Here is a 144,179-nt window from a genome sequence, read left to right as displayed (position 1 = left end):
TTGTTAATACTGTTACATGAAGTATAGGGAGCATGGTCTCTGAAATCTCAAATTACAAGTTCTAAACATACCCATTTGTATGTATAAGATATCCTTTTGTGCCTGACCAGGCAGTGGCGCAGTGGATAGAGCATCAGACTGGGATGCAGAGTACCCAGGTTCAAAACCCCAAGGTCCCTAGCTTGAGCTCAGGCTCATCTGGTTTGAGCCCAAGATTGCTGGCTTGAGCAAGGGTCACTTGCTCTGCTGAAGCCCCCAGTCAAGGCATATATGAGAAAGCAGTCAATGAACAACTAAGGAGCTGCAACAAAGAATTGATTCTTCTCATCTCTCTCCCTTCCTTCTTGTCTGTCCCTATCTGTCCCTCTCTCTGTCTCTGTCACCAAAAAAAAAAAAAAAAAATCCTTTTGTGAAGAATCCCAAAGCATCACCAGAACATTGTCTTATACCATCACCTTCTTTGGTTGAGCATGTTATTAGCCTCTAGAAGGCTGAAATTGATTTAAAACTATTTGAATAATAGATAAGAGCTGGGAAGTGAAAAAGAGGAGACGACGTTAAGTGGTACCTCTGTTGATGACAAGATAACTGAGCAAATGAAGGAATAAAGGGAATGATGATGATATACTGAGGCTTATACCCACTTACGTCATTTTCTAGTCAATCATCAAAGCATTTCTCACTGATAGGTCATCTTCAGTGTCTAGTTTTGGTAGAGAAAAACAGATTTCCAAAAGCTAAGTGACTCACAAAAGTTACAGTGTTTGAGTAACAGAAATAGGAATGAGAAGTACAGTTGACCCTTGAACAACAAAGGTTTATACTGAAGGGCTCCACTTGTACACAGATATTTTTTTCTTTTTTCTTTTTACGAAGACAGACAGAGAGAGAGAGAGAGGGACAGATAGGAACAGACAGACAGGAAGGGAGAGAGATGAGAAGTATCAATTCTTTGTTGTAGCACCTTAGTTGTTCATTGATTTCTTTCTCTTGTGCCTTGACCGGGGGCTACAGCAGAGCAAGTGACCCCTTGCTCAAGCTAGCGACCGTGTGCTCAAGCCAGAGAGCTTTGGGCTCAAACCAGCGACCATGAGGACATGTCTATGATCCCACACTCAAGCCAGCAACCCCGTGCTCAAGCTGGTGAGCCCGCGCTCAAGCCTGATTAGCCGGAGCTTAAGCCAGCAACCTCGGGGTTTCAAACCTGGGTCCTCTGCATCCCAGTCTAATGCTCTGCCCACTGTGCCACCGCCTGATCAGGCTACACAGATTTTTTTTTTCTAAAAAAACTTTGTGTATTTTTTCTTCTTTATGATTTTCTTAATAACATCTTTTCTTCAGCTTACTTCTTGTAAGAATACAGTATGTAATACATATAACATACAAAATATGTGCTAATCAACTGTTTATATTATTGGTCAACAGTTGGCTATTAGTAGGTTTATTTTTAGGGAGTCAAAAGTTATCCATGGAGTTTTGACTGCAGGGGGAAAAGGACACCTCTTTCACCCTCTCTTTGTTCAAGTGTCAATTGTACAATATATTTTCTGAGTGTGGTTATATATCTTACCACCAAACTCCTCTCAAAGTTTAAATTTTAACATTAAAATTTGTGTTATTCATATTTATCACTTATGTGATGATTTTAACAATATTGATTTAATATTTATTGAATACTTATGGAGTATTTATATTTCATTTTAGAAATAAAAGATATTGTTTTAAAAAATAGAATTATTCTGCTTCAACTCTACTTACTTTTTGTAATTGATTTTAGCCGCTAGACTAGCAGAAACAGGACTGTTTCTATTATTGAGGAATCAATACTTTCTACAAGTTAGTTTGTTAAGTGATTCATTGTTTTACTTTTTGTTAATGAGTAGTGTATTTTTACCCATTCATATCTTAAGAATAATAACTATTCAAAAAATACAGTTTTATATGCAGCATACTATTTTCACAACCCACATTTCTTCAGCAAATTGTGCTTATGCTTCATTTTATTATGTTTTGTTATTTTATTTTATTGTTGTCTTTGTTACTTTAGCGTTGAGATATGTTATGGGGCAGACTGGATATAAATTGTTTTTCAAACGAGGTAACTTATTTGTTACAGTTCCCAGTTTAAATAATTTACACATCTTCAGACTATTATTGCATTTTGAATATAAATTCTGTAACTTATTTGGTAACATGTTTTTTCTACAATGTGGGTTTTCAACTTAAGTCTTATAAAACTTAGAACTTATTTGTCTGTGTATAGAGTAAATATATTAATATCCATGACATTGATAGGTACTAGTTATCTCATAATTCAGAGTGGAATATACAATTGAGTCATTTTTTCCCACTTCTAAAGATGAAAATTATGATCACAGATACATGGATTTGAAAGCAAATAAACTTTTTAGTCACCATGGTAGTACTTGTTCTATTCCTGCTTACAAAAGAACCAAGGAAAGGGATGATTTCAAGTAAAGGATTTTTTTAAATCAATCTATTAAATTTGTTAATATTAATCTCTATATTCTGGGCCCTACCAATCCCTTTCTGGCTACAGCTATAGTTTTTATTTATCATTATCATAAAAGCACTAATTTAAAAGGTTAGGAAGAGGCCCTGGCCGTTTGGCTCAGCGGTAGAGCGTCGGCCTGGAGTGCGGGGGACCTGGGTTCGATTCCTGGCCAGGGCACATAGGAGAAGCGCCCATTTGCTTCTCCACCCCCACCCCCTCCTTCCTCTCTGTCTCTCTCTTCCCCTCCCGCAGCCAGGGCTCCATTGGAGCAAAGATGGCCCGGGCGCTGGGGATGGCTCCTTGGCCTCTGCCCCAGGCGCTAGAGTGGCTCTGGTTGCGGCAGAGCGACGCCCCGGAGGGGCAGAGCATCGCCCCCTGGTGGGCATAGCGTTGCCCCTGGTGGGCGTGCCGGGTGGATCCCGGTCGGGCGCATGCAGGAGTCTGCATGCAGGAGTCTGTCTGACTGTCTCTCCCTGTTTCCAGCTTCAGAAAAATACAAAAAAAAAAAAAAAAAAAAAAAAGGTTAGGAAGAAAAACTTGCCATTAATATCATCATCATCATCTTTCACTGAGTTTGAGAGAGGATGGAGGGAAGGATGGAATACTCTCCTGTGTGTTTTCCTAGGAACCAGCTGATCTGGCTAGGACAGTTTTAGACTGAATACTACTTGGATGTAATACTTAGAAGCTTCAATATCTTCATAACAACACACAAAATTTGAATGACAAAATAAAGTTGAGATTATAAAGGAGAACAATAAATATCTCATGACTGTCTTGGTGACTTTCTAGATTTGGGCTTACCATTTGAACGTAACAATAGAGGATGTCTTTGATATAGACCCAGATACCTGGGCAGGTTGCTCAGTTGGTTTGAGCATCGCCCTGATACTTAAAGGTTGTGGGTTCAACCCCCAGTCATGGCACATACAAGAATCAACCAATGAATGTGTAATAAGTGGAAAAATAAATTGATGTTTCTCTGTCTCTCTCTAAAATCAATCAATAAAAAATACTAATAGGCTCAGATATCTTAAAGAAAGATATATAATAGTGTGATATGGCAAGAAATTATATCTGCATTGAGATCCTGTGAGTAGAAGATACTGAATACCACCTAGGGCAGAATTTAAAATGAGAGAAATGGGATGGATGCAGAAGTGGAAGTGTGCTGTGTGCCCTTTGGCCAAAGGAAGAGGTGATGAGTTCAGGCATAAAACAGTCACAAAGGTTAATGTACACAGTAGCATGAGGGACTCCCAGTATTTAGGCACTTTTTGGAAATCACATTTGGTTAAAAGCACATTGTCTGATAGCTTTTGAATTGGAACAGTTTCTTTTCCTAAAGTAGTGGTTCTCAAACTTTAGTAAATAAGACTCATTTGGAGAGTTTCTCAGGTCCCATCTCCCGGTATTCTGACACAGTAGTATCAGTGGGACCCATGAATTTGTATTTCCAACAAGTTCATGTGTAATGTTGGTGTTGTTAGTACAAAGACCACAGTTTGAGAACCACTGTCCTAGAGAATAATGGTGGGACTAATGTAGTCCTAAATGAAAATGGACAACCTTTTAAGATTTGTATTACTGATAGGAAGGGAGAAACGGGCATAATTAGAATATATCCTAGACTTTTGATAGATGGATTTTAAACAGTCCAAAGGAAAGGCATCCAAAGAAAAATGGCATAGGGATCTGGGCTGAAAGGTAAATGAAAAGGATTAGGAGGTACAGAGAAAGTGCAATTGACACTTCAATTAAAACTATGTTATCCCTGGCCCTGGCTGGTTGGCTCAGCAGTAGAGCGTCGGCCTGGCGTGCAGGAGTCCCGGGTTCGATTCGCAGCCAGGGCACACAGGAGAAGCGCCCATCTGCTTCTCCACCCCTTCCCCTCTCCTTCCTCTCGGTCTCTCTCTTCCCCTCCCGCAGCCGAGGCTCCATTGGAGCAAAGATGGCCCGGGCACTGAGGATGGCTCTGTGGCCTCTGCCTCAGGTGCTAGAATGGCTCTGGATGCAACAGAGCAATGCCCCAGAGCGGCAGAACATCGCCCCCTGGTGGGCATGCCGGGTGGATCCCGGTCGGGCGCATGCGGGAGTCTGTCTGACTGCCTCCTGGTTTCCAGCTTCGGAAAAATGAAAACAAAAAAACAAAACTATGTTATCCCAACCAATAAAAGAAAGTTTAGAAATAAAAACATATCCCTATGAAGAAGTAATGGGGAATACCACTCTCTTGCTATCTCCCTCTCCTCCTTTCCTCTCTATTTACATAAACATTTATATTTAATTTGTATTTATATATTAGATATATTTATTTGACTTTTTATTTTGGAAAATTTCAAAAGTATTAAGACTAGGCTAATAAACCCTTATGTTACTTTCTACTTTAGGAGGAACAAGGGTAGATGAGAAGGCATTTTGTAGTAACCCATATTTTAGTACTAGAAATTTGTGAATGTTCCTTTACATGAAAAATTAAAAGGGACTTTGTGGATGTAATTAGCCATTGCGACACCTTAATTGTTCATTGATTGCTTTCTCATATGTGCCTTGACCACGGGACTTCAGCAGACCAAGTAACCCCTTGCTGGAGCCAGCGACCTTGGGTCTAAGCTGGTGAGCTTTTGCTCAAACCAGATGAGCCCGTGCTCAAGCTGGTGACCTGGGGTCTCGAACTTCGGTCCTCAGCATCCCAGTCCAACGCTCTATTCACTGTGCCACCGCCTGGTCAGGCTGGATGTAATTAATATTAAGGACCAGCCCTGGCTGGTTGGCCCAGTGGTAGAGCATCAGCCTGGCATGTGGAAGTCCTGGGTTCGATTCCCAGCCAGGGCACACAGGAGAAGCACCCATCTACTTCTTTACCCTTCCCTCTCCTTTCTCTCTTTCTCTCTCTCTTCCCCTCCCGCAGCCAAGGCTCTGTGGGAGCAAAGTTGGCCCAAGTGCTGAGGATCACTCCATGGCTTCCACCTCAGGCACTAGAATGGCTCTGGTTGCAACAGAGCAACGTCCCAGATGGGCAGAGCATCACCCCCTAGTGGGTTTGCCAGATAGATCCCAGTTGGGTGCATGTGGAAGTCTGTCTCTCTGCCTCCCTGCTTCTCACTTCAGAAAAATTAAAAAAAAAAAAAAAGATTAAGGATCATGAGTTGGAGAGATTATTCCAAATTATCTGGGGTAAGCCCAACCTAATTGCATGAGTCCTTAAAACTACCCTTTCTGGCTGGGGTCAGAGTCAGAAGAAGATGTGATCATGGAAGAATGGTCAGAGAGATGCTCTGTTGTTCACTTTGAAGAAAGTAGAAGGGAGCCATAAGCCAAGAAATGTGGGTGGCTTCTAGAAGCTGAAAAAGGCAAGGAAATGAGTTCTCCTAGCCTACAACTTCCAGAAAGGAACATAGCCCTTTCGGCCTTTTTATTTTAGCCCATTGAGACCTGTGTTGGACTTCTGACCTGAAGAACTATAAGAAAATAAGTTTGTGTTGTTTTAACCCACGAAGTTTACAGTAATTTGTTATGGCAGCAATAAAAGAAAGGAATACACATACAGAGGAGTGCATTCAGAACGGTGGAGACATCTGAAACCTGGTCACAGGAGCCACTGGAAGGAACTTGATTAATATTTAATTTAGAGAATAGGTGATTTAGTGGGATTAATTTGCTCTATTTAAATATTTGAGGGGTTTTCTGCTGCAGAGATAGGATCAGGAGGGAAATAGTTTCAGCTATAAGGAATTACCCAAAAAAGTATAGACTGTTTTCAAGGATGGTGAGTTTTCTACCACCAGAATATATAAGCCAAAGCTGGGCAACTCAACTAGTTGGCATATATATAGAAGGAAGATATGTACCATATAGTTGGTTAGACTTTATTCAGCCTTTTCAATTCCAAGATCCTATATTAAGAAAAATATTTATTATAGTAGTTATTTTTTACTTTATATTCATCATTGATTCCTCTAACCTTTGACACCACATTAAGTTAGTGCCACACTAAGATTACCATAGAATAATGACCCAGGATTATGCTAATATTAGGCTAAACTTAAATTTATGGGAAAAGAGCATTTCATTAAGTCCTTCAAAAAGTAAACATTTGAAAGTCCTGTTGATTCCTTTTAGTTTTATCTTTACTAGTGGAGTCCAGTAGAGGGCAATATGGTACTATTGATTTGGCTTATTGGTTCCTCCTCAGGAGAGTTTGCTCACTCTATTGATTAAATACATATAGAGTCTCTTCAATGTTACTTTGGTTGTACGAACACTTCTTGATATGCAACTTGATATGGTTGGTATCTTATTATATCAGATCTTTTTTTCCTTTCAGTTGTTACACTGTATAATATCTCCATGTTTTGCACTAAGTACCATACATTTTACACAGTCCTAGAAAAGTGGCCAAAAATAAAAGCAGCACCATTTCTGTAGCAGCAGCTTACATTAACAAAACTGTTTTTTCTTAAATTAAGACAAATGATACCAAAGATACTTAATCCAAAAAGATTTTGGATTTTTACTTAAATCTATGAGTTCTGTGATCAGTTTGGGGTCATAATCTCAATAAGAATCTAACGTAAGAAAATCTTTGTCCTAAAAATACATATATTCAAAAGTTTTGCATGTGCTTATAGGGTCCTTTTAAAGTCCTAGTCATTAATCTAGGATTTTTCTTAATTGGATATTCTAGTAATTTTTACCCCTTTATAATTTTATCCCTTTATTATTTTTATTTTTTTTATTCATTTTTAGAGAGGAGAGAGGGAGAGAGAGAGACAGAGAGGGAGAGAGAAGAGAGAGAGACAGAGAGAGAGAAGGGGGAGGAGCTGGAAGCGAACTCCCATATGTGCCTTGACCAGGTAAGCCCAGGGTTTCGAACCGGTGACCTCAGCATTTCCAGGTCGACGCTTTATCCACTGTGCCACCACAGGTCAGGCAATTTTATCCCTTTATAATTGATTGATGTGCATACTTCTTTCTAAAGGGCAGTGTGTTTTTGCTAATTATGTTTAGCTCATAGAACAGAGTATGATGAAATTGCTTTGACTTCAAGTACAGGGAGCTGTACGGTTAAGTCCATACTGTGTGTACAGACCTTAGCTGGCTGTCTTTATGTATTAACCTGACTCTCTGAGTTAGCATTTTATTTTCTGCTTTTTGTTCATTTTCATGATTTCTCAATTTATATTTTGTATGACAAGCACAGTGCCAAAATCAGTTTTTGTTTTCTCTCATCTACCATTTAAGAGCAACTCAAGGTTCACTTCAATCGATAACTTTTTTTTGAGTTCAGTAAGAAATTTTCAGAATTTGTAGCTCGATTTTTGGCTAGGTTAGTTGGTTAGAACTTGCCTCAATTCCTAAATAGTCTACTTATCCCTAAAAAGCTTATTTTTACAAGATTGTTGAATAAGCCACTGAAAATCATGCAAAATTATAGAGATCACTTTCTTACCTCTAAGGCTCTTTTTTTTTTTTTTTAATTGACTTTCAGATAGAGGTGAGGGAGAAGTTGGAAGCATCAACTCGTAGTAGTTGCTTCCCATATGTGCCTTGACTGGGCAAGTCTGGGGTTTCAAACCGGTGACCTCAGCATTTCAGGTCAATGCTTTATCCACTGTGCCACCACAGGTCAGGCTAATAGACTCTTCATGAATAGGTTATGGAGGATAGTAACCTTGCTAATGTTTTGGATATACAAGCTGCATATCCTTCAGAGGACATGCAGCAGTTCAAACCCATCTTCCTTATAAAAAGGTAACTCCTATAGCATGACCCTATGAGTACACCATTGTATGAAAATCTGCAGTATTAGAATCACAGAATCATATATCTGTAGGAGGCCTTGGTGATCATCTAGAACAGGACTCCCAGCTTTTCATGACACTCATTGAAAAATGATGATATGTGCGTGGTTGTGATTTGTTAGAGCTATAACTACGCCACTACCCCAGGTGTAAATCCATTTGTATCTATTGAGAATCTCTGATAAAGAGTCTGGAAATTCTCAACCTTTGTATGTAAGGTGATTCCTTTTTTTTTTTTTTTTTGGTATTTTTCTGAAGTTAGAAGCAGGGAAGCTGAGAAACAGACTCCCTTATGCACCCGACCAGGATCCACTCAGCATGCCCACCAGGGGGCGATGCTCTGCCCATCTGGGCATTGCTCCATTGCAGCTGGAGCCATTCTAGCACCTGAGTCGGAGGCCATGGAGCCGTCCTCAGCAGCCTGGGTCAATTTAGCTCCAATGGAGCCTTTACTGCAGGAGGGGAAGAGAGAGAGAGAGAGGAAGGAGAGGGGGAAGGGTGGATAAGCAGATGGACACTTCTCCTATGTGCCCTGACTGGGAATTGAACTTGGTACTTCCACATGCTGGGCTGATGCTCTACCACTGAGCCAACTGGCCAGGGCCAAGGTGATTCCTTTTTTCTTTTTTCTTTTTTTATTTTTCTGAAGCTGGAAACGTGGAGAGACAGTCAGACAGACTCCCACATGCGCCCGACCGGGATCCACCCAGCATGCCCACCAGGGGCGACGCTCTGCCCACCAGGGCACGATGCTCTGCCCCTCCTGGGCGTCACTCTGCCACGACCAGAGCCACTTTAGCGCCTGGGGCAGAGGCCAAGGAGCCATCCCCAGTGCCCGGGCCATCTTTGTTCCAATGGAGCCTTGGCTGCGGGAGGGGAAGAGAGAGACAGAGAGGAAGGAGGGGGGGTGGAGAAGCAAATGGCGCTTTTCCTATGTGCCCTGGCCGGGAATTGAACCCGGGTCCCCCGCACGCCAGGTTGACGCTCTCCCGCTGAGCCAACCGGCCAGGGCCAAGGTGATTCCTTTTTAATCTTTATTAAAATGTTTGAAAGTTGCCTGACCAGGTGGTGGCACAGTGGATAGAGCTTTAGACTGGGATGCAGAGGATTCAGGTTTGAAACTTCGATGTCTCTGGCTTGAGTGTGGGCTCAACAGCTTGAGCGTCAGAGCGTGGGATCATAGACATGACCCCATGGTTGCTGGCATGAGCCCAAAGGTCGCTGGCTTGAGCCCAGGGTCGCTGGCTTGAGCAAGGGGTCACCCACTCTGCTGTAGCCCCCCGGTTAAGGCACATATGAGAAAGCAATCAATGAATAACTAAGGTGCCACAACAAAGAATTGATACTTCTCATCTCTTCCTCCCTGTCTGTTTTGTCCCTATCTGTCCCTCTGTCTGTCACACACAAAAATGATGTTTAAAAGTTAAGTGGATCCCCAGTACCTAGTTAAATATTTGAAAGTTAAATGGATCCCTAGGATCTGAGTTGGCCAGAAGACATGCTTGGATGACTTTTTTCAGCCTCACAGATACTGAGACCACTTTACTAATCATCTCAGTTATTGTTATTTGAAGAGGAGAAAACCGAAGCGTGGCCAGTGTGTCACATTTGTTGGAATTTGAGGGTGCTTTCCAGGCTTTATGTTCTTTTTTTTTTTTAAACCATACCATCTCTCCATCTTTTATATATTACTGCTTACAAAAATTAGGAGATGTTTCAAAATGAGTATGAAGCGAGTGTGTGTTTTATTTACCTAACTACTTTGGCTATGAGCATTGCCTTTTCTTAACTATTCTGCTTATTAAGCCATATACTCAAGAGCATAATTAGGGATCAAGGGACACCAGAATGATGAATCTAAGCAGAGCTTCTGCCTAGTTGCAGCACAGAACTAGACATGGGAGCAGGTTCAAGATTCTGTTAATCACTATATAACTGGGACATATTATATGTTTTAAGGGAGAAGGGATGAGTAACATGCAGTTGGTCGAGGTCTGTATAGAACCCAAGTCCTGGTTAGGCTGGGCAACCAGAAATCCACCTGTCAAGGAGTTACAGTAGGTATTGAAGAGCTTTAATAACCCGTTATTAGGGGTACAGGCTAAGGGACCCCAACATATAAAAGAAGAACCCAGTCCTGAGGTCACCGAGGTATGCAGCAAAAGGAATGAATTATATTTCTGGGAATGAGATGCCATGGTGAAGTAGGACAAGAAGCAAGGCTAATTCTACAGGATTGCCACAGTGATATGTATTTTGGATTCAGGGATGCAGCTGGCAGATACTCAGACATGTTTAAATACTTAAAGATGCATATGTGTACCCCTTTCCAGATGGCTTGGTTGGTTAGAACATCATCTGGAAACGCAGAGGTTGCCAGTTTGGATCAATGTTTCTCTATCTCTCTCTCTCTCACCTTTACCTTCAGTAGAAACAAAGAAAGAAAGAAACACATGTTTACTTTCTAGCTTTCTTTTTTTCTTGGCCCGAAGCAGCTAAGTACAGGTGGAGGCCGCAAGAAGAGATTGCCGTGGCTGTCCCACCAGTGCCGGCAGTGCAGAGGAGCAGGCTGTAATGAAGCTTAATGATAAAGCATCAGTTTATTTGGTGATTCTCTAAAACTATTTGGAAATAAAATTAAAATTACATCTTTAGCACTTTTCCACCATCCTTGTGATCAAGTTTTGTTATCAGGTAACTGGAATAGGAACAGGGCTTTGGATTAAATATCTTATTATAGCAGATATCTTTAAAATGAGGAATTTCTAGTCATTTTTGTAAGGAGCTACTTCTGATTTTTCTTTGATCTTAGAAAGATTGGAATGTGTGTGATAATGAATTATGATGTTAAAGTCCCTTAATAATGGAGGTAGGAGTGCCACAGAGGCTTTAAGACCTGTCCTTTTGTCATGTCTTTATCCAGTTGTACAAGATGAGGGGGCTGATAGCAGGTGCCACCCTGAAGTCAGACAAATCCAGCTTCACTTCACTGTCGACTTGTCAGAAACCTTTCCTAAGACCTAGGACTAGGTTGGCCTGACCAGATGGTGGCACAGTGGATAAGACATTGACCTGGGATGCTGAGGACCCAGATTCAAAACCCTGAGGTCACCGGCTTAAGCGCAGGCTCACCAGCTTGATGCAGGGTCATCAGCTTGAGCATGGGATCATAGATATGACCTTATGGTCACTGACTTGAGTCCAAGGTCACTGGCTTGAAGCCCAAGGTCACTGGCTTGAGCAAGGGGTCACTGGCTTGGCGGAAGCCAGTCAAGGCACATATAAGAAAGCAATCAATGAAAAACTAAGGTGCCACAACTATAAGTTGATATTTCTCATCTCTCTCCCTGTCTGTTTGTCTCTCTCTCTCTCTCAAAAAAAAGTAAGACTAGTACTTTCAGGGGAGAAAAATTAAATTGTTGTAGATCAGGTTTGTTGGTTTAGCAATGTTGATTAATAGTGACGCTGCATCTGATCCTGCTTTTTTTAAAAATTAGGTTTTATTGCCTAAAATATTGAAAGGTATCTTTACTAATCTTCCCTTTTAAAATAAAATCTAGTCTGTTTTTCCTCACAGATATTAATATAAGATCAATACTAGTGGAATCTATTTTCTAGAATAAATACTGTTCACAGCCCAATTGAAAATGTTTATCTGAGAATTTTTTTCCTAAGGGAAACTGAGTATCTTTCACCCTGTCATTATTTTGATTATTTAAAAATATCTATTTTTTAATGAGATAATTTTTTTTTTTTTTTTTTTTAACCAATTTGGACTCTCATCATTTAGAAAACTTTAGTTGAACGTTGGATTGTCATTTCACAGTACTATTTCCTTTCTACTGCTTGTAGCTTTGGGTTTAATAATTAGTGGGTCAGACATCAGCTGAGTGTAAGGGTAGTTCTTTACAGCCTTGGAAAGCAGGCTCAGAGTAGGTACTGGCAGAAGGAAGAGGGCGAGTTCTTTATTTAAAAAATAGATAGATAGATACAGGGAAGGGCAAAAGTAGGTTTATAGTTATGAGTATGTAAAACACACTTTATTCTTGTATTATTATTTATTAGTTATTTTCCATATGAACAACTGTAAACCTTTTGCCCATCCCTATATCTATATATATGTATGTATATGATATATACATATGACAAATTAAAGTCATATTACTTTTGTTATATATTAATTTAAAACTTATTCATGTATTTTGAAGTACTGATATGATTGAAACTCGATTCTTTTTTCTGGTGGAATCTCAGCATATCTCTAAAATGGTTGTTAAAATGCTACTGTGAGTATCTGGGCAAAGATAATGTGAGGGGAACTAACTTGGGTGGGGAAAGATAAAATAGATTTTATTTCAATGTGGTCTTGAAGCATACAGCAGGAAATTAAATAATGAAATTGATGCAAATGTATCAATCAACGTGGGTAGCCTCTTTGTTATAAAAAGCATAATATGAAATGGTTTCTATTTAAAATTCAGTTCACATCTAGGATTTAAATTTTCTGTGAAGCTAGAGTGTTATGATTTATATTGACCATATGAAATTCATTTGGTTTTACCACTATAAATTCATATTAAAAACCATGAGATAGTGATTTTAGTAAGAATTTAGATTATATTTCTGAAAGCATCACAGAAATCCTCTACCTATCAAGGAAATGAGTATATTTACTTATGCCATATTAAGTAAATCAGTATCCAGGCAAAATGCTAAATTAATATTTCAAAAGATTTTTAAAAAATGTACAGATGTATTCAGGGCACTTCTGTGGGATAACATTTGTATTCATGATGTAACCTGAGTTATTTTGCAAGTAATATTAAGATGCCCCACATATGTCTTCTGAAGAGCTTTTTTTTTTTTTTTTTTTTTTTGCATTTTTCTGAAGCTGGAAATGGGGAGGAAGTCAGACAGACTCCCGCATGCGCACGACCGGGATCCACCCGGCACGCCCACCAGGGGGCGATGCTCTGCCCATCCAGGGCTTCGCTCTGCCACGACCAGAGCCACTGTAGCGCCTGAGGCAGAGGCCACAGAGCCATCCTCAGCGCCCGGGCCAACTTTGTTCCAATGGAGCCTTGGCTGCGGGAGGGGAAGAGAGAGATAGAGAGGAAGGAGAGGGGGAGGGGTGGAGAAGCAGATGGGCGCTTCTCCTGTGTGCCCTGGCCGGAAATTGAACCCGGGACTCTTGCACGCCAGGCCAATGCTCTACCACTGAGCCGACCGGCCAGGGCCTGAAGAGCTTTTAATCACACTCACTACAGGTCGAGTGCAAGAATCAGGGTGAGTGCTCAGATAAATGATATTCCCTTAGCGCTGAGACACTTTTTTTTCCTGAATTTGTGATATAGTTTGTCAGTTGGTTAGCTTGTTGGACATTTAGATAAAGTCTTATCCAGTTTGTTTAGTCTTTCATATTTCTCAGTATTTAAGTAATTTCCAATAGCAAACACAGTTTACATGATGTGAGTTCTTGAAGTTGAAATATATCTTAGAATACAAATAATTTCATTTTCTTTTTAATAAGTTTTTGTTTTTATATTGACCAGCAGTTAACCCTTTCCTTTTCCTCACAGGTAACCATTGTCTTTACTTCTAAAACTAGAGTTTAAATGGGCTTGCCTTTGAACTTTGTACAAAATGGAATCAAAACATGATATAGCTTTAGTGGCTGGCTTCTTTCATTTGATATTATTTTTAAAAGATTCATCCATATTGCTTTGTGGAACTATAATTTGTTCATGTTCATTGCTCTACAGTATTCAGTTGCATGAACATACTGCAATTTATTCATACTACTATAAATGAATATTAAGGTTATTTCTAGTGAAGATTCTTGTAGCTGTAGTCTAGTGCAGTGGTCCCCAACCTTTTTTGGGCCATGGACCGGTTTAATGTCAGAAAATATTTTCACGAACCGGCCTTTAGGGTGGGACGGATAAATGTATCACGTGACCGAGACAAGCGTCAAGAGTGAGTCTTAGACGGATGTAACAGAGGGAATCTGGTCATTTTAAAAAAATAAAATATCGTTCAGACTTAAATATAAATAAAACAGAAATAATGTAAGTTATTTATTCTTTCTCTGCAGACCGGTACCAAATGGCCCACGGACTGGTACTGGTCCATGGCCCGGGGGTTGGGGACCACTGGTCTAGTGTACATGTGCAGGAGTTTATCTAGGGGATATGTATGCCTATGAGTGGAATTGCTGAGTATAAGGAATACATTTCTTTCTCTCTCTCTCTTTTTTTTTTTGTGTGTGACAGAGTCAGAGAGAGACAGAGAGAAGGACATATAGGTACAGACCAGAAGGGAGAGAGATGAGAAGCATCAATTCTTCATTGCAGCACCTTAGTTTCTCATTGATTGCTTTCTCATATGTGCCTTGACCGGGGGGCTACCACAGACCAAGTGACCCCTTGCTCAAGCCAGCAACCTTGGGCTCAAGCTGGTGAGCTTTGCTCAAACCAGATGAGCCCACGCTCAAGCTGGCAACCTCGGGGTTTCGAACCTGGGTCTTCTGTGTCCCAGTCCGACACTGTATCCACTGCATCACCACCTGGTCAGGCAGGAATACATTTCTTTAACTTCACTAGATTATGCCAAATTATTTTCCAAAGTGGTTGTACCAGTTTACGTTTCCACCAGCAGTGTATGAGAGTTGAAGTTTTCTGCATCATTACTGACTTGTAGTTTTGAGAATCTTTTTATTTTTAGTATTTCAATGGGTAATTAATGGTATCTCACTATATGCATGTGTTTTAACTTTACGAGGGTATAGTTTATTGAGTTTTGACAGGAGCATAGACCCAAGTAACCATTACCACAGTCAAGATATAGAAGATGTCCATCACCTCCAAAGTTTACTTGTGCCAGTTGTGGGACTTTCACTCTCAGCTCTAACCAACTGCTAATCTTCTTTCAGATATAGATTAGTTTGCATTTCAAAAATAATTTTATGTAAATAGAATCATACATTATATATTCTTTTGTTCTGGCTTCTTTGGCACAGTGTAATGGCTTTGAGAATCCATCTATGTTGTTGTGTATATCAGTAATTAATTCTTTCTTATTGCTTAAAAAGAGAGTCCCATTGTATGAATATACCACAATTTGTTTATCCATTCACCAACTGATAGACATACGGGTTGTCCTACTTTGGGGTTACTATGAATAAAGCTAGTATGAACATCTATGTACAATTCTTTGTGTGGATATGTCTTTTTTTTTTTTTTTTTTTTTTTTTTTTTGAGTAAATACCTTGGAGTGGAATATCTAGGTCACAGGTAGGTATATGCTTAACCTTATGAGAAATTGCCAAATAGTTTTCCTACATGGACTTATCTGTCTATGTTTGTATTCCACCAGCAGTATATGAGTCAGTTGTTTAACATCCTAGCCAATACTTGATACTGTCATTCCCTTTCGTCTGAGCCATTCTAACGGGTGTGGAGAGGCTGTGTAGCTGTTTTCCTGATGGCTGATGATGTTGAGCATCCTTTCATGTGCTTACTTGCCGCTCATTCACCTTTGTGAAGTCTCTTCACATTTGACTTTGTCAAATCTTTTGCCATTTTTGGAAAATTGGGTTTGTCTTCTTTTCATTGAGTTGTAGGAGTCCTTATTATTTTCCAGATACTAATCTGTATTATGTATATATATTGAAAATATTTTCTCCCATACTGTGGCTTATTCTTTAATTTTCCTAACACTGTCTATCAAAGATGACAAATTTTTACTTTTGATAAAGTCCAATTCATTAGCTTTTTATTCTTTTTTTTAAAAAATTTTATTTGTTTACTTATTTATTTAATGACAGAGAGAGAGGGACAGACAGGAAGGGAGATGAGAAACATCAATTCTTCGTTGCAGCTCCTTAATTATTCGCTGATTTCTTTCTCATATGTGCCTTGACCGGGGGTCTACAGCAGACTGAGTGAGCCAGCGACCTTGGGCTCAAGCTGGTGAGCCTTGCTCAAACCAGATGAGCCCACACTCAACTTGGCAACCTCAAGTCTCGAACTTGGGTCCTCCGCATCTCAGTTCGATGCTCTATCTACTGTGCCACCACCCGGTCAGGCTCATTAGTTTTTTATTCTTATGGTTCATGTTACCTGTGCCCTAACAAATCTTTATCAGTCTTATCATTTCTTTAAATATACTGCTCATAAAAATTAGGGGGTCATGCTTGACCAGGCAGTGGCACAGTGGATAGAGCGTTGGACTGGGATGCGGAGGATCCAGTTTCGAGACCCCGAGGTCGCCAGCTTGAGCGCAGGCTCATCTGGCTTGAGCAAAAAGCTCACCAGGTTGGACCCAAGGTCACTTGCTAGAGCAAGGGGTTACTCAGTCTGCTGAAGGCCCGGAGTCAAGGCACATATGAGAAAGCAATTAATAAACAACTAAGGTGTTGCAATGAAAAACTGATGATGCTTCTCATCTCTCTCCATTCCTGTCTGTCTGTCCCTATCTATACCTGTCTCTGACTCTCTCTCTGTAAAAATAAAAATAAAAAATAAAAAAAAATAGAGGGTCGGGGAACATGCAGATACTCCAGTCCTTTCAGCCTTTTGTGTAGTACATTTTCACCAATGAAATAAAAGTTGGTTTTTCATCTCATTTGCATAATTGAACAACTTTCTTTGACTTGTCATTTGTTTTTCTGATGTTCTTGTTTAATAAAAAAATCAAATGCTTCATTTTTTAATCACTTCATATTTGAAATATCCCCTAATTTTTGTGAGCAGTATATGTTTTAGCTCTATTCTGTCTTTCCTCTCCTCCTGAGATTTCAATTACAGATGTTAAAACTTTTCATGGAATCTATTATGACTTTTTCTTCCCTTTCCCTCCTCTCCTTACTTCTTTCCTTGCCTTCCTTTTCTTTTCTTTTTTGTAATATTTCATTCTTTTTAATCTCTTATGTCATTTTGGGTTTTGTCTTCTAACCTGTCATTCAATTCACTGATTCTCTTTTCAGCTATGTCTGATACATTGTTAAACCTGTCTACTGGGTTTTTAATTTCCAGAATTTCCATTTGTTTATGTAGTTTCTACTGATACTTCTTTGCCAAAGTATTCACTATCCTCACTTATATTTTCCAGTTTTACTGAGATAAGATTGACATATAACAATATTCTCTTTTATTTTCTTGGTATATTAAACATTACTTAAATTGTCAAGTCTATACTTGATGACTCCACTATATCACCTGTGAATATGCTTCTGTTGTTCATTCTTTCATCATATCTTATCTCCTTATGTACTTATTTTTTTTAAATTGTTGGACACTGAACATGACATATATAAGTAATTTGAAGCCTATGTTATTCTCCTCCAGAAAGGACTTTTGTTTTCTTCTTCGTTCTGGCTAAGGGCAATAGCAATTCTGAATTACCTGAATCCAATTGTAAGGTTTTGAAGCTGATCTTTTGCACCTTTAAGTGTAGTTCCATTCTCCCATTTACCCTTACTACTAGAATGTAATCCTTCAGCATAGGGCTTATTCTTCTTTAGTGGTGCTGGACTTTGATTTTTGACCCTTTTGTGACTTCTTGATTGACAGATGCTCCTTGGGGGAAAAGATGTTCAAAATGCATAGTTCACCTGTTTCCCTTCTGGATTTTAGCTTTTTAATTCTTCATTGCCTTGTTTAATTCTTCATTGCCTCTTCAAGATCTCCCTCTAATCTTGAAGCAGATTTTTAAAAAATTGAATTTATTGGAGTGACACTGCTCAACAAAATTATACAGGTTTCAGGCGCACATTAGCAAAAGTTCATCTCTGCATTTGATCTTCTCTCTTTACCCAGAAGTCCAAATATATTTGTTACTTTTAAGATATAATTCTTGCATTTGTCTCATTTTAATTTTTATTATAGTTACATTATTATTTTTATTGATTTTAGAAAGAGAGATGGGGGGAGAATTCATTTGTTGTTCTACTTATTTGTGTGTTCATTGTTTGCTTCCCATATGTACCCTGACCGGGGATTGAACCCACAACCTTTGTATTTCAGGACAATGCTCTAACAGCCTGAGCTACTGGCCAGGGCCTTATAGTTACATTATTTCTATTTACTACATTAAACAAATTACCAAGATGAAAGTATACTGTCTTGTTCCTTTTATCTGTGAGGTTAGAAGTACTTTTTTGTACTAAAACAACCCAAATGGAAATCTATCAATTTTTATTTACAGATTACTTATACAGAAGAATATGAAGAGAAAATATGTGAATAAAATATTAAAGTTTATGTTCTTTTTTGGCATTTAATAAGATTCATATCCAGAAGGTCTGTTTTCTCCTTTGCACTCCCGGGTCACATATCCTCAGCTCTTTAGAGACCACTGATTTATCATCCTTACAGTTTTTTTAATTTTTTTTTAATTTTTTTTATTTTTACTTTATTTATTCATTTTTTAGAGAGGAGAGAGACAAAGGAGAGAGAGACAGAGAGAGAGAAGGGGGGAGGAGCTGGAAGCATCAACTCCCATATGTGCCTTGACCAGGCAAGCCCAGGGTTTCAAACCGGCGACCTCAGCATTTCCAGGTCGACGCTTTATCCACTGCGCCACCATAGGTCAGGCAGTTTTTGCAAATTTTAAGGTTATAAAATAAAAGAGTGGTAGATGGAAGAGAAGGGTAGAAAATGTTTATTACCCAGGAGATTCATGAGGTACTTAATAATCATTTTTGATATCTCATGAACTTAGGCATTTAAAAAATTTGTTTAGCTATATTAGCTTCTTTTTTTATATCATATTGTACAAATTAGTGGTGGTCTATGAATAACTCATCACACTGCCATTCTCTAGAAATTTACTTGAAATTTCCCACACACCAAAGCTATGTCAGTAGATCTTGCCTTTTGACAGGCCTTCACCAAATTATTCTTAGGAATCTACGGTTCCTTTTTTCTTCTTTCTTTCTCACTGTCTCTATGTCTGTCTCTTTCTCCTCCTTTCTCTTTCTCCTCCCCACCTTTCCTTCTCCAGCCTTGCCTCCCTCCCTCCCTTCCAAATACTATATCACGGTATCTTTTTTTTTTTTTTTTTCTTTTTTTTTTAATTTTTTTTTTTTTTTTTTTTCTGAAGCTGGAAATGGGGAGAGACAGTCAGACAGACTCCAGCATGCGCCCGACCGGGATCCACCCGGCACGCCCACCAGGGGCGACGCTCTGCCCACCAGGGGGCGATAATCCGCCCATCCTGGGCGTCGCCATGTTGTGACCAGAGCCACTCCAGCGCCTGGGGCAGAGGCCACAGAGCCATCCCCAGCGCCCAGGCCATCTTTGCTCCAATGGAGCCCTGGCTGCGGGAGGGGAAGAGAGAGACAGAGAGGAAAGCGCGGCGGAGGGGTGGAGAAGCAAATGGGCGCTTCTCCTGTGTGCCCTGGCCGGGAATCGAACCCGGGTCCTCCGCACGCTAGGCCGACGCTCTACCGCTGAGCCAATCAGCCAGGGCCACGGTATCTTAATAAAGATATTGGCAGGATTTAAGGCCCCAAAGCCCTGCCTTTCTCCTTTCCCCAGTGTCTTATTGTGTTTTGTTGTTGGGTGTGTGGTTTTTATCTGTCTTGATCATTTGCCTTAATGTCTTGTATACTTGTTGACCAGCATTTATAGTTAGAAACTGGTCCAACATAGGTGCTGTTCCATACTCAGATTTACAACAAAAAATTTAAAATATCACCTTTCTTAAACTTTTAGACTAAAACTAGAACTGAAAGTTTGGAAGGGGAAAAGCTTGAAGAAAACCCCTTTTTTTGTTTAATATACTTCAAGAAGTAGTTTAGTATGGCTTTTGAATTATACACAGCATTATAAAAACAACAGTTAACATTTTTTGTAGACTATCTCATTTAAAATTTTAATTATATAAGAAAAAATATTCTCCCTGTTTTACAGATGAGGAATCAAGCACCAAAAAGTCACTTAATCGCCCTAAATTACTTGCTGCTAAGTAGAAAGAGAACTTGAACTCAGTTCTATCTCAAAATCCCATGGTTTTTTTAGGATGCTTGATGACATCCTTGCCATCCTGGTTCTGACTACTTACGCAAGTCCCTGGAAAGAAAGGGAGATGACAGGCACACCAAATCTGAACTCATCAGGGGTGTTTATCATTTATTTGGAAAGTTTTTGTTAAAAGTTTTGAGTGCATGGCTTTGATAAATTTAGAAAGTCTCAAATGTCAATAGCTTGAAATATAACCTATTTCTTATATTTTTATTAATTTGGGGAAAGATTTTTCTTTAAAAACAGGATTATGATATGTGGCATATGTGATATACACTTTACAGTTTACAAAGCATTCTATCATCACAACACCTCTAAAGTTAGCTATTGTATTTATGGGGAATGAGGTTTACATTCAAAGAAATAGGTAGATCTTTGAATTTATTTAAATTTTGATACATTTTCCCAAACTGCCCTCCGAAAAGATGGTACCAGTTTACAACAGTGTTTTGCAACCTCATACCCTTGCCCAACTGGGAATTATAATACTCTTTCATATTTTCTAACCTACAGCCAAAATTGTCTTGTTTTAATTTGCTCTTACTTGATTTTCAAGTGAGATTTCACATCTTTTTATATATCTACTAACCATTAGGACTTTTTTTAGCTGGCTATTTGGCTTTTCTTTATAATGACAGAGAGAGGGACAGATAGGGACACACAGAGAGGAAGGGAGAGAGATGAGAGGCATCAATTCTTCATTGCGGCACCTAGTTGTTCATTGATTGTTTTTCATATGTGCCGCCTTGACCAGGGGGCTATAGCGAGCAAGTGACCCCTTGCTCAAGCCAGTGACCTTGGGTTCAAGCCAACGACCTTGAGCTTCAAAGCAGTGACCCTGTCCTCAAGCTGGTGAGCCCGCGCTCAAGCCAGCGACCTCAGGGTCTAGAACCTGGGTCCACAGTGTCCCAGTCCGACGCTCTATCCACTGTGCCACCGCCTGATCAGGCTGGTTATTTGGCTTTTCAAAATTGATTAGTAAGAGCTCTTTGGACATAATGGTTATTCATCTTTTGTGTTTTTTATTTCTTCCAACCTGTCATTTACCTTTGTTTGTGGTCATTCAACAAACTGAAATTTCTACTATTTATGGAACGTTTCATGTATGAACCAAGTTTTCTGCATTTTAAGAATTCACTGTTTAGTTCTTTCAATTGTTTTGTAGTTTTTATCTCACATTTCATAAATTTATTCCAACTTATTTTTGGGATTTTTTAAATGTGTTTTCACTTTTCAAAAAAATTTAATTGCAATTTGAGTGGGATTTTTTCATAACCTTTTCTATTTTGTTATTAAGAAAGTAATTTGTGTGTCTTTGTATGGGTGTGTTTGATATTATCTTGTAATTACCCAACTTACTAGTCTCTATTAATGATAATGGTTGTTAGTTGATTATCTAGATATACATTTAACTTATTTGCAGATAATGATCTTTCTTTTTTTTTACTCTATAAATTTATTATATGTATGTATATGTGGTGTAAACACTTGTACATATGTGTGTATCTTATCTTATAGAATTGACTTGGATCTCCAAAACACATTATAAATAGTGGTACTGGTGACCCTTGTGTTGACCCTCACTAATAGAAATGTTTCTAGAGTTTTAATCTTAAGTATATTGTTAATTCTTTTTCTGATATTCTTTATTTAAGGAAGTTTGTTTTTATTCCAAGTTTAGTAACTTTTTAAAATGAGAAATGGAGGAGAATAGGTAGTAAGGTGAGTTTTTATATGCAAAGAGCATATATAATTAAATGAAAGTGTTCCCTCAGAAACCATCCAGTTTATCCAGAGAAGACTCCTCAAATTGCTGGTCCAGAGAAGTATAGACTTGGCTGCCTGAGTACCCAGAGCAGGAAGGTGGTTGCAGGTCTCTAAACTCTCACTGAATCCTCCTGCATTCCTTGTAAGACTTCACTCCAGCCATTCTCTTGCCATAGACTTCTGAGTGTAGCACCACTAATTCAGTTCCCCAGAGTATAAATCTGCTCGTGCTTGGTGTCAGGGAGGTGACCTGGGGGATCCATCCATTCCTTATACAAGCCTCCAACCACTCCCTCTTTGTTTAGCCCACATTTCACCTTCTGTTGTCCTATGCCTCCAGTCCTCAGCTTTGCTGGCTTTGGAGGGACAAGCATCTCCCTTGGCCAATGCTTTGGGACAGCATCCTGGGCTCTGCTGTTTTCCACTCCTGTATCCCCTTTCTGTCTTCGTATATGGAAAGTTAGGGTGATGAGTCATTTTCTTGCTTCATTGTTAGAGTTTCTGTTTTCTGTTTCTTTTTCTCCATCTTATTTTGAGATGATTTTCCAAAAGGCAGAAAGGAAGCTAGAAGTCTGATGATTTTATAATAAATTCCTTTAGTATATTTAAAAAGTAATGTGTAAAATTAATATTTAAAAAATCAATAAATAAATTCTTATTCCTAAGAATATATTCAGTGTAGATCAAGCTCAACACACAGAATGCTACCAAGTTTTGTAATTTTCCTGGGATAACTTGAAATAATTTTTAAATAGTTCTCTTTATAGAGCTCTTGAGTTATTTATTGAAGAGAACTTTTTAACAATTAATAGATTCTCCACAATTAACAATTAATTTATCTTCTTGGTATTCAAAACTTAAAATTTGCTTTTAAAAGCTGTTTTTCTTGGTAGTGATTTTGAAATGAACTTGTATTTATGACTATTGAAATTGAGCCAGTTGACACATTGAAGTCTCTTGAAACTGCCAGTTCACTTTACTGGTATTTCACTGAAGATGCTAGTTCTTGAAAAGCAAATACCTTTGTACCCTCTCAGCCACACCCAGTGGCTAAGTGTATTTGCTAAGGCGTCTTTGCTTCACTGGTGTTAACTCTAGAGTTATGTGAAATTCAGTTGCCAGGTTATCTCCTGTTAGCACAGGACACTAACGAGCAAGACCAGCCGCATCTGTCTCACTGTCTGCTGCAGAGCCTTTGGTCCATTGTGGCTGTCCTGTTTTTTCTGATTCCCCTCCTGCCTCCATTCCAACCCCACCTTGCCACCCGCAGAGAATTTCCTCATAATTATTTCCAATCATAACCTTCAGAGCTAGGCAAACATCAGCACCTAAAGTATTGGATAGTACAACTTGGAATGTGAAAATAGTAATTCTCCCAGAACTGAGTCAGTACAGCTGTACAACCTAATTTGGACCTGCAGAGCCATTCTATCTTTGCTGATTTGTTCTTGCTTTTCTCCTCTTGCCTGCCAAAAATGAAATGTTCAACCTTTTTTAAATGCTAGGAAAGGATTTTATTGACAACAGTAGTAGAAAAATATGGAGTGAGAAGGTCTTACATCTCCCTTCATTTTCTTTTTTTTCTCAACACTGTAGCAAAAGATAGTATAGAGGATTTGTAGAGGTTTTTTTTACATACCTGACATACGTTTTATTCATCTGAAGAGAAACTCAGACTCAGACCGTTAGTCATTATATTGTGGGTTTGAAATCAGAGAGGGGAAAAGAAGAGTGGGATTGAGTCGGGGAAATGGTGGCAGCGAGGAGACAGAGGTAAGGAGACGTGGGGGAGGAGTCTTACCTCAGCTAAAGGGCAGAGTCAGCAGCGTAATAGGAGCAATTCTCCCTATTCTCCCTCCCTTTTTTTTTTAAATTTTATTTATTTATTTATTTATTTATTTATTTATTTATTTATTTATTTTACAGAGATAGAGAGATAAGGACAGACAGGAACGGAGAGAGATGAGAAGCATCAATCATCAGTTTTTCATTGTGACACCTTAGTTGTTCATTGATTGCTTTCTCATATGTGCCTTGACCACGGCCCTTCAGCAGACCAAGTGACCCCTTGCTCAAGCCAGCGACCTTGGGTCCAAGCTGGTGAGCTTTGCTCAAACTAGATGAGCCCGCGCTCAAGCCGGTGACCTTGCGGTCTGGAACCTGGGTCCTCCGCATCCCAATCTGACGCTCTATCCACTGCGCCACCGCTTGGTCAGGCTCTCCCTCCCTTTCTTACCTTCCTTTTTCTTCCACCACACTGGACAGCAGACCTGACACAAGGTGAGGAGTGGGACCCATTATGAGGCAGGTGTTCAATGCTGTAGCAGATTGAGAGTGGGGAGGAGGAGGAGGAGGAGAAGGAGGAGGAAGAGGAAATCTTATGCAGTTGTGCTAGGTGAGAAGAGGGAAGAAGAGTTTCTGTTGTAACTAAGCACCATTGAGCCCAGTTCCCAACTGGCTATTTGTGTGCGAGAAGAATACATAAATGGGCCTGACCTGTGGTGGTGCAGTGGGATAAGGCGTCGACCTGGAAATGCTGAGGCCCCTGGTTCGAAACCCTGGCTTGCCTGGTCAAGGCACATGTGGGAGTTGATGCTTCCAGCTCCTCCCCCCTTCTCTCTCTCTGTCTCTCCTCTCTCTCACTCTCTCTCTCCCTCTCCTCTCTAAAATGAATAAATTTAAAAAAATATATTAAAAAAAAGAATACATAAATGTGTTTATGTATGCATATGTATGAGTTGGAAGAAGAGGGAGCAGGGGGTAATACTTCTAGCTGCCCAAACAACTATTGTCATTTCTCTGTTGGTATGGTCTATATTTGCATTGTCTTTGTTATTATAAATGAGTCCAAGAGATATGTAGGATTCAAAAGGCTTTAGAGTTTTAAGGGCATTAATGGTAATTTAGAAACCCCAACGTCACTGCTAATCACTAAGTTTTCTTGGTCTGTGTCTTCACTATCTCTTAATACTGCCTGCTCTTCTCTATCCCACCACTGCTGCTCAAATATACTATTTCTGGCTTGAATTACTGCTTTAGTTTACTGATGTCTTCATTTTCCTTAGTTCCCATCTTCCTCTTCTAATTCACTCTGCAGCCAGGGTGAGCTTTCCTGGAGGCAAATATGATTATGCATTCCATTGCTTAAAATCCTCTGTGGCACCTCATTGCCTTAATGTAAACTCTAAACCCCTTCGTACAGACCCAGTCATCCTGTGATCTAAAGCCTGCTTCTGCCTTGGCACTCCCCAGCCACATCTCCTCAGTCTTTAGAGACCATGAACTTATAGTTCCCACAACTTCCCTGATGTCTGGTTTTTGCACCGTAGCGCTTTCTATATTTGGAACATACTGTCCCATTCTTTACCCAGTAAGTTCTAAGTAAGTGATTCTTCAGAGCATAGATTAGGAATCACTTCTACAGGGCTGAGCTGAGGGTGCCTTACATGTTCCCTTCAAATATATCCCTGTCATAGCCATCACCATTCTGTATTTTTATTATTTTTATCATTATTATTATGAAATTTTATGATCATTTTACTCCCCTTTATTCTTTTCTAAATCATGGATTCCCTTATGGTCAGTAACTGGTCTTTCATCTCTGTATTCTCAGAAAAGATCTCATAACATGGGTAGTAACCCCAAAATAATGAAGTGTCAAGCCTTGTCATGTTATAGTTGAGAAACCAAACTTCAGAGAGATGAGCCACCTTGCAAGTGATCCTACTGTTTTTAGAGACGGAGCCTGCCTGATAGTCTAATGTTTGTTTCCCTCTCTCAAAAATTATAAACTCAGGTGTCTATAAGGGCCAGATAGGAAACATATATGAAAAAAGTAGCCTGTCTTTTTTAACAATCATTCTGTCATTTTTCTGGAACATAGGCCTTTTTTACACTATGTTTTTTATGACAAAGAATTTTTTTTTTATAGTAAGAGTAGGGGAGATACAATATTATTCAGCTAGGAGAAATGATGACATTGGATCACTTATAGCGGAATGGTGGAGTCTTGGTAGCATTGTGCGGAGTGAAATAAGCGAATCAGAAAAAAACAGGAACTGCAGGATTCCATACATTAGTGGGACATAAAAGCGAGACTGAGAGGCATGAACAGGAGTGTGGTGGCTATGGGGGGTGGGGGGAGGAAAGGAGGGAGAGGGGGAGGGGAGGGGGAGGGGTACAGAGAGAACTGGATGGAGGGTGGCAGAGGACGATCTCTCTTTGGGTGATGGGTATGCAACATAACTAAATGACAAGATAACCTGGAAATGTTTTCTTTGAATGTATGTACCCTGATTTATTGATGTCACCCCATTAAAATAAAAATTTATTTATATATTAAAAAATATATATATATATAACCTCACAGACACACCCAAAATAGTGTATGACCAAATATCTGGGTACCCTGTGGACCCTTCATGTTGATACATAAAATGAACTCTCATATATGGCTTTTATAAAATAAAATACACTGTTCTGATGAACCTTGCAAAAAAAAAAAAAAAAAAAAAAAAAAAAGAGTAGGGGAGATACAGAGACAGACTCCTGCATGCATGCCTCCTGGGATCCATCCAGCAACCCCTGTCTGGGATCGGGGTCAATGTTCTGCCCATCTGGAGCAGCTTGCAACCAAGCTATTTTTAGTTCTGAAGTGGAGGCTCCATGAAGCCATCCTCAGCACCTGGGGCTGATGTGCTCAAATCAATTGAGCCATGGCTGTGGGAGAGAGAGAGAAGGTGGAGGAAGGGTGGGGGGAGAAGCAGATGGTTGCCTCTCCTGTGTGCCCTGACTGGGAATTGAACCTGGGACTTCCACATGCCAAGTCACTGCTCTACGGCTGAGCCAACTGGTCAGGGCCAAGAAATATTTTGGTATAGGAAATATTTTATTTTCCTGTTAAGCTACCACATAAAAACAATAGTGTGAAGATGATGGTTATATTGTGAATTGATGAATTACAGATCATTGCTGTTTCTTTTTTGTGCTGCCATGGGACTTTGTAGCTGAAGAAATGTGGCATTTCTCATGATATAGTTTCAGTCATTGGATTCATGCCCTGGCTTGGCACTCAAATCCTGCTGACCCTTCCAGTTTCATTTCTAGTTCTTGAACCCCTTACTCACATTTATGCATAAATATACCTATCCTAAGGTCCAACTTTACTAAATTGTAGTTCTCTAACATGCCATTTTTAATGCTTCCCTTTCTCTCTCTGCCCTTGCTTCCTGCTACCTCTGAATCAGGCTCAATCCCTGGTCCTACACCACACATTCTCATTGTTAGGTGCTGGATGAACCCCACCTTAGAACTCTTAAGTTCAGAAGGCATAGACTTTCCATTGTGTGTGTGTGTCCTGAGCACACAAGCACTTTAACAAGCATATTATTCAAATGACCCATTTAGAACTTGCTTATAATTTTCTATTAAAGTTAAAACAGAGTCCAGGATTAAATGGTGTGGTTCCTGAATTTTCAGGAGGTGACATACTGTCTTTGGTATCAAATTTGATTAAACTTGATAACTTTAATGCCATCTGACTCTTTTGTGGAGGAAGAATTAAACTGCTTACTCTAGAGCAGCGGTTCTCAACCTGTGGGTCGCGACCCCGGCGGGGGTCGAACGACCGAAACACAGGGGTCACTGCTGCTCTAGAGAATGAATTTTTCCCATGGACTAAGGAATAGAAGATTTATAAATTTAAAGTTACCTTGATGACCTAAAAGGGAGAAATGTACTTCTTTGTCCTCAGCAGAAGTAGGTTCAGGGAATTATTAGCACATGGTAAAAACTGAATAATTGAGCAATACTGACTTCTTTGGGATTCAGCCTTCCCAGCCCCTGCTGTGTGATTAGTTCTGTACAACCTGCTGGCATGCTTGAGCAGGGAATTTGCGGGGGATTATGAAGGAAAAATCCTTTAGCAGATCCCAGGTACTGAACAGATTTGATTTAATTTTACATGTTGCACATGATAATCTGGTTTCCCTTAGCAACCTCCAGTTCTGCCCTACTTTATAATCAGAAGATGACAGGAAACAATGCAGGCTTGATAGCATAGCCTGGAAGTGACTGTTGAGAACAGAGTTTGCCTCAAAGGAGGAGAGAAAAAGGTTACTGAAAAAACAGACAAGGCCCTGGCTGGGTAGCTCAGCTGGTTTGAGCATCATCCCCATACACCAAGGTTGCAGGTTCAATCCCTGGTCAGGGTACATACAAAAATCAACTAGTGAGTGCAGAAATAAGTGGAACAACAGATTGATGTTTCTCTCTCTCTCCCCCTCTCTGCCTTCCTCTCTCTCTAAAAATCAATTTAAAATAAAAAGAACAGATGGATCTGAGTCCCCTTTAAGAGGTGACAGATAAGATAGCTATCTCTAGCTCAAATACCCAAGAGGATTTCATTGATGAGAGAGATTCCAGAACTACAGTATAGTAGATTAATTTAGGATCGGAGGGAAAGGAATCAGATCTTGTAAATCTTTTAAGAGATTATTTTATTTTATTATTTGTGAATTGCAGTTAAGTTTTTAATCTAAAAACAACAATAATAGTTACTATTTATCTATTTATTTATTTTTATTAGGTGAGAGGTGGGAAGGCAGAGAAAGATTCCTGCATGTGCCCCAACCAGGATCCACCCAGCAAGTACCTACCAGGAGATGCTTTGCTTGGCTGGGCTGCAGCTCTGTTGCTTGGCAACCGAGCTATTTTAGAGCCTGAGGCCGAAGCCACAGAGCTATCCTCAGCTCCCAGGGCCAACTTTTGCTCAAACTGTTCAACATGGCTATGGGAGGGGAAGAGAGAGAGATGGAAGGGAGAGGTTGAGAAGCAGATGGTCACTTCTCCTGTGTGTCATGACTTTCTCATTTTACACATTAGGAAATCAAGTGACAGAAATTTAGGAAGCCCAAAGCCAGATCTTCTGACTGCTAGTAATTTGTATATTATACCATATGCCCATGCACTTTCAAAGAGTGCTTGAGCCTGACCACTCAGTGGCGCAGTGGGTAGAGCATCAGACTGGGATGCGGAGGACCCAGGTTCGAGACCCTGAGGTCGCCAGCTTGAGCGCAGGCTCATTTGGTTTGAGCAAAAAGCTCACCAGCTTGGACCCAGGGTCACTGGCTCGAGCAATGGGTTACTCAGTCTGCTCTAGCCCCATGGTCAAGGCACATATGAGAAAGCAATCAATGAACAACTAAGATGTCGCAATGAAAAACTAATGATTGATGCTTCTCATCTCTCTCTATTCCTGTCTGTCTGTCCCTATCTATTCCTCTCTCTGACTCCCTCTCTGTCTCTGAAAAAAAGAGAGAAAAAAATATATAAAAAATATATAAAAAATATATACAAAGAGGGCTTGAACAAATGGAAGAGGTAGAAGGAGTCTGTAGTACTATAAATGGTACTAGGTTGAGCTAACAAAGTAAACAAACTAACAAATCAGAAGGTACTGATAAGACTTTTAGGCATTGGGAACAACTTTAGTTTTTACCTAGCTTGTGATTAATTACTGTGTTTGGTTCATGTCTGAAGGAAGCAGTGCACCTAATGTTTCCAAATGATCATAAGTCTTTAGAACTAACTAGTGCCTTGCTGTCATTTGAAGTTTAAAAGGACGGTTCTACAAATGAACCACAGTGTGTATGTGTGTGTGTAGATAGATAGATAGATAGATAGATAGATAGATAGATAGATAGATAGGACTAGATCTTGAGGTGGATGTGAGTGATAATGACTAGATAGTGACAGAGGCATATGGTATTTTATACTTCTATCATCTTCACAGAATGCTGTATACTGAGGCGGGACATGTCATAACCTTTCTTTAAGGTGAAAGCCACGGTAGTCTAATGGCAAACTGAGAAATCTTAGTGTCACACACTTACTGTGCAAAGCATTTTACATGAATTCCATTTAATCCTCATAATGACTGAGATTATGGGTGCTATTTCTTCATTTCAGCAATTTTTTAAATTTTCTATTAATCCTCCCAAAATAGTCTCCTTAACATTTTATATGAGAATTTTCAAACATATGTTAATATTGAATGGTACAATGACTACCCATAGATCTACCTAGATTCTACAATTATTAGTATTTTTCTATATTTGCTTTATTAGATAGCTATTTATCTACTATCAATTTATTAGCCATCAATTTACTACCACCCACCTTAGTTTTTGTTATATTCCAAAGTAAGTTACAGGCCCTGGCCAGTTGGCTCAGTAGTAGAGGATTGGCCTGGTGTGCAGAAGTTGGGTTCAATTCCTGGTCAGGGCACACAGGAAAAGCAATCATCTGCTTCTTCACTCCTCCCCCTCCCCTTCTCTCTCTTTATTTTTCTCTCTCTCTTTCTTCCCCTCCCGCATCCATGGCTCCATTGGAGCAAGTTGGCCCTAGGCACTGAGGATGGCTCCATGGCCTTGTCTCAGGCACTAAAATAGCTCAGTTGCTGATAAATGGAGCTATAGCCCCAGATGGGCAGAGCATCACCCAGTAGGGGGCTTGCTGAGTGGTTCCCGGTCAGAGCCCATATGGGAGTCTGTCTCTCTGCCTCCCTGCTTCTCACTTAAAAAAAAAAAAAAAGTAAGTTACAGATATTAGTACTTTTTATTCCTAAGCACTTATATGTATATATCATTAATTAGACAGAGACAATGATGTGTTTGCCCTATTAAAAAACAAAAACAAAACAGCTTCCAATTCGATATTTTAGGAACATAGTATATACTCAGTCACTTTGGGTCTTTCCCTATGAAATAGTAAGATATTTTAAGAGACAGATGTAAGCCACCCATGTTAAAAAACACTTGCACCTCATGAATGAGAAACAGAAATCTGTAAGGAGGTGGGGGATACCCCTGCTGAAATCCTAGCCACAGCACACCAGTGTTGCAAAGTGTCATCTTACCTCATTTCTGATTTTAAATGTGGTTGAGGTCACTGCCACATTTCTGAACACTAACTTCTCTCCCAAAAGGGGAGTTTGATTAGCAAATTAGTTAAGCACTTTAGTAATGATATTGGGACTTAATTTCAATAAACATTTTTTTTCCCTTTTCTTTCTGGGTGTGACTAAATTGCCTACAGCATGCTGCATGGTTGCTGGTAAAACAGGAAATGGGGTAAGTAATTTAGGTAGGGAATTTTTACCGCCATTTAAACATAAGTTACCTGATTGTTAAAGTACTTTTACTACTACTACCTCTTTTTTTAGAGCAAGTTCACTAGCTACTAGAGAAATTGGCACAAAGGAAATTTTTTATTGTATAAATTTAGGTGTCAACCTTGTCTAACTGATTTATTTGCATAGCAGCCTATGAAACCAGATGCTTTTTTTTTGTAGCTTTAACATAAATGTAAATACACACTTTATAGTCATTGGTCACTTATATAATGTAGTTCGGCAAGTTATTTTAAAAGGACAAATTTTATACTGATTTTAGAAACTAACTTATGAAACTAATTATGCTGTAAAAGATACAAAGTAAAATCCTAGTGAAGGCAGAATAATAGTGAGTTTATACATAAGTGAGACAGAAAACAGAGGACCACAGTCCTTTATCTGAAACCCTTCAAGGCCAAATGTGTTTTGGAATTTAGAATATTTTAGATCTTGGGACTGTAATTATGGTGTTTAATACCATATATAACATACTGTTCCCCTCCAGGGTTTAGGATGGTACTATGTCATCAAACATATTAATTTTTCTGTATGAAACATTTGAATATTCACACTAAATTTGATAAATAAAGTCTCTAAACAGTTTCACATGTTTAAGTCAGGGTTTAGTTGCCAACTGAGCTAAGAAAAAAAGCTTTAATTTTCTAGAGCTTTTTAGATTTTGAAAATGTTTTACCAATTTTATACCAATATATATAAAAAGGACCAAGTGACTGCTGGAGGTTCCTGTGTACTCTGAAAATTCAGAGAGAAGTATAGACTTCTGTACTAAAATCTCATACTTGGTTAAGTGATTATTTAAAAATTAATTGAATTGACTTTTTTGTTTTGTTTTGTTTTGTTTTAGAGTTCACATCTGTATTTTTAAGAGGGCAATAACCATATATTGATAAAAGGTTTTGGAGTTTAGTTAGGTTATATTAAATTAGTCTCAAATGCTTGTGTTTCTGGCATAATAAATTCTGATACTATATTTGAGAGGTTTTTTAGTGTAGTCAGAGAATGCTATTTTCTGAATTTTCCAGTTTCCATCCACATTGCTTGTGAGTTGCTGTTGTAATTCCTTACTGAAGGATTTTAAAGTAAGCTTATTAGTTCATCCATAAGATCCTGTTCAATATAGGGATACTGAACAAAAAAATATAGAAGAACACCACTAATCTTTATCCTCCGTGTCCCTCAGCCATGTTATGCTCAACAGATTGTGGAGGAATTGCCATTAAAGACTTGATTCAAGGAATTTAGAATAACATTGTGTTGGATATTTTGGTTCATCTTTGATCTAGTTGACTGTCATATCAACAGTGATTACAATTGACATCCTCATCAGTAGTTCCCTGACAAGGAGGGAAATGCAGTTACTAAGTTCAGTACTAACGTGCAACTAAATTTACCTTAATGACTACTAATTCCTCCGAAGGACCAACAGGCATGCTTTAGGGACCTCTATAAAAACATCTACCCTAAGTTGTATTAGAAAAGTAGTTATTAGCCACATTCAACTTGCAGGGTTGAAAACCTGGCACTTTAATTATTATATTTTTGCCTTAACTATAAGGTTATGGTTTCCAAGATGTCTGTTAACTTTTTACCCTACCTCTGTAATCTGGAAAGAAAACAAGAAATACATATAGTTGAAGTTTTTTAACTGGACTCTAACCAATGGAGCTCTAAGTATACTTCAAAGACTATAAAGGATTTAAATGTTAGTTTTCTTAAATACATAATGAGTGATGTTTTAAACCATTTTTAGGTTTGACTTTTGCTGCAATCCTTTGTACTCTTAGAGTATAAACAATTTTAGAATAGCTTCCCATTCTGGTGTTCTCTATTTCAGCTTTTTATCCTTTAAAATGTATTCTCATTCATTAATAATTATTTACCTTTCAACTGTGATGCTTTTTTATACAAATATTATTAAACTATTGTTACAGTATCAATTGTCTTTTAAAATACCAAAAATGTTTCTGATACTTAGAGAATTAGGAACTGTTTATAAAGCTACTAAATCAGTTTTTTGTTTGTTTTTTGGTGACAGAGACAGAGTCAGAGAGAGGGATAAGATAAGGACAGACAGACAGGAAAGGAGAGAGATGAAGAAAGATCAATTCTTCATTGTGGCTCCTTAGTTGTTCATTGATTGCTTTCTCATATGTGCCTTGACCGGGGGGGGGGGGGGGGGGGGGGAGGGCTATACCAGACCGAATGACCCCTTGCTTGAGCCAGCGACCTTGGGCTTAAGGTGGTGAGCCTTGTTCAAACCAGATAAGCCAGCGCTCTGGCTGGCAACTTCGGAGTTTTGAACTTGGGTCTTCCATGTCCCAGTCCAACGCTCTATCCACAGCGCCACTGCCTGGTCAGGCAATCACTTAGTTTTTTGAATCGGTTCTTGAATGTAAAAAAAGAATTTGATTGTTTTTCAGGCTTAGGGCTTATCTGGTAATTTCATTGTTAAACCACAATAACAAAGCATAGGAAAGGGTTCTATGTAACCAGTTATGTTCTCAGCTAGATATAGAATGGGTTAAGTTCTTAATTTGCATTTTTAAGAGACATTGGTCTTTATATATTTGTTTTTTAAAGATCAATTAAATTTAGCCATTAGTTAAATTACTTTTGTGTTTTCTACCTTCAGTTAGGAGTGTCTTTTGGCCTTGAAGAATTAAATTATAATGAACATTGGCTATAAGTAATCATTTCTATCAGTGATAATTAGATATTTAAAGAAATGAATCACGCCCTGGCTGATTGACTCAGTGGTAGAGCATCAGCCTGGCATGTAGATGTCCCAGGTTCGATCCCCGGTCATGGTACATAAGAGAAGCAACCATCTGCTTCTCCCCCCCATCTCTTTCTTCCCCTCCCACAGCCATGGCTCTGTTGGAGCATGTGGTTCTGTGTGCTGAGGATGGCTCCAGTGCCTTGCCTCAGGTGCTAAAAATAGCTTGGTTGCTAAGCAATGGAGCAACGGCCCTAGATGGTCTAAGCCAGTGTTTCCCAACGTGGGGCCCATGCCCCACAGGGGGGGCATTTCGATAGTTAAGGGGGGCAATTTGAAAATGGACTCGACACGACTTTAACTCTTTCACCCCGGGCCATTTAAATGTAATGCTAGATATCGGTGCCAAATTTAACAAAAAATGCAATTCTTAAATAATTGTAGTAAATAATTATTAAGTATAATTTCGTTTGACGAGACCAAAATATCAACTGGGTGATTGGTGTCGTCAAGTAAACTTCATCCTGGGTTCACCACGGAGTGTGCCGTCTGCCGCGGGGCACCCCAGATGTTTTAAAAACTTGCTAAACAACGCAGTTATTCTCACCTAATTGGCCCATCGCAACTTCTGTAGTGTTTCACATCATTCAGTTGGTGTTAATTTGAAATAAGTGTCAGTCAAAACTGTTGTAAAAGCTCGTTGATTTAATAAATATACATATATATATATTGTATAGATATAATTGGTAAGTATTTGATTTTATTTTTATCAATATTAAACTCTTTATTAAGTACTTCTTGCATCGGGGCTAGAAAGCACTAATATTTTATAAATATTATTGGGGCTATAATAGTGCATGCACGACAATTTTAATTTTAGAAGCATAACTTTCCAGAAAATTTTGTCAAGTGGAAAAATATAGATACTTTTTGATTTATGGTGGTACTGTAGTAAATGTGTTATATACATTTAAATAAATATGAATTTTTAGTATACGTTTACTCTATGTCACATTGAATATATTTTAACACATATTTTAATAGCATTTCTTAAAACGGTTCTTGAAAAAGATGACAAAGATGTAAAAGCTATGCCACTCAATAACAATTCTGTTAGCAGAAGAATAGACGAAATGAGTGAGAATATTGAAAAACAACTTATTGAAAAGCTGAAAACAAGAAAATTCTCCTTGCAAATGGATGAATCAACTTTGAGAGACAGTATTGATAACTTATGTAAGATATATTGATAAAGGACATTTTGCTGAAGAAATGTTGTTCTGTAAAAGATTAGAAAGCACCACTACCTCCGAAGATATATATAATAAGCTAAAAAACTACTTAGATGTCAATGATATACCAATGAAAAATATAACATCTTGTGCTGCAGATGGTGCTCCCAATATGATGGACAAGAAAAATAGCTGCTTAAAATTGATGAAAGATGCGAATCCAGAAATGATTCTTGTGCATTGTGCTATTCATAGGGAAAACTTGGTAGCTAAAAACATCTCGCCTGTTCTGAATGAAGTATTACATACAGTAAGAAAGTGTGTTAATGCTATTAAAGCTAATGCCAAATGTGAGCGTCTTTTCAAGCTATTTTGTGAAGAACAAAATGAAGACCATGTGAGACTTTTACTTCATACGGAAGTAAGATGGCTATCTAAAGGAAACTGTTTGAAAAGATTTATGGAACTGTTTGATACTCTTAGTGATTTTTTAAGCGACAAACCTGAAATGAAGTATCTGTTAACAATAGATGGTAAAGCATTTGTGAGTTATTTAGCCAATATCTTTGAAAAACTAAATATATTAAATAAGCAACTTCAAGGAACAAATAAAACTCTTGTCGATGCAAAAGCAAAGATATTTGGTTTCATTACCAATATTGAGTTCTGTCAGAAACATATTAACAACAAAAACTTTAAACAGTTTCATTGGCTCCAAAAATGTGAAGTAACTGATACCGCTTTACTTGTTATTGTCAATCATTTGAATATTCTATCGGCTGATTTAAAAGAAAGATTTTCTGATTTAAAACAAATTGATTGCCCAACATGGATGATGCAGCCAATGTTAGTGGATTTGTCTGATATATCAAATATGCAGTATCAAGAAGAACTCGCAGAATTGCAAAATGATGAGTCAGTTAAAGCTTTATTTAATATCAAAGGAGCGATGGCATGGCTTTGTGAGGAAAGAGAAATCAAATACCCAATTCAACCAAATGTGCAAGAAAACTATTGCTACCGTTTCCATCTTCATTTTTAGCTGAATGTGGATTTAGTGCTGTAAATGATTTACTGGTAAAAAAAAGAAATCGGCTGGATATAACACAACGTGGAGACTTGAGACTAAAGCTAACCAAATTGGAACCTAATGTAAAATCTCTGTGCAGCAAGCATCAAGCGCAAGGATCACACTAAATTAAAATAATAAATTAATATAGAAAAATCTGTATTAAAATTATTTGGAATTTAAATTTCTGTTTTTCATTATATGTTTTGAAATTTTACTTACTGTGTTTTGTTAACAATTTCATAGTGATTTCTTCCTAGAACCTATCATTTATGTTTATTAAGTGAACAAATCAATTTTTTAATGTTAAAAATTATGTATGTTACATAGGGGGGGACATAAAAATTTTAGAAAGGTTAAGGTGGGGCATGGCACAAAAAAGGTTGGGAAACACTGGAAGCATAGCCCCACAGGGGGCTTGCCAGGTGGATCCTGGACAGGACGCATGTGGGAGTCTGTCTTTCTGCCTCCCTGCTTCTCACTTAAGAAAATAAAAATAAAGAAATGAATCACAAGTTGACCCTTAATATCTTTTTTGTTAGAAGTAGCCATATGAATAGCCATAGACTGATCTGAAGTCTTAATTATATGAATGATGTGGGCTTGTTAGTTTATTAAGTGACACTGCAGTGTCATCAGCAGAGTAGAGCAGTTTTAATAATACCATACCGTGTTTTTATTTCCTTTTACCTCAGTTCCTTTCTATCACAATTTTAGGTTATAAACTAAAAGCTAGAAATCATAACTGGGACTTCCCAAAACCTATTTATTGGCTCATAAGTAGATTTTGGGGGAATGTCAGATTTTTATCAGACATTTATATGATATTAAGTTGATGAGCATTTCAGAACATTGATACTTTAGGATTTAATATTTCTTCTTCAGCAGTAAAGAAAAGTACAGCTTTTACATTGATTTCCCATAAGCCTCATTATCAGGAAGAGAATAGCTGCAAACATTTTTAGTTTGGATGAGATGATTGCAATACGCAGTTTTGTAATTTCTGAACTATAAACAGTCCTCTCAATTCCACCTTTCTGTCTTTTGATGTATAAGTTCTGGAATCTGGCAATTATAACTCAGAAGAACTCATTAGTGTGCTTTTGCTTTTGAAACTGTATAAACTGTCCTACATACCATAAAAAAAGCAGTTTCTTGAATTTACTAGTGAATCTTTGTCTGCTTTGTCTCTGCTTTTTAATGTGTAAAATGGAGCGTGGGACATAGTAGGCACTTAGTAAATATTTGTTTTATAATTGCATAAACTCTTGCCTTTAGTAGAAAAATTGAAGTTTTTCATGTCAGTGAACTAATTTTTATGTTGTTCAGAAAGCAGAGTCTGTCGCTGGGAAGAAATGACATAGTTCAGCTAAAAGAAGCCTACAAATGGATAACTCACCCCCTGTTTTCAGAGGCACTGGGTGTTCCCATTGACGGAAAGGTATTGGGTCATCAGCGTTGTTAATTTTGTTCTCTGGTTTTACTAGTCTTACTTCACTGTATGATAGAGTTTTGCTTAACCAAAAGAATCTTCTATTTAAATAATCCAATGAAGAATTTTTAAGCCTTTCAAATGTCTTAAACTGAGGTTGACATTTTTCTTTCTTTTTTTCAATTATTGATTGATTGATTTTAGAGAGACTGAGAGAGAGGGAGGGAGAGAGGGAGAGAAGTATTCTTTTGTTCCACTTTCTTGTCATTCATTGGTTGCTTCCCATACCAGGATCAAACCTGCAAGCTTGTCATTTTGGTATAACACTCTACCCAATGCAGCTAACTGGCCAGGACTCTGTTTTTAAAGACTTCTTTGTGATCTAGGACACTTATAACAGGTGTAGTGTACCTTAATTGGCTTTAAAAGGTTAGACATGAATCTAAGCCTTTAATATACTTATATTTTCATTGTAGAGAGAGATTTACTAATACAAAGCAAGACATAAATAACTGAGCAAGCGTAGAGTCAACTCTAGACTAAATTTTGTTATTTGTGACTAATCTTGTTTTCAAATATGGAGACAGAATCTACTCAACTTCACTGATCATGAACTCAGTCTGCCCTATCTTGTTAGTTGCTCAAGTCCCTCTGTTTAATTTTAGACAGATTGCCTTTGAAACTGGAATAATCAGCCATTTCCCCAATTCCAGAGCACACCTTACCTTAGTCTCTGGAATGGATTGAATTTTAGGGAAGAGCTCAACAAGTTTCCTAATGTAGAAACAGTACATATTCTCAGCTCATCTTAAATTAGATTTTAATAGTATGGCCTCATTTTGCTTGAAGGAAATTCCCTTAATATCAGACACATGCCTATTTAAGTAAAATCATAAAACCATTTTTCAAAGCTAAAGAGTTAATTTTTTTTTTTTACTATTTTGAATTAGTTGTTTCCCTCAGTTAGTAAGAATAAACTCTTGTCATTTAATACAAGAGAACAGAAAATAAAACCACCACAGATAGTATGAAGAGGAAATGAGGTAATGAAAGTACTTTGGAAATTAGAGAAGTCATCGATGCAAAATATTTTTACCTCAAAATTTACAAATGATTTGTTACATGTTGAATCAGAACAGAATATAGGAAACAGAAGATGTAATAATGTTCTAATAGACTCAGAAGGATTGAAGTTTTCTTGAGTAAAAAGAATGTGTTGTAATTTTAGTTTTATTTTGTAGATTAGAATAGAGAGCAAAAAAGCCACTATTCACTACTGATTCTAGAGTACTAGCTAACAGGTTTGCCGACAATCCAATGAAATCAGTAAACATAGAATTCAATAAAAAAGATAAGATTATCATGTGGTATGACATTCATATCCTTTCTCAGTATAGTATTTCATATATTCTCCATGTAGATCAGTGTACACAGAGTGTGAAATTGTGCTTTTTTTTAAATACAAAGATGTTTATTTTAGCATTTTTTAATAATAGAAAACTTACAACTAAAATGTCCAACAGTCCTTAAAGTTGAAAAGATGTCCATGACACATAATATTAATTGAATAAAGTGATTATCCAAATGTATGTTTAATATCCCAAGAAGTATATACAGTACATTTATGTTTATATTCATAAAAATGGCTTGAAGGAGACACACCAGACTGTTACTAGTTCTGCCTCAGTAGAGTGGAGTTGAAAACCCACCCTGTGTTTGACTTCTTTTATAACTTATATGTATTGCTTTTGTAATATGACCAAAAAAAAAAAATAAGATCTCTCTTTTAAAACTCAAATTTATTGGCCCTGGCCGGTTAGCTCAGTGGTAGAGCGTCGGCCTGGTGTGCAGAAGTCCCGGGTTCGATTCCCGGCCAGGGCACACAGGAGAAGCGCCCATCTGCTTCTCCACCCCTCCCCCTCTCCTTCCTCTGTCTCTCTCTTCCCCTCCTACAGCCTAGGCTCCATTGGAGCAAAGATGGCCCGGGCGCTGGGGATGGCTCCTTAGCCTCTGCCCCAGGCGCTAGAGTGGCTCTGGTCGTGACAGAGCGATGCCCCGGAGGGGCAAAGCATTGCCCCCTGGTGGGCAGAGCATTGCCCCTGGTGGGCGTGCCGGGTGGATCCCAGTCCGGCGCATGCGGGAGTCTGTCTGACTGTCTTTCCCCATTTCCAGCTTCAGAAAAATACAAAAAAAAACAAAAAAAAACCCCTCAAATTTATTAAGTTTGGGCATTCTTTAAAAGTCTCCTACAGAGTTTTTACGTGTGTGAGTAAAATGCTTTTCGTTTTGCTAGTAATTCTAATCATAGTATTGACTGAAACAACTCTTCATTTCTTTCTGTTATCTCTTTCCAGTTCCCTTAATCTTCATTCATCTTCACACCTAACTTATATACACATAAAAAAATCATACAAATTTATTTAAAAAAATTTTAACTTGATTTTTGGTAGGATCACTAGTGATTAAACTTTGGGAGTTAAAAAAAAAAGATCATTTCCTTTACAGCTGCTCTGTGAACAAACCCATTTGAAAAGAGTAGTATTTCCCGTTTTCCTTGTCACTCTTTCTGAGCCAACCTTTGAGAGTTTAATTTGTTTCCATTCATAAGTTGTTAGCTGTTGGTTTCCTTTTGCTCATTTTTAAACTGTCTTTTTAATTTTTAGAGCTTGTTTGAAGTGAGTGTGGTCTTTGCTCACCCAGAAACAGTTGAGGATTGCCACTTCCTGTAAGTTGCCTTGTAAACAGTGTCGATTGTGTAACATTGTTAATGCTTTTTGTTTTTCATGAAAATAGTATTGCTCCTCCTTCTAATAAGTTTATCAGAACTTGTCTTGTCTTAGTAGGTTTAAAATGTGCTCTTTAACATAAGGGACTAGGCAAACCAATGCTTGTAGGGATTTATTTTGTGTGCTCCTTATATCCTGAGTTTTAACAGCCGTGTTATATAAAATATATTTGAATTATATCCACCTCAAAATAAACTCATTAACCTTTTATATTAACTTGAATTTTAGACGTGCAATTTGCCCAGATTGTTTCAAGCCAGCCAAAAATAAGCAGGTAAGAGTTCTTGGTTCTTATTCTTTAATGAGTTGTGTCTGAGCTGAATATTCAAATTAACAACAAAAAAGGTATGCATTAGTAATATGACAATCTATTTTACTATGAATTAGTCTTGAAATATTTTCATTTGCTACATTTATTTTTATTTTTTTCAACTCTTAACACCTTTGCCTGTGGCTTGAAAGCCACAACATACAGTTATTCTCACGTTTGTGTTACTGTCTGGATCGTTCCCCTGATGATGAATTTAGAACTGGGTTTTCAATGATGTTTCTGTTACCCATTTGGGAAAATTTGACTTTTAGATTTTAATTCCCAAAATTACATCATCTGGGAAAATCTGTGGTAAATTCAACAGCATTCCAATTTGTCTAATATCCATTTTCTAGCAATTTGTGTTCTAAAAAAATATAATCCAAAGTAAATAATTTTATTTAAGAAAATCCTGAATTAATAAAACCTGTTTCAAGCTACATTTGCAAAAAGGGCATATAATTCAAAGCCCCCTTTACTGTCTGATGTGAACTGGTCTTCATGTTAATGAGCAAATTAGTTGGCATTTACTTTTAGCTTCTATTATGCCAGGATAGAATGGCATGGCATGAAACTGGCAAGCTTTCGTGTCCCAGTTACTGGGCTGGTTTTATGCAGACTCAGGCATTCCTAAATTACATCCATTTTGCTGTTCTGGTTGTTAAAAAGACTGTAAGTTTATTGTCAGGCATAACTTCATTTGATCTTCCTCTTGCTTTGACTGATGACTAGGCCTTTTAGAACTGGGTGGGGCTGGGGGGTGTAACATGTGCTGAATACCCTGTGCAGAAATAATTAGAAATGCAGACCAAGTCTAAAGCAATGTTTTCCTACTTTTCTCATATCACGGCATACCTGGAACATTACCATGTTTGCTCAGCACTGTGAGGTTAATAGATAAAATTGCTCTAAGTTGGAAGCTGTAGACCTGGGGGCTCCTGTGCTCTCAGGCCCTGGGCCTCAGCCCTTATGATCTATAGCAGGGGTAGTCAACCTTTTTATACCTACTGCCCACTTTTGTATCTCTGTCAGTAGTAAAATTTACTAACAGCCCACCGGTTCCACAGTAATGGTGATTTATAAAGTAGGGAAGTAACTTTACTTTATAAAATTTATAAAGCAGAGTTACAGCAAGTTAAAGCATATAATAATAATTACTTACCAAGTACTTTATGTCAGATTTTCGCTAAGTTTGGCAGAATAAATCTTTATAAAACAACTTACTATAGTTAAATCTATCTTTTTATTTATACTTTGGTTGCTCTGCTACCGCCCACCATGAAAGCTGAATGCCCACTAGTGGGCGGTAGGGACCAGGTCGACTACCACTGATCTATAGGGATTGATATCTTGGCACAACTGAAGCTCACTGCTTTGCTATACCAGTTGGGAAGCTCTGTCCTAATGACCTGTAAGCCTTATTTATATCAAAGGTCTAGGTTTATTTTTGTTACCTTTGAGGAAATATACAAATACCAGCATCAAATAATAGGATAAAGGAAAGTTTGTAAAAGCATTATAGACACCACACCATTTGGCCAGTAGGTAATGTATAGTCTTAACTTTAGTTTTCCTGCCTTATGGCTGGGAGTAAATTGAATGACCTTTTGAGGTTATTTCAGGGCTAAAATTTCCTGTATGAACAAACAGGCACTTAATTTCCAGGTCTAACCCTATTATACGTTGGGGTTCCCCAGAATGTGGTTTAGAAAATTATTGTTTTGATGGTAAACTGTTGAGAAGTCTACATTGTACCCCTTTTCAGTCAAGTGTAATTTCTCATAACAAAAGAAATTATTGTGATTTATCATAGTAAATCATATATTATGCACTGATTAGTTCTAGTATGCCTACCATGTGATTTGGCTTTTCTTATTTTAAAAAGCCTTAAGTGAGACATTTGTTGTATATGCCCTTCTGTTCAGCATAGTGAATTTGTTTACTTCATGGCTGGAGAGTAATGTTGAGTTGCTAGATGCCGGGGCAGGCTGCTTGGCTCTGTTTTATCCCTTACCCTGTACGCCAGCTCCTAAATTACATACTGTGGCCCCTGAAGTGATGCAGGGAAGAAAAGGTAGGTGAATAGACAAAAATTCCCTTTGAGGTCTGGGAAAAGATATTCCAAGCACATTTCCTGCAATGTCATCATGTATGTGTTTGGAGAATGCCACATTCTGAGGGGAGTGGTCTTCCTGGTACTATAGACAGACTAGCTGGAGCAAAGGGTTGTAGAAGTACACCAATTACAGAACTGACAGTATGAAAACTCACGTTTTACTTATTTTCTTGAAGCTATTAAATATTTCTCCCTTTTAAGTATTGTTTAAAATGGTATAATTTCTCCAACCATGTCCTGTGTTTTACCTCTATGTTTTCTTGTCTAGGTGACAAAATGTCTTTTCTTTCCATTTTACCCTATCTAGTCAGTATTCACCAGAATGGCAGTTATGAAAGCTCTGAATAAGATAAAAGAAGAGGATTTCCGCAAGTAAGTAGAAATATAGAAACAAGGAAGCATCATGGAATTTTAAAATAAAGGGGATGTTAATGGTGATCTGAATTATCGTATCTGTCTCTCAGACAAGACCGGATGTATTTCAGGGACCGGGATTGTGCCTCGGTCATCATTATATCCCCATTCCTGACTCAGTGGCAGGCGTGCAGTCGTGTTCAATAAATGTTTGCCAAATAAATTTGAACTTATGAATTAAGTCCATCTGCCTTACCTTTTAGAGGAAGTTGACTTGCATAAGATTTCAACTGGGTAACAGAGAGTAGTGAGTATGGCACCAGGTTTCCTGACTCTCTGATCCAAATCCTGCATTTCGTGCTATCGTCCTTCTCCAGAAGACAGAGAGAAAGGCTCAGGAGTCTCCTCGCTTGTCAAAATAGGCTGAAATAGAATATGCCACATATTTTAATTCTCAGTGAATAAAATATTATTTAATAAAAATCAGTAAAGTATTTATTTTATTTAATAAAATATTGTCATTGCTATCCTTCTAGAATATCTGTGAATAAATTTCAAACAGTGAAGTTAGGAGGGCCTGACCTGTGGTGGCGCAGTGGATAAAGTATCAACCTGGAACGCTCAGGTCATAGGTTCGAAACCCTGGCCTCACCTGTTCAAGGCACATATGGGAGTTGATGCTTCCTGCTCCTCCTCCCTTCTTTCTCTCTGTCTCTCATTTTCTCTCTCTCTCTCTCTGAAATGAATAAATAAAGTCTTAAAAATATTTTTAAAAAAAGAAGTTAGGAGGAAGGTTTTGTATATTTTACTGACTAAAAATGAAAATATTTTCATTAAATTTTAGAAAATAAAGACAGTTACTCTCTACAGGGAATAATTCCTGAGTTCCCACATGATTTTTTTGTTGAGACATTTTGGGAAACTGCATGAAATTTTCAAGCTAAGCATCTTGCATTTAGACCACATCTAGTCATGTACGGGTCTGCCCAGTCCACGCTGTGGCAGTGCCCGGATGGTGGACAGAGAATAAAGCCATACATTGCTCTTCCCTCTGTTCTCAGCTGAAGTTTCTTAGCTACAAGGGCAGACTCTGCCACATGCCACTTTCTCTGGCTCTTTGGTCTGATTCCCAAGGTTACTGTTGGAATGAGAAGGAAAATAAACAGAAAAATGGTGGCACTTAAGTGACCTTTCTCACTGCACACCAGCTTTCCCCAAACGATTGAGGTGTTTTGTAAGCCAAGCAGCAAGTGTTCATGGGTAGCAAAATGGCTTCTACTTCATAAATGTGAATTTTTCTCCCAAATCCTAAGGCCAATGAAAATTATCATCTGGAAACATGAGACCTCCTGGACATGAAAGGTAGCAGTAAATCAGGGCTCTGATTTACTTAGTGACACTCTTATGTATTAAAAGTGTTACTCTAGTCTAGAAGCCTAAAAGATTCTTATTGTTCCTAAACTTAAAGTTAGGGAAAGGCTTAATCCTTGAGAGTTTCAGGCTGTGTGTGTCTCAGACAATGCTGATTCATGGTAGTCATGTGTTTCAATATCATGTCTGGAATATATAGTAGCTGTATAATTTATTTTGTTTTGCAGGCAATTTCCTTGTCCTCCAAACTCACCAAAGAATGTATGCACTGTTCTTGAAACTGAATGTACTCATGGTGCTGTTTTTGTGGCTGGTAAATATTTTAGTTTAGAATATACTTACACTGTCAGCTTACTCTCCTTTCTGAAAAACTCAACTGATTTCTCTCTTTCCTTCTTATTGTTGTTGTTAGGTTCTGATTAGTTAACTCTTTGAGAACTAGAACTGATAACCAAGCTTATTTTAGGTTGTATAGACATTCTTAAAGTCACTTGGAGGTGAGTTATTTAAAATGCCACACCAAAGGGAAATGGCACTTCCCAGATTTTAATAGTTACCATGAGAGAGGGCCAAGTGGGAATATGGGTAGATGTTGAGACCAGATGGGTCAGGAGAAACAGAGTGGAGAGGATTTTTTGTTTTACAACATGAAAGCAAACTTGAAAAAAAAATTTTATTATCTGGAAAATGAATAAACACTTGACTTCTGCTTAAAAAAAAATTGTTGCATTGACTTTCCCAAGGAGTAATCTAGTGGACAGTTTTTGTTTTGAAAGCTACAGCTGTTTTATAGTAATTGTTGAAATGAAATTGATCTTTAGTTTTGACTGTTGAATGAGATAAGGTAATGAAAGCTATCAGCCTTAGGATAGCTTTATTCAGAAAGCAATGAGTCATATTCTATTAGGGTTTTTTTTTTTTTTAATTACAAAAACTTCAAAATTTCCTGTATTTGAATTCTTTGGAATATATTATCACTAATGACTATTACATTGAAAGTATTATTTATCAGTTGTAAAAACAGTAGTCTCTCTTTAAAAAAAAAAGATTCTTGGTATTTCTGTAATATAATTTGTTCAGTCAACCAGTCAGATTAATAAATATATTGAGCATTCCTTTAGAACAAATTTAATGATTCATATCACATCTTTAGCCACTCGTCTATTGTTTTCTTAAGTATTTATATTATCATTTAATTATCTATATGTCTTTCTGCTGGCTCCCCAAATGAGATTATAAGTTAGTTGAATGCTAAGCCTTATTTTATATCATAGGATATTGGCACTCAGTAAATAGTGTTGTTGCTCTTTTTATCCCATTGTGTTAATCACACCAGTCCATCTAGCCTACCTTGTATTTATTTCCCTGGCAGGGAGATACAATAAATACTCTAGGAATCTACCACAAACTCCTTGGATAATTGATGGAGAGAGGAAGCTGGAATCTTCAGTGGAAGAATTGATTTCAGATCATCTTTTGACAGTATTCAAAGCAGAGAGTAAGTGTTACATTATTCATATTTTCAACACATTGTCACTCATGAATAGATTTCTTAGAGGTGGCAGGGAAGATTTTTATATTTTGTAAATTCCCACCAAGTCTGGGGTGACAATGGCCTTGGCCTGGTAGCTTCCCGTGAGCAAGGATTGTCATGTTCTGAGCTTCTCTGACCAGGGCTGGATTGGAGCCAAGGTGCCCAAGGATTCCTTTCCCCTTTCAAAATGATTGCTCTTTCCTGGGCAAATTCAAAACAATAAAACCTACTTTAAATGAATGCACTTCAGCTCTGACCGTGAGACACCTCAGCCTAGACCTCTTATGGGAAGTATGAAGAAATCGAAATACGGCTTGCTCATTCTGTGCCTGGCAAATGCCTGGCTTCCATCATAACCACTAATATGTCCTGGGATAAAGGTGAAGCCCAGGGAAAAGAAGCCAACAGCTACCATTTTACAAAGACTTAATGGGAGTTGTGTTGTATTTTAATTTCCTTGGCATTAACAAGCCCAGGTTTGTGGGATGAGTCAGATCCTGTCAGGTTTATGTTTTCTTTGTCTCAATAGCCCTGGTAGGTCAAAGGCAGCATAAAGTCTCATGATTTCACATAGGTTTAGACTAGAGGAAAGGCGCTAAGATTTCAACCACAGGAAATCATGTTTTGTGTCAGGAAAAACTGTAGGCAGTAAGTAAGTACATCAGTCTTGAAGTGGGTTTCCTAGAATAATTAGGACACCTTTTTGAGGGAATCAACTAAACATCCATCCTTCTTTCTGAAAAACCTTAAGACAAACTTGCTTTAGGAATGGCAAGCAGATGACTGAGATGAAATATGGCTGTCCCTTCCAGCTCTCTGGCTTGTCAAGAGAAAAGAGAAACACTTCAAACTACATTCCTCTTATAATTTGTTGCCTGTCAGGTAGAGTGGCCCCCTTTTTCAGGGACTTTAGAATTGTTTACTGAATGAAGAATAGAGTAACCTAGCAACCTAGTATTTTCCAAAATCTTAGCGGTAAAGACTCTGGGCCATTGCCATGAGCTTTCATCTATTGACTCTAATATGTACACACTGGTTATAGGCATATCCAAGTTATGAAGAAGTGAAAAGAAAGCTTTGGCTTTGGCACAAACTTTTTTTTCAAACTTTTTTGGGGGGCTACTTTACTACCTTTCTGTAAGAAGATTCAAGAAACTTTCAGTTCTGATTATTTGGGTCCCAAGGAAGCCCCCACTGTGAACAGGGCTGCTGGGGGCTCTGATACAGCTGCGTGTTTCACCCTTGCAGTCTTTCATGAAGGGAGTTCATTGTCATTTTCCATTTGAGGGCGGAAAATTGTCCCCAAACTGAAAAGAAATAAAACTGTGTGTTTAGCACATATAGTTGAGTGCTGAGGAAATTTGAGAGCCATTTAAGAAAAAGCAGACCTCTGGGCCTCTATGCACATTGGCTTCTTGTAAAACCTTGGGTAAAAACAAGGGTAAAACCTTGTTTGAAATGCTTGATTAATAGCATCAATTGGCTAAACCCATGCTTTTTATCAGATGAGTTACTTGTTATTTCTTTTGTTCACATCTTACAACTCAGGGAAGATGGTTCTGACTAGTGTACCCCTAACTTTTATAGCTCTATAAAAATAAACCAATGTTGCATGCAGAAGCTAGCTACTTACAGAAAGGTTCCTTCCCCGAAATGAGAGATGCACACTTGTTTCTCAACCACTGCATATTGGCACATCATATTATGTACTTGCTAATGGCCTAGTTAATGAGTAATAAACTTTGACACATTCTCAAAATCAGTGTGTCTTAAGAAAGTTTCCCCCTTATACATGTATTACATCACTCATTGAATAATATTTGCCATGTTGGTTCCCTCCTGAAAACTGGTCAATGACTAGCCACAGGATAAAGCCTGACCCACTTACCATGATATTCTAAGCAGGGGTAGGAAACCTTTTTGGCTGAGAGAGCCATGAATGCCACATATTTTAAAATATAATTCCATGAGAGCCATACAATATGTTTAACACTAAATACAAGCAAATGTGTGCATTTTATGTAAGACCAACACTTTTAAAGTACAATAAATCTCTGAATTATTTTTAATAACATTATGCTGTTGCTAACCAATGATGAGTAAAGTACTTCTTACCATTAATGCGACTTCTAGTGCTGCATGGTTTTGCTGATGGTTTTGTAGTCTGGTTGATACGTGGTGAGGTTAAACTTCATGCAGGCGTTGAGACTTCCATCCATTAAACGTGATTGTAGGTTGGTCTTAACATTCTTTAGATGTGAGAAAGACTGCTCACATACATATGCAGAGCCAAACATTGTCAATACAGCAATGCTCACATGCCGCAGTGTGTGGTATGTGACGGGAAGTGCATTCCAAGTTTTGACAATCAGCTGGTCTGCGGGTTGAAGTTATTTCATTTCTCCCTACCTGTGTTTGCTCACCAACTCCGCTTGCTGTTGTGCAAGTCTTTCCAAATCTTCATTCAGTGACTTGAACTTATTCACCCACATGTCTGAGGCCTTCAGGTCAGCAGCTTGTAGCTCAAAATCTCTGACAGAGACACTGGGGGTGTAACTCAGGTCGGTGCTGTCCACTGCACACTCGTGTGGATGGGTGATGAACTTAAAAAGGTGAGAGTGCTCATGGAACTCTCCAAAGCGCACTTTGAATGATTGCAGGAGATTAGATGTAAAGCCCGCTAGCTGCTGGAGATCAAGATGTTGAGCAGGGTCACTTGCTGTGCATGCATCTTTAACCTTTCTCTGTTTTTCAAAGTGTAGTAAACGACCTGTTTCAATGTCAGCGATGAAGAGTTCAGCTTGTTTTCAAATGCAAACACTGCTTGTTGAAAGGATAAGACTGTATTTCCAAAGCCTTGCATTTTCACATTGAGCTGGTTCAGATGTTCAGTCATGTCCACGAGATAGTAGAACTTCAGGAGCCACTCATTGTTAGCTAACTCAGGATGCTCAATGTTTTTCATTTCAAGAAAAGTCCGGGCCCTAGCCAGTTGGCTTAGTGGTAGAGTGTCAGCCTGGCGTGCAGGAGTCCCGTGTTCGATTCCTGGCCAGGGCACACAGGAGAAGCACCCATCTGCTTCTCCACCCCTCCCTCTCTCCTTCCTCTCTGTCTCTCTCTTCCCCTCCCACAGCCAAGGCTCCATTGGAGCAAAGATGGCCCGGGCGCTGAGGATGGCTCTGTGGCTTCTGCCTCAGGTGCTAGAATGGCTCTGGTCGTGGTAGAGCGACGCCCCAGATGAGCAGAGCATCGCCCCCTGGTGGGCATGCCGAGTGGATCCCGGTCAGGCGCATGTGGGAGTCTGTCTGACTGCCTCCCTGTTTCCAACTTTAGAAAATACAAAAAAAAAAAAAAAAAAGAAAAGTCCGGATTTTGCTTAGACAAGCCGCGAAACGGCTGAGCACCTTCCCTCTTGACAACCAATGTACATTGCTGTGCAAAAGCAGACCAGGATAATTATTCCCAACTTCATCCAGCAGTGTTTTAAACTGGCGATCATTTAAAACTCGGGCAACAATAAAGTTGACCACCAAATGACCAGCGACATCACCTCACCAAGCTGCTCGCCACACATCTGAGCACAAAGCGCCTCCTAATGTAGGATGCAGTGAAAACTTAGGATGGGTCTCTTTTCATGTTCACGAGGAAGCACTACGAATCCTCTGTTTTTCCCCACCATGCACGGAGCACCATCAGTACACACCAAAATAAGTTTATCCATTGGTAGATTTTTTTCTTTAGCGAACTCAGTGAAAGACTTGAATAAATCCTCCCCTCTTGTCTCTTTCATAGGCAAAACAGCAAGACTTTCTTCACGTAGTGTGTCACTGACAGCATACCTTGCATTCATGCTGAACTGGGATAAATGGCTTACGTCTGTTGACTCATCCAAAGCGAGAGAAAAGAATGGTGCTGCATTTATGTCCTTCACTTGTGTTGCCTCAATTTGATTTGCCATCATGATGGTACGATCATGAACAGTTCTTGCCAACAGAGGCATATCTTTTATTTGTTTGATTATCTTGTCTTTATCTGAAAAGTCGTTAAAAAGTTCATTGGCAACATCAAGCATGAATGTTTTGTTATACTCCCCATCTGTGAATGGCTTTCTGTTTCTCACAATTGCTAAAGCACCAGCAAAGCTAGCCAAATTCCAGTCACCTTGTTGGGTCCAAACACAGAGTTGCTGCTGACTAGCTTGCACTCTGCACAGTAGCTCTTGACATGCTTTCTTCCTGCTGTCCCCTGCTGGATATTTTGATGCAAATATAGTATGGCATGTGTCGGAGTGCTGCTTTATATTTGACCGTTTCATTGATGCAGTTTTATCATTGCATATTAGACACACTGCAGAACCTGCTCTCTCCACAAAGGCGAATTCCTCTGTCCACTCCTGCTGAAAAGTATGATACTCCTCATCTTTTTTTCTTTTAGTCATCTTCTTCATCAAAAGGGTTTCTGCAATTAGCTAGCTGACTATTTGATTAAAAGGTGGGAAGTTTACTTCCTGACCTCACAACGACCCGTGTACATTAAGCATCATCAAAAAAAATTTGGTGTTGTCCTGGAGGACAGCTGTGATTGGCTCCAGCCACCCGCAACCTGAACATGAGCAGAGGTAATGAATGGATTGTAATACATGAGAATGTTTTATATTTTCAACATTATTTTTTATTAAAGATTTGTCTGCGAGCCAGATGCAGCCATCAAAAGAGCCACATCTGGCTCATGAACCATAGGTTCCCGACCCCTGCTCTGAGGCATTCATTGTCTGTTCTCTGCCCACCTTTCAGTCCTGTCACCCGCCCCGGGTCTGAGGGCCACTGCAGGCTAGTTGAACCACTTGTATAGTTCCTGATCATTCTTACGCTTGGTTTTGTGTTTTTGAACCGTCTCTTCCTTTGACAGAAGGCAGAAAGATTCACAGGAAACACGTAAACACATGTTTCCTAATATGGCAGTGGCTCCTTTGTCCCTTTTCCCCTTTTTGTTGGCTGTTATTCATAATTGTATGTGAATAAAGTTTTGAAGCTTGCTAACAAAAGTATTTCTCAATGTACAGTCCAAATCTGTACATTTATTTTTTCCCTAAAAGATAAAGTAAATACCCCTTCTCCCTTTGTCAGGATAAACTATAATGTTTCTCTGGACTTTTCGAGCCTAGCTTACTGCCCCACTTTCTCGTTGATGGACTGGAATTTGTGGGAAGCTTTATGGGCTAATTTATTATGTATTTGAGATTCCTGGTATGATTTAGCAGTGACTGGTAGGCCTATCTCTGTGTCCTGTTCATTTCCTACACTCCCACCTGTCGCAGGTCATGGCTGAGTCACTGTGGGTTCCTATTTCCTTACATTATCACTGGTTTGGAGATAGAGGTGAACATGTATAAGACCAATCATAGCCCCATGGAGTCAGTATTTTTTATCTTCTCAGATGCCGTTTTGAACTCTCCATTTAGCTCTCCATCCCTAGTTAGTGCTACTCTTGAGTGTGTTTACTGTGACTGAAAGCTACTAATTGTTGCTGAGGGTTTAGTAACAGCTTGATGATGGAGTGTAAACATGGAATGGAGGGTTCTTTGGGACTTACTGGTCCATAGAATCCTACTCTCTGCCTGGTCTAGATTGTCCACCGGAGCAGAGCCTGACCTTGTGCCCCTCATAGCTGCCCACTTGGCCAGTCCTCAGGAGGAACACCACACAGGTTACCCAGATTTATGAGCCTAACGAGCAGCTGGAGTTCTAGACCTTCCTTGAATGTCTAGTGCTTATCCAGCCAGCCCTGGCTTGCTTCTCTCTGTGAGATACACAGCTTTGGGCCCTGTGGGGCAGAGGAGAACCCACTTTGCCAGGCAGTGTATAACACACTACAGCTCAGAGCCCGTGTTTCCAACAAGCATTGGCCCTGGCTTGCTAAAGTAATTTCTTCAAGACAAAAGAAGGGTGAAATCCTACTTTCTTCTCAGCTAAACATCCTAGAAAGGAGGGCTAATCTTGAGTGTGGTTTCATAGGAATGTTAAAGCCTTTTTGCCTTCCTTTTTCTAAATTTTTCATTTAGAATTTTTCCTGGGAGAAAATGCTTTCAAAATGGTATTCACCCTCCTTCCACCTTCCCCGCCCTCTTCCCAGCGGTCTTGTACTTCCTTCTCTGTGCCTTTGGAAGTGGCCGGACTACTGAGGAACAGACACAAACCTCATAGCTCATATTGCAGTTGTGCTCTGTGTGCAGGCCTGTTTCTGTACTTTTCCGGCCCTGGCTGCTGTATTATGGTCCATATTCCTACATAAAGAGCAAGCTCTGTGAGGATAAGAACTGTGTCCATCTTGTTTGCCTTTGTCTTCCCATCATCTAACACAGTGCCTTGCATATGCATCCTGTAGAGATTTGTTCCTGAATGAGTAAACCAGGGTATGAGCCTGAGGTCTAGCCTTCAAGCTCCATGTTCAGTCACCTTAAACCCTCCCACTCTAATGACTAACCAGGCTTCCAAAAACAACCCAGCCTTTCATAATTCTTGATCGAAGAAGACTGGCCTTGCTTTCCCTGTGGGCCTGAGTTGGCTTTCTTTGGGGCGGTACAGTATGGACAGTGGTTAAGAAACTTGGGAGCCAGATGGCCGGGTTTAGGCCCTGACCATACCATTTAGCAACAATGCGATCTTACATAAGGCACTGATCCTGTCTCTGTCTTACTTACCGTGTAAGGAAAGTGGAGGTAATGATAGTACCTATCTTACAGTGTTAACATATAGGAAGCATTTAGAATAATGCCTCTCATGCTAATGTTGGCTGTGGTGGCTGTGGTGAAGAAGATGAAATCATCAGTCAGTTCTGTATCTAAGAAAGTTGTCATGTGACATGCCCCCCCCCCCCACGCTTTATACCACTTCCCACTGCAATATTTGCAGCTTTTAGTCTATGGTTACCCATCTGTCTTAGAACGAATTCTAGTTTTACCATGGTTCCAGCTTAGGTTTGCTTATATAATTAATTTTATTTTAGAGTAAAAAATTTTCCCCCTCCTTTTCCTTTTGTAGAATTTAATTCTCATATAAATGTTGGCCCTGGCTGGTTTGCTCAGTGGTAGAGCATCGGCCCAGCATGTGGATGTCCTGGGTTCAGTTTCTGGTCAGAGCACACAGGAGAAGCAGCCATCTGCTCTTCACCCCTCCACCTCCACCTCTCTCTCTCTGTCTCTCTTCCTCTCCTGCAGCCATGGCTCCAATGGTTCGAGTGTATCAGCCCCAGGTGCTGAGGATGGCTCTGTGGAGCCTCTGCCTTAAGCGCTAAAAATGGCTCCCTTGCAAGCATGGCTTCAGATAGGCAGAACATTGATCCCAGACTGGGGTTGCTGGCTAGATCCCGGTTGGGGTGTATGTGGGAGTCTGTCTCTCTATCTCCTCTCCTCTCACTTGAAAAAGGAGAAAAAAGGGTGGGGGGAGGGAAGGGGCACAAAGAAAACCAGATAGAAGGTGACGAAAGACAATTTGACTTTGGGTGATGGGTATACAACATAATCAAATGTCAAAATAACCTGGAGATGTTTTCTCTGAACCTATGTACCCTGATTGATCTATGTCATCCCATTAAAATTAATAATAAAAAAGAAAGAAAAAGGAAAAAAATAATTCTCAGGTAAATGTTTTTGTTTTGTTTTTAGGAAAAGAAGAAAGTAGATGATAGGCTGTGGCTGGGGCAGGGGTGGTGGGCCTTCCTCTACATCATGCTCTGCTTTGGGCTTTTCCGTGGGATGGTAGCCTGGGATGAGGTCAACGTCTGGCCTTGACATTAGAAACACGTAGCTGTGCCATTTAATCTTGTGACCTTGAGAGAAGTACTTAACCTTTCAGAAGCTTGGTGTTTTGTTTTGTTTTATTTTTTACCTACCTCACCAGGTAGAATTAAATGAAATAATGAATGCAAAATTTTTAGCTCAGTGCCTGGCATATAGGAAATGTTCAGTAAATGGTGTTTATTATTATTATTGGTATTTTTAGGAGATATTGGAATTAGAGGTAGGATTATGACTATCTTTTGGGATTCTCCTGTAAACTGTTCAGGTCAAATTGGGTTTCCACCAAAGGATGTGAATGAAAGTCTTAGGACTATTATTTCTCTGATCTTTCCCCCCTTTATCTGCTTTCCAAAGGTTTTAATTTTTCATCCTCTGGAAGAGAAGATGTAGACGTGAGAACATTAGGAAATGGTAAGATGGCAACAGCATCACTCAGCTAGAACTAGCTTTCAGATTATCGCCCTTTCAGACAGCAGGCTTACTACGTCACTTCCTCAGAGCACAGCGGGCAGAGTCGGAGCTCCCCCAAGTGAGAGAGCTCTGTGGACTAGGGAGCTACTTTTATAAACGGTATTATTGTTGTTTTAACAGGAATCATTTCTTCAGAGGCCATTTTTATTGCATACCTATCGGTTCCAAGGGACTTTTATGTGCATTAATAAGGAGGTGCCTGATTTTTTCCAAAAGTTTGATTATTAATTGTTCCATTTAATAACATTTCGGTAGGACTAGTACAGTTTTTAACGTGCATATCTTCATTGAAAAAGTGATTCTGCCCTTTGAGCCTTCATTTCTCTCATTTTACATTGTTGCTTTACAAGAAAAATGAGAGAGTTAATCCTAAACCATTTGAGATTTATAATCCCTTCCCCTCATAGAATCGCAGCTTTTCTATTTCACTAGTGGATTAACTAGGAGGATGGATTTCAGCTTGGTATACCTGGACATCACTGCATGTGACAACATTATACTAGTGTAACCAATCAATTAGTGGTGGTTTAGATTTTATTCTGTAATTAACACAGGCTTGTTCATGGACCTTTGGGAAAGCAGTCACTTTCACATATTGCCTGTACTGGGGTTTAGCAGCCCCCAAAAGCCCCTTGATTCTTTCCACACATTCCTCCCTTCCCCAGATATAGCTAAACTGTCAGTCCTTTAGAGCTCAACTCGTTTTTTCACACCTCCTAACCCTCTTGCATTAGCCCGAATGTTAACTCCGTCAACACGTTTCTGTTTCATGGCGGGGTGTGTGCTGCCAGGAAGGCCCTTTGCAATTGAGCTGCTGAATCCTCATAGAGTACATTTCACTTCACAAGAAATTAAGGAACTTCAGCAGGTAAACCACTTCATGACATGGAAATCGTCATGTTTCTGCAACTCTGTAACTGACCTGGAGTTGCTAATTGTTTTTCTTTTTCTGCTACTACAGAAAATTAATAACTCGTCTAATAAAATCCAAGTCCGTGACCTGCAGCTTGTCACAAGGTAAGGGCAGGCTCACTTTAGATCATTTCAAAAGGGAAGTTTCAGTTGTAGATCGTATATCTGATGAGGGAATTGTATCCAGAATATATAAAGAATGCTTACAACTCAATATAAGAAAACAATCCAATTAATAATAGGGAGATGAGTAAGTGGACATTTCTTCAGAGGATATATGAATAAACCAATGAGTACATTTAAAAATGTTTAATTCATTAATTATTAGGGAAATGCAAATCAAAACCACCAGAGCCAACTTCATATTCAGTAGGATGGCTATAATAAAAAGATAGAAAATAACAAGTGTTGGCAAGAATGTGGAAACATTGGAACCCTTATACATTGATTGCTATGGGATTGTGAGAGCAGCCAGTTTTGCAATTTCTCCAAAGTGTAACATATGACCCAGCAATTCTACTTCTAGATATATACCCAGGAAAAGCGAAAATGTACATCCACACAGGAAACCAACATTCATGGTAGTGTTATTCATGATAGCAAAAAAATAAAAATAAAAAATAGAAACAACTCAAATGTCCATGGACAAATAAAATGTGGTATATCCCACCATACAATGGAATAGTATTCAGTAATAAAAAGGAATGAAATACTAATACATGCTACAACATGGATTAACCTCGAAAAACATTATGAAGTGAGGGAAGGCAGACACCAAACACCATATATTGTATGATTCTGTTTTATATGAAATGTTCAGAGTAGGGATCTCTGTAGACCTAGAATGTCAATTAATGGTTGCCAAGGGCTGGAGAAATGGGGACTGGGCAGTGGCTGCACATTGGTATGGAGTTTCTTTTCTGAGTGTGATGTAAGTATTCTAAAATTATATTATGGTGATAGGGGAACAACTCGGTCAACATACTAAAAATCACTGAATTATCCAGTTAAAACCAGGAGCAGAATTATATATATTCTAAACTATATCTGAATAAAGCTATTTTTAAAGAAAGGGGAGTTTGGGGCAAGGCTTGTGTGTATTTTATATATCCAGACAAACTTTGTTTTATTGTTTTTGTTTAGAGAGGCAATAGGACATATGAAAGAAGGTGAAGAAGAAAAGACCAAGACCTACAGTGCCTTAATATGGACAAATAAAGCAATACAGAAGAAAGACATTGAATTCCTAAATGACATAAAGGTAGTTAATTGCTGTAATTCCTTTTATTTTTTACCACCTATAAAAGCATCCTTTGTGTTTTAGTTTATTACCAGCAATTCGTAGATAGTATTGGGGACTGTGAGACCTGGTTTCTTTTTTTTTTTTTTTTTTTTTTTTTTTTTTTTTTTGCATTTTTCTGAAGCTAGAAACGGAGAGACAGTCAGACAGACTCCCGCATGCGCCCGACCGGGATCCACCCGGCACGCCCACCAGGGGCGACGCTCTGTCCACCAGGGGGCGATGCCCTGCCCATCCTGGGCGTCGCCATGTTGCGACCCTCCTGGGTGTCACCATGTTGCGACCAGAGCCACTCTAGCGCCTGGGGCAGAGGCCACAGAGCCATCCCCAGCGCCCGGGCCATCTTTGCTCCAATGGAGCCCTGGCTGCGGGAGGGGAAGAGAGAGACAGAGAGGAAGGCGCGGCGGAGGGGTGGAGAAGCAAATGGGCGCTTCTCCTATGTGCCCTGGCCGGGAATCGAACCCGGGTCCTCCGCACGCTAGGCCGACGCTCTACCGCTGAGCCAACCGGCCAGGGCCGAGATCTGGTTTCAAATCCTGGTTCTGCCATTTATTCACTGAATGGGCAATTCAGCTAACCCGTCTGAGAGGCAGTCTTTTTTTTTTTTTTTGTATTTTTTGTATTTTTCTGAAGCTGGAAACGGGGAGAGACAGTCAGACAGACTCCCGCATGCGCCCGACCGGGATCCACCCGGCACGCCCACCAGGGGCAACGCTCTGCCCACCAGGGGGCAATGCTCTGCCCCTCTGGGGCGTTGCTCTTTTGCGACCAGAGCCACTCTAGCGCCTGGGGCAGAGGCCAAGCAGCCATCCCCAGCGCCCGGGCCATCATTTTTGCTCCAATGGAGCCTTGGCTGCGGGAGGGGAAGAGAGAGACAGAGAGAAAGGAGGGGGTGGGGGTGGAGAAGCAAATGGGCGCTTCTCCTATGTGCCCTGGCCGGGAACCGAACCCGGGTCCCCCACACGCTAGGCCGACGCTCTACCGCTGAGCCAACCGGCCAGAGCCAGAGGCAGTCTTGCTAGTCATGAAGAGCCTGCCTCTGAGGACAGATTGTCTGGGTGTAATTCCTGGATCTTTATTTATTAATTGTGTGACTTTGGATACATTACTTAGCCTCTTCAACTTCTCCATCTATAAAATTAGAAGTATTAAATTTTAGTCACATAAATCAATTAGAACAGTGTCTGACTCACAGAAAACACTCAGCACTGCTACTGTTGTATTTGACCATCTGTACAAAAGAAGTATAAAATAGGACTTATGTAATAGAATTGATGCTAAGATTAAGCCCATACATAAAACATGTTATAAATGAATAAAACAGTATAATGTGTACAACACAAATATTTTGGCACATGCTAGGTTCTCCTTCACATGAGTATGCCATTATAGAAGGTCCTCCTGTTCATTTAAATATTTCTTCCCATCTGCTCCCACCTCTTCGTATAAAGATAATTTACTTTCAGGTGGTAGGAATGAGCAGACCTGGGCACAAAGATGTTCATGGATAGTTATCAGAACACTGTTTAAATGGACAATATTTTTTAATAATCTAGATGACCTAATAGAGGGGATTGGCTTAATATAAGACTCATCTTTATGATGGACTACGATTAATAGCTAGCTGTTAAAAATTATGTGGTAGATGAATATTTATTGACAAAGTTGGAAATGTTCCTGACAAATGGTAAGGGGGAGAGAACAAGCTATAAAGCATATACAGAAGATGATACGTTGTGATTTAAACACTTACGCTCAGGTATGTGTGTATACACATATGTATGACTATGCAGGAAAAAAATTGGCAAAAGATACCATAGGATTTATACGGATGAAAAACACAAATACCCAAGAGAAAAAAGTAGACAAAGGATATGAACAAGCAGCTGAAAGAAGAGCAACTCCAGAAGGCCAAGAATCATTTGAAAAAATGTTCCTCCTCCAGAATGAAGTAACAATAAGACAATCACTTTATTCCTCTGAGACTAATAATACCAATTGGTTGGAGCAGAAGAGAAGGCTAGTTGCATACATCCAGTAGAAATGTGAAGTGTTTCAGCCTTTTGGAAAAGCAATGTGGCAGTGACTGTGTAAAACTTAAAAACACACAGGTTCTCTACTCCGCACTTCCAGAGTTTGCCCTGAAGAAATAAAACCCCAGTGCATAAGGATATGTGCACAAGGATGTGTACTGACTTGGTTCAAAGTGACAAAATCAACAACAAAACTGGAAACAAAATGAATTTCCTTTAATGAGGAAATGGTAGAACAAATTAGAATATGATACAACTATTCAAAAAAACTAAAATAAGAAAATGATGAAAGTAAGTCTACATCTATGACTTGTAAGAACACCCATGACTTTAGGAGAAAACAAGTGAAATGCAAAATAATCTAATCCAACAAAATAACCAGTAATGGGGATTTCTCACAAAAATTAGGGGATCAGGAAACGTGCAGATATTCCAGTACTTTTAGCCTTTGGTAGAGTGCATTTTCGCCAATGAAATAAAAGTTGGTTTTGCATCTCATTTGCATAATCAAACAACTTTCTTTGACTTGTCGTTTGCTTTTCTGAGTAGTACAAATGTTCATGTATGTCCTTGTGCCACCTGACCATCTAGAATATGATGGTACAAAAAATTTTATTTTAAAAGTGTATAAGGCAACCTTAAAAAAAGACAAATGGGCCCTGGCCGGTTGGCTCAGTGGTAGAGCGTTGGCCTGGCGTGCAGGAGACCCGGGTTCGATTCCCGGCCAGGGCACATAGGAGAAGCACCCATTTGCTTCTCCACCTCCCCCTCCTTCCTCTCTGTCTCTCTCTTCCCCTCCCGCAGCCAAGGCTCCATTGGAGCAAAGATGGCCCGGGCGCTGGGGATGGCTCCTTGGCCTTTGCCCCAGGCGCTAGAGTGGCTCTGGTCGCGGCAGAGTGACACCCCAGAGGGGCAGAGCACCCCACCCTGGTGGGCAGAGCATCGCCCCTGGTGGGCGTGCCGGGTGGATCCCGGGCGCATGCGGGAGTCTGTCTGACTGTCTCTCCCCGTTTCCAGCTTCAGAAAAATACAAAAAAAAAAAGACAAATGTATGTTCTTCTTGTTTCCATAAATTGGTTATCAAACATCATTTTAAGTTAATAAAACTGTAACTGTAATTTCATTTTTTGAAAAAAACTCACTTCCTGGGGGTCAGTGAGCATGTAAAAATCTCACTACTCAAAGGGTTAATAAAAAAAATCAAATGCTTCTTTTATCACTTTATATTTATTTTGAAATATCCCCTAATTTTTGTGAGCAGCATATAGAGCATAGTGTTTTGGTGAAAACATACACCTGCCAACAGAAATTCATCTATGAAATGAGGGCTGAACTAGCTCATCCCCAATGGCCCTCCAGTTCTCAGGTTCTGTGATGCTATATCTAAGGCCTTTCAGCTTTTGACCCTATTATCTAGGGCCTGTAGGATGATAGTTATACCATAGATAGATATCATTAAGATTGCAAAACAAAATTTTAAACTTCAATTTCATCATGTTTACAAGTCATGCAGAATGCTATGGGGATAATAAATTCACTTAAAAAATAGATTCAGAGTTTAGGGGTAGCTGTGGAGCTAGTTCAGACATAATGCTGAAAGTTGGTTTTTATAGGTAGGTACAGCCTCAGCAGTAGAAGGGTCTATTTTAATGGTCCACAGCCACCCAAGTGGACTATGGAGACTAGAGACTACTTGACTTCTGATAATTTTTTAAGTGTTAGAGTTAAAACAGTTTTCAAATATTCCTACTGGTATAAAAGATATAAAAACTGAGGCACTTCCCCATTCTGAAAAAACGTCACTTTAGACTTATTATTCTTCTCCTTTTTAAAGGCAACCTACTTCCAAGAGCAAAAAAAAAAATCATGTGTGTGTGTTTATATGTGTTTTTGAAAATTTAGCAGTATGAAGACACCAGAGTACAATGTTAGAGTAGATGAATTGTTTTCCTTTTGCCTGCTAAGAGCAATCAGACTAAAAAAGACACATAGTGTGTGGATCTGATTGGTATTTTAGAGGCATGTGGATCTGATTGGTATTTTAGAGGCACTGGTGGGTCTGGTCGTTCAGTCCATACTTCCATTGATTGGCTCATGGGATAAAGTCCTGGGAGTGGCTAGAGGTAAAGAAAACAGGGGAGACAAGCACTCTTTTTTTTTTTTTTCTGAAGCTGGAAACGGGGAGAGACAGTCAGACAGACTCCCGCATGCGCCTGACCGGGATCCACCCGGCACGCCCACCAGGGGCGACGCTCTGCCCACCAGGGGGCGATGCTCTGCCCCTCTGGGGCGTCGCTCTGCCGCGACCAGAGCCACTCTAGCGCCTGGGGCAGAAGCCAAAGAGCCATCCCCAGCGCCCGGGCCATCTTTGCTCCAATGGAGCCTTGGCTGCGGGAGGGGAAGAGAGAGACAGAGAGGAAGGAGGTGGAGAAGCAAATGGGTGCTTCTCCTATGTGCCCTGGCCGAAAATCGAACCTGGGTCCCCCGCACGCCAGGCCAACGCTCTACCGCTGAGCCAACCGGCCAGGGCGAGACAAGCACTCTTTAGATAGTCATTTACCCTTGATCTTAGCCAAAAGATCGAGAAGCAATAGTCACTCATTGAAAAGCCATTAAATGAGGGGCCATTGGCTTACACTCATTTATAGAATCATAAAACTCATGAGTTAGCCATGGGGATGTGAAGTACAGCATAAGGAATAGAGTCAATAATATTGTAATAACTATGTATGGTGCTGGGCAGATACTAGACTTATGGAGGGGGATCACTTCATAAGTTATATAAATGTCTAACCACTATGCAGAATACCCAAAACTAATATAATAGTGAATGTCAACTGTAATTTAAAAAAATTAAAAATAAAAATTGGAAAAGAACCCCTATGAGCTAGGAGGGGCCCTGGAGTCACTGCTCTGACAAAAGAAATCACATCATTTCAAGAGTAGTTGTCAAAACTTGTTCTCTCTTCTTAAAGAACTTGATAGAGGGGAAACCAGACAGAAGCATTTCTTTCTATGGCTTTAGGCACTCACTGAGCATGTAAATGAGAAAGGAGTTGTTCCAACAAGAAATTGCAGAGGATTCAAAGTTCTTATGAACCTACATTTCTGGTTATACCCAATGTCTATTTTTAAAACTTGCAGTTAGTTGGCCTTTTACAATACTAACCTCTGTTTCTTAATTTATATCTTGTGACATAAAAGGAAATCTCTGATTTTGAGAAAAACAAATCTGTATCCCTAAAAAATTCAGAATTGTAAAAAAACATGCAGTATTATTACTCTCAAGTAACTTGAACTGGGCTAACAGATATTGAGAGGTCCTGGTTGATTGTACACACTTATTTGTAATTATTATATTAAAGCACCAGCCTAAAACTGGGATTAGCAACTGCTAATTTTCCAGCTATCTCCTTTCATGTACCAAACATAGCCCCTTGAGCAGGTGTGCGGCTCTCCCTCCACGTGCACTGCCTGTCCACACAAGTGATGCTGACGTCCGCCTTCTGAAACAGCCATTTCTCTGTTCAGCCTGCAATCCCCATTGCTAGGTCATTTTGTTGGGTTAGAAAAAACAAACAGTAAGAACATGTCTTCTAGAAGAGCTGTTAAAGGGCAGGCTAGAACTCCAGGGTCCTAATCTACTTGTTAAATACTAGAGCAAAAGAGACTTTGGGGACAATGACTTCGAAGCCTTTTTTAATGGTGTACTGGGGCCCAGAAAATGAGTAATTATGGCCTAGGTTAGGAGAAGTCCCACAGAATGTGAACCTTGGGATATACAGTTTATTACAGTACTAGTTTCTACCCTGACAGGGATAGATGGGGTCCTCTAAAGAAAACACCGTGGTGAGCTGTGGGTGACGAAGGAGGTGCTAAGACGCACTTCAATGGGCAGCAACGCCGACTCCACGGTTGTGTATCTTATCCTCCCCTAGGACTTAAAGATTGACCAGAAGACACCTCTCCGGGTCCTTCACCGGAGGCCCCTGGCTGTGCGGGCTCGTGTCATTCACTCCATGGAGACATGTTATGTGGACGAGCATCATTTCCGTCTCTATCTGAAGACTCAAGCTGGGACGTATCCTTTCACCCTCTGCACAGCAATGCTCAAACCAGAACCCCAGTGGAAGACTCCGTGCCACCCTAGAAAATAGTTTCAACTTCATCCTGGCAGGGGAGGAAAGGATTAGGTTGGAGAGAAATTTGTTTGTTTTTCCATTAAATTTGTATTTTTCTTTCTTTTTTTTTTTTTTTTCATTTTTCTGAAGCTGGAAACAGGGAGAGACAGTCAGACAAACTCCCGCATGCGCCCAACCGGGATCCACCCGGCACGCCCACCATGGGGCGACGCTCTGCCCACCAGGGGGCGATGCTCTGCCCATCCTGGGCGTCGCCATGTTGGGACCAGAGCCACTCTAGTGCCTGAGGCAGAGGCCACAGAGCCATCCCCAGCGCCCGGGCCATCTTTGCTCCAATGGAGCCTTGGCTGCGGGAGGGGACGAGAGAGACAGAGAGGAAAGCGCGGCGGAGGGGTGGAGAAGCAAATGGGCGCTTCTCCTGTGTGCCCTGGCCAGGAATCGAACCCGGGTCCTCCACACGCTAGGCCGACGCTCTACCGCCGAGCCAACCGGCCAGGGCGTATATTTTTCAAAATGACATTTTAAACCATGAGGCAGCAGCCAGTTCAATGCGATTTTTAAAATAATGTAGTGTCTCACACAATGCAAAGCACATAGTAAGTCCTCAGGAAACAGTTTGGTTGATTCATTTGCTGTCTTTACACACTTTGACATTTAGGTGATTAAACACTGATGGTGGATGGGAGTGGCCCTACTTTACATAATCTACTTTATTTAGCTATCGGCCCAGAACAAGAGAATAGTCCAATGCTGATCACTTGTTATAACTTACCCTGCCTCGCTTGGTTTTGTATTACATCTGAGTTGCTAGTTAAAAAATATTTGAGAGCTGCTTTAGTTTACTTTTCAAAGGTGCTCCTTGTTTTTGTTTCTTGGTTTTATATTATTTTTGGATCCAATAACATGAAATAGCAAAATGCCTTCTAAGTAGCATAAAACTAATGATATACTTATGAATATAAGGGGGAAATGTCATTTTAATCACCAAATAGCATGCTCACTGTATTGCTGTAAGTAGTCTCCTCTGCTTCCCCATCGAACCACCTCACCTGTCTCTCCTATCCCACCCCATGAGTGACCAGGAATTCCCCTTGAAAACAGGTATAGGTTATTTCTAAAATCTCCTAAATTTTTGCCAGTTGGAACAAGGATCGTCTATTTATGTTTTTTTTTTTTAATTTCTCTTTTATTAATTTTTAGAGAGGAGAGAGAGAGAGAGAGAGAAGGGGGAGGGAGGAGCAGGAAGCATCAACTCCCATATGTGCCTTGACCAGGCAAGCCCAGGGTTTTGAACCGGCGACCTCAGCGTTCCAGGTTAAGAAAGTGAGAGAAAAAGAATCATGGTTGTTAAGTAATTATGAGTTTGGCAAAGAAGACAGTTACCAGATAATTACATGACTTATGCTTGAATGAAAACATTTGGTGAAAGTAGAGTGAATAAACTTTCAGAAAGTGAGGATATATCAGCAGCATCTTACAGTGTTTTTGTAACTCATCATTTAAGAATAAAATTTTTTTCCTATTTAAATTATATTAACTTTTATACTACATGCTGATTTATAGGGCACAACACAGTGGTGAATGAATTTCTACTAACTGCTGGCAAAAACATATCTTTCAGATAAAAATTGTCAAGGCTGTAGTAGAGTCCTATGTAAGGAATGTTAAAATCTTACTAATAACTAATTCTAGGATTAGTCATTAATTTCAAAATTTGAAGACCTATGAGTGGAACACAAACTTGCCTGTTTGAGAGAGAATTTACCTAATCCTTTTGCTAACCCTGTTTGCAAAACAACTAGAACTTAGGTCTTCTGATAATTCTTCTGAAGGGCCTTCAGATGTACAGAGCTGTGTTGTAGAATTCGGCACTTGAAATCTGTATAATTATGTTAACTAGTACCACCTTAATAAATTCAATTAAAAGAAAAGGACAAAATTGTCTGACTATCCCTCCCATCCTATTGCCGTTGTGTTGCTGGGTGACGTTACAAGGAAAGCCATCACTGAGGTCACTCTGGGTGACTCTGGAAAATATCGGCTGCCATTATTGAAAAATGGGACAAGAACAATGTGAAAATGGAAGTTGTGGCAAAGAAAAGATAGCCAAGATTTAAAATATATATGTAGCCTTTATCTACAGTTGATTTTGAAAAATCCGTATTCAAACCATGGCACTTGAAGATGACTTAAAGAAAAAAAGAAAACGATGACTCTTGGTAAGTTTGATATAAACACAAGTCCTAGATGTCGGCAGCCAGGCTGGTGGGAACCAGTTTGCCGTAGCTTATTTTTTAAGACACATCTAAGACATACTTCACAAGTCACAGCTCAGAAATAGTCTCTCTTTTGTAACTTTTGTTATCTCACCTTTCAAATCTCACCAAACAATTGGTACTGCATGGCTATCTTATTTTTTCCTTAAACAAACCTCAGCTACATTAAAGAGTTTGTACATGGAGACTTCGGGAGAACTAAGCCGAACATTGGCTCTCTCATGAATGTGACTGCAGACATTCTCGAGCTGGATGTTGAGGTAAAACCCCTTTTATTGTGGAAATGCCCATTTCTCCCTGAATTCAAAGTTATGCTTTCTTAGCATTAAACCAAATAGTACTACTCACCTTAAAAGGTGTTAGAATATGGTAAAAAATCTCACAATCATATTATATCGCAGGGAAGGTCTATCTTGGAATTTTTGTGTATTTAAAAAAAAATACAAGGTCTCAATTCTTGCAAATATGGAGCTGACTTATTAATTGTTCTTTACATAGGGCATGGATCTAAACCCTTAAACAAAGCAAGGAAATGAAGTTGTAAGAACCTTTTATGTGTCCTTTGAACTTTATAGCTCATTCTCTAACCAATTTTGTCTTATACAGAATTTAAGGCAGCCTACTCAGAAATGTATATTCAGGACAGGAGTAGAAAGTGGATGAGCCAGTGGTTATTAATAAAAGCAGTTCTGTAAGGGACGCATATGATGTGGTCCAGATTCTCCACTCTTTATAATCTGGACTGAAACAAGGTTATAGTCATAAGTAGAAGAATTATGTATGGCATGGGTCCTTCAGGAAGTTCTCTGTAAATACTCTTCTCATTTGAGCATCAGCAGGTATTGAGTCACAAATTGTGCTCCCTGACAAATATCTCATTAGAAACAGTCCCTCCCCATGCCCTGTCCCACCCCCACAACAAAAATTTTGGGAGAGGATAACATTTTGTACTTGGGAATTGCACCCGTTATAAAAAGAAGTGGGCACAGTAGCCTAGTAAAAGCAGCTCTGGTAATCAATCAGGTGATTGCTGGGGCATTATTCTTACCGGTTCTCCTGAGTGCTTTCAGATTAGATCTTACACAGCTCAGCCAGTGAGAGCATCGTCAAGGTTGTAGGTAGCCTCCTCCGTGAGACTCATTTTGATGAAGACAACCTTCTGTTAAAGGAAATCCCAACTGCATTCATCTTTACCTGCCTCTTGGAACAGCTCAGGAGTGTCAAAGATCACAGGCCTGCATTTCTCAGCCCTGATTGTCCATTAGAACCACCTGTAGAGCCTTTTCAACACTGCAGCATGCCTCCCCTCCCCTGCCCACAGTACATACAGAATTGTGATCAGTATTAGTTTTTAGGCCTGAGAAACCACACATTAACTTATATATGGGTGTTGAGTACATGGCTATATTCTGAAACAGAACCAAAATATTTTCTTGGTATTTATGAAAGTTATACACACCCATATGCAGTAGTTATTTGAGCTTTTCTAATAAAATTTTTTGAATCTGGTATGTGAAGTGACTCATAGATTAAAAATCATTTTTAGCAAGTCAGTTTATTTTGTTAAGCAACATGGGTACAGTGGGAGGATTTTTTGTTTTTCTTTTTTTAAAACTTTCTCCTAAATTAGGCCCTCTAGGGTAGTGAAGATGTGCAATTTCTTACTTCTGACACCTGGAACATGGCACAAGATAATCTGGTACTGTAATTTCATTTTGACTTGAAGCTTAAGATTTTGTCTTAGAAGAGCCAGACCAGGGTGAGAAATTTGGGAAAATGAAAATGATCAGAACAAAAGTTGCTGAGACTTCTAAGGGAAAGTTGGTGTTGCCTCCTGAATTTGCTACTTTCCCCATAAATAACATTAAAAATGTTTAAGTGTATTCTAGTCTCTTATCTATCAAAAGGCACAATTAATAACCAGCTGGGTAACCAAATACTCAGTAAATTCAGCCACAGACCACAGGCCCCAGAATTTCAAGTCCTAGAATGGGTTTTAGTGTTAAATTGTATTCATTGGCTCTTTTCTTCAAATGCAGCCTCTTCTGTTATGTGAGAGGTATTAAATGTATACCGCACTAACAGCAAATGCTTCCTAGAACAGTAAAATGTTTTAATGACTTGTTTTCTTCCTTCTAGTCTGTAGATGTGGACTGGCCCCCTGCTCTGGATGACTAACTTTCAAATTTGGAAACAGAAGAGGGTGTTTGTGGCGCGATGTGGACGTTCATGCAGCATACACTGTAAAATGGCTGTTTACCCACCATAACGGTGTCTTGCAAACTATTTGGATCATGTTGATCTATTTATTTTTAAACCTGTAACATCTCAGGATCCATTTACAGTATGTATTTATTGTATTTTACATGGTTCTAAGGATGTCTTACAATTGTTCTTGTTCCCTCTCCAACCCCCACAAGCTGAGCTATGAATAAGGAAAGTACACCAACAGGATACATTCTCTGATAATCTTAAGAAGCTGTAATTTCTTTCAGCAAAACTTCCCTTCACAAGAGAAATACCACCTTTGAGATCATGCTCTAAATTTTTAAAATGTTGATTAAGTTATATCTATATTGATGCAGCACAGTCATATATGAGATGCAAATCTGACACCATTAATATTTTTCCCAGTAAGCTTCTAGCAAGCTGCTACCAATAGAAGTGCTTTTGGTGTGATCTGTCACAAATGCTAATTACTTCAAGCTACTATTCTGACAATCTAAAATTGTCAATACCTTTCCTGGGGAGGGAAAGTAAAAACTTAGGAATCAAGGCACACCATGGTGAGAGACTTTAATAAATCTTTTAAATAAGGAGACATAAGTGCCTTAATTCAATAACTTCAATGGCAGGGATAAGATTTTGAGAAATTGATATTGCCAAACAAAGGTAAACTGATATTATTCCAGAGTGCTTCAATATATATATTATCTAACCTCAAACATCCTCATCAGGTAGTGAGGATACCATCATCTTCATTCTATAAATATGAAAACCAAAGAATAGAAGTTGAATGATTTATCTAAAGTTGTTTGTTACTTCCGTATCTAAGACTAGAACTTAAGTTTCCTGGTCTGTAGGTCCTTTTTAATAAACTTTATTACTGAGCACATACTGTGTGAAGTAGGCAGTTGAGATGTCATTTAAATGCACATAACCATGAGAATTGATTTTTGGAATTTAGATGCCAAATCAAGGAGCTTACCCCAAAATATCCCAAGTATACTTCATATGATCTTGTATGATTACCATTTGTTAATAAGTAATCATCAGTTGGTTACCATGGAGAGGAAAAACATTAAATAAGCAAAACCTAAAGTAAACAGCTGAGTCATTAAAACTTTCAGAAAGGAGTCTCATTAAAATTTCATGCTTAATTTCCACCACCCTGATTAAACTATCTGAGCTTATTTTAGAACATATGTGACTTGGATAATAGTGGATTACTGAGTTTCCCATCTCTACATTAAACATAATTCATAGATACTAAGATGTAGTATTCACTTCAGAAATCAGAAAAATGGTTTAACTGACATGAAATTTTATTATGTGAATAATAGCAAATAATTTTTTCACTACTGGACATAAAATTTCATCATGTGAATAATACTATATAATTTTTTCACTATTATATATGCCAGAAAATGAGAAAGAGAAAACAGAAATAAACTTTTGATAAAAAGGTAAGAATTTTGTGTGAATTTTTCTCAGTTTCTGGGGAAATTTTGCTATAAAAGATTAAATAATTTGGGAAGCTAGTCTTTTGCATCTTTCTTTTTGACTCAGCTTTGCATTCAGTGGATCTGCAAAATGGAAGAATTAAGAACCTCCTTAGCCAGCTTAAATTAGAAGACTTGTATTTCTTAAATTTCTATTCCTGAGGTTATGCTAAATTTCAAGAAAAGAGTAAACTTTAGCTGTAAATACTCATTCCAAATTTATATAATTAAGAGAACAAGTTATCCTGACCAGGCGGTGGCACAGTGGATAGAGCATTGGACTGGAATGCAGAGGACCCAGGTTCGAAACCCTGAGGTCGCCAGCTTGAGCATAAGTCGCTGGCTTCAGCATGGGATCATAGACATGACCCCATGGTCGCTGGCTTCAGCCCAAAGGTTGCTGGCTTGAAGCCCAGTTCGCTGGCTTGAGGAAGGGGTCACTGGCTCAGCTAGAGCCCCCCAGTCAAGGCACATATGAGAAAGCAATCAATGAACAACTAAGGTGCCACAACAAAGAATTGGTGCTTCTCATCTTTCTCCCTTCCTGTCTGTCTGTCCCTCTCTCTGTCTTTGTCACACACACAAACATACAAGTTAAATTAATGTAAGTCTTTGTTCATGCAGAACTAGAAACATTAAGAATACTACAGTTTCACTTTTGCCTATATAAAAATATTTTTAATTAGTTTTTTAAAATTCTTTTAAATAATACTTCGAGGAAGGGTCCTTTGTATTTCTTAACATCTCTTAGTCCCAAATATAGTCTGTGGTTTAGTTTAGGAAAAACATCAACTCTAAATACCTGGAAAGGTGAAAATAAACAAACGTTGGTAAAATTAAAAATCTCCTGCCTGACCTGTGGTGGCGCAGTGGATAAAGCGTCGACCTGGAAATGCTGAGGTCGCAGGTTCGAAACCCTGGGCTTGCCTGGTCAAGGCACATATGGGAGTTGATGCTTCCAGCTCTTCCCCCCTGTCTCTCTCTCTTCTCTCTCTCTCTCTGTGTCTCTCTCTCTCCCTCTCTCTCTCTCCTCTCTAAAATGAATAAATAAAATATAAAAAAAAAAAATTAAAAAAAAAATAAATTAAAAATCTCCTAAATAACTAGTTTGCAAATTTTGTGAATTAAACTTGTATGTTAAATTTCCATTACTAAGCAAAAAACATCTTAAATTAGGTAGATATTTTCTTTTGGAGCTTTATTTGATTTTTAAGTCCACATAAGAGAATAAACCTTGATGTAAACTTTTCTGAGTTGATTTTTTTATTTTAATTTTATTTATTCATTTTAGAGAGGAGAGAGAGAGGAGAGACAGAGAGAGAGAAGGGGGGAGGAGCTGGAAGCATCAACTCCCATATGTGCCTTGACCAGGCAAGCCCAGGGTTTCGAACCAGCGACCTCAGCATTTCCAGGTTGACGCTTTATCCACTGCGCCACCACAGGTCAGGCCCTGAGTTGATTTTTTAAAATGGTATCCTTGTTTATTATGAAAAAAAAAAAAACCAACTTATTTATATTTTAAATTTTTTTGTTTTGAAACAATTTCAATTTTACAAGGAAATTGCAAGAAAAGTACAAAGAAACTTTTTTCTCCAAACCATTGAGCCAGCAATGCCCTATCACCCCAAATAGATTAGTGTGTAAATTCCTATAAACAAGGACATTTTTCTACTTTATTCTCCACAACATAACTATCGATCAAAATCAGGAATTAACCTGCTATTACAATCAAGGGGTCACATTTGCATTTACGTAGTTGTCTTTAGTCTCCACCAATCTTGAAACAGTTCGTCTTTCCTTGACTGTCATTACTTTAATTAACAGTTTAAAGATTTCAGGCCATTTATATTATAGATTGTCCCTCAATTTGGGTTTGCCTGGTGTTCCGTTAAGATTCAGGATGTACCCTTCTAGCAAGAATACCACAGAAAAGATAGTATCTTTTTGCATCTTACAAAGTGTCACATAATTTTGATCTGTGCTGTTATGATTGGGCTTTGGTCAGTTAATGAAGACAGTGTCTTGTCAAGCTCTTTCACTGTTTTTCCCTCTGATTAACACATTATCTTACAGAGAGACCACCAAACTTCCACTTACTGGTATTCGCATTCACTGAAGATTTTCAGTGGAATCAATTATTACCACAATGATTGTCAAAACACTCATTTTCTTATCATTTTCTAATTCCTTTTACATTTATTGGTTGGCATTGGGTAGAACTAAGTAGAACTTTTAGGTAGAACTTTTCCTTCTTGTGGATTCATAGCTTTGTGTTTTACCAGATGGGTTATGTATACTTTGTTACCAATGTTTATCTTAAGTACTGATTTGGTGGGCCAGTGCCCCGTCAAGCTGAGTTCTTATCATTCTTGGAGAATGTTCTTACTTTCTAATACAAAAAGACACTCCAGGCTCATCTTGGATTTCATCTGAACCAGCCCTGAAGCGGGCTGTTTTACTAAGAGGACTTGTTCCTTTTAGTGGAAAATGGTATTTAGAAACCAAACTCTGGGTACTAGGCATGCTCATTGCCATTGTTGCATTGTTGCTCCCAAGCCCTCATGGCATGTGATGTGCACACACATGCTTACCTCTATGCATTTATGTATATTGAAAACTGTGATTGATACCAGTACCTCCAATTCCAACCTAATTTGAGTTTTCTCTTTCCATAGTCATCATTTTTCTCTGAAAGTGAGAAATCTAGCTCCCATTAGCTTTATATATATTGACGTATCAGTCCCCCTATCGCTACATCCTTATTTCAGGTCACTGAGACTCCCCTCCGTGCCACCCTTTTCCCGTTCTCCTCAGGCTGTACACACTGTCGTCCCACACTGGGGCACCACCTCCAGCCACTGTGGTAGTACCTACCTGTACCTTGCTCAGAATAAGTGAGTGACTTTGTCCTCAGTTATTCAGGAAGGAAGAGAAGTAGGCAGGAAAGAAGCCAAGAAGGGAAAAAATAAAAATCTTAAAAAAAATTTTTTTTTTATTATTCAGTCTCATACTATTCATCACCAGAACACTGCAGCCCTGTGTAAACAGTTTCAACTTTCTTGGGAAGCAGCACGGCAGATTGGGAAATCCTGTCCAGGGGATCCTATACTACAATCTGCCCCTTCATTTGGAGTTAACCCTCAAGGACTCCTACCAGGACAACTTTGACAAATGGATGTTATTCATATACCTTCATTTGGCAAACAGTCCTATGTCCACATTACAGTGGATACCTACTCTGGATTTATAGTAACCTCTGTCAGAACAGGAGAGGCTGCTAAGCATGTTATAGTTCATTGTCTATGCATTGTTCTATTATTGGATTTCCTAAACTGGTTAAACTGACAATGCTCCTGCATATGGAGCAAAAGCATTTACTGTATTTTGTCAGTCTTACAATCTTTAAAGTTAAGGTATTATTAAAGTGTAGCCAGCAAATATTTTAAGGTCAATTAAAAAAAAATTTTAAAAGGGGGTAGTCATATCATGGAACTCCTATGGGTCTACCATATCATGCTTTTTACTTAAAAAAATTTTTAAATTTCTTTTGAATGCTGATGAACAGGAGACGCCAAATCTTTTTCGCCTGCAAACTACTACCTTCTTTATTTGATCCAGCTAATAACACTGTTTTGTCTTTTTCCAAATAGCTCCAGATATATGGAAAAGATTTATATAGGCGGATGGGGATCCTCAAACCCCTCAGCAAGATCTTCTGAGCATAGCTTTTAAGATACCTAGAGGCAGTGCGGAGAACCCGGGTTCGATTCCCGGCCAGGGCACACAGGAGAAGCACCCATCTGCTTCAACACCCCTTCACCACGCTTTCCTCTCTGTCTCTCTCTTCCCCTCCCGCAGCCAAGGCTCCATTGGAGCAAAGATGGCCCGGGCGCTGGGGATGGCTCTGTGGCCTCTGCCTCAGGCGCTAGAGTGGCTCTGGTCCCAACATGGCGACGCCCAGGATGGGCAGAGCATCGCCCACTGGTGGGCAGAGCGTAGCCCCATGGTGGGCGTGCCGGGTGGATCCCGGTCGGGCGCATGTGGGAGTCTGTCTGTCTCTCCCTGCTTCCAGCTTCAGAAAAATGAAGAAAAAAAAAAAAAAAGATACCTAGAGGCAGAAAAAGCCCAATTGAGATCAGGGGAACTACCAGCTCTTAGGATATGCCCTTAAAGGCTCCAATGCCCCAAAGGGGTCTCATAGGATGCCATCTGGGTCCTGCTCCAATAGTGGAAAGGAAGGTCATTGAGCTAAAACTTGCTAGACTTACATGCCTCTGCTGTGAGGAAACAGGGACACTGGAAAGTAGGCTTCCCCCTTGCTCCTCTAAGGGAGGGTTCAGTCTCTTCCAGCCCTGCTCCAGCCACCTATGACCTAACCTTGCCCAGAATGCTGGGGTTTGCCACTGAAGGCTGAAGGGGCCCAGGGCCGTCAGCCCCATCTACGACACTGTGGACGAGCCTAGGGTATTTCTTCCAAGAAGCAGGTAAACTGATCTCATTTGCACAAGGGCCACTTAACTATGTCTTGCCTGAATAGTCAGGTTTTATTCTTCCCTTGAAGATCTCTGTTGTGGGTGTTGATAGTCCTATTTTCTGCTGCTTTAATATATAGTGTTTCCTTTATTCCTCCTACCTCAATGCCCCACTCATATTTCAGGCTGGGACCTACTCCTAATTTAGAGCTCTCTTTCCCCCTTTTGCCAACTTCTATTATGAATCTACCTTTGCCACCCAGCTTAGTGTATCCCAAGGTTCTCTTTACCACGCCACAGTCGCAGAGCTCCAGGGAAAAGCACCCTGGTCTCATCTCTCCAGGCCGAGGAGAACAGAAGCTCCATCTCCACACATGCTGCAGATGGCTTTTCCAGTCTACCTGAATCATTACCAGCTAGAAGCAGCGGTCATTGGGACTTGGACATGAGCTGCAAAGTATAGAATTGTGACAATTCCAGTGCCATGTGGACTTTTCCTGGACTCCTGCTCCTTGTGACAGCTCCTAACAGACTGAACTGGGGTTGGGTTGCATTTTTTAGGGATTTGGCATGGTGTTGGGGCCAACTTGGACTTGGTGAACATGTTAAGGACACTACTCTTTTATGGATTCTTGCTGTATTGGCCAAGAGTTTGCTTAAAGGCTTTAATCACTGTAAAAAAAAAAAAAATAGAAGACTAGATAAAGAAGATGTGGCATATATACACCATGGTATACTATTCAGCCATAAGAAATGATGACATCGGATCACTTACAACAAAATGGTGGGATTTTGGTAACATTATACGGAGTGAAATAAATCAGAAAAAAACAAGAACTGCAGGATTCCATACATTGGTGGGACATAAAAACGAGACTAAGAGACATGGACAAGAGTGTGGTGCTTACGGGGGGTGGGGGGAGGAAAGGAGGGAGAGGGGGAGGGGGAGGGGTACAAAGAAAACTAGATAGAAGGTGACGGAGGACAATCTCTCTTTGGGTGATGGGTATGCAACAGAATTGAATGACAAGATAACCTGGACATGTTTTCTTTGAATATATGTAACCTGATTTTTTTTTTGTATTTTTCCGAAGCTGGAAACGGGGAGAGACATAGTCAGACAGACTCCCGCATGTGCCCGACCAGGATCCACCCGGCACGCCCACCAGGGGCGACGCTCTGCCCCTCCGGGGCGTTGCTCTGTTGCGACCAGAGTCACTCTAGCGCCTGGGGCAGAGGCCAAGGAGCCATCCCCAGCGCCCAGGCCATCTTTGCTCCAATGGAGCCTCGCTGCGGGAGAGGAAGAGAGAGACAGAGAGGAAGGAGAGGGGGAGAGGTGGAGAAGCAGATGGGCGCTTCTCCTGTGTGCCCTGGCCAGGAATTGAACTCAGGACCCTTGCCCGCCAGGCCGACGCTCTACCACTGAGCAAACTGGCCAGGGCTACCCTGATTTATTGATGTCATCCCATTAAAATAAAAATTTATTTATAAAAAAAAATTTTTTTTATTGGCTGATTTTTTAGGGACAGGAGAGAGAGAGAGAAAGGGGAGAGGCAGGAGCAGAAAGCATCAACTCATAGTAGTTGCTTTTCATATGTGCCTTGACCAGGTAAGCCTGGGGTTTTTAACTGGTGACCTCAGTGTTCCAGGCTGACGCTTCATCAACTGCATCACATAGGTCAGGCAAAAACCAAAAGTCTTTTAAAAAAGCAGTTCAGTACACTATAAAATTATGTCATTTCAAAGGACAGTTATATATGCAAGTATATTCAACTACAGCGTTCCATTAAAATGCTAGGGTTCCTAGGCAACCAAACTAGCTTTCCCTGTGAGGAAGACACTATAAATACAAAGAAAATACTGCTGGTATTTTTAAAGTCAAATAGCAACAAAATTTTACTAAGGTTTTAGGATTTTTTGCATTTATTTATATTACCAAGAAAAAATCACTATATACAAAGATATTACAAAGGCAACATTTTGTACAATAAAAGTGATTTTGACATTTTAAAAACTGTGGCTGGGTGCAACACTTAACAATTAAATAAACAGTACCTGAGAACTTTTAAAAATCTTTTCAGTGTCTCCAAATTCATTTGCAACTAAAAGGCATACAAAAATATTAGCACAGTTAAAAAATACAATAGTCCCATTCTGAGAGGATCTGTAGTCATCACAGCCAAAAGTATCTCGAAGTACATTCTTTTAAAGCAGAAACCATTTCTAAAGGGCTCACTCATCTGGTCTGAGCTGTGCATTTAGGAACAAACACTCTGTGCTTTCCTTTCCCTTTTTCCCTTTCATCTTAAAGTGGCCTGAACTGTGTAGCAGTCACCAACATTTCCAGCTCATTATCCAATAAAGTCAAGTGTGTCATCAATGAAATCTCCTGAGATTGAATTCCACAAAGGGGTCCCAAAATACTCCAACCTGACCTAATTCTTACTACATTTTATACAAAGCTGTAATGGTTTGATTAGATAATAAAGTTTAAGAAAATAGGCAAGCTGAATATTTGATACCTTTACCAATTTATGGTTTATTTACCTGCTGATATCCTTGAAACTCTATTTGTTAAGGCACTAACACTTTGTACTAATTATTGTGTGTTACTGTTCATATAAGTGTTTAATAAACTTTTTGGTAATTTAAAATTTTCAAAGTCTACTAGTAAATTGAAGTCGTAGAAGCAGGTGAAAAGAATATTAGAGTAAGATCAATTCTTTTTTTTTTTTTTTGAGACAGAGATGAGAAGCATCCACTTGTAGACGCTCACTGATTGCCTCTCATATATGCCTTAATGGGGGGGGCTCCAGCAGAGCCAGTGACCCCTTGCTCAAGCCAGTGAGTGACCTTGGGCTCATGCCAGCAACCATAGGATCACGTCAATGATCATATGTTCAAGTTGGTGAGCCCGTGCCCACGCCCAAGCTGGCAACCACAGGGTTTTGACCTTGGGACCTCAGCCTCTCAGGTTGACGCTCTATCCACTGTGCTACCGCTCGTCAGGCTAAATTCCATTCCTTTTAAATAGAAAATTACTAGCAGGTGGTATTTTTTTCCTGAAGCCATAAACATTTAGGGTAGAAAAAGTATTTGTAAATATTTAGAAAAAACAATTGTTTATAAATTATATCTATATTTTGTTTATTAATGAGTTAGACATGATGGGATCTTCTTGGGAGTGGGGCCCTAAATTTTGGTTTTTGCATTAAAAAATTAAAGACATAACCACTTTTGAGATTCAATCTTATCCACTGATGTTAAGTTTGTGTTTTAACTGAATTAAAAGCTGTATGTTAAAATATTAATTTGACTAATTCTTAAATAAACATAAAACTGGATACAGATACATTTATCTCTGATGAGCTACCCACTCCTGGACTTATAAATTTTCTATTACATGTGGTACAAAAAAAATCTAATTTTGCCCTTTTCATACTCAATATCTGAAAACAAAACAGATATGAAATCTAACAGTGGCAACTTCATTAGCTATGATGAGTCCCCTTTATAGGAAGACAGTTATACTACTCCCAATTCACAATCCACTTTGGCTAAGAAAGGAAGTCATAGACTTCCAGAGCGGGAAGTCATTAACTGACCTATCTCTGCCATATAATTGGAAATGGTTCTGGAAAGAAAAAGGCCAAAAGAAGGTCCTCCAGACCTGTCAACAGTTGGCTACTCGCCTATTTCAGGGTTCCTACTATGGAATCTAATTCACAGCGCTTTCCCTCCCTCTGCCATTGGAAGGAGTGCTTGGATTAGAGATTAATCAGGGCTACAAGGCATATATAGATGGTTTATTAACAGTATTTGATTAGCACTATACAATTTACAGTGTTTCTTATGCATTATTTATTTAATACAACATATCTTATGAGGTAAGTAGGCAAGGTATTATCTGCAATTTTGTATCTGAAGAGAGGCCCACAGAAGGTGTAATTTATAAACTATTACACAACCTCTGAGTGGCAGAGCTGAAGATAAAAACCCAGATGTCTCACTAAAAATTCCCTATCCTCTTCATTTCTCCATGCTATTTACAAATCCTATGGAAATTTCTTTAATCCCTCAACAAATCATTTTATGATAATAATTTAGTTGGTGCAACTAGGCAACCTAGATCACCAATGCCAAGTCATTCATATATATATATGGTCTACTGGAAAGTTCTGTCCGTTTTTGGAATAAAACAAAATACAAATTTTTCTTACTGTCAATAAACTTTATTAAATAATATAATTGCCATTATTAATGATTTCTTGCCACCATGAGGGCAATTTGTATATCCCATTTTTGAAAAATGTTTTATCTTTTGATGCGAAAAATTGAACCAGTGCTTGTTTGATATCTTCTTCATTTTTGAATATTTTGCCCTTCAAAAAATTTTGTAAGGACAAAAACAAGTGATAGTTGGAGGGTGCTAAGTCTGGGGAATATGGTGGATGTGACAGACAGAAATGTGTAGCATTTCTTCCTTGTTGAAATTTGTAAAAATTACAGTGACGTAAATGAACTTTATCAGTAGCCATGGGTACATTATCGCTTCACACATAAGCCTAACGTGAATCAACTTTTTTAGTTAATTTGCTACATCAGTATGTACACATTAAGTGATAAAAATAGAGAGGCACACATGCGCCAAATAAACATGTGCTTACGTGTCAAAACTTGTTGTGATAGAAACGGACAGAACTTTCCGGTAGACCTTATATTAATATATATACTATATACACACGCACACACAGATGGAATAATTAGTTTTTCCAAAGTGTTAGGTCAGAAATCGACAATGTAGCTGTTTCTGGTCAGGAAGATTTTGAGCTGAGAAGCCCAATAAACAATTTAAAAGGCTATTAAGATAGGTGCTGATGATAGAAATCAGAATAGGGGTTTTGAGCAGTGGGCATGAGGGAAATTTCTGGAGTGCTGGAAATGGTTGTTTATGTACGTAAGTATTCATCAAGCTGAGCACTTAAAATTAATCCATTTTATGTATTTTACTGTAGATATGTTATCCATCAAAAGAAGAAAACTGACATCTTTGAGAAAAAGTGTTTTGTCTCAATCATTTCTGTATCATTTCCAGCACCAGACATAGTGCTTTGCACATTAGACATGAAAACAATGTGACACTGAGTTGATTACATGAATACTCCCGTTTCTGTGCAAGGGCAAGGTGCCAAGGAAGGGCACAGAGGGGAAACTGAGCTGCCCTGCCTCACACAGTACAGGGGAGTGGCAAAGTCAGACATATGAAACAATCCTAACAACAGTAAAATTACCACCTAATACAGCTGACAATGAAGAAGGAAGAGGGGCAAGTATTTCACAAACTTGACAATCTGGGCATCACTGCTTTTCCTCTCCGGTTAAGTACCTTTCCCATTAAGAACTACATCCTTGTCCACATTTTTATAATCATTCCTATGTCAATTTCACCCTTGACTTTCTAATAATAGCTACCATTTATTCAGCACCAACTATGCCAGGGATTGTGCCAGTGGATGGAGCCCCGAAGATGAATGAGACAAACCTTACATGACTATAATTCAGAGAGGAGTTCTCCAGTGGGGGCAGGTGCACAGCTGCACCTCAGCTGTGGAGCAGGACCAGGTTTCCCAGAGAAACCCCGTCTTCAAGATGGTGTGCTGAGCTTGTGGAAGAGCCCAAGGAGAGTGGATAGTGTGGTACAGGCATGGAGGACACTGGCCTGAAAAAGTGTTTTCAAGGAATGACAACTAATAGGGGAAGAGGAGGAAGGTGTGTTACTTTTAACTGGAGCATATAGAAGAGATTCCTGTTGGTGGGAGAGGGGGGACAAGGGTCTACACCAAGAACTCAGCAGAACAGAGGGACAAATGCAAGAGATTTTTTAGGATGCAGACCCAAAAGAACTTGATGAGGTTTCTTTTAAGTATCTTTGATGTCAGGGTCAATGGTAATGTCATTAATGAAAGAGTATGCAAAATGAGGACCAGTTAAAGGTATTCGGAGAGCATGTGAGAAAGCTGAAGTTGTGGGCACCGATAAGGTCATCCTGGGGAAAAAAATAGCACCAACTGAGGGCTGAGGTTGAGACACTGGGGAAAAAATCAACCTCAGAGAAGAATCCTGTTTACCACCAAAAAACTCGGAGGAGTATCCAAGGAGGGAGTGGTCAATGGGATGGAAGATAACAGATGGTTCAAGCATAAAAAGATACTAGATTTAACAAGGATGGCTGTAGGAATATGCTATGTAAACATGGAGAGTTAGGATTACAATTAGGGACAGGGAGCTGTCCTAGGGCAAAAGCCCTGAGCGGGGTGAGAGTCAGGGGCCTCTCTGACCTGTACTGGAAACGGCAAAACAGCAGGATAAGATTCAGTAACAGGAAATGTTCAGGCTCTCAGAACAGAGACTAGGAGTCAGCATGTTCTCTGCACTTTCCTTCAGCCCCCTGAAAACTTGTTCTGTCTGCTTCCCTGAGTCATTTGTACTGGCTAATAAATATCTGAGTAAGGCTGGTGACCGGGCTTCAGTCCTTTGGTCTGCCTCCCCTCAGCCCCTTGGAGCATGTCATGTGGTCTCTGAGTAGTTCATTGTCGTGTGACAGAGCATGGTCTGTTGTCACCTTTTAGGAGGTAAGAGAGTTGACACTAAAAAAATGACAGGGAAGTGAGGGAATGGAGGCGGAAAGCATTTGATTTTGTAAGTGTGTGGATGTGAAGGGAAGGAGTATGAGGGCAACAGCAAGGGTTGTGTTCTTTCATTTAAAGCTAGAGAAGACATTTACAATGTTTATACCAGAAAAAAAAAAGGCCCTAAATGCTGTGGATAAAGAAACATGACAGGGATGGAAGAGAAAGGAGGGGGACCCAGTGTATAAGTAGAATTTGGAAAGGCATAAGGTCATCTTTCCCTCAGAAACTAAGAGTGGGGTGTTATAAGAACAGGTGAAAGAAGCAGATTGCAAAATTCTTTTTAAATTGTAAAAGAAATTCTATGATCAGTAAATAGCACATGAAAAAATGAAAACTCCATCTCAACACAGATGTAGCAGTAGCTTGCACAGAAAAAAACTGCAAGTCAATTGCTTAATTTTAAAAAATCCATTTAGATTTTCAAACAGTGTTTAAGCTGATCAATGCTAATTAATACAAAATTACAAGATGCAGTCTTTTTTAAAAAGAGCACCAACATATCTCTGGAAATATAACCACTGTCTGGAAATATCTTGGGTTCTTATTTTGAACAGGTAAGAAATTATGCATTCAGATTTTTCTCAAGTATGTTATATGCTTATGATTTTAAAAATATAACAGATGTTTCATTTTGAAATCATAATTTCTGAGAAACAATGATGGTACTTAGCTTTAATATTTTTAATTTTTGGTCTTTTTTCTTTTGCTTCCTAAATAGCCTGACCCGCCTTATCTTGGTCTCCTTCCAATTTTCCAGTATCATTCAACTCAGAACTTTTATTTATATGACCTTCACACATTCCCTATTTTGACTAAATTGACTAGTTTTAATTGTTCCAGTAAATTTATGGTTTGGTTAGATGCTACATAAGTAAAATGACATGTTTGTAGCTAGGAATATGCTCAACATTTGTGGTAGGTTCTAGTTGTAAAATAAACTAGGTCTTAAATAAGTTACTTACTTAGCATCATGAAAATCCATCAGAATTAAGAATTTGCCCAAATTTTACCATCATTTTTCCACTAGGATTACTTTAGTTTCCAACAATTTGTTTTATCATTATTAATCCCTGTCTTAAATGTACGTGATTCTTATATAAACCCAATGTCAAATTAAACAGAATTACAGAAAATCACAAACATCTAATTATTAAAGCTATTCTATATTTCAGAAAACAAAGTTCTATCAGTACTTTGAATGTTTAATAAATATTTACTGATTGCCAATATGAGGCAGACACTGTTCTACAAACTGTGTATTTAACAAACAAAACACAAATATCTCTGCCCTTGTGGAGCTTGTATTCCAGTATTAAAAAAAACCCAAAGAGTAAACAAATGAATGCTTAGATAAGTACCAGGGAAAAATGAAAAGAAGGGGGACATGGAGTATTGATAGACATATAGTGTCAAGGAAGGCTTTGATCAGGTGGCAGCTGAGTGAAACCAAAGGATGGAAGGGGTGAGTTCTGCGTGTATCTGAGAAAAAACCACTCCAGGCAGGAATGAACTTGGTGTTTTTGAAGAGGAGCACTAAGGCCACAGTAGCTGGAGCTCAGTGAAGAGGGGAAAACAGTAGTAGATGAGGTAGGAGAGGGAGTGAGAGCCTCCTAATTTTAAGGACTTTGCTCTTTACTCTGAGAGGGGGAGCCACTGGATAGTTTTAAGCAGATGAATGATAATGATTTGACTTAGAGTAAAAATAATCATTCCTGCTTGACCTGTGGTGGCGCAGTGGATAAAGCATCGACCTGGAATGCTGAGGTTGCCGGTTCCAAACCCTGGGCTTGCCCGGTCAATGCACATAAGGGAAACTACTATGAGATGATGCTTTCTGCTTCTCCCCACTCTATCGCTGGCTTGGGAGAGGATGTTAATAATAAAGGTCAAAAAAAGTGGTTGGCTTTGGATATATTTTGAAGGTAGGACCTACCAGATTTGCTGATAGATTTGTATATGAAAAATAGAAAAAAAAGAATCTAGGATATCCAGGCGGTTTTGGACCTGAGCAACTAGAAGATGGCATTGCCATTTACTGAGTTGGGGGAAGACTAAAAGAGAAGCAAGTCTGGGGTAGAGAGGACGATCAAGGACATGTTGAGTTTGAGCTTTAATTAGATATATAGACACTGATGTCAAATAAGCAGTTTAACACACATGGGTAAACTCCAATCAGGAGTTGGGGACAGGTCTAAGCTAAGGATAAAATGTCAGTGAATAGCATGAAACTGGATGAGATCACAGTGAGTGAGAATACATAAGGAAGAGGTCTACGGAAATTTCTTCCCCTTAAAGACATGGTGTAAACCGAAAACCCTAAGCAGTTGTAAAGGTGTGGATTAAACACAATAGTCCCAAGAAGTACAGAACTTCCCTCGTATATCTTGAAAGTGCCCTTCTGCCCAACTTAGCATTTTAGAGAAATTATGATTTATATATAAATCTAAGAAACTCCAAAAAGCCTCAGAAAAACCCCTTAGGGGTCACCTTGGCCCATGGGCCTCAAAAATAATAAAGAATTTATCTTTTCAATGGCATAGCCATTACTTACCTTAAATTTGCTTAAAAGCAAATATGAGTTAAATTCATTTAACTAAGAGTACATTAATACATAAAAAAGAAATATAAAAAAGAATATTTGGAAAAACTGGAGCTTTACCCTAATGTTCTCTTTACTCTGTTCTAAAGATAGAATTCTCACCATACACAGTGTATTAAGTCACATGTTTCAAAAGAAGAAACACTAAAACCCTTTAAAATTTCTATCTTAAAATGTTCCTTTCCTGAAAGTTTCCAATTTTATATTCTATATACCCAAAGATTTTTTTTAAAATATGGCTATACTGATTTTATTCAATATTTAATACGTCAGACTCATTATATACTTCTTATCATCAAATAACGATCAAGGCTAGGTTTAAACATGTACTAGTTTAAGTAACGCTGCAGGGCATGTAGAATTCCACAGGGCATCATAACCTAGAAGTTTAGTTTGTGTTGATTTATCTGTTCTTCTATAAATACTGAACTTTTTCCAGTTCTTACAAATTCTCTGAGGAGCTCCAGGATCAAGATTTCAGTCAGAGAAATATGAAATGCTGCAGCTATACAGGTAAATATCAATCAAAATAGTTGCAACCATTTAAAAGGATTTAAATTGTGAATCACCATTTAAATCTTACAGGTTAACTTTAAAAAATCCAAATGCAAATGAGTCACTCAATTGCTCATTCTGCATATCGCCAATACCTGAATATTGACTTTGAACAAAACCATGACTGTTTGGATTAGTACAGTTTGAAGGCCCTGACTCATTTATCATGCCGTTATCTGCACAATTGAATTCAGATCCATCAAACGCCTCCGACTGTGAAATGAACGCGGTAGTACTGGAGCTGGTGCCCGCCAAAATGCTGGACGAGGACATCTGATGGAACTGTCTCAAGTCTCTTGGGTCTAACACTGAGTTACATGACGGGCTTTCAATATTCATGTTCACGAGTTGTGAATTATCAGTCTCCCTCATGCTGTCATTACTGGGTGTTATCATATTCACAGGGCAGTTAGGCAGCATGCTGGCATCAGAAATACAATATAACCCATCTGACAACATAGACGATGCTTCCATTCTGCCTATGTCATTGGTGTTGTCATAACGGCAAGCACTAGGAGCACTCATATTACTCACAACAGGGTAATTTGATGGGATACCCTGTGAATTAGAGGGAAGTGTTCCTGTTGAAAAACTACTCCGTGGATTTGTATTGACTGAGCATGAGGTGGAGTCGGCCATTGAGGACCAGCTTGAAGACGGTTGTACCATTGGGGGTATGGCTGAAGCGTGATGTGGCAGCGTGCTCGGGATGGACACAGACGGGGAATAGTAGGGTTCTGCTTGACTTGGAATTCTTGAAGGCCTGGACATCTCTGCCAAAATGGTACCATGAGAAAACAAGTTTGATTCTGTGTGTGGGCAGGAGGAAGAAGATATTTTTACAAAACCGAAATAATATTATAAAAAGTATTCTTTCTAAAAAACTGCATAAACACACTAATAAAGAAAAAATTCAAGAACACTGATGTAGCATTTCAAATTAAAGTATTAAATAGCACTAAAATTATTATATCAGCCCAAAACTGAATTCTGTGATATTTTCTGTTTTACAAATACCTATAAATATTTTTGTTAAGTTATTCTGGCATACCTAATTTCACTCCAGTTAAAACTGAAAATCTAGCTTCTGAGGCCCTATAAAGGTATTTCTGAAAGTGAAGATAAATATCAGAATTTCAGTTAATGGGACTCTAGCCAAAAATCATTTCATAGTCTTCACTTTTAAGAAAAAATGAAGCGATGGAGGAGACGCCCATTAAGGATATTGAAAGTCCACATAACTTCCTATGCTGTATTGAGATATAACACTGAGGTACTACAAATTCCCAGTCAGAAAAACATTAAGGACTCTATGTTTACTTACCCATTATGTGACTGCTACACATACTAACCCAGGAAAAAGGATTATTTAAGAATGCAAGGGGGAAAAGACTTCTAATTAACCCTGGATGAATGATTTAAACAAGAAGTTGGCGACTTTTTTCTATAAGGGGCCAGATATGAAATATTTTAGGCTTTGCAGCCTCTATTGGAACTACGACTCTGCTGCTGTGGTGAAAGAGAAGCAGCCACAGAGGCTATGTAATCATTTGAACATGGCTATGTTCCTGTAAAACGCTCTAAAGACAAGTACTGGACAGATCTAAACCACTTCCTTCATGACATACTGTAATTCGTAAAATTATCACATGAATGAATTGTAGTTTCTCAAACATTAACTCCTCCAAACCAGTTTCCAACAGGACCTTTGGAAGCCAAAATCAATTCATTCAATATTCAAAATATGAAAAACTGAAGTGGAAAACATCAAAGAAGCTGGCCTTTCTGATTACACTACAGAGAATAAAATACCTTTCTTAATGAATCTTCCTTCTCCAGTTGATGCTAGGGGAGCAGGCCTAGGTCTTTCAGGAAAAGCTGCAATAAAGGTTTTCCATTATTACATGTAATTCGCTAAAACAACATTATCAGTTAAAACTTTCAAAACTGAATAAAGCAACCCCCCCCCCCCCAAATCTATTTAAATATGAATCAATCCAAAACATTCTTACCACAATCCTGCCACAGTTTCTGGAAAAGTTGAGTTGTTTTTTGTTTCTTTGCTTTATTGCCATAAGTATCTGGTTAGAAAGAAACCAGAAAAGCATGTGAATGAATCATCATGCTTCTTCTTTAATAAATAGTGTTTTATTCCTATATAGGAAAATGCTTTAAATATATATACATAATATGGATTTTTTTTTTTTTTCTCATTTTTCTGAAGCTGGAAACAGGGAGAGACAGTCAGACTCCCGCATGCGCCCGACCGGGATCCACCCGGCACGCCCACCAGGGGCGAAGCTCTGCCCACCAGGGGGCGATGCTCTGCCCATCCTGGGCGTCGCCATATTGCGACCAGAGCCACTCTAGCGCCTGAGGCAGAGGCCACAGAGCCATCCCCAGCGCCCGGGCCATCTTTGCTCCAATGGAGCCTCGGCTGCGGGAAGGGAAGAGAGAGACAGAGAGGAAAGCGCGGCGGAGAGGTGGAGAAGCAAATGGGCGCTTCTCCTGTGTGCCCTGGCCGGGAATAGAACCCGGGTCCTCCGTACGGTAGGCCGACGCTCTACCGCTCAGCCAACCGGCCAGGGCCTACATAATATGGATTTAATGAGTGTTGTAGAGTGTGTCCTGAGCCAGTAGTAAAGGCCATTTTTCTCTTACAGAAAATCGACACTGCTCACAAAAATTAGGGGATCAAGGAACATACAGATACTCCAGTACTTTCAGCCTTTTGTATAGTGCACTTTCACCAATGAAATAAAAGTTGGCTTTGCACCTCATTTGCATAATCAAACAACTTTGACTTGGTGTTTGCTTTTCTGATGTTCTTTTTTAACAAAAAATAAAACAAAATGCTTTTTTTTATCGCTTCATATTCATTTTGAAATATCCCCTAATTTTTGTGAGCAGTATAGTTGGATATTCATCTTGTTTTCTTCTAACACCTAAAAGTCAACATTTTCAACTAATGCAATAAGGGCAGAAAACAGACCAAACTGGAGACCACTTTCTGACTGGCAAGTTTGCTATCTATAAAAAGGACACAATAAGGACCAAAAAATAAACAAAAACAAAAACACCCTCAAATATAAAATAAATTTTTATGAACAGCTTAGTTACTTCAAAATTACTCCAGATTCCTTTCCTGAGGAAGAGATGCAAAGAGCATATAGATCAATCAGTTTAAAAATCAATTGAAAACTATCAGGAATAGAATGGTAAATTATATTTTGATGTATTGACAAAAAAATGTTAATAGGACTGATTTTAAGACATTAAAACATTACCACCAAGAAGTCACACCTTTTTCATCAGGCAGATATCTAAAATCCATAGATTCACTAACTTCCTGGTCAGAAGGTCTTCGCAACTGCATTTTTACAGTGATCGGTTCCGTTATAGCTTTGCCATATGGGGGAGTCTTGAACACAATGGCTACTTGACGGTGTACATCAGCTTGTGAAAAGATACCTTTTGCTTCCCAATCATTCAACACAAACCGAACTTCTATGTCATCTAATGAACATGAAAGCAAAGAATTATCAATGGGAAGACAAAGTAAAATATATCTATTAATTTAAAATATAATCTGAACTCAATGAAACAAATGAACAAAACAAATAAATACCTTTCTGAACTTTGTCACAGAGTAGAAATATTTCATCTCCTCCTCTTACACTTCCACAGTTCTTATTTACACGACAAATTCTTAATTCTGCAGTATTAGGAGCACCTAAATATGAAGAATTTTTTAATGGGTTGCTACCTTAATATATTTTATTCCTTTTTGATGTTGAAAACTTTAGGAAAACAATTTACAGAATAGGTAAAAAACTGTAATGTATAAGTAAATTAAAAACACTAATGACTAATGTCATCCACATCTATGCCTTTCCCTTCTAACTGCATTGTCGAACCTAGCTTAGAGTGACTTTATTTCTAGGCAATGACATGTCCTCTAATTAAATCTTCCTGCTTCTAAATTCTAATTCTTCCAATCCATCTTACATACCGTCACCAAATCTTCTTAAATCATGACCATATCCCTAAGGCAATGTAATTTTCATGCTTCCCATTATCCGGGCAATATTCTAGTACCTCTCTCCCTGGCATTCAAAGCTCTCCATGATAAGAATACTCTGATCTATCTGTGTAAGTCCTATGTCCCACTATCCTTTTACATGAAAAGCAAGTACATACCACTGGTGATCATTTATAAGAGTGTACACACACACACACACACACACACAATATGAGGGCAATTTCATAATCTTTTTAATTATATATATCTGTATCATCTGAGCTAGTATTTGCCAACATTCTACTTCTAGCAAATTTATGAAAGAGACCTATTTACACAAAATATGAATACAGAGGAATATTTACTGCAGTACAATGTGTTAGAGCAAAAAAAAAAAAAAACATTGAGAAGGAAACAAATCAAATGTCTTATAATAGGGTAGTGATTTAATGAAACTATGATACAGCCATAAGGTGATATGTAGTTACTGAAAAAAAAAAAAGGTGTTGGAAAAAGAAAGACTCTAGGCAAAAAAAATGTTTTAAAAATGACCAGTGATGATTTTTTTAAAAGCTGCCAAAAATATATTGTGTAAATAATGATGATTTGTATATTTATGAAGAAGAAAGTGGAGAAATATGTACCTGAGGACATTGATTATCTTTGGAGAATAAATTAGAGGAGATTTGCTATAGGAGAATAACTCTTGTTATTTATTTCAAAAATATTTGAATTCTTTCTTTTTTTTGTTTTTCCTTCTTTTCCAAGTGAGTGGAGGGAAATAGAGAGACAGACCCCTGCATGTGCCTCAACTGGGATCCACCCGGCAACCCTCGTCTAGGGCTAATGCTCTGCCCATCTGGGACCATGCTCACAACCAACCTATTTTTAGCACCTGAGGAGGAGGCTTCATGGAGCCATCCTCAGTGCCTGGGGCTGATGTGCTCAGACCAACTGAGCCATGGTTGTGGGAGGGGAAGAGAAAGAAGAGAAAGAGAAAAGGAGGAGACGGGATGGAGAAGCAGATGGGCACTTCTCCTGTGTGCCCTGGTTGGGAATCGAACCCAGGACTTCCACATGCCCAGCTGACATTATACTTCTGAGCCACTGGCCAGGGCTAAATTTTTTCTATAATTAACATACTGTTTTGCTAATTACCAAAATACTTTTTTTTTTTTAATTTTAATTTTAATGGGGTGACATCAATAAATCAGGGTACATACATTCAAAGAAAACATTTCCAGGTTATCTTGTCATTTAGTTCTGTTGCATACCCACTTTTAAAAAATTAAACTATAAAAAAAACAAGCTAAGGCTACAAACACAGAATATAAAGTACTCACGGTTGTCATAAATTGGGTTAGAGACAACAGGAGGTAGAGTAGTAGTCAAATTGCCATGTTCATCATGGAGGAAAACTTGAAAACATAATCTCACCACATTGAGGTCATAATCTTCAGTATCAAGAAGCTGTGGTTCAGGGACTGAATGGTACATTAAAAAAAAAGAAGTAGAATAATTACATGAAACTAAAATCTTGCTAGGTCCTACTCCCTGCCTAGTATATCTAATAAACTTGAATAGCATCCAGATCTGCAATAATAAAAATAAAATTGTACACAATCTTAAGAATGCCTTTCACCATTAGTATATCATGTAGTCACTATCTAAGAGTATTCATTAAGACATGACCATGGTCAGGAAATAACCATCCCAGTCATCTGAGATCCCAAAATGACATTTACTATCCAATTTTTACAAAAATGGTTGGAGGCTATTTACAACAGAGAACAGGCATTCATTCATTAATTAAACAAACATGCATTTAGTCAATTTTGTTAAGAACTCTATAAATTATCTCCTAAAACCGTATAAGAATGACTAACATCCCCATTTTACAGATAAGAAACTGATATTAAAGAGGTGAAATTACTTGTCCCAAGTGTCAGAGCTAAGAAGTAACAGAATAGAAATTCATACTCAGGTAATTGAATCCAGAGCCTAAGCTCTTAAAAACTGAACTCTATTAGAAAATTTTACATACTAGTGCATAAAATGACAAAAGAAGTATCTACTAAAATTTAGATTAATATTTTAGGAATTATGTATAAATACCAAGAGGATACTAGATAAGGTAGTTTAGTTTTCATAAGAAATTTTACCTGTACATTTGTTTTTTTAAAAAATACAAAGAAATCTAATAGCAGAAAAATTTTATAGTTCTAAAAAATATAAAAACCCATTCTTTATAAAAAAATATAATGAGTTTGTTAAATTGATATTGGAAGGCATCTATGCTCACCACTATACCACTAACGCTCCTAAATTGATATTGGAAAAAAAAATCCAGTTCCAAAGGAAAATATTACTAATATAAATTTAACTATTTTTACTTAAACTGAATTCACAGTCTCAGAAGCTATCACAAGACTTAAAATTAACCCATTGTTAGCATTCTTAATTAAGCCTAGTATTTGAAGGTGCCTTTAAGAACACAGCTGTCCCGCTAAAAGGTCAAATGTTACGTATGACACAAACCTCTGTACTGCAGCAGCATGCTCTACGGGCACAATTATGTAGGCAATGGGAGGTCTACCTCTTCAGAATCAATTTTTTTATAGCCTTATATATTTAGAAGTCAAGATATTAAGTTTCTCAATTCTAAAGATTAGTAATCAATATATAAAAAATAAATTATTAGCTAAGTGTACCTGACAAGTTTAAAAGCAAACCTATATGAATGATATAAACAAATTATGATAGTCATACATACAAAAGATAACAAACTATGAATATATACCCTAACATGAATGAACCTCAAAAACATTCTGAGCAAAATGAAACATATAAAATATAAATTATATTTCCATTTATATGAAGTTCTAGAAAAGATTAATCAACAGTGAGAAAAAGCAAATTAATAGCTGACTGGGGCTAGAGGAGAAAGAGAGAATTGACTGGGAAGGGGATCAAGGAAATTCTGGGGTGGTGGGGGTGGTAGTGGAAGCATCCTTATCCTGACTGTGGTGGTATTATATGGGATTATATATTTGGGTTGATCTAACTGTATAGAAATTAGACCTCAATAAAAGTTTATTTAAAATCTCTTAAAATGGCACATAAAAGAACAGTGATCTAGTTAATAAAACAAATTTTAAAAACATTTGGTCACATAATTGTTCCATCAAAGAGAAAAAAATCCTACCTGGTTCTCCAAAAATCAATTTTTATAAGATTTTACTTTGAATTTTTTCAATGTCTGGGAATACAGTTAGCACTGTATTCAGAATTACTTTTGTCTCTGCAAAACATGGTTAAAAACCACTGGCCAGCAATCATGACTGAAGCCTGTTTTTACCCAATGCTGATTCAGTTTAAAGATAAAAACCCAGCCTGGCCTGTGGTTGGTGCAGTGGATAGATCATGGACCTGGAATCCTGCGGTCGCTGGAAACCCTGGGCTTGCCTGGTTAAGGCACACACAACTAGCATGCAATGAACAACTAAAAGTGAAGCAACTATAATTCTCAGCGTTCCCCCAACCCCTCTCTCCTCTTTCTGTAAAATCAATAAATAAAATCTTTAAAAATAAATGATTTAAAAAAATGATAAAAACCCAGTGCAAAGCTTCTCCTTTTCTACAAAGCCTAACTTCATCCTATAAAGTGAAAAGAATAGTATCTTCCCTCTCTTAAGTTCAGCACCTGACCTATCTCTCTCTCTTACCCACATAAAGTTTTTATATATATATATCTTACATGATTATTCTCTATGCACGCCTCTTCTACGCAACTAGGCTAAGTTCCATGAAGACAGAATGGGCATCTGATGCATCTTTGTATCTTCTCTAAACATGAAACATTGTGGCTTACATAAAATAAATATTAAATATTTTCTTAGTGAATGACTGAAAATTTAAGGAAAGGCCTGTTAAACAACCAACCATTTAGACATTTTCATAAGTTCCTGAAGAAAACTATTAAGTAAAAATTAACAAAGAGAGGTCCTACTTTTGTAATGGCCAGTGACATACACAATTGGGACTAACTCAAACGTGAGAACTAAAATGGTGGACAAAATATGAAACAAAAATCCTTTAAAGGCATCAAACAGCTACCAAGATCATGAAGGATCATGGGGCTAAGAGATGAAAGAAAGGAACTATAAGAAACACATTCCTGTTTCTCTCTACTCACCAACACTTCTGACATTTGTGGTTTTTTTACACATAGCAATTCTCTAATTCTCAGAACACCAACTGTGTGTCCTACAATTTAAGTCAATTATGACACTAACCACCTGGGGTTTGCACAGATCCCACAAGTAAAGGCTCAATCCCACAAAACTGCTCCTCCCCATATACTTAAGACACCAACCACAAGATCAGGTTGTCACCTATGCCTTTGACTGACTGGCTATAAATTGGGGGTTCTACAACCCACTTTTCAGGTTTGATAATTTGCTAGAATGGCTCACAGAACTCAGGAAAACAAATTACATACTAGATTATCAGTTTATAATAAAAAGAAACAACTCAGGAACAGCCAGATAAAGAAGCAGCATCAAGAAGAGTATGCGGAAGTAACAATGAGCTTCCATGCCCTCTGGGAATGCCTCCCTCCTAGAACCTCAGCAGTTCACCAACCCAGAAGCTCTCCGAATCTTCAGTTAGGATTTTTATGAAGACTTCATTCTGTCATGGGACACTGGTGATTAATTCAACCTCAAGCCCCTCCTCTTTCCTGAGGTAAAGGGATGAGGCTGAATGGTCTAACTCTAATAACACAACTGCCTGACTTCTCTGGCAACCAGTCTCCCACCCTTAGGGGTTTTCCAAGTCACCTCATTAACATAAACCCTGATGTGTTTGAAAGGGGCTTGTTATGAATACTAGATACTCTTTTTACCTTTTCTATTCTTATCATTTAGCAAATTCCAAGGGTTTTAGGAGTTCTATGCAAGGAATGGGGATAAAGATCAAATATACCATAAAATCACAATATCACAGAAACCCAGAGAGATCAGTTCAGAACAAGAGAGGTTTCTTTCTTTTTTTTTTAAAGAGGGTTCTTTTCTTCAGATATAGCCTGCCAAATTTGTAAGAGGTGACTAAGAGGAGAAGTTGAATAAACCCTCAATAAACTACAAGGGAAAAATAAAGGAGTTTAGGGTCTGCCAGGAATAAAGAATCTAATAAACATCCCATGTTTTGATTGGAGCCCCTGGAGGAGATATACCCCAGAAGTAATGGTGAACTGGAAAGATACCAAAGACTCACAAAATGCAAGCCCAGCTTCAAATATCTTAAAATCATTCACTGAATTTAGGTGATCTGGGATGCTAATGTGACCACCCACCAACCACAAGAAGTGAGGTAACTACATCCTAGGACTAAAATCTCTACAATTTTTCATATACAACGATTGATATTCTATTTTAAATAATCAGGCATATGATAATACAAAATAAATTGATTAAAAAAAGAGGCCCTGCCCAGTGGCTCAATGGATGGAGTATGGGCCCACTATTATGGACATCCTGGGTTTGATTCCCAGTCAGGGCACACAGGAGAAGCAACCATCTGCTTCTCTCCCTCTTCTCTCTCTTTCCCTCCCTCAGCCAGTGGCTCAGCTGGTCCAAGTGCATTGGCATCAGTTGCTAAAAATAGCTCGCTTCTCAAACATTGGTCCCAGATCAGGTTGCCAGGTGGATCCCAGTCAGGGTGCATGCGGGAGTCTATCTCTCCTTCTCTCACAGAAAAAAATAAAAGAGGTATTCTGGTCAAGATGGTGGTGTAGCTAAATGTGATACTCACCTCCTCATGCAACCACACAAAAATTACAACTACACAAAAATTATCATTCAGATTTGCCTAGAATCTAGCTGAACAGAAGTCCTACAATTAGAAATTCAAAGAAAAGGCCACATCAATACTGATAGGAGAGATGGACATGTGGAACAGACTGTTCCCACACCCATGTGTAGTAGATGAAAATTGGGAAGGCTATCTTGGCTGTGGAGGTCCTCTCTGAGGAGCAAGGCATCCCAGTCCCGCATCAACACCCCCAGCCCAGGATTCCAGTGCCAGTAAGAGAAGTCCCCATAACTTCTGGCTGTAAAACCCACTGGGGATTGAGACTGAAATGGAGGGCTGCTGGAGTCCCAGATATTCCTCTTAAAGGGCCTACACATGGACTTAGTCAGACTTACTTGCTCTAAGCTCCAGTGCTTGGGCAGTAGCTCAAAAGACTGTAAAGGACATATAGAGAAGAACTAAATTGTCTAGCATCAAAGCAAGAGCTGGAAGGGCAGCTTTCTCCCAGACAAAATGCTGACAGAAGCTACTGTTTTCTTTTCTGGGAATTCCCCTTCAGAGTCAATAGGCAGTAGCCATATCTGAGTCTCTATCAACCTGGCTAACACTTGTGGCCCCACTGTGGTGATTCCCTGAGACCCTGTCCCACCCAACTTGCTGGAACAATCAAGCTGTTTCCAGTTGCTTTTCAATGAATGGCCTGTCTTGGTTCATGCTTCCAACTTTTCTAAAACCTCTCAAACAAGCAGTATGTGACCTTGGCATGCCCCGTACCTCCTGCTAAGTGGCCCTAGGATCAGCATTAGTGGCAATTAGCTTTGATTGCAGCTTGGCCTCTCATGGATACCTCTAGGCTCAGTACGAGTAGAAGCAATCTGTAGATCGCTTTGTGGTTTAGGCTAGGTGGCCCTGGGCAGGGCACAGGGAGTGGGTGAATTTGGCCTATACCTCCTGGGAGGCCCCAGAGCCAGCGCACCATGTGGACAATTTCAGACCCATTGAAGCTCCATCCAACCACCTCCACAGCAACACATGCAAGGGGAAGACGCAGTGGACACCAGAGCCCAGCTAAAGTAAGTCCTGCTTTGTTGGGTAGATTTCTGCGTAGCTGATCCACCGTGGTGGCTGCAGCCAGTCCTTGCAGCTGATCAACCTGGGGGTAAATCCCTCCCACTAATGTGCCAACAGCAATCAAGGCTCAAATGCAACAGAAGGGTGTACACAGCCCACATAGGGGGTGCACCTGAAGGGCCCAGCTCAGGAGATCCAGGAAGCTGTGCCAATAGACCCTACAGGACACCTACTATATAAAGCCACCTACTACACTACTCACAGGAAACATCATAGCTTTAGCTAATACATAGAAACCAACACAGGGAGGCTGCCAAAGTGAGGAGACTAAGAAACATGTCCCAAATGAAAGACCAGAACAAAACTCTAGAAAAACAACTAAACAAAATGGGGACAATCTACCAGACGCAGATTTCAAAACACTGGTTTTAAGGACGGTCAGTAAACTTAGGGGAAGAGTAGATGAACTTAGTGTGAACTTCAACAGAGACATAAATAGCATAAAAATGGAAACAGAAAAACATAAAAAAGAACTAGTCATAAATAAAGACTACATTAACTGAAATGAAAAAAATACATTACAGAGAATCAAGAGTAGAGTAGATGAAACAGAGGATCAAATCAGAGATTTGGAAGAAAGCAGAAAACATTCTATCAGAACAGCAAGAAAAAAAGAATCCAAAAAATGAGAATAGTGTATAGAGCCCCTAGAACAACTTCAAATATATCAACATTCACATCATGACGGTGCCAGAAGGAGAAAAGAGAAAGCAAGAAATCGAGAAAACCTATTTGAAGAAATAATGACAGAAAACTTCCCTCACCTGGTGAAGGAAATTGACATACAAGCCCATGAAGCTCAGAGAGTCCCAAACAAAATAAACCCAAAGAGGCCCACACCAAGACACTTCATAACTGAAATGCAAAAGGTTAAAGAAAAAGGGAGAATCTTAAAAGCAGCAACAGAAAATCACTTAGGGCCCTGGCCGGTTGGCTCAGTGGATAGAGCATCAGCTTGTTTTTGGACATCCCAGGTTTGATTCCCATCAGGGCACACAAGAGAAGCGACCATCTTCTTAGCTCTCCCCCCTTCTCCTCCTCCTCCCATAGCCAGTGGCATGTTTGGTTTGAGCATTGGCCCCAGGTAGAGAGGATAGCTTGGTTGGTCTGAGTTGGCCTTAGGCACTAAAAATAGTTCAATCGATTAGAGCATCATCCCAAGACAGGGGTTGCCCAGTGGATCCTGGTTGGGGCACATGCAGGAGTCTCTCTCACTATTTCCCCTCCTCTCATTTAAAAAAAAGAAATGAAAAAAGAAAAGCAGTTAGTTACATACAAGGGAGCTCCTGTAAGACTTATCAGATGATTTCTCAACAGAAATTTTGCAGGTCAGAAAGTATTGGCAAGAAATATTCAAAGTGATGAAAAGCAAGAACCTACAACCAAAATTACTGTAGCCAGCAATGTTATCATTTAGAATGGAAGGACAGATATTTTCCCAGACAAGAAAAAGTTAAAGGCATTCATCACTACCAAAAGAGTATTATAAAAAATGTTAAAGGGTCTTCTTTACAATCAGAGGGTGGGTGGGAGAATGGGTAAAAGAAGTGAAGGGATTAAGAAGTACAAATTGGTAGTTATAGTCATGGGGATGTAAAGTACAGCATAGGGAATATAGTAATATTATAATAACTAGTTATTGTGTCAGGTGGGTACGGGGTGATAACTTAGTAAGATATATATATATATATAATGTCTAATTGCTGTGTTGTACATCTGAAACTAATATAATGTATGTCAATTGTAATTGAAAAAACATTTTTAATTTTTTAAAAAGAAAAGAAAATGACAGACTATTAGGGATCCAAATAATGTTTTTAGATACAATTTAAAATAACTACTTAGACTAAGATCTAAGTACCAACATTTCTACATTAAAAGCGTTGATTTACATTAAAGTCTTCAATCCATTTTCAACTAATTTTTGTATATGGCGAGAGGGTAGGGAACCAAACCTAAAAAAATAATCATTTTTTCCAGTTTCATTACCAAACATCTCCTCCCTTTCATTTGATCTGACATGGTACCTCTGTCATGTATTAAAGTTTCATATTTTCTTAGGTCTGTTTGGGGCCCTCAATTCTACTACACTGGTCAATCTGTCTATTGTAACCCCAATGCTAAACTGCTTTGATTAGTACTTTCTCCATAATAAACCCAACTATATAATAAGGTCAGTTCATCATCACTATTTCTCTTCTATAAAGGATCCTCCTTTGCCTGTTCAGAATAATTTTATACTTAATAGACAAAAAGTCTTGTTAAGAGTTTGTTTGGAATTGCATTGAATCTACGTATCAATATGGGGGAAATGTCATCGTTATAATATTGATATTAAAGAATGATATAACTGTCACCTGACCAGTGGTGGCACAGTGCACAGAGCACTTGGAACACTGAGGTCCCAGGTTCAAAACCCCAAGCGCAGGTTCACCAGCTTGAGTGTGAGGTTGCTGGCTTAAGTGTGGGATCTTCAACATGAACCCATGGTCACTGGCTTGAAGCCCAAGGTTGCTAACTTGAGCCCAAGGTCACACTGGCTTGGCTAGAGCCCTCTCATCAAGGCACATATGAGAAGCAATCAATGAACAACTAAAACAATTCAACTCCAAGTTGATGCTTATCTCTCTCCCTTCATGTCTGTCTGCCTCTCTTGCTAAAACCAAAAAAACCCCCAATAAACCTCACCATATATTTAGCTGTCCTCCATTATCTCATAATATAATTTTCCCTAAAGATATCTTGCCCTGGCTAGTTGGCTTAGTAATGGTAGAGTGTCAGCGCAGTGTATGGATGTCCTGCGCTAGATTCCCTGTCAGGGCACACAGGAGAAGTGCCCATCTGTTCCTCCACCCCTCTCCCTCTTGCTTCTCTCTTTCTTCCCCTCCTGCAGCAATGGCTCGATTGGAACAAGTTGGCCCCAGGCGCTGAGGATGGCTCCATGGCCTCTGTCTCAGGTGCTAAGAAGAGTCTGGTTGCTGAGCAACAAAGCAACGCCCCAGATGGGCAGAGCATCACCCCCTAGTGGGCTTGCTTGCAGGGTGGATCCTGGTCAGGGTGCATGTGGGAGTCTGCCTCCCCTCCTCTCACTGAATTAAAAAAAAAAAAAAAGCCTGACCTGTGATGGCACAGTGGATAAAGTGTAGACCTGGAATGCTGAGGTCACTGGTTCAAAACCCTGTACTTCCCTAGCCAAGACACATATGGGAGTTGATGCTTCCTGCTCCTCCCCCCCCCTTTTTTTTCTTTCTCTCTCCTCTCTAAAATGAATAAATAAAAAAAGAAAATCTTGACTATCATTTCTTAGATTTGTTGCTATGTACTTTATATAAATATTTTCTAACAATATTTCCTTTAATTATTTTCTGCTGATGCATAGAAATAAAATTGACTTTTGTATATTAATTTTCAATCAGGTCACACTGCACTGGCTACACCCTCCACTACAATGTGTGAATGTTTAAGTAGTTAGGATGGGTAACCTATTGTATACAGATAGGAAACTCATCACCTTGAGGCACTTGACTGTGAAGATAAATTTTAAAATAACAGTAATACAAACACACTGTTTAGGTGCCAAAAGGCAATATAAACACGTTCCATCATAGACCCTGACCACAATGAGCATGAAATTCATCTCAGAAGAAATAAATGTTCCAACAGATGTCACAAAGCTTTTCATGTTAATTGCCAAGTGAATGTTATAATTAGGAGAATATTATTCTTGGCTGAGAGAACTAAAAAGGCTTTCAGAACATTTCAGGTAAGAAAAACAACCTGAATATTTTTGGTGCATAAGTACAAACAACATATGTTCATTCATTCAACTGTTCACTTATTCTTTCAAAATATTTTAATTAAGCCTCTATCATGTGCCAAACATGGGCTAGGTATCAGAGATGCATGCAAGACAGTCCCTGCTCTTCAGGGTCTTATGATTTAGTGAAGGGGAAACATGTAAACAAAGTTATAGCAATCTGTATTAGAAATATATACAGCACCTTTGGAAAACAGACAAAATACTTTATTCTGTTTAGGAAGGTTAAACAAAGCTTGAAAGAGGTGACCCATAAACTTAAACTTGAAGCCTCAGTAGGAAAAAATCACCAAGTAGATCAGGGCACTCCATACAAGGAAAATGCACATATAGTAGCACAGTGGTGAGAAAAATTATGGCTTTTCTAACATGGCAAACGGTTCAGAATGGCAAAAGCAAAGCATGCATGTGTGCTCTCAGTGTTTGAGGAGAGGGATAGGAAACTGAAGCACAGGATGAAAGATGAAGGTGAAGTTGGAATGGAAAAGCAAGGATCAGATCATGAAAGGCTTTGAATGCCATGCTTCAGAAGTTGAATTTAGGAAGTGGACAGGGGTTTCTCCAAGTGTGGCCCATGGATCACTTGCATCAGGGCAGATATCAAAGAGTAGTTTTGGGACCCACTAATCATAAAATTAATTTAGTGGACTGAATAAGCATTTTCTTTTTAAAAAGAATGGAATAGGAAGGAATGGAATAGAGAGTAGATTGCATGTAGTAAGAGTATTCATTTTTATCTTTGTATGCAAGTGTATGTATTGAGAGAAATAAAATATAATTTCTACTCTGAATAGCGGTCAAATAAGAAACGTGGATCCAGATGCTTGTTAATGCAGAGTCCAGGCCCCACACCACCTATCAAATTAGTGGGAATATAGCCTGGGATCTCCATTTTTAACAAGTACTAAGGGATTCTTATGCACATTCAAATTGAGAACCACAGTTGAAGATTTTTTAGAGCCACTAAAGGATGATAAGCAGAGTTCTGAAATGATTCATACTGGTTTTAGATTTATCTTTTTTGGATGCAGAGTACATAAACTGCTTGGAAAGTGATCAAGAATAGAAGCAGGAGCCCTAGCCTGCTGGCTCAGTGGATAGTGTTGGCCCAGCGTGCAAATGTCCCAGGTTCGATTCCCGGTCAGGCAGGGCACATGCGTTAAGTGCCCATCTGCTTCTCTTTCCCTTCATCTTCCCTTTTCTCTCTCTTCCCCTCTTGCAACCAGTGCCTTGATTGGTTTGAATGACTGCCCCAGGTGCTGAGGAAAGTTTGATTGGTCTGAGCATTGGCCTCAGGCGCAGAGGATAGCTCAGTTGATTTGAGCATCAGCTCCAGATGAGGGGTTGCTGGGTGGATCCCAGTAGGGGAATATGCAGGAGTCTATCTCCCATCCTCTCACTTACAAAAAAAAAAAAAGAAAAGAAAAAAAGAATAGAAGCCAAGGCCCTGACTGAGTGGCCCAGAATAAAGGTTTACCCAGAGTGCCAGAGGTTGCAGATTTGACCCTTAGTCGGGGCATGTATGAGAAGCAATCATTGAGTACACAACTAAATGGAACAATTAAGTGAAACAATAAGTTGATGCTTCTCTCTCTCTCTCTTTGTTCTCCCATCCCCCCTCTCTCAAATCAATGAAAATGTTAAAAAAAAAAAAAAAAGAAAAACAGAATAGAAGCAGAGCCACAAGTTTAGAGGCTATCCACAACAGTCCAGGCTAAAAGTGATGTAGGCTTATATTCCTACAGTGGTGGTAGGAAAATGGAGAAGCTGGACTGAGCGATGGTCAGGGTAGGTGAACAAAACAATTTTTCTGGAAGAAGGAAGGGTTTGTAAAGAGGAGCAGTGGGAGACAAGGGCGGAGAGATATGCTGCAGCTACATGTGGAAGACTTTGAATTCAGGGCCATTTAGTTTTTAAACTATTTTGGGAGCTATTGCAACTTTTTAATGATAACAACATGAAATAACACTATTCTAAGCAGAGTATTACAATGAGAGGAAACACTACAACTCAAATTATGAGATGATAAGCTCCTGAACTAGAGAGATAGCAAAAGGGGTTAGGGAAGGAATGAATGTTACAAAAAATAATAATAAAATAAACAAACACAAAATACTGTGAACGATCCCCAGGCAGGACTGTTCCTTCCTGGTATGTATTCATTCAGGCAGTATAGGAGAGATGAGACCATGAACCTGGGAACCAGCTTACCTGTGTTGAAATCCTGGTTCTGCCTCTTACCAGCTATAATACCTTTAGCATATGACTTAAATTTCCCATACTTTCATTTCCTAATCTATAAAATGGAGGTAATAATAGGCTGTTATGCCTCATAGGCTGTTATAAGAATTAAATGGAGGAAAATGTGTACAGCACTTACGATGTATTAGGAACTATCCTAAGTACTATAAGAGGGAAGGTAATTAACATGATGCCCGGTTTGGGACTGATAAAACAACTACCACTTCCCCTCCGACCCCCAAACCTCCCACAGATGCCCATCTGCCTCTGGACTCCTGTGTCTTCTTTTTAACGTCTTTTACAGGAGAGTCAGGAGATCTGAATTGGAACTCTAGCTGTGCCACCACCTGTACGTGGTGAAACTCACATAACCAAAGTTTCGGTTCCCTCTTCTATGAAGCAGTGTCATAGTTAATGATTAAACAGTGCCCATGAAAGCACTTAACATTTATTCCTTGATAATACAAAAAGCACTTAATTAGCTATTATTTATAATCTCCTTCTTATGTACATTATCTCTGTTTTACACTGCGTCTAGACTTAGCCTTTTTAAAGGTCTGGCCTTCTATTTAGCAATGAATCAAATTTTTAATGAATATACTTTTGACCTAGAATAAATAATAATAAAGATAAATTTTCACATAAAAGTTCAAAGTACCTGATCAGAAAAATTAGGGGATATTTTATCACTTCATATTCACTTTGAAATATCCCCTAATTTTTGTGAGCAGTATACATCTTCAATGAAGCTTTTTAATAAAATGAAAATAACCTAGCCTGGCCAGGCGATGGTACAGTGGACAGAGTGTCGGACCGGGATGCAGAGGACTCAGGTTCAAAACCTTGAGGTTGTCAGCTTAAGCCCTGGCTCACCAGCTTAAGCGTGGGGACACTGGCTTGAGCGTGGGATCATAGACATGACCCCATGGTCAATGACTTGAGCCCAAAGTTGCTGGCTTGAGCAAGGGGTCACTCATTCTGCTATAGCCCTCCAGTCAAGGCATGTATGAGAAAGCAATCAATGAACTAAGGTGCCGCAATGAAGACTGCTTCTCATCTCTTTCCTTTCCTGTCTATCTGTCCCTATCTGTCCCTCTCTCTGTCTCTCTCACAAAAAACCCCCCAAAAAACCAAAAAACCAAAAAACCAGGAGTTCCTTAATAAATGTCTAGATAAACAAAGCATGGTCTGCCCCAAACCAGAATACTCTGTTAAAAAGTAAAATAGATTTATAAGTACTAACATGGAAAGAAACTTAAGACATATTGCTGAGTGGGGAAAAAAGAAGCAGAATAGGAAACTAGCGTAATTCCATTTAGTTTTAAAATATATGTAATATACGGTTACACATATATAAAGGGGATTCTAGAAAAATGTACATCAAACTTAACAGTAGTCTCCTCTGGTGAGTTAGGATTGACAGGGAAAAAGGGACCTTTGATTTCCTATTATACTAAATAGTATGAAAACAGACTTAAGAGAAAAAATATAACAGCATATCCCTTAAATTATCATCATATTCTTTATTTTTTTTCATCCAGGAAAAACATTAAATAAGGATGTCTTAAATATGCAAAGCAATCTATTCTTTCACAGTTCTGTAGGTGTTCAATTCCTGAATTATGCATAGTTAGGTAGCTGCAGAAGAATTTCCAAGGAGACTACCACAGTACAGATTGCTAGCATTTAACTTGGTATCATTTATCTACTCAAAAAATACACAGTGATTACAATCCACTAAACAGTAAATATCTAGTCATGTACACCAACAGGCCATGAAAATATTTTGTATATTTTCTACTATTTCCATACTTCTTCCACATTGGGATAAAAGTTTTACTGTTAAATATGTCTTTGAGTTAAATGCACTTCAATATCTTTTCACAGTGCCTGTTCAACATTCAGAAAGGGGAGTGTGTATTGTTTGCTAAAATAGCAAAAGAAAGGCCACATTCAAAAAGAATCAGAACATTTCTGAGAGGATCCGGAGAATGTCTGTTGCAGTGGCAGTGCACCAACTACAAAGAATGACATTTTGCAGACAAGCTTAATTGGCATTCAAGAGAAAGGATCTCGGTTTCAGGTTAAACATAATGGAGTTGGAAGATACTGAACTCACCTCTCTCACTGACACCAAAAACTACGACTACATATAGAACAGCTGTCTCTGAGAACAACCTGGAGACGAGCAGAGCAGATTTTCTACAACTACACAGAAAGAAGAGGCCAAACTGAGGCGGGTCGGAGGGGCACAGATGCCGTCTAGTCAGGACTCGGCCACTGCCCTACTACCCAGGCGGTGACCCACAAGTGGGAGGGGTATCACCATGACAGAGGTCCCTCCCTGAAGAGCGAGGGGTCTGAGCCTCAGCTGGGGGACCGGCACCAGGAAGAGGAGACACATAACATCTGGCTTAGAAAACCAGCAGGGCTTACATGTGGGAAAGCCTAAAGGCTGTAGGAAACCAAGGTTGTACTCCTTCTGAATCACAGAGCAGAGGCAGCAGTCTGAAAAGCACCTGGGTCACATGTAAAAGTGATACAATGACTAATTTTAGGGTGCGTGCTAGAGGGACAGGGATCCGTTGGAACTTTGTCCTAAGACAAAAGTGCTGGTGAGTGCCAATTTCTTCCTCCTTTCTCTACTCTCCTACCTAGTTGGTCTGACACTGGCAGGTACCATTTCTGACACTCTCCATCAACCTTGCTAATACAACTCATTCCACTCTGATGTTCTCCCTGAGGGCCCAAACGGGCTGGCACCCCTCTAGAGTGGCTCCTTCCCCGTCATAACTGGCAGGCAGCCTCATCAACACCAGCACCCAGCAGTGTGTCTGCATCAGTTTAGGGCTAGGCCTTGCAGCCAGCCAACTAAGACCTGCCCTGCTCATCAGCATGCCCCCAACAGTTGTGGCCAAGCCCCACAGTCAGCTGGGTCAGGAACTGCCTCACCAGCCGCTGTGGCCCAACCATCACAGGTGGCCACACTATTCTACACAGGAAAACCCCTGGAGTGGCTGGCTCTGGTGACAAGGGGGGATTTCACTGGGCCCCACAAGATCCCTTCTAAATAAGGCCACTTTTTCAAGACCAGACACATAGCTGATCTACTTAATAGAAACAAACAGGCAAAATGAAGCAACAAAAGAATATGTTGCAAACAGACAAACAAAAAAGACAAAACCCCAGAAAAAGGACTAAACAAAGGGGAGATAAGCTGTCTACTAAAAAGAGTTCAAGTAATAGTCATAAAGATACTCATCAAACTGTCTAGACAAGTAGATAAACTCCGTGAGAACTTCAACAAAGAGATAAAAATAGCAAAAAATAAAATAAATAAAGAAAAGGCCTGACTAGGCAGTAGCACAGTGGATAGAACATTGGACTGGGTCGCAGAGGACCCAGGTTCGAAACTCGGAGGTCGCTGGCTTGAGCACAAGCTCATTTGGTTTGAGTAAGGGGTTGCTGGCTTGAGCAAGGGGTCACTCACTCTGCTGTAGCCCCCCAGTCAAGGCACATATGAGAAAGCAATCAATGAACAACTAAGGTGCCACAGCAGAGAATTGATGCTTTTCATCTCTCTCCCTTCTTGTCTGTCTGTCTTTATCTGTCCCTCTCTCTGGCTCTGTAAAAAACAAAACCAAACCAAACCAAACCAAAAAAAAAAAAAAAAGATCCAAGCTGAAAAATATAACAACTGAAATGAAAAAACACACTAGAAGGAATTAACTAGCAGATTAGATGACTCAAAAGAATGGATCAGTGATCAGGAATACAGGACAGTGTGTTCCTGATGGTATCTTCTGACTGGAAGATGAAAAAGAAAAAAGAATTTAAAAGAATGAGGCTAGCATAAGGGACCTCTAGGACAGCATCAAGTCTAACTTTCCTGGACTCCTGCTCCCTGTGACAGTTCCTAACAGACTGAACTGTGGTTGGGTTGCATTTTTCAGGGATTTGGCATGGTGATGGGGCCATCTTGGACTTGGGGAACATGTTAAGGACACTACTCTTTTAGGGATTCTTGCTGTATGGGCCAAGAGTTTGCTTAAAGGCTTTTAATCACTGTAAAAAAAAATAGAGGACTGGATGAAGAAGATGGGGCACATATACACCATGGTATATTATTCAGCTAGGAGAAATGGTGACATCGGATCACTTATAGCGGAATGGTGGACTCTTGGTAGCATTGTGCGGGGTGAAATAAGTGAATCAGAAAGAAACAGGAACTGCAGGATTCCATACATTGGGGGGACATAAAAGTGAGACTAGGAGGCATGGACAGGAGTGTGGTGGCTATGGGGGGTGGGGGGAGGGAAGGAGGGAGAGGGGCAGGGGGAGGGGTACAGAGAGAACTGGATGGAGGGTGGCAGAGGATGATCTCTTTTCGGGTGATGGGTATGCAACAGAACTAAATGACAAGATAACCTGGAAATGTTTTCTTTGAATGTATGTACCCTGATTTATTGATGTCACCCCATTAAAATAAAAATTTATTAAAAAAAAAAAAAAAAAAGAATACTAACATTCACACCTTAGGGGTTCCAGAAGGAGAAGAGAGAAAGGGACAAGAAACCTTTTTGAAGAAATAATGGCTGAAAACTTCCCTAACGTGGCAAAGGAAACAAACATCCAAATCCAGGAAGCATAGAGAATTCCAAAGAAGATGAACCCAAAGAGACCCACATCAAGACATATCATAAAACATTATGGCAATATATATTCAAGGGAATATACCTGATGAAAGGGAAAAAACCTACAATCAAGAATACCTGGTAAGGTTATCATTCAGAATTGAAGAAGATATAGTTTTCCAAACAAAAGCTAAAGGATTTCTTCACCACTAAAATCATTACAAGAAAAGTTAAAAGGAGTTAAGTGGAAAAGAAAAGGCCAAAACTAGAAATAAGAAAAGATCTGAAAGAAAAAAAAAATCTCACTAGTACAGACACACATATATACTAGTAAAGATAAAAGGCCAACCACCTAATAAGGCTAGTATGAAAACAATTAAAATGGCAATAATTTCATACCTATCAATAATTACTTTAAATGCATATGAACTAAGTGCTCCATTCAGAAGACGGAGGGTGTCTGAATGGAGTAAAACACATATATGCTGTCTACAAACGACTCACTTCAGAACAAATGACACACACAGACTGAAAATAAAGAGATGGAAAAAAATATTCATGAAAATGGAAACAAAACAAAACAGTTAGGGTAGCAATACTTATTATACCAAACAAAACAGACTTTAAAACAAGTTATAACAAGAGATAAAAAAGGACCCAGCCATTCCACTTCTGGAGAAAATGAAAACACTATTTCGAAAAGATAAATGCAGTGCTATGTTCACTGCAGCATTATCCACAATAACGAAAGCAGCCAAGGTGTCCATCAACAGATAAATATATTTTGAAGATATGGTACATATATACAATAGGATAGATTACTCAGCCATAAAAAGGAATTAAATCTTGCCATTTGTGACCACAGAGATGGACCTAGAGGGTATTACGCTAAGTAAAACAAGTCAGAGAAAGACAAATACTGAATCATTTTGCTTATCTGTGGATTGAAAAAAAAAAATGAACAAATTTGTAAATAGAGAGAATTGATAGTTACCAGAGGGTTAGGTGGTAGGGGAAATGGGAAAAAAGGTGAAGGGAACTAGAGTTACTAACTTATAATTATAACATAAGTAAGTCATGGGGAGGTGAAGTACAGCACAGTAAATACAGTCAATAATATCTCAGTAACTTTGTATAGCAACAGATATTAAGACTTCTTGTGGTGATCACTTCGTAAGGTGTATAAATGTCAAATCACTATGTTGTGCACCTGAAACTAATATAATATTGTTTGTCAACAATAATTTAAAAAGACCTTTACATTCCAGAATTTTTTTTAAGAGAACACTTCTGAGGTTTTCTTATAGAAGAATGGCATTCTCCACTGAGATGAGAGCATAGGAATTTTTTTTTCCAGCCTGACCAGTTGATGGTGCAGTGGATACAGTGTCAGACCAGGATGCAGAAGACCCGGGTTCGAAACTGAAGGTCGCAGGCTTGAGCGTGGGCTCATCTGGTTTGAGCAAAGCTCACCAGCTTGAGTCTAAGGTCGCTGGCTTGAGCAAGGGGTCCCTCAGTCTGCTGTAGCCCTCCGGTCAAGGCACATATGAGAAAGCAATCAATGAACTAAGGGGCCACAATGAAGAACTGATTGCTTCTCATCTCTCTCCCTTCCTGTCTGTCCTTATCAGTCCCTCTCTCTGTCACAAAAAATCTAAAACTGAAAAATTTTAAATATATTCATTACTCAGACACAGGTATAAAAAGTAGTAAAGTGAATACAGAAGTTGAGATAGCTTTTAAAAAATGTTTAAAATACAAATAGAAATCACTTACATAAATAAGTCAATATCATTAATAATAGAAATAATTATATCAAACATACTGACCTTTGAAAGGATTGATTCCTGCTCTTATTCTTGAAATAATAGCTTCTTTTACTTCTTTTTTCTTTACACATCGAATACCCAAATTTTGAAAACTAGAAGGAAAACAGAGCTTTCAAATTTCATTACAGTTAAACACATAAATACTAAAGAATACCTCAAGTATCAAGCATATATCCACAGTTAAGAGTCATCATACTGTCAGATGGAGATAGTGAAGCATGTTATAAATGTCCAATTGCTATGGTAAAGATGTGAGGGTAAAAAAAGTAGGGTTACATTTCTGAGAGCAGTGTTAAAGGAAAAATGATCTATGTAAGTTTTGCATAAAGTATTTCACAAGTATACCTAATATGCCTATGTTAAATAGACCCAAGTAGACAAAGGTGAACAGGAAAGTGCCACCAAAAAGCTAAAACCTCCTAAACAAATTTGTCCTCAAATCAATAAAATCTGTATCTTTGATAATATAAAGTAAAAGTTGTAAAAAAAATTCCCACAGGCTGAAGCCCATAGGTACATTTTGCTGAGTACATAAAAGTGTTGTCTACATTTAAAAAAGATGTTCACAGACTACCAACACTTAAAACTCAGGTAACTGCATCCTAATGCCTGCATGTCTGGCTTCTTGAACATTTTAAGGGTCTGACAGCAGTGGGTCGGCACAGAAACACCGAGCTGCGCTGCAGGGCTCTTCAGACTGCTATGGTGCTTGCGGGTCCTCGCACACTCCATTTCACAGGCACCTGATTTAAGCCCTGACTTTACTGCTAGTAGCAGTGGAATGTATTTTATGTCATATTTTATGATGTTATAATAATCATGCATCATAAGAAAGCATTGAAATGTGTTTTTTAATTAGGTGTTTGATGCTAACAATAATATTTAACAAAAGTTTCAAAATGTCATTTATGGAAAACTTCTCAATAGCTACCAATGTTACTAATTTGCATGTGTACTACAGATGATAGCTGGGGGAACTCCCCTACCACCACCAGTCATACTTGTTCCCACATGGAAAAACCATGACATCATTAAAGTTGGGTGGGTGTGAATAAGGAAGCAAGAGTGACTACAATAACATTAGTAGGTGTTCAAATTTCACATGGCACTTTGCAAAAGGAGGCTGCCTGCCTTGTGTGCCTCTCTCTGTGTTCATCTTCACATTCACATCTGTGATTCTGTTTGCACCTAAAATATATTTGACATTTCCTTCCTCTGACTCCACTAATTAAAAAAATGCATCTTGAGTTCATAATCCTTTCTTGGAACCCTGAAACCACAATCCTCTTCCTCAAAAGTATTCCGCTTCTTTGAAAGATTCTTAGTTTTTGGTCTCACTTTTTTGCTGACAAAAGATTTTAAAGAATCATGCATTTTAACATATTTATACACTACTTGATTTAGTTTCATCTGAGTCATTATATTTGACACTATTCACAGAATATTATAAGTAGTAGAGATTCTGAAATTCTAACATGAGGAAAACAAGGATCATAGAGATTATGTGAATCAATTTTTTACTCATCTATAGTCATTCAACAAGTTTTGGGGTTCCTACCATGTACAAAAACTCTGGAAAGTAATAGGGATATATAAAACTTCCCCTCATGGAGCTCACAGTCTAGTGCAGGAGATGGCCAAATACAGTCCATAGACCAAATCTGACCCACCATCTGTTTTTTAAAGTAAAATTTTATTGAAATACAACTAAATGACTATTTATGTATTGTCTATGGGCACTTTCATGCTGAAAGAGCAGAGCTGAGAAGTTACAACAGAGACCACATGGCTAGCAAAGCCTAAAATATTTACTATCTGGCCCTATTCAGGAAAAAATTGCTAATATTTAGTCTAGTGAAGCAGATAGATATTAAGTAATCATACACAAAAATCCTAAACTGAAACTATGACAATTTTTATAAAGGAGATGTACATGATGTCATGAAGACGTATGATGGGAAAGAACTGGTCAATTCAGGGAGAGCAGCCAGGCTTCTTGTAGGAAGTGGCACTTATGAATAGAAATGAAACGGAAAGACGAGAGTAGAGAGACTTCAGGCAGAGGACATACAAAGGACCGACCATACAGAAGAGCACTGTGCGCACAGGAAACTGAAGGCAGGCCTTTGTGACTGGAGTATAGATAGCAAGAACACAACTGAGGCCAGAGATACAAGTGGGTCATGTGGGCTTTATAAGGAATGCTGTCCAAATTTCATGTCACATAAAGCCATTCACATGTTTTAAGCAGAGATGTGACCATCAGATTTGTATTTAAAAAGATCACACTGAATAAGTAATTTTAAAAAAGATAACTTTGGCTAAAGAAGAGGGCACATGGGAAGGAAGAGGCACAAAAAGAGTTGGTGCGAGAAGACTAGTCAGAAGGCTCTTCTTGCCCTGGCCAGATAGCTTGGTTGGTTAAGCATTGTCCCAAAGTGCAGAGGTTGTCGGTTTGATCCCCAGTCAGGGCACATACAGGAATAGATAGATGTTCTTGTCTCTCTCACTAAAATCAATCAATCAATCAATTTAAAGAAAGGCTCTTCTTTGCAGCCCACATTTAGACCACAGGGATAGTACTGTGGTCATGATGGAGGTCACACAGACAAGTGGATAGATTGAAGAACTATTTAGGAGGTACTATTAGTGAATTCAATATGTGCACCTGTGTGAGAGGTGTCAAAGACACCTAAGTTTGGGGCTTCTATAGCAACCATTAATATACCGTACACTGGAGGACTGATTTTGAGAGGAAAGGAATATGACTATATATGATAATGGTTTTAGGCATATTTTATTTGAGGTTCTTTTGAGATATTTAAGAGAATATGTCAAAAAGGCAATCACACTAAGCATATTCTCCACTGACAAAACTAGGGCTTCCTAGAAAAAAAGTGTTGATTTCAGGGCAGGGGCAAGAAAAGTACAAGTTAAGTCTTAAACACTTGTTGCATCAGTAAAGAAGATGCAACTTCACTCAAAGAAAGATAGGGCCATGTCAGAAGGACATGGGAACAGTTCGAAGAGGCTTGTATTAGTCAAATTTGGGTCAATTTGAAAATCAAAACAATAATGTCAGTACACTGAATATAGAAATCCACGGGTCTATACGGATATTTTTTACATGGGGAAGTGTAAGAAAGGAAAGTTTTTCTTTATAATAGAATGCCAATTAATATCACAAATGGAAAAAACTAACATGTCTCCTGAAGAGATATTTTGAGAATACAGTATCACCTCTACAGAGTCCTTGTCTAAAATGGTTCATGTTAACATGAAAATATTACTCACATTATTCATGGTAACATAGATATAATTATGAACAACCATTTATTCTAATCCACATTTAACAACAATCGTCAAAAAAACAGCCTAGACTCTTCAAGAATGTTAAAGTTGTAAAAGATGAAAAAAGCTAGGAAACTTTTCTAAATTAAAGGAGACCAAATAAGCATGACAACTAAATACAATGTGTGATCCTAATGGGAACCTGGACTAGCACAGGACAGCCATAAAGGGCACTACTGGGCATTACTGTATATAATTAAGGAAGTCCAAAAATTAACTGCCTATAACATTGAGAAGGAACAGTCAGAAAAGTACAAAAACAGAAGACTTTGTTCTCATAGAAATCAAGGATCAGAATGTATAGGAAGGAGTGATCTACAGTGTAAAATGCTGTTGGGAGGTCAAGTATTATAAACAGGAAATGTATCTTGCCAAGTTTGTATTACTAGTTTGTTTTGTGTCCTTATTGTAAGAAAAATAGTTTAAAGTATTATTTTCTAAATGGTTACTACTAATATATTAGGAGGCCACTAATTTTTTCCTGTTGTAATTAGTTTCATTTCCCCCCAAACTCAAAACATGATTATAAAACATTAATTATAGAGTAAAAATAAGCTAAAAGACAAACATTAAACCCCACAATCCTACCCACCCAGAGACAAGTACTATTAATACCTTAGAGTATATACTACCATGGGTATGTACACATTTATTTTAAATGAAAAAAGTTTATCATATATTGTTTTAAACCCATTTTATTTACCTAGCATATTGTGAATAACTTTCTATACAAAGACATATTTGCAACGTGATTTTTTTTTTTTTTTGTATTTTTCTGAAGCTGGAAATGGGGAGAGACAGTCAGACAGACTCCCACATGCGCCCGACTGGGATCCACCCGGCACGCCCACCAGGGGCGACTCTGCCCACCAGGGGGCGATGCTCTGCCCCTCTGGGGTGTCGCTCTACAGCGACCAAAGCCACTCTAGTGCCTGGGGCAGAGGCCAAGGAGCCATCCCCAGCGCCCGGGCCATCTTTGCTCCAATGGAACCTCTGCTGCGGGAGGGGAAGAGAGAGACAGAGAGGAAGGAGGGGGGGTGGAGAAGCAAATGGGCGCTTCTCCTATGTGCCCTGGCCGGGAATTGAACCCGGGTACCCCGCACGCCAGGCCGATGCTCTACTGCTGAGCCAACTGGCCAGGGCCGCAATGTGATTTTTAAGGCTACACAGGAGTACATTGCATGGATGTACCAATTTATTTAACTAATCCCCCTTTATTTATTACAGTGGTACCTTGAGATACGAGAAGACCAACATATGAATTTTTTTTAAGATATGAGCTGCAACTCGGTCCATATTTTTGTTTGAGATCCGAGCGAAATTTCAAGATACGAGTCGTGATTCAGGAAGCTGCTGCTAGTTGGTGCATTGGTGCACGGGTCCAGTATCAGCAGCACAACACCAGCATCTCGTTCTTTCTCACGTGTTACCCACAGAATCAAGTCGAATCTCATGCGCTGTACTCATTCTTGCATCATTTTTGCATTTTTTACTAACTTTTTTTGTGTGCTATCATAGGGCTAAAGAAAGTGAGTGTAAAGGACAGTGACGAGAAGAAGAGAATGATGTCAATAGAAGTAAAGCAAGAAATAATAGAAAAACATGAGTGTGGTATACAAGTGATTGAACTGGCAAGGCTATACAACTGCAATACATCTACAATTTGTACCATCCTTAAACAAAAGGATGCCATCAAAAGCACAAATCCAGCAAAAGGAACTACAATTCTGTCCCAATTAAGGAGAAATATCCATAAAGAAATGGAGAAGCGCCTGACCAGGTGGTGGCACAGTGGATAGAGCATCGGACTAGGATGTGGAAGGACCCAGGTTCGAGACCCCGAGGTCGCCAGTTTGAATGCGGGCTCATCTGGCTTGAGCAAGAAGCTTACCAGCTTGAACCCAAGGTCTCTGGCTCCAGCAAGGGGTTACTCGGTCTGCTGAAGGCCCACGGTCAAGGCACATATGAGAAAGCAATCAATGAACAACTAAGAAGTCGTAACACGCAATGAAAAACTAATGATTGATGCTTCTCATCTCTCTCTGTTCCTGTCTGTCTGTCCCTGTCTATCTCTGCCTCTGTAAAAAAAAAAAAAAAAAAAAAGAAATGGAGAAGCTTTTGCTGGTGTGGGTGAAAGAGAAAGAGCTGGCAGGAGATACAGTGACAGAGACTGTAATATGCGAAAAGGCATGTATTATTTATGGCGACTTGAAGAAGAAAGAACCATCAACCTCAAAAGAGGCAGAAGATACGTTTAAGGCAAGTCACGGCTGGTTTGAAAATTTCAAGAAGAGATCTGGCATCCACTCGGTGATGAGGCATGGTGAAGCTGCGAGTGCTGACGTTAAGACAGCTGAGGAGTAAGTACATCACACATTTTGCTGCGCTTATCGCAAAGGCAAACTACATCCCCCAACAAGTGTTCAACTGTGACGAAACAGGATTGTTTTGGGAAAAAAATGCCCTGGAGGACTTTCATCACCGCAGAGGAGAAGAAGCTGCCAGGCCATAAACCCATGAAGGACTGTCTGACCCTTGCATTGTGTGCAAATGCTAGTGGTGACTATAAAGTAAAGCCACTGCTAGTGTATCATTCCGAAAATCCTTGAGCCTTTAAGATTCACAAGATTCTTAAAGAAAAACTGCAGGTTATGTGGTACACCAATGCTAAGGCATGGGTTATGCAGCAGTTTTTTATTGAATGGGTAAATCTTGTCTTTGGTACTGCAGTGAAGAAATACCTTCAAGAAAATAAACTCCCAATTAAAGCATTACTAATCCCTGATAATGCTCCAGCCCACCCACCTGGTCTTGAAGATGACATTCTTGATGAGTTCAAATTCATGAAAGTCCTCTACCTCCCACCCAACACGACTTCAATCTTGCAACCTATGGATCAGCAGGTCATTTCCAACAAAGCACTTGTTCCGCCGCTGCTTGAGGTGACTGAGAATACGATTCTAACCCTTCGAGAGTTTTGGAAAGATCACTACAACATTGTGATATGTTTACACATTATTGACTTGACATGGCAAGAGGTTACAAGAAGAACTTTGATCTTGGCATGGAAAAAGTTATGCCCTGATGTTGTTTCAGACAGGGACTTCAAATGATTCAAACCAGAGACTGAGACCAAGGTAGAAGAGTTGGATGAGATTGTATCCCTCAGAAAGTTGATGGGTCTGGAGGTAGATGAGGGTGACATAAACGAGCTCATTGAGGAACATGAGGAGGAACTCTCTCAACTGAGGAGTTGAAGGAGCTACAGATGATGCAACATATGGAGTTTCTGCAAGAGATTAGTAGTGAGGAGGAGGTAAGAGTCGGAGGAAGTGATTTCTACAAGTGAAATTAAAGACATGCTGGCAATGTGGGAGAAGCTTTCAAGTTTCATTGAAAAGAAACACCCAGAAAAAGTTCCAACTGGTCGTGCTTCAGCACTTTTTAATGACACTTGTCTGTCACATTTCTATAACATTTTAAAAGGCAGGCAAAAGCAAACCTCTTTGGATAGATTTTTATTCAAAAGTCCTGCAAGTGAAAGTGCCGAAAGAGCAGCCAAAAAGGCAAAAACAGGTGATGATTAAATGAAAAATACGTACTGTCAAGCTTAGGTTAAGTTTAAAGTTAAGAAAGTGCATTTTTTTTACAATTAAATTTTTGTGGTTTCATTTTAAGTAAAGAAAGTGCAGTTTTAGTTTTGTTTAAAGAAAGTGCAGTTTTAGTTTACAGTTAGTGTTAAGAAAGTGCAGTTTTAGTTTACGTGTCTACAGTGCCTGCATCCCTTCCTCCCTCCCTCCTCCTCTGCCATTCACCTCTGTTAGCTGCACTGGTCTGTCTCCAAGGTAAGAATACCGTACTAAATAACACTTTTTTCTTTTATTTCATATATTTTGTTATGCATTGGTAAAGTATACATGTGTTTCTTAAATAAAAACATGTCTTTTTTCATAATTTAGGATGGTTTGGGGATGTTTCATAGGGCTGAAACGGATTAAATCTATTTCAGTTATTTTAAATGGGAGAAATTTGTTTGATATACAAGTTGACTGACTTACTTACAAGGTCAGTTACAGAACAAATTAAACTCCTATCTCAAGGTACTACTGTATTTGGATTGCTTCTAACTTTTTACAATTACAGAGCTATAATGAATATCATCATAACAAAGAGTCTGAACTTGCTTGTTTCCTGAGGACAAATTTCTAGAAGTAGAATTGCTAAAAGACAGTCATATTTTTCTGACTTTCCGTACCAGAAAGGTTTTAATTTACTCTCTCACTGATATAATGAATGGACCCATTTTCTGGCAGCCTTACCAATGAAGTGATACATTATTTTTAATCTTAGAATTACTGTTCATGTTGATTTTATAGCCTACTCTTTTCTACATAATAATTCCAGTTTTACAGTGAATTTTCTCACATCTGGCAATTTTAAAATTAACTATTAATGAAAATATAGAGTAAGGCCCTGGCTGGTTGGCTCAGTGGCAGAGCATTGGCCCGGAGTGAGGATGTCCCTGGTTCAATTCCTAGTCAGGGCATACAGGAGAATCGGCCATCTGATTCTCCACCCTTCTCCCTCCCCATTCTCTTTCTCTCTCTTCCCATCCTGCAGCCATGGCTCGATTGGTTTGAGCATATCGGCCCTGAGTGCTGAGGATGGCTCTGTGGAGCCTCCACTTCAGGGGCTAAAAATAGCTCAGTTGTGGGTTGCAAGCATGGCCCCAGATGGACAGAGCATCAGTCCCAGACGGGGGCTGCCATATGGATCCTGGTTGGGGCACATATGGGAGTCTCTTTATTTCCCTTATTCTCAATTGGAGAAGGAAGGAAGGGAGAAGAAAGGAAAAGACAAGAGTAAAAATTTATAAAGTTTTCCATAACTTGTTCAAACTAAGAAAACAAATCAGACCATAAAATTATCTATGTTGGCCTCCCAGTGCTTACCGCAGGCTGTGTTCTTACACTGACTGTACAGAAAGAGGAGGCAGAGTAAACCCACCCATCTACACCTCAGCCCTGGCTCTTTGCCTGGTCTGTAATGTGAATGGGGGGACATAGGGCTCAGGAGGCTCGAGATTGGACTTGTTTTTACTTCCTCCAAGCAAAGAGTAGATGTGGTGAGTAGCTTTTATATGAGTTGTGGCAGCTGGGCCAGGGAGTGATTAAAAAAAAAAAAATCTATGTTTACTTTAGGTAACAATAAGTAAGTATTCCTGCTACCATCATAAACTGTGTCTATTAAACACAGAATAAAAGGATATTTCTAATGCAAATGGTAAGAAAATTTAAGTGTACACTATGGGAAATAGAAATAGAATGAGGAATTAGTTTATTCTGCTAAAAAATATCAGATGTACATGGTTAGGAAACAAAGTGTCCTATGCTTCTCCAATTCCTGAAGACGTCTGTGATTGCATACTTACAATAAGGGCCTGCGTTCTTGTCCAAATTCTGCTTCATAGTAGCCATCTCTGCAGTCTTTTCCTACTAAATCATGAGGATGAGGTTTAAATGGTTCATTCTTTGTTACTAATGTAATTCTTACTTTTCCTTTTCCATAATAGTTCATAATCTGAAAAGGGGGGAAGAAAATAGATGATCCATAAATATTTCTCATTAAGAACTGACCTACTGCCTGACCTGGTGGTGGCGTAGTGGATAGAGTATCGGATTGGGACGCAGAGGACCCAGGTTTGAAACCCCAAGGTTGACGGCATGAGCGTGGGCTCATCTGGTTTGAGCAAGGCTCACCAGCTTGAACCCAAAGTTGCTGGCTTGAGCAAGGGGTCACTCACTCTGCTGTAGCCCCCTCCCCTACTACCTGGTCAAGGCACATATGAGAAAGCAATCAATGAATAACTAAGGTGCCACAACAAAGAATTGATGCTTCTCATCTCCCTTCCTGTCTGTCCCTCTGTCCCTCTCTCTGTCACCAAAAAAAAAAAAAAAAGAACTGATCTACTAAATGAGTTCAATTTATATAATGTAGTTAGTACTGGATAAATAAAGTCCAATTGGCTGGCAAGGGTAGTTTGGATATTTTCCAGATAATACTAGTAAAGACTTTACCTTCAGTTCCCTGGCATATTAATTTCAATTGGTTATCTCAATCTGATTCTGCTTATCTTCCTTTTAAAAACAAGTAAAATTATACCAAAATACTATCACAGAGTATAAGAAAATACTGAGATGTTAAGTCACTGAATGTCATGCTCTTAGGTTCACTGTCATCCCATCAACATCCTTTCAAAAGTACACTGCTCACAAAAATTAGGGGATATTTCAAAATGAATATGAAGTGATAAAATATCCCCTAATTTTTGTGAGCAGTGTATCTATTTAAGCCACACCAATACACAAGACCATTTTATTTAATATGTGAAATTTCATCTCACAAAAAAATTTGTTCGTTAGTAAGCACATCCCAAGTGTTTACTGTACAGTAGACAATAAATCAAGTTGAGTTCCACAAAACTGTTTTCACCCAGTAAGTGCATCTAGAACACTGAGAATAAAGAGGGGACTTAAGCATGGAAAGAGGACATTCTAAGCATGAGGAGGAGCTAATGTTTAGTTTGGAAGCTAGCAAATATGCAAACACAAAGCAGGGAATATAAAAACCAGCTTACAATAAGGGAGCAAGATAATTAAGTAACAATGGGTACAGGTGAGAGGACATTAAAATCCATAATTTTGAGTTTAAACTTAATTTAAAAAGCAAGCAAGAAATATATATTGCCTTTCTGAATAAAAAGAGAGTAACTACTTAAAACTGTAATAGAGGCTGACAGAGAATTCAAATAAATATATTTAGGATTTACTGGCATGGTAAGGATACATATCTTAGAAATAGTTTAGAGAATATACAGAATAAGCTGAATTAGGGAGTTAAAAATTGCTCTTAAAAAATGAGAAAAACAGGCCCTGGCTGGTTGGCTCAGCGGTAGAGCGTCGGCCTGGCGTGCGGGGGACCCGGGTTCGATTCCCGGCCAGGGCACATAGGAGAAGCGCCCATTTGCTTCTCACCCCCCTCCCCTCCTTCCTCTCTGTCTCTCTCTTCCCCTCCCGCAGCCAAGGCTCCATTAGAGCAGGGATGGCCCAGGCGCTGGGGATGGCTCCTTGGCCTCTGCCCCAGGCGCTGGAGTGGCTCTGGTCGTGGCAGAGCGACGCCCCGGAGGGGCAGAGCATCGCCCCCTGGTGGGCAGAGCGTAGCCCCTGGTGGGCGCGCCGGGTGGATCCTGGTCGGGCACATGCGGGAGTCTGTCTGACTGTCTCTCCCTGTTTCCAGCTTCAGAAAGATGCAAAAAAAAAAAAAAAAAAAAAAAGAGAGAAAAACAGTATTTTCTTATTTACCTTTTATTAGCATTTTTTCCATTTTAATATTTAAATAAAAGGACCTAGATAACTCAAATACATATTGCTGCCAAAAAAAGTGACAAAAATTAGGAACTTGGATTCATTAATTTTGCAATTGCCTTGTTCTATAATTTAGCATTCCTTTAAAGTTCAATAGACTATAAACTTTGTAAATAATCTAGCTATAAAACAGCGCATTAAGATTTGTTGATGAAAAACTAAATAACACTTTTCAAAATCTGTTCTGCCATTAAAGTTTTTAATTGGCATTTAAAAGATAAAAGTTCACTAAAAATCAAATGAAGTATAGTATATAAGCATAAATATATTTTATAAATATAGTTATTACCAAAGTCATTTTGGATCAAAAACTACTTTTAAAACTTATATGAATATAAAAAAAAAGATATTTAAAAGTGACTATATTTCAGATCAGTCAATGAAACCCAGAATATGAGGGACAGGCAATAAATGCAAGGAAAAAGGAGGCAAATATGTTCATTTTCCTTTCCCATAATCCCTAGTTTAGTCAAGTGATTCTAGGAAGAAGAATTCTGAGTTCCCAAATCCAGGTTTTTAATCCACAGAACAATCTTGTTCATTGCTGGAAGGAGAACGCCTTTTCCTCATCAGCTGTTTCATGAAAGGGATGAAAAGCTGCCAATGCATATATACTGAGCACTGTGAATCACTCGACTTAGGTTAACACACAAATAAAGAGCAACTATCTGCAGGGATGAAGAATCCATACTATATTTAAGAAACGACCCTACACAGCTATTTAGTCCAAATCAACAAAAAAGAAGAGGAAAAAGAAAAAAAGAAAAGTCCATGGAGATGACTGTAAAGAAATTAGGATTCTAATGTAATTGCTGTAGCTAAAATATGAAGCAGCTGGGAGTGAGACACACACGCAGGAGAATGTCTGTTACCTGGATAGACGGGTAAGTGCGGTTGTTGTCTGTGCTATGCTCCCCTGGAATGCTGCCTGCTGATCGCCCTTCACATTTGTATCGAAAACGCATTCCTCTCTGCCTGGGTTGTTCAATTATCTCTATATATGGGTTATACCCACCTGAATGTTAAAAAGGAAGGGAGAGGGTGAGATTAGGAGAGCAATAATAATGGATTAACCATTTCATTATTTTTCAAAACAGTAGACTCGAAGATTTTCCCTCCTGATATTAACTAACAAGGTTAAAATACACAATAGTTATTATCTAAGATCAAGTGGTAAAGACATCTTTTTCTCTCATTCAAATTAGACTTCCATACAGTGTTAATACAAGTCATTCAAATAATATTAGTTAGCACTTTATCACTTAATATCGATAGCTAATGCCAATGTGAAGTTCTGAGCCAGCCACTTTAGAGATATCCACTCCTCACACGAAACCAGGCAGAAGGGTTTCTCCCTAAGACTCCCCTGGAAGAATCAAAAAGAAAGTCTTTAGAAGTACCATGTTACACTCCAAAAGTGGGTTTAACTGCTTGGTTTTACATTAGACTTTTACATAAGACTACTCACTGAAAATGAAAATACATTTAAATCCTTGCAGAAGGATATGTAAATTTTTATATCTCCACTGGAATGTCAATGGACTTATACATAGTATATCAAAACAAGTTCCAGAAGGGACTTGACAGACTTAACATAATTTTCAACCATTCTCATTTAAATCTTTTCTACAGTGTAAGATACAATGAAGGAAAAGAATTATTTACTTTCTATAACAAATATAATTCAAAATATGCAACTGTAGAATGAACTACTGATACACACAACATAGATGGATCTCAATATAATTATGCTAAGTGAAAGCAGCCAGACCAAAAGAGCACATACTGTATGATTTTATATATACAAAACTCTAGAACATGTAAGGCCCTGGCCGGTTGGCTCAGCGGTAGAGCATCGGCCTGGCATGTGGAAGTCCCAGGTTCAATTCCCAGCCAGGGAACACAGGAGAAGTGCCCATCTGCTTCTCCACTCTTCCCCCTCTCCTTCCTCTCTCTCTCTCTCTTCCCTTCTGGCAGCCAGGGCTCCATTGGAGCAAAGTTGGCCTAGGCACTGAGAATGGCTCTGTGGCCTCTGCCTCAAGCGCTAGAATGGCTCCTGCCGCAACGGAGCAACGCCCCAGATGGGCAGAGCATCGCCCGCTGGTGGGCATGCTGGGTGGATCCTGGTTGGGCACATACAGGAGTCTGTCTGACTGCCTCCCCACTTCTAACTTTTAAAAAATACAAAAAAACCCCACCAAACAAACAAAAAACTCTAGGACATGTAAACTAATCTATAATGAAAAATTGCGGGTGTGGAGTGGATGGGAAAATTGAAGGGTGAGGGGTATGTTACTTCTCTTGATTATAGTAATGATTTCAAGGTTGTATACATGTCAAAATGTACCAATTGCATACTTTTGACATATATAATTTATTATGTCAAAAAATCTGTCTAAAACATATACACCTTTACCCCTTCTAATCCAAATTGTGGGAAAAAGTTCAATAATGACACCCAAGGTGCTTTCAATAAGAGCACGTAGAAATGTGTCTTTATTTCATGAAGAGAATGTCCACAAGGAAAAAAATACTCAATCAGCTCAGTGATTTCTAAATTGCCACAAGTAAGTATCCTTTTTTGTGTTTGCTTCAGCAGCCTATATACTAAAATTATATATCTTTTTTTTTTTTTGGACTATAGGCTTATCCAGTGTTAGAATGCAAACGAATCTTCAGAAAGGGTAATACAGTGGATCTTATCAGTACATTATGGGAAGAGGCCTTCTGAATCCTATCCAGCCAAATCTTAAGAAAAGCTACTAAATCTCTTAAATTTCCTACTCTATAAAATTGAGATAGTAATAACAGTACTATTTCATTGGGTTGTTGTGAGGATTAGAAATGAAGTATTGGCCCTGGCTGGTTGGCTCAGCAGTACAGCGTCGTTGGCCTGGTGTGTGGAAGTCCTGGGTTTGATGCCTGGTCAGGAAACACAGGAGAAGTGACCATGTTCTTTCCACCCCTCCCCCTTTCTCTCTTCTTCTCCAGCAGCCATGGCTCGAATGGGTTGAGCAAGTTGGCCCCGGGCACTGAGGATGGATCCATGGCCTCGTCTCAGGTGCTGAAATGGCTCAGTTGCCAAGCAACAGAGCAGCAGCCCCAGATAGGCAGAGTATCGCCCTGGAGTGGGCTTGCTGGGTGGACCCCAGTTGGGGCGCATGCGGGAGTCTGTCTCTCTGCCTCCCTGCCTCCCCATCTCTCACTTAATAAAAAAAAGAAAAGAAATAAAATATTAAGTTCTTCCAAGTGTCCTGTCGATTATTTCAGATGTTTTCTTGAAAACAATGATTTATAGTGATACTATAATGGTATCACAACTCCTACTTTCAAGGATTTTACAGAACAGTGAGGCAAGTAATACAAATTATTTGATTAAAGAAGGGCCGAAAATAATTTTGTTTATGCTAATAAAATTCTGTATAAAATGATAATAAAAACAAAAGAGTCAGGAACGCCTGATAAAAGGAGTTAATAAACCAAAAGGCTGGGGAGAGAGGAGGGAGAACAGGGGCAGTTAGGCAATCTAGGGAAAAGAGAACGTGTGCTCAAAGCTGTACCAGTATATATAAAAGATACAGCCCCAATGGAAGAGAAGAGTTTACGAATCACCAATGTAGTCCCAGTGGAAGTGGGTGCATTTACCACCCTCAGAAAGAAAACCAAAGCCAGAGTACATTTGGGAATTTGGATTTCATTGTATGAGTGTCAGAGAATCAGTGAATGGTTTTATGCAGGGCAATCGCATGATCAGATCAGAATTTTAGGGTAAGAATTCTGGTGGCAATGAACAGATTGAGAAGAAAAAGCAAGGTGATCAGTTTTAGAGGCTGTTACAATAACATGAGCAATGATGAGGGTATGTCTGAAACATGGTAGTGATAATAGGAACAAAGGGTTATTTAAAAGATAAAACTGACAGTACTTGGTGACTCACTGAACTTCAGGATTAAGAGAAATAATCATTGATGGCTCCACAGTTTGTACTTAGGTTGTTGAATAAAGTATTACTGTTATCTTTAACTTTATCCTGTTTGATTCAGACTCCTTGTGTCTGAATTTACTACCTATTTGTTTATTCAAAAGACAAAGAGCCAAAAAAACAACACTGAAATAACCTAATCAAGTTCATAATACTATTTCAACTTTACTGAAAAATGTAAGGCATGCAGATGAGTTATTCCATAATTTTACGTCCTTATATATTTTTATTTATTTCAAATAATTCAAATTCACATTTCAGCTTCAAGTATTTCATCTGCTTATATATCTTTGTAGGAATATTTAAAAGGTTGTATATTTTCCTCACAATAATATTTTTTTAAGTGATACTTAAATCATGTATGTGGCTGAACTAAAGGTCAAATAAATCCCTGCCCACTACTTAAAGATGTCTGGGTGGGAAGGTGATATAGAATGACATCATTAATGGTAAGTGGATAACTTCTGAGGGAGGAATATGAACAAAAGTCCTAAGCTCATAGTGAGAATTCAAATAATTTCATTTGTTACACAAGACATCATTAAATTAGAAAGTGTGTTTATGAAAAGTCTATTCACAAAAGAACACTTGTTTAAAATGAAACAAAACATTCTTAAAAGGTATTTAAGCTATACTGACAAATATTAGTTATATATCAAGTACTTAAAAAGAAACACCTTGAAATTTATTCTTCCTATTGTAGAAGCTTTTTATTGGTAAAACCAGCCCCACAGCTGGAAATAATCTCCCTCTCCTCTAAACTACCACAGTTGTTCATTTATGGCAATTATTCCAAATAACTATAATTTAGGGAAGACACTATTTCTACTTGAAAATAAGTTACTTTAATTTCCAAGCTACTTGAAGGCAGGAATTGTGTCTTACTCATCAGTGCTTTGCACAGATAATCAGTAAACAACTGGTGAATGAATGAATAAAAATCTGAAGATCTTTTTGTTTGTGTAAGTTATGTATTCATATTAATCAGATTTTCTTCAACAGCTTCTACTACTATGGAAAAAATAGTGTTTTTTATGTACTAGAATGGCCACATCTTCATACTTCTCATACCCATTTATATTCTGATTTTTTATGTGTATTTACATGTTTAATACTTTTCTGCTCTAAAACATTTATACCATGCATCAGTACAATGTACCAGTTATTCCCTTCCTCAATAACCTGTTTTAAAGTGCAATTCTTCCTGAATATAAAATGTGTTGAAATGTAGTCATCTGTGGAGTAGAAGAAGGCAAAATAATAAATCAGGGAATTATAGGGAAAATAAGTACTCTTAGCTAATACTATCTCAAATCGTGAAAGTTCTAAAAAGCCCTGAGAAGTCTTCAAAATTGGTTCGAAACAAACTGATTACTGTACATGTCTTCAACTAATAAGCTGGGATCGATCCCTGTACTTTGAACATTATAAAAGCCAATGCTTTGCGGGATATATTTAGGTTATCTGTACTTAGGCAAAAAAAAAGTGCTATTTTAAAACATAGTGCCCACCTAATAAAGTATGAGTTTGTTAAAATAAAAAAATTACACTGAAATAAGAGTTAAAAATAGATCATCAATCATTAGAAATAGACACATTATAAACTAAAACCTTATAGCTAAAACTGAGAACCAGCATTAATTACACAGTAAAAAAAATAATTATAGGAATTATAACACTACTATAAAGCACTTTATCATTTCTCATATAACCCTTTTAACATAAAAACAGAATAGAAATTATCCTATTGTACAGATGATAAAACTAAACCTCAAAATTATATGAAATAAGAAATTATGACATTAGCAAGTAATGACAGCTGGGATCCCAGGGTGTCAAATTCAAACAACAATCATAGGCCCTGGCTAGGTAGACCAGTTGGTTAGAGTGTCTTTCTGATACACCAAGGTTATGGGTTAGATTATGGACTAGGGCACATATAAGAATCAACCAATGAAATGCACAAATAAGTGGAACAACAAATCTATGTTTCTCTCTCTCTCTCCCTGTAAATCAATAAAAAAAATTTAAAAGAACAAGCTTAATAGTAGGTTGGGATAAATTCACAATAACTCATATAGCAAATAACCTAAAATACTGTAAATGCAACTTAGTTTAAGAAGATACACATCTTGGTATAGGCAAGTAAGTATTTAGATCCAAAGAAATTCCTGGAATAGAGTTCATATTGGGGTTGTATTTCAGAATCACCTAGGTAGCTTTTCAAAACATACATGCCCTGACCCCACCTGAGATCTGCTGAATAGAAACAGAGATCCATCTAAAGCCCAGACATGTTTCTGAAAAAACCTTGCAAGCAATTCTTAACAAATTCCTGATTGAGAACCACTGCCCCAAGCTCTGCCTTTTCTCACCCCCACCTCCCCCCACATGGTAATTTCACCCTTCTCTCTCCTAAGCCCCAAGGGTCCCTTCTTTTGCCTCTGAAACTTGTTTCCTGAGCTCATTTCTCCTACCTCTGTGACTTTACAAACTTTCTCTTATTAAAAACAAACAAAAAACACTGTCCCAAAACATAAAGAAGTGGAAATAGTGATGCAAATATCTAGAGAATAAAAAAATTCACATACAAGTATGGGCTGGGTGATAGATGAACTAAGCAGAGGAATTCTGACTCCTTATAGCTCTTCTTTCCTACTCTAAAAAGCCTATGCAAATACAAGGGGAGGGGAATTATTATTATAGGGATAGCCTTTAATCTTAAACTCTGGTTTATTTAAAGAGTAAATCATCTGCAAAATTAATATTTTAACTGTCATCAAAAACATTTCTTGCCTAACCAGGTGGTGGTGCAGTGGATAGAGCACTGGACTGGGATGTGGAAGACCCAGGTTCAAAACCCCGAGGTTGCTGGCTTGAGCACAGGCTCTCATCTGGTTTGAGCAAGACTCACCAACTTGAGCCCAAGGTCACTGGCTTGAGCAAGGGGTTACTCCGTCTACCATAGCCCCCCAGTCAAGGCACATATGAGAAAGCAATCAATGAACAACTAAGGTGCTGCAACCAAGAATTGATGCTTCTCATCTCTCTCTCCCTTCCTGTCTGCCTGTCCCTATCTCTCTCTCTCTCTCTCTCTCTCTCTCTCACACACACACACACACACACAAAAACCTCACAAAAACATTTCTCAAAATACAGCACACATATGATTATAACATGCCACTGTGTTAACATCACAGTTGAGAATAACTGACTGCAGACTACATCTCCCTCACAGAAGTACCGGATAACAGAGAACCAAAGGAGCAAATGGAGCTAAGAATATATTCTTTTCCAAATTATCACCTCTATTCACTTCAAAGAAAAAGAAAATAACATTTAATTTTCCTTCCTTCAACCTACGAACACAACTGAATCAGAATAATGATCTTTAGCTTAAGATACAGGTGAGTTATCCTTTTTCTTTCTAGTTATGATCAAAATTTAAAGTTACCACCTCTTTCATAGCTTGAACTGCATGCAATTAACAAAGAGGCAAAGAAAATTTAGGGTCTAGTCCTATAAAAAAGGCAAAAACTAACATAAAAAAAAAAAAAACTAACATGGAAGGTACTAAAGAAATCAAATAGATCGCTTCTCAGCCTTTTTGTCTAAGATCAAAAAATTAAATAGGCCCTGGCCGGTTGGCTCAGCGGTAGAGCGTCGGCCTAGCGTGCGGAGGACCCGGGTTCGATTTCCGGCCAGGGCACACAGGAGAAGCGCCCATTTGCTTCTCCACCCCTCCGCCGCGCTTTCCTCTCTGTCTCTCTCGTCCCCTCCCGCAGCCAAGGCTCCATTGGAGCAAAGATGGCCCGGGCGCTGGGGATGGCTCTGTGGCCTCTGCCCCAGGCGCTAGAGTGGCTCTGGTCGCAACATGGCGATGCCCAGGATGGGCAGAGCATCGCCCCCTGGTGGGCAGAGCTTCGCCCCTGGTGGGCGTGCCGGGTGGATCCCGGTCGGGCGCATGCGGGAGTCTGTCTGACTGTCTCTCCCTGTTTCCAGCTTCAGAAAAATGAAAAAAAAAAAAAAAAAAATTAAATAGAGGATAAGTTATATCAATCAACTTGGCAAATGGACACATGGTTTATCTACTAAGCAATTTTTTATATACTTTTTATTTTTTCCAGAACATTTACTATTATTTAAATGGACGAAGTACTGAGTCCAAACATCACTGTCATATTTGACTCTCCTAGTTTAAATCTACACAAAACCATTTCAAATGGGTATTTTTTTCTTGTCTATTCTTGAAAGATATGTTTTCTATCTAGTATCTGACCTAGTTTATTAATACTGGCTTTATGGTTTCACAAAATTCTAGAATCACCAGGATATGTAAATGTGTCAAGGATCCTCATTAGCTGCTGTTTCTACAGGTTTGAATTCCCAAACCGTTCCACTACAAAAGAAAACTAACACCTGTGGGCATGCATAACAACATTTGTTCCTCACAAGACTCTGCAGACTTCCCATTTTTAAATAATAGAGTGATAGAAGTGAAATAAAAACTAATTCAGGTGCATCATGGGCTAAAGTCCAGGTTTATTCCAATATATCAGGCTATTGCTTCTCAGCGTTTTGGCTAAGATCAAGTGTAGTATCTGTTCTTATCAGTTTAATATCTGATACAGTCTCTATCCAATATAACAGGCTGATTCTCACTGGGTTTTAAGAATCCAAGTAAGAGAATTTTCAGATGAGTATCTGACTGGTGTATACATCACAAGGTAAATAAAAGATTTTGGCAACAGAAATTCTACTTCTAGAGATTCCATTGATGTGGGTGTAAAAAGTGTTGGAAAAAAAATTGCCTGACCTGTGGTGGCACAGTGGATAAAGCGTTAACCCAGAATGCTGAGGTTGCTGGTTTGAAACCCCAGGCTTGACCAGTCAAGCACATATGAGAAGCAACTACTGAGTTGGTGCTTCTTATTCCCCTCTTCTGTTTCTCTCTCTCTCCTCTTTCTAAAATCAATAAATAAAATCTTTAAAAAAAAATTAACTTCCAGGGTGAAAAGTAGAGAAATATTTAAAATCTGTCCTACATTTTTCAGGTATTTAACTAAATTAAAAATAGATGGTAGTGACAAATGATCTGTCTTGATTAAGACTACTAGATTTAAAAATAAAAAAATAATAAATGAGGAGGCTCATTTAAATATGAATTAAACAATTTATTTTAGTTTAAGTATATCTAATGCAGTATTAATGAACACTATTCACAAATAGACAAATATTGTCCTGCTAATTTATACGGGTTTTGGGGGAGGGGTATGTGGAACTAGGTGGGTAGAAAAATCACTAGAACATTTACTTTTGTTAACAGTTTTTCTCTTCTATTCTGTTGTATAGTGAGTAATATACACAGTGGTAAAACAAAAGTAAATTGTTTAAAACATGTAATAAAAAAGGTCCCTGCATCTTTCCATTTAACATTTTCTCTATATTGTGTCTAAATTTCTGACATCCAAACTTAGATCCTTGGAAAGCAAAAAAAGTTTTCTTTAAATAAATAAAAATAATCCATGTGATTTACAATTTGCACAATATTTCTTTTATTGTACTGTATATCTTGTTTACAATAAAGAATATTCTTTGTTATTAAAAGTATATACCATGCCATTACTTAGGTCACGTGCCTACAACCCCAATCATTTGCAGGGAAGAGATGAGAGAAGGACAGATTAAAGGGAATGCCCAGTCCCTCAAATCGTATTTGAGATACAATACACATACCCCAGGCACTCCCCAAAATGATTCAGGATCAGATTCCTCACTAGTGATTTCGCCCACTCGTTCCCTTTGCTCAACGTCTATCATATATCACCTTCATTCTTTATACCACTATTATCTTCTACCAAAGGCAGTTAAACAGAGCAACATGCACAGGAATATTTCACACTTTCTATTGAAACAATGAGAAGCTTTAAACTCAGACCTAAAATAGCTACTTTTATTTAAATATACAAATTAATGAGTTAATAATGGTCTAACGGGTATTGGAACAGTTTTCTTCACAATGCCTATTCTAATTAATCATGTTAAAAGACTGGAATCAAGCCTGACCAGGTGGTGGCGCAGCGATAGAGCATGCAGAGAACCCAGGTTCGAGACCCCGAGGTCACCAGCTTGAGCGCGGGCTCATCTGGTTTGAGCAAGGCTCACCAGCTTGAGCCCAACGTTGCTGGCTCAAGCAAGGGGTCACTCGATCTGCAACCAAGAATTGATGCTTCTCATCTCTCTCCCTTCCTATCTGACTGTCCCTATCTGTCCCTCTCTCTGACTCTGTCTCTGTCAAAAAAAAAAAAAAAAGACTGGAATCAAGGTGTAATTAAAAAAGACAACTTAATAGAACACAAGCTGTAAATTCTTAATAATCTGATAAAATTTACTTAAACAAAACTTAGAATTGTGTGTGTGTGTATAGTATATGTCAAAGCCCCACTTACCTATGGTACTTATATAATTTGCTTATGAGATTATGATGTTATTTTTTATGTTATACCGATCACATACTCAACTACATACACCTATTTACATATGACATCCGGAGAGAAATGAAGAAATGGTCTTAAAAGCTTGGTAATCAATAAAAATAGCTTTTGAGGTTTCAATACTATTTTACTACAAACAGAATATAAACTAGACAATGATAAAAAAAACATTTTTTTTTCTGTGACTCAGTTAACATTACTGTTTCAAAATAATATGGGAATTTATCATTTTTATACATATAAATTTTTATTAATTTTAATGGGGTGACATCAATAAATCAGGGTACATATATTCAAAGAAAGCATGTCCAGGTTATCTTGTCATTCAATTATGTTGCATACCCATCACCCAAAGTCAGATTGTCCTCCATCACCTTCTATCTAGTTTTCTTTGTGCCCCTCCCCCCACAACCACCACACTCTTGTCCATGTCTCTTAGTCTCGTTTTTATGTCCCACCAATGTATGGAATCATGCAGTTCTTATTTTTTTCTGATTTACTTATTTCAGCCCGTATAATGTTATCAAGATCCCACCATTTTGTTGTAAATGAGGGAATTTATAATTTAGTGACTTTTTTTCTCTAAGGTCTTTACAACTGATTCAGGAAAGTACATTCAGACTCCTTTCTAAAATCTGCTTAGCAGTTTTCAAACAACTGAATTACAATTTAAATAGCTTGTGAAAAGTACTCCCAACTTTCCATTCCTTAAAAAAATTTCCCCTTCAATTTAGGGAATCAGCTCTTACACCAGCACAAAATGTAGTGGCATTACACAGGTTTAAATTGTATCACATTTTTAAATGATGTGGGTCTTAACAATACTCTATATCAGTGGTAGTCAACCTGGTCCCTACTGCCCACTAGTGTGCGTTCCAGCTTTCATGGTGGGCGGTAGCAGAGCAACCAAAGTATAAATAAAAAGATAGATTTAACTATAGTAAGTTGTTTTATAAAGATTTATTCTGCCAAAGTTAGCGAAAATCCGACATAAAGTACTTGGTAAGGAATTATTATTATATGCTTTAACTTGCTGTAACTCTGCTTTATAAATTTTATAAAGTAAAGTTACTTCCCTACTTTATAAATCACCATTACCGTGGAAACGGTGGGCGGTTAGAAAATTTTACTACTAACAGATACAAAAGTGGGCGGTAGGTATAAAAAGGTTGACTACCCCTGCTCTATATAAATGGTTGTTAATTCTCTTTCCTTTGGAAGAATTAGAAGTGTTACACGCATTCCATATATTAATAAAGTTTCGTTCAACTGCCAGCAGGCTGACCATTTTTAAACTTATAACGTTCACCATCCTCTACTACTCTCATACAGAATCTCATAACCAATAAATTAACCTAATATTTCAAGTCATCTTTGAACTTTCATCTAAACGCTTTTAATTTATGATTTAAAAGATTATCTGAAAGTCTGGGGGTCACTGAAGTGGGTAAAGAGAAAGTTGAAATATTTTAAACTCCATTTCTATTCTCACATGAAAACCACACACAAACTGAAATCAAATGTCATGTGAACCACCCCAATTTCCTTTTCAGCCTATTGCAATCGTTATGGCATTGTTCTGCTCAACCTCTTTTAAATAGTTCTCTAAGCTTTCAACTTCCTCTTCTCTGCTAGACCTCAGCCTTCTACTGAGGGTCACTGTCCCAGGGGCTTGTGAGCATGCGGGTGAAGTATAAACAAGCGCCCCTCTTCGTGTAACTGCTAATAAAGCGTTACCCAGTAACTTGAAGCTTCCCAGCCTTTGCTCACGCTGCTCCCTCTGCCGGGAAGGCGCCCCCACGAACCTCGCCCGAATCCTGAAAAGGTCGAACTCGAACGCAGTCCACTCGATCCACTTCCCTTCAGTTACAGCCTGACCTAAACCATGGCTGTAAATACGACTCCCTTCTTTGGCCTGTAGGTCAATTCGTTTTCCCCCAAAGCAAGAGATTCACGCATTTATCAACTGAAAATGAATATTTACATAAGTAATACAACGTTGTTTTCATTCCTACCCAAATTTTAAAGCAGGGGGATTCTAAAAATCCTCTTTTCCCTTCTTTCCAGCAAAGTAAACAACTAAACCCCCCCCCACACACACACACAAAAAAAAACAACAACGAAAAAAAACCAAATTCGATTCCTCCGTAAGCTCGAGCGTACGCACTGTACAGTAAAAATTACCCACTTTGTTGAAATAACATTTCCACTTAGCCCTGTTAAAATACCACCTCGTGACTTTAAAAGGCACACATTTTGTACTACTGTCAGCACAACTTGATGGAATTAAACTAAAACAAAGCAAAACAAAACGCAGAGCTCGTCTGAGTTCTAAGGTTCCTCATTCCTGGTCTAAATCAGAAAACCACCATTTCCATATAAATCAATTTTTCATGAACTCTTAGTCTCCCTTTATTGAGATTATAACTTCCCCAACCCCAAAACCAGGTGTTGGGAATTTCTAGGTTCCGGTTAATATAATGGCATCAAATTACAGAGCGTGGCTTTGATTTCGCACGCAAACCCTGAACCTGGTTTTTACAAGGTTGACAATTTGCCAGATAAGACGACTTTAAAGACAGCGCCACAATCAAAACTGAGGCCCCGAAACTGAGCAGCAGGACCCTCGGACGAGCTCCTTCCCCCGAGTCCGGGACCGGCCCGCGGCGCCCTAACACTTACCGGAGGCCATGGCTCCGCTCACCGCGCCGCCCGCTCCGCGCGTCCGGACCCGAGGCTGCCGCAGTCAGTCAGCCCGCCACTCAGCCCTCTGCCGGCAGGACCACTCTGTCCCCCAGACCACCCCCCGCGCCCCCTCTTCTTTCCAGCCCTCTTCTGGTTTGCGGCTCACACCTTCCACCCCCTTAATTCTCGCGCTCCAGATCGCCCTGCGTCGCCGGGGCGATCTTCTGTCCAGGGCCAGGGGGCGGAGCGCGTCAAGAGACGAGCACCGGCGGGACTGAGCGCAAGGCGCCCGGCGGGAGGGGATTTCCCACAGCTGACGTGGGGCGCTCACCACCGCCTTCCCCGGGGGCGGAGGGCGGGGCACCTCGCGGCGGGCGGGCGCGCGCGCACCCGCACCCGAAGGCCCACGCTCCGCCCCGCCCCGCCCGTGCTCCCTCCCCGGGAGCTGCCTCTGGCTCGCGTCAGGTTCGGGGAGCTGGGACGCGGCAACTGCGGGAGTGCGGGATCACAGGAGCCGGGTCATGGTCCCGCGCGTGAAAGCCGCCGGCTCCTGAGAAATCCCCCTCCTCCAGGTTGTTCTTCAGAGCGTGTTTTAAAGTTCAGGAGCGAGTAGGAGGGTGCGGTGACGTCGAGAAGGCCGGCCGCCCGGGAGCCCTTGAGGGCGGGTTGGGTGGCGAAGTGGGGCCGGCCCTCCGGCTGGGGCGGGGTGATACTAAAGCCCGGGGTTTTCGTTGGGTGGTTCCCCAGTCTTCCTGATTTCGCACATGCAAATCTCCACCCCCGCGCCGCCGGCTGGTGCAACGCTCTGGTCGCGGTGCGCCCTGTAAGGGAAGTGCGGTACGCGTATTCGTTTGTAATTCATGTATTTGCATAGGGGACCCCCGCAGTCTGATTTTCCCGCTTTATATCTAAATTGCGAAGGCTCAGTTAACTTTATGTACTTTAGTAAAGCTTCGTAGTACGTTGTATCATTAGCAGTGTGCTCAAGATTAGTAGCGTGGACACTAATCCTGGGATTTGATAGATTTATTTACCCAGGAGGGAAGGGTGAATGGAAAGAAACTTGAGTGTGTTAAAGCAACGGTTTTCAACCTTTCTCATCTCATGGCACACATAAACTACTGAAATTCTGTGCCACTTATTTTTTGCTAATCTGCCAAAAGAAAGAAGGGGAAAAAAAGGTGTACTTTTGATCCCTTCAGACCAGAAGGCTATTGTGTTGGTTGTTGTCATTTTTTAATTTGACAAGGAAAAGAGGTCAGTGCCCCAGACTAAATAGTTAGGTATCGCACGTTTTAAAATTTTTTTGCGGCACACCGGTTGTAAATCTGAAAATCGCTGAGTTAAAGGAATCTAATGTAACTTTACTTCCTTCATGTGCTAAGAACCTCGTATGTGTCAGTTCCTTTACCTATTTATAAAGTAGTTATCCTAATTTTATAGATGAAGTAATCAGGGTTCAGAGAAGTTAAGTTCCTACTTCAGAATGCTAGTAAAAAGAAAGCACAGTTTAAACACAGGGTTGTCCGGTGCCAAAAGCTCCGTGCTCTTTCCACTGCCCCTTGCTGTCTAAAACAAGTAGAGGGAATGGGGAACATCAGCCTGCCATATAATGCCGGAACTGGAGAACCTAGTTGGGGGGAAATACTAAAATTGCCTAGCAACTTAAAAATATCCTTTCAACAAAATGTTGAAAGTAGGAAAGAATTAAATTATTGAATAAGCATTAAATCATACCGTGATGTAATAGATTGTGAAGACAAAAAAGGAATCTCAGTTGGTAAGAAGAGTGGGTTTTATTCCAATTTCACATGGAAAGCTATTGAGAGTGTGATTGACATGATTATATTTATATTTTAAAATGATTACTCTGGATGATGTGTTAACCTGTTAAGGTACAGTAAGGACAAGGGTTTGAAGGCAAAGTGGTTAAGAGGTTTTTGGAGTAGTCTGAGAAGTAAACGTGGTTTTAACTACTGTTTTTGTAGAGGAGATGGAGGAGTCAGATTTAGTAAGTTATTTTGATAACAGACCCAGAAGTACTTGATAATGGATTGGATGTAGGTGGGAAAAGAAAAAAAGGAATTAGAAATTCCCATATTTTGGGTCTGAGCAACCAGATAAAAAAGGAAGAAAAAGGTGAAGAAGCAGCTTTGAAGGGGGAAATCAGGAGTTGTGTGTTGGACAAGTTATATTATGGATGATTATTAGAGAACCCAGTAGGCAGTTGAATATGCAGAACTAAAACTAACTGGAGAGGGCAGGGCTAGATATAAAGATTTGTAAGTCAACCAGCATTTCACCTAAAGAAAGTATTCAGATAGGAAATAAACATATAAAAAGAGCCCTTGAATCCTCCAAGTCTTAGGTAACTGGCAGAGAAGAAGTTTCTGTGGTAACAAGAAGGAAGACAGAGCAGATGCAGAAAACCTGGTAGGCTTGATAGTATGAAAATGTGGTAATCAGGTTGCCTTTTATTTTATAGTGAAGTATAATGATGTAAAGTGAAGAGCAGTGAGGGAATGGAAGGTCCAAGGAAGAAAAGCTGAAAATGTGGTTCGTGAGTAGACCTATATAAAGTATATCAGGCTGTACTGAATATCCATTTGAAATTTGTAGTCATGAGTGTAATGTTATGTTAGACCAGTAAACAGTATTTCTTTTATGGTTTTTTAACCCAGGGGATATTAATGGGTAATATGAAAAAGAGGACAAAGAACTAGGAAAATTAAAATCTGAATGGGAATATGAGGAAGGGATGCATAATACCTCTCAACTCACAGACAGTCGTTGAGTAATCTCATTCATTGTCATGATTTTATCCATGGTCACAGGACCATCTATACAGCCTGGATTTTTCCCTGGGCTTCAGATCTATATATTCCATTATCTGCTACGCACCTCCATGGGGGAACTCATATGCATCCCAAACTCAACCTACTCAACATCCCTCCCAAGTTTACTCTTCCTCCCATATTCCTTATACTACCACCACCGTCTACCCATAAACAGGTTAGAAAATTAGAAACCACCTTTGACTTTTCCTCCCCACCCCCACCAATGCCACAACATCCAATCATCAAATCCTACTGATTTATCTTGATTGCCACTGTCCTTGTTCAAATCATAATCATATTTCTCCTTGACTACTAGAATAGTCTCTTATGCCTGTCTACACTTTTGTCTCTTATGAAAGCCATTCAAACCTATTCAGATCGTTTGCTGATGGAGTCCTCTGTATGAATGCATATCAGCCCATACCATTCTTGTGCTTTAGAATCATCTATTAACCTTAGATCCAAACTCTTGGACGTAGCCAACACATTCCTCCATAATCTGGCCACTGCCTCTTTCTTCAGCCTCATCTTCTGCACTCCATGCCTTGCACTTTGCACCTCATTGAATTGCTTTGTAGCTTCTCATATTCCAGAACTCATGCTATTTCTTGTCTCTCCATCCTTCATGGTTTCCCATCTGCCGAGAATGCTTCTCCCCAGAGATATACCATGTTTACGGATGGAAACACTCAGTATATATATATATATATTTTCTTATTGAGTGAGAGGCAGACTCCCACATGCTCCCTGACTGGGAGCACCCAGCTAGCCCCCTACCAGGCGATACTCTGCCCATCTGGGGCTGCTTCTCTGTTGTTCAGCAACTAAAATTTCTTTTAGCACCTGAGGTGAGGCTATGGAGCCATCCTCAGTGCCGGGGGCCAGCTTGCTCAAACCGAGCCATTGCTGTGGGAGGAAAGAGAGAGAGAGTAAGAGAGAAGGAGGAGGGGTGGAGAAGCAGATAGTTGCTTCTCCTGTGTGCCCTGATCAGGAATTGAACCTGGGACTTCCACACGCTAGGCTGACACTCTACTACCACAGAGCCAACCGACCAGGACCCAGTATTGTTAAAATATCAGTCATTATAGATAAAACTGACATGGTTTCCAAGGGGTGTGGGGGAGGGGAATCAGGGGACAGGGGAGTCAAGGGGACAAATACATGGTAATGAAAAATGAGTTGGCTTTGGGTGATGGGCACACAACACAATTAGCAGTTCAAAGGCCATGGAGATGCTCACCTGAAACCTATATACTCTTGTTGATCAGTGTCACCCCATTAAATTTAATTTCTAAATTTAAAATAAAGTCCTAATCAACCTTTAAAAAATGTATCAGTTCTCCCCAAATTAATCTGTAAATTTAATGAATCCCAGTTCAAACCTCAGCATATTATTTTGTTGGAATTGACAAGGTGATTCTTAAGTGTATGTAGAAATGCCAAGGTTCCAGATGGCCAAGCCAATATTGGAGAATAAAGCTAGAGAATGTACATTACCAAAGATCCAAATTTATTATAAAAGTACAGAAGTTAAGATAAAGTGATATTGGCACAAATCTAGACAAGTAGAGCAATGGGCTGAATGAGAAACTCCAGAAATATACGCTTATTTATAATAGTCACCACTGCACTTCCCTTGGGGAAAAGACAGCCTGTTCATTAACTGGTGCTGGGACAGATTTGTTATCTATATGGAAAATAATGAAACCTAACTTTAACCTTACACCATATGCAAAGTTTGATATATTTAAAATAGATCTCTATAAAATATCTATTTAAAATAGATCATAGATATAAATGTTAAAAATAAAATAATAGAACTTCTAGAAAATGTTCATAACTTTGGGAAAGGCAGGCATCTTCAATATTACCTAAACAGCAACAAAAAGAAAAGGTAGGTAAATTGGACTTTATTAAAGTACTTAAAAATGCCACTAAGAGAATAAAAAGGCAGGCCACGCACTGGAAGAAGATGCTTACAATAAATGTATCTGCTAAAGAAGCCTGTGGCATCCATGAAGGTACTCTGCTCAGATCTCAGTGCTAGAAAGTATCTACATCAGCTTTTAAGCCAAGGTCACATATTGCTTGGCTTCACCTAGCCAATTATAAGCACAGTGGTAGTACAAGGGCTCACCATCTCTACTTAGTGCAGGATTTCCCCTACCGGCAATATTTGTGTCAGAGCTCCTCATTGGACTGGCTGAGATTCTCAGAGATGCACCCCAATCTGACTCTGTTCCTACTCAACTCTTCTTGCCCCCTTTCTTTTCACAAATGTCAGACCTGCATCTGAAGACTTTCCCTGCCAATTCCTTCTCTCCTTTTTATCTTTCATAAGTGTTATCCCCAGTGACTCTTGCATTGCATTTGTGCCAATATCACTTTATCATTTCATATTGCCATCTGCTTCCCAGAGGATCCAGTTGATTCACATATGCATTCTACAAAGCAATAAGAAAAAGATAGATAACCCACTTTTTTAAGTCAACAAGAGATTCAAACAAGCACTTTACAAAGAAAGATAGCCAAGTGAATAATAAGTATATAAAACGGTGCTCAGTATCACTAGTCATCAGGGAAATATGTTTAAAAACCACAGTGAGCCTGACCAGGTGGTGGCGCAGTGGATGGAGCGTCGGACTGGGATGTGAAAGATCCAGGTTCGAGACCTCAAGGTCGCCGGCTTAAACGCGGGCTCATCTGATGTGAGCAAAAAGCTCGCCAGCTTGGCCCCAAGGTCTCTGACTTGAGCAAGGGGTTACTCAGTCTGCTGAAGGCCCAAGGTCAAGGCACATATGAGAAAGCAATCAATGAACAACTAAGATGTCGCAATGAAAAACTGATGATTGATGCTTCTCATCTCTCTCTGTTCCTGTTTGTCCCTATCTATCCCTCTCTCTGACTCTCACTCTGTCTCTGAAAAAAAATAAATAAATAAAAATAAAAACCACAGTGAAATATTGCTACACCATTCATCAGAATGACTAAAATGAAAAGAACTATTCCAAGGGTTGGTGAGGTTATGGAACAAGGGGAATTGCCATAAACTTTTTGTGGGAATATAAATTGGTACAACCACCTTGGAAAACTGGCAGTATCTACTAAACCTTACAATACCTGACTTCAAACTATATTATAGGGCCATGACAATCAAAACAGCATGGTATTGGAAGAAAAATAGACACTCAGACTAATGTAACAGAATAGAAAACCCAGAAATAAAACCACATATATATGGTCAAATAATTTTCGATAATGGGGCCAACAACACACAATGGAGAAAAGAAAGCCTCTTCAACAAATGGTGCTGGGAAAACTGGAAAGCCACATGCAAAAGAATGAAACTCGACTATAGTTTGTCCCCTTGTACTAAAATTAATTCAAAATGGATCAAAGACCTAAATAGAAGACCTGAAACAATAAAATACATAGAAGACATAGGTACTAAAGTCATGGACCTTGGTTTTAAAGAGCATTTTACAAATTTGACTCCAAAGGCAAGAGAAGTGAAGGCAAAGATAAATGAATGGGACTACATCAGACTAAGAAGTTTTTGCTCAGCAAGAGAAACTAACAACAAAATAAAGACAGCCAACTAAATGGGAAAAGATATTTTCAAACAACAGCTCAGATAAGGGCCTAATATCCAAAATATACAAAGAACTCATAAAACTCAACAACAAACAAACAAATAATCCAATAAAAAAATGGGAAGAGGACATGAACAGACACTTCTCCCAGGAAGAAATACAAATGGCCAACAGATATATGAAAAAATGCTCATCTTCATTAGTTATTAGAGAAATGCAAATCAAAACTACAATGAGCCTGACCAGGCGGTGGCGCAGTGGATAGAGCATTGGACTGGGATAACAAGGACCCAGGTTTGAGACCCCGAGGTCACCAGCTTGAGCGCAGGCTCATCTGGTTTGAGCAGAAGGCTCACCAGCTTGGACCCAAGGTTGCTGGCTCGAGTAAGAGGTTATTCGGTCTGCTGAAGGCCCGTGGTCAAGGCACATATGAGAAAGCAATCTATGAACAACTAAGGTGTCATAATGCACAAGGAAAAACTAATGATTGATGCTTCTCTCCGTTCCTGTCTGTCTGTCCCTGTCTGTCCCTCTCTCTGACTCACTTTCTGTCTCTGTAAAACAAACAAACAAAACTACAATGAGATACACCTCACACCTGTTAGATTAGCTATTATCAACAAGACAGGTAATAGCAAGTGCTGGAGAGGCTGTGGAGAAAAAGGAACCCTCATTCACTGTTGGTGGGAATGTAAAGTAGTACAACCATTATGGAAGCAAGTATGGTGGTTCCTCAAAAAACTGAAAATAGAACTACCTTATGACCCAGCAATCCCTCTACTGGGTATATACTCCCAAAACTCAGCAACATTGATACGTAAAGACACATGTAGCCCCATGTTCATTGCAGCATTGTTCACAGTGGCCAAGACATGGAAACAACCAAAAAGCCCTTCAATAGATGACTGGATAAAGAAGATGTGGCACATATATACTATGGAATACTACTCAGCCATAAGAAATGATGACATCGGATCATTTACAACAAAATGGTGGGATCTTCATAACATTATATGGAGTGAAATAAGTAAATCAGAAAAAAACAAGAACTGCAGGATTCCATACATAGGTGGGACATAAAAACGAGACTAAGGGACATGGACAAGAGTGTGGAGGTTACGGGAGGGGGGAGGGAGAGGGGGAGGGGGGGAAGGGACACAAAGAAAACTAGATAGAAGGTGACAGAGGACAATCTGACTTTGGGTGATGGGTATGCAACATAATTGAATGACAAGATAACCTGGACATGTTTTCTTTGAACATATATACCCTGATTTATGGATGTCACCCCATTAAAATTAATAAAAAATTTAAAAACCCTAAAATATAAATACCCTGTGATCCAGCAGTAAAGATGTTCTTCGACTACAATGGGGTTATGTCTTGATAACTCCATTGTGAGTTTAAAATACTGTAAGTTGAAACGCATTTAACACATCTAACCTAGCACTGTGCTTGAGTGCTCTCTCTGCAATGAGGAAGTGTCCTCAGCCATTCCACCTTCTGCGTCCATTGTTGGACTGTGCTCCTGCTGCCAATACATCATGATGTAGAAAGATAAGTTCTTCAACCAGAGCCTGGCTGAGTGGAAGCTCTTCATCTACAACCTGACTACCAGAGAGTGCCTGGGGGATACCTGCAAGAGCTGGGAGGTTTTCTTGCTCCTCTCCCTAGTCTTTTATGTGTTCCTGGCAGCACTCTTCATATTCACAGTGTGAATATACTTCAAGTGAGAGGGTTTTTTATTTTTTTTTATTTTTTAAAGATTTTACTTATTGATTTTAGAGAGGATGCAGAGAGAGAAAGGCAGAGGGAGGAGTATGAAGCATCAACTCGTACTATTGAATAGTTGCTTCTTGTACATGCCTTGACTGAGCAAGACCAGAGTTTTGAACCAGAAACCCCAGCATTCCAGGTTGACTCTGTATCCACTGCACCACCACAGATCAGGCATGAATATACTTCAGACTCGGAAGAATGAGGTTCCAAAATACTGTGACCAGATTTCTAGTCCAAGACTTGTGACTTTTCCAAAACCAGTGTCAGCATTGAAATATTCATCCATATATCTGATCCAGAGTCCTATAGAAGGCACATTGAAGATCTTAAGAAGTTTCTAAAGTCATATGCTTTAGAACAGAAGAATCTCACAGTCTGTCCTTGCCGCGAACCAGCACAGCTAGTAATTCCAGGTCATTCATGCACATGGCGCGGAATTAAGAAAACAGACTCACCAAGAAAAGAGGATGGGATCGGAGGCATCTTCAATGCCAATGACAAGATCAGAGAGAGAGAGAGAGCCCCCAGTCTGCCTCATTTTATAGTGTAGAAATTAAAGCCTTTAAGCCAATTTACAAATAAGGAAGTCTCCGATACAAAGCCACTTATCTGAGGCATAAATGGGATTCCTCATAAGAGTGCACCACCCGGCCCTGGCCGGTTGGCTCAGCGGTAAAGCGTTGGCCTGGCGTGCAGGGGACCCGGGTTCGATTCCCGGCCAGGGCACATAGGAGAAGTGCCCATTTGCTTCTCCACTCCCCCCCTCCTTCCTCTCTGTCTCTCTCTTCCCCTCCCGCAGCCAAGGCTCCATTGGAGCAAAGATGGCCCAGGCGCTGGGGTTGGCTCCTTGGCCTCTGCCTCAGGCGCTAGAGTGGCTCTGGTCGCGGCAGAGTGACGCCCCAGAGGGGCAGAGCATCGCCCCCTGGTGGGCAGAGCTTCGCCCCTGGTGGGCGTGCCGGGTGGATCCCGGTCGGGCGCATGCGGGAGTCTGTCTGACTGTCTCCCTGTTTCCAGCTTCAGAAAAATACAAAAAAAAAAAAAAAAAAAAAAAGAGTGCACCACCCCACATCATGCAACAGTCAAGGGTATGGGGAAAAGCTTAGTCTTGAGAAGATCTTAGTATTATAAGGGTATGTGGAAGATCTTAGTATTAGAAGGGTGTTGAGAAGATCTTAGTCTTAAAAGGGTGTGTGGAAGATCTTAGTATTGGGGGCTGGAGAAGAGTTTAGTCTTAAACTAAGCCCTACGCTGTGAGGATTTTGTCAGTTTACAGCCTGTCTCCCACATGTCCTGATGGAGTACTCTTTGAACAGAAAGGTCCAGTTTATGTTGTATGTCAGTTTCCTGTCACCTTACTTTAAGCATGCAGTGGTGTGGATGACCTTGATTTGGCTACTCCAAGGGATATCCCTGTATTCTTGTGAAAATGAATAGAATAACTGGAAGAAAGCTTCAGGGAGAACCAAGAACAGAATGCTCTGGTATTCCTAAGGGTGAAAACACAACAGCTCTATCAGCTTATCCTCCTGAGGGAAACACAGACAAAATATTTTCCAAATTATGAGGGAAAAACCACATGTGAGCTATGTACAGCCATTAGTTGCTATCCAGCTCAGCTTTGGTGCTAGCAGTACCCTAAAAGAAGTAACAGTCAACTGCAAGATTGTTGGATCACCCAACCTGAAAAACCGTGGTGATCATGACTGGTTTTTAGAATGAGTTGCGTTCAAAATTACAATGTGTGCAAGAAGGAATTAGAATATGTCCACAGAGTAAGTGTGTTGTCCATCTTCATTTTCTATCAGCTAGACTGGCCATTCTAGAATTGCGAGACCACCTGAGAGAAAGGTGAGGTGATACATGACACTGGGTTACAATATAATGTGTTTCCCGATCATAGTGTTCAGTGCCTTCTAAAGTAACTGCTTATTGCCTTAAACTGCCTTTTGGAACCGTTGTACACTCTCCAGATGGAGACTGTGAACACACAATTCTGAATATGGGTGTTTTGTCCTATTTTTGTGTGGTTTAATTGCCAAGTGTCTAAAGCTTAATGTGCTGTGCTGTGTAATTGTTTTATGTATATATTTAATGCTGGTTAACTCATATTTTCATGCCAGCAAAGTTTTAGGGCTAAGGTTGACTTGACCAACATAAAATATCTTTACAGCTATAAAAAAATGTATGTGGAGAAGTTCTGTATGTAAAAAGGAGAAAATAAAATAAAAGTGGAATTGAAAGGTCTTGGTTTTTTGAAAAGTTATTAATTATTATTATTATTGCAGAGAGAGACAGGAAGGGAGAGAGATGAAAAGTATCAACTCGTAGTTGTGGCACTTTAGTTGTTCATTGATTGCTTCTCCTATGTGCCTTCACTGGGGCCTCAAGCTGAGCCAGTGACACCTTGATGAAGCCAGCAACCTTGGTACCATGTTGATGATTCCACACTCAAGCTGGCAAGCCTGTGCTCAAGCAGGCAACCTCAGGAATTCAAACCTGGGACCTCAGTGTCCTAGGTTGTCACTCTATCCATTGTGCTGCCACCAATCAGGCTTGTAAAGTTATTTTTTACATGCTGTATTAGTCTATGGATCTTTTTGATTAAGAACACAAACTGTTTTTTGTAAAACATATAAAAAAGAAAAAGTAGTGATGGGATTATTGTGCTGGGACTAAATCTCTTATAAAAAAGTATTCTAGACCATAGATGAAATAGCATTTTTAGGTTACCCAGTATGAATATGCACCTAATTTTCTTATGAAATTAAATTCCTAAGATTTAAATTGTATAATAGTTTGTAAAAAACCTTGTAACTGCTTTTATTTAGCAGACAGGGGACTCTAATAAAAAATATAAATTGTGAAATATAAAAAAGATGCATCTAACCTACAGAACATCATAGCAGCCTAATTTACCTTCAATGTTGTCAGCACTTACTCTAGTCTATAGTTGGGCAAAATAATCTCATAGCCACTGCCCAGCATCACAAAAATATCATACTTCATGTTGCTAGCTCGGGAAAAGATCAAAATTCAAAGAAAACAGTTTCTGCTGAATTCATATTGCTTTTGCACATTATAATGTTAAAAAATCAGAAGTTGAATCATTGAAAGTCGGGAACTGTCTCTACTACTCTCAGGTATATACCAAATAAATACATGCTTGTATCCACTAACAGATGGACAAGAATATTTAAGCACCTTTATTCACATTATCCACACAACAACATTGGTAAATTTTATAAGTATAAAAACCAAATGCAAAAGAGTACATACTATATGAATCCATTTATATCAAGTTCAAAAAACAGATAAAACTGCTTGACCAGTGGTGGCACAGTGGATAGAATGTTGACCTGTTCAATTTGATGACAAAAGATGTCTTTTTAATTCAAAAACAACAACAAAATATCTTACAGTTATTTCACTTTTTTTGAGTTATTTCACTTTTTGTCTCTCATTCTCACTCTTCTGCATGCCTGTAGGATCTTAGACACAGACACATGCATTTACTAATCAGATTTGTTTGTTTCTTGAAGACCGTAACTTCTTCATTGCTGCATCATTTGAAAAAGATTTTATATGTTTAAAGCATGTTCTTTAGAATTAAGAGCAATGGTTCTCTGCCTTATCAGATGCGTCCACTTTTTTTTTTTTTTTAATTTAATTTTATTTATTCATTTTTTAGAGAGGAGAGAGAGAGAGAGAGAGGGAGAGAGAGAGACAGAGAGAGAGAAGGGGGAGGAGCTGGAAGCATCAACTCCCATATGTGCCTTGACCAGGCAAGCCCAGGGTTTCGAACCAGCAACCTCAGCATTTCCAGGTTGACGTTTTACCCACTGCGCCACCACAGGTCAGGCTGCGTCCACTTTTTTATAACCTATATTTGTAACATCCCCTTTACTATCCTGAAGTGAAATTCATTGATATAATCTACCATACATGTGTATTTTCAAACAAATTAAAATAATGTGGCCCTGGTTGGTTGGTTGGCTAAGTGAATAGAGCATTGGCCCAGCATGTGGATATCCTGGGTTCATTCCCTGATCAGGGCACAGATGAGAAGCGACCCTCTGCTTCTCTTTCCCTTTCTTTCCCCCTTCTCTCCCTCTTCCTCTCTCACAGCCAATGGCTCTGTTGGTTCTAGTGTTAGCCCTGAGCTCTGAGGATAGGTGAGTTGGTCCGAGCATTGGCCTCAGATGCCGAGGATAGCTCAGTTGATTTGAGCATCAGTCCAGACAGGGGTTGCCAGGTGGGTCCCGGTTGGGGCACATGCAGGAGTCTATCTCTCTATCCTCCTCCTCTCACTTAAAAATAAAATAGCTTTACTGGTGGTGGCGCAGTGTATAAAGTGTTGACCTGGAACATGGAGGTCATTGGTTCAAACCTGGGCTTGCCCCATCAAGGCACATATGGGAGTTGATGCTTACTGCTCCTCCCCCATTCTCTCTCTCCCTCTCTAAAAATGAATAAATAATACCTAAAAAAATAAAATAAAAAACATGAAAATAATGCGCTAACAGCAATATCACAGAAAGAATAAAAAGAAAGTTATCTATAAAAAAAATACTTATTTCAATATGTACCGTATTTTTCGCTCCATAAGACACACCTGACCATAAGATGCACCTAGAGTTTTAAGGAGGAAAATAAGAAAAAAAGTATTCTGAACCAAATGGTGTGTTAAAATATTTAATAAAATCGCCGATCCCTTTGGGTGGACTCTGCCATGGAGCCAATAGAGACCTGGACGCCCGGGAAGGTGGCAGCCTGGCTCAGAGGACTACAGCTTTGAGGACAGGGAGCTGCCTGGCAAGTACTTACTCCAGGTCTGCCCCCATCATCTTGAGGCTCTGACCGTGTGGCCTCTGGGCCACCAGGAGCTCATCCTGGAAGGGGTGGAACAGCTCCAGGCCCTGAACTCTGGGCTACAGACAGAGAACCTGCAAAGCCTGACAGAGGGGCTGCTGGAGGGGACCCATGTCTTCCAGAGCTTAGTCCAAGGCCATTTGGGGGGCTGTGCTAAGCCCCCTGCCGATGTCCTCAGTGCAGCTGTGGAGCTAGTGCGTGAGGCCTATTCCCTCCTCTTCTGGCTCAACAGGTACCTCTTCTCCCACTTAAATGACTTCTCGACCTGCCAGGAGATTGGGGAGTTGTGCAGGAAGCTGGGCCAGGTCTTGCAGGAGGACTGTCCAGCGGCTGAGAAGGAGAGCCAAGTCCTGACAATTTGTAGCCACGTGGCTGGGATCTGCCACAACATCCTGAGCTGCAGCCCCAAGGAACTGCTGGAGCAGAGGGCCGTGCTAGAGCGCGTTCACATGGACAATCCTTTGGGCCTAGAAATTCACAC

At 39.3% G+C, this 144,179-nt stretch overlaps 2 protein-coding genes, 1 non-coding gene and 3 pseudogenes across 6 annotated transcripts in view; 5 read left to right on the top strand and 1 right to left on the bottom strand.

Moving 5' to 3' along the window:
• The window catches only part of PUS10 (pseudouridine synthase 10), a 77,852-nt gene extending 8,952 nt beyond the window's left edge, over positions 1 to 68,900 (top strand). For 2 of the 3 annotated variants that reach the window (XM_066267197.1, XM_066267198.1), the window contains exons 5-18: positions 31,209 to 31,243; positions 37,652 to 37,763; positions 40,418 to 40,479; positions 40,769 to 40,814; positions 43,274 to 43,338; positions 44,919 to 45,004; positions 46,064 to 46,189; positions 54,378 to 54,434; positions 55,286 to 55,362; positions 55,456 to 55,511; positions 56,550 to 56,667; positions 62,678 to 62,820; positions 65,318 to 65,417; positions 67,297 to 68,900. In XM_066267197.1, coding sequence (XP_066123294.1) covers positions 31,209 to 31,243; positions 37,652 to 37,763; positions 40,418 to 40,479; positions 40,769 to 40,814; positions 43,274 to 43,338; positions 44,919 to 45,004; positions 46,064 to 46,189; positions 54,378 to 54,434; positions 55,286 to 55,362; positions 55,456 to 55,511; positions 56,550 to 56,667; positions 62,678 to 62,820; positions 65,318 to 65,417; positions 67,297 to 67,335 — 1,122 coding nt within the window. In that variant the 3' untranslated portion in view covers positions 67,336 to 68,900. The remainder of the gene's footprint in view (positions 1 to 31,208; positions 31,244 to 37,651; positions 37,764 to 40,417; positions 40,480 to 40,768; positions 40,815 to 43,273; positions 43,339 to 44,918; positions 45,005 to 46,063; positions 46,190 to 54,377; positions 54,435 to 55,285; positions 55,363 to 55,455; positions 55,512 to 56,549; positions 56,668 to 62,677; positions 62,821 to 65,317; positions 65,418 to 67,296) is intronic. The other variant, XM_066267196.1, reaches the window with a different exon arrangement.
• A 6,360-nt stretch (positions 68,901 to 75,260) lies between these two features.
• REL (REL proto-oncogene, NF-kB subunit) lies at positions 75,261 to 131,212 on the bottom strand. 2 transcript variants are annotated; one of them, XM_066267193.1, is made up of 10 exons: positions 130,618 to 131,212; positions 118,332 to 118,474; positions 115,467 to 115,615; positions 106,685 to 106,776; positions 88,562 to 88,702; positions 86,826 to 86,930; positions 86,501 to 86,713; positions 85,210 to 85,278; positions 85,010 to 85,075; positions 75,261 to 84,006 (listed from the first exon to the last, which is right to left on the bottom strand). In XM_066267193.1, exons 1-10 carry the CDS (start codon positions 130,625 to 130,627, stop codon positions 83,222 to 83,224), a joined length of 1,773 nt encoding a protein of 590 aa, XP_066123290.1. In that variant the 5' UTR covers positions 130,628 to 131,212; the 3' UTR covers positions 75,261 to 83,221. The 2 variants fall into 2 exon arrangements, with proteins under 2 accessions (XP_066123290.1, XP_066123291.1); XM_066267194.1 differs by having other exon boundaries at positions 75,261 to 83,970.
• LOC136332403 (small nucleolar RNA SNORA51) lies at positions 114,971 to 115,101 on the top strand. The gene has a single exon (XR_010730671.1). It is a non-coding gene; the product is annotated as a small nucleolar RNA SNORA51 (small nucleolar RNA).
• LOC136332509 (U2 spliceosomal RNA) lies at positions 126,004 to 126,206 on the top strand (annotated as a pseudogene).
• A 4,260-nt stretch (positions 131,213 to 135,472) lies between the features above and the next one.
• On the top strand, positions 135,473 to 140,393 carry LOC136329847 (sodium/potassium-transporting ATPase subunit beta-3-like; annotated as a pseudogene).
• A 3,165-nt stretch (positions 140,394 to 143,558) lies between these two features.
• Positions 143,559 to 144,179, top strand: part of LOC136328704 (connector enhancer of kinase suppressor of ras 1 pseudogene) — a 2,436-nt pseudogene continuing 1,815 nt past the window's right edge.

The sequence above is a fragment of the Saccopteryx bilineata genome, chromosome 3, assembly GCF_036850765.1.
Source record: "Saccopteryx bilineata isolate mSacBil1 chromosome 3, mSacBil1_pri_phased_curated, whole genome shotgun sequence".
NCBI lineage: Eukaryota > Metazoa > Chordata > Mammalia > Chiroptera > Emballonuridae > Saccopteryx > Saccopteryx bilineata.
Note: the sequence above shows the minus strand (reverse complement) of the source record. Positions and strands in the feature narration are given on the sequence as shown.

Excerpts from the sequence above, each read along its gene's own strand:
- REL (XM_066267193.1), bottom strand. Across the intron at positions 115,616-118,331 it reads GCACTTACCCGTCTATCCAG|ATTATGAACTATTATGGAAA; the intron begins GTAACAGACATT and ends CCCCCTTTTCAG. Across the intron at positions 86,931-88,561 it reads TAACCCAATTTATGACAACC|GTGCTCCTAATACTGCAGAA; the intron begins GTGAGTACTTTA and ends CTTCATATTTAG.